We start from the raw sequence: 144,179 nt of genomic DNA, 5'->3' as shown, positions 1-144,179 counted from the left end.
ACTAATTAAGGCTCTGTTCCATTTAGCACATTGGTTCTCAAACATTTCAATTTAAAGGGCCTCTGAGAGTTTACAAATGTATATTTGTACACTCTCAGAGTTACAACCCTGTAAGGGGCCATTTGGAACCCCCTCAAGGAACCATGAGGGCCCCTGGACCACACTTTGAGACCCACTGGTGTAGCAGAGTGTTTCCAGTGAGCCAGCATGCACAATACCAGTACCCTGTTTGGAACACAACCTTAATTAGTATCATTGGTAACACATGTGAAGGAAGTAAGGAGGAGGCCCAATCATAGATATATATAAAGGCTAGATGACTCACCCGCGCTGCTGGCCAATGGAGTACGACGTCGCCACATGGCGGCCATCTTGGGACGGTCATTCATAACATTATGTCTATGGTGCATATACTTTGAAATAACCATAGCGTGCTCAATTTTCATCCGATTTTCAAACGGTTTGGTGTTTTGTAAACACCAATGATGTAGTTATGATATTATTGTATTTAAAAAAAAAACATGATTATAATTATAAGTATGCAGTATCATAACTACATCTTTGGTGTTTACAAAACACCAAACCGTTTGAAAATCGGATGAAAATTGAGCACGCTATGGTTATTTCAAAGTATATGCACCATAGACATAATGTTATGAGTGACCGTCGCAAGATGGCCGCGGTTGAGCTACGCTTGCGCCGCCCCCTTGAGCCATCTAGCCTTTACATATATCTATGGGCCCAATGGCCCTGATTCATAACGAGGGTCGTAAATATGGTGTAAATGAAGTTCGTAAAGGAGGTCGTATTTTTGGTACTCACTAACGGACGTGCGATTCAAAAGGGGTGTCGTATATGACAGAGACGTGCGTATGACCAGTTCTATATTATAATGACAGCCAGCTGGGCGTGATGATCCCGAGAGGTTCATTTACATTGTTCCACGCCCCATTTTGCACCATAAAAGGCGTGAACCGTGACTCAGCAGTTTCTCTCTGATCTGGCCATGGCACCAAAATCGAAGAAGAGGAACTTCAGCGAAAACGAGATTCAGGCGCTCCTTGACGGGGTTGAACGCCGCAAGGGAATTCTTTTTAGTTCTGTTTCACAGGGGATTTATAATTTAGACAAAAAGGGAGCGTGGGATCAAATAACGACCCAAGTAAATGCGGTCAGTTCTGTGTTCAGGTGAATATAATACACAAGCCCACAATGGAAACAGGCTTTTTGTGTTCTGATGTTTTAGCACCATAATCATACCACTGTCCCAAGGTTATAATTTTGGATGTTTCATTGTAGTTTAGTTTGTTCGTTTGGAGAATTAAATTATTTTAGTTTTAACTTGTATCTCCCCTTTACAATTACAATAAATGGATTAGGATTTCATATCCCAAAAAGCTGATAAATGGTCCCCGAAAAATGAGTGCATTTTGGTAAGCACGCAATACAGTTTTTCGTTTATTGTTTGGTGTTTATTTATTTTTCACTTAAGGAAAACTAATTTGAGTGTTCGTTATTTTTTTAGTTTTAGTTCACTATAAGACCTTGCACTGTATTTGCAAACTGTTAATAAAGTATTACATCAATCAAAGGACGCCGAAAGAAGTTAAAAAAAAATGGACAGACATCAAGGCCTCGGTCAAGAGCCGTATGGCCAAGCGGCGCAGTTGCCGCAATGCCACGGGAGGGGGGCCGGACACAGCGCCATCACCGTCGCCCCTCGATGAGCGAGTAAGCGCCATCATTGGTATGTAGACCACTCTATTTGTATCCATACCTTTACATTTGTCCCATGATTTGACTATTAAACTATTCTCCTAATAGATGTGCCTCTCTCCGGCGTCCCCTCCATGGAGGGAATGGACACAGACGCCATGGCGGGGCCATCATCTGACGATAGTATTTAAACTATAAATCCTAATCAACGCATTCTAAACCCGATAACTGGCCTGCTTCTTATTTGATAATGAGCACAAAACTATAGGCTGTACTCCCTCCAAGCAGCCTCGCTTGTTGCATAACTAAATGAAAATAAATTGAAGGGGCCAAGATAAATAAGGAATCATCAAATCATCAAATAATTGTGAACCTTTTTAATTCCAGGTGAATTAGATGAATCTGCCCCTCCACCACCTCCTCCTCTTCTTCCACCTCGAACCCCAGCTCCACGGGTGGTTGTCGATGATGGTGAGACGCCCAGCACATCATCTGGCCGACGACCATCATCATCATCCTCATCTGCCCGAACATCACTCTTCTCATCATCATCACCACCACCACCACCACCACCACGACGATCTTCTGCTGCGCCCCCGCCCCCCCCCCCCCCCCCTCATCCTCCTCCTCCTCATCTGCCGCTGCTAGCACCACCTCAGCCCGGACAAGAGCTTGCGCGCGCCCCGTGCCAGCTCCAGCTCCTGCCTGGGTTGAGGTAGTGTCAGCAGCGGTGCTCCGGAATCAGGAGCTGTTGCTGGCGGCGGTGGAGCGCGTGGCTGCTGCAGTGGAAGATATTGCAAGGGCGCTCAGGCGGGAATAAAACACATTTAAATGTTTATTTTGCTTGTGTGTCAGTGTCTATGCATCCTTACTTCAAAAACGAGCAATTACTTGTTGGCGCAGTGCTAGTGCTGCCCTGTTGTCCTCAGCACCAATAGGTGGGTCCAGTGGCATGTCCATGGGTGGGGGGATTATTTCTGGAACGGGGACACCATGGAGTGTCGAAATGTTGTGGAGGACACAGCAGGCCATGGCTATCTTGCATACCTGTTGGAGTAGATAATTAATAGACTGACTGCATACATATATTATAGCTTATGCCCACTGTTTTTCAGGTCTTGGTGTAATGTGGAGGTTATACTATACATTTGTATTTCATACCTTTTCGGGCTTGTAAAGAAGCTTTCCTCCTGCTATGTTGAGGCACAGCCAGCGGCCTTTCAGCAGACCGATGGTGCGCTCCACAACGGAGCGCGTGGCCACATGGCTGTTGTTGTAAGCCCGCTCCTGTTGGGTCAAGGGGGTGTAAAGGGGGGTCATGAGCCAGGGAGCCACGGCATAGCCTTTATCACCTATGGTAGAGATCAGATAATGGTTAGCCATGCGATCCGGTGAATAGAATTTGCATGTAGCCAAGTGAGAGGAAAAGGCACAAAATAAGCAATTTGATAAACACTCACCAACGAGCCAATGCGTCTCCAGCAGCCCCCTGTTGAAGACGCATGCCCACACTGCTGTTCTGGAAAATGAAGGAGTCGTGGCTCCCGCCCCCCCAACGGGTAACTGCATTCAGGATGTTATTATTGGCATCACATATTAGCTGGATGTTGATTGAATGATAACCTTTGCGGTTGAAGTATGGGAATGGGTCTGGACTTGGCGCTTTGATGCGCACATGAGTGCAGTCTATTGCACCAATTGTGTTGGGGAAGCCAGCTATGTTAAAGAAATCTTGCTTTATTGTTTGCTGTTGTTCAGCTGTGTATGGGAAGATGATGTATTGCGGTGCCAGGCGAATGATGCCATCCAGCACGTTCGGGAGCGTGCGGCTCATGGACGCCTGAGAAATCCCGGATCTGTCCGATACCAGCCGCTGAAAGGAGCCGGTGGCCAGGAACCCCAGGCTGCACAGCACTTGCACGTGTGCAGGGATGGCATGATTCCTGTTAGAATATAATACTAATTCATAATAGGCATCAATTTGATATGCAATGCACTTTACATTTGAAACATATCTGAAACGGCTGCATGCCATAAATAGGCCACAACAATCAAATAAAAAACCGACACATTACATTTTAAAAATGTTTCATTTTAACCTGTTTGTTGCTCTGGTCAAATATGGCTCCAGGGTATCACAGAGCTCCATCAGACTGTGCCTGGGCAGACGAAAGCGGCACCGGAGCCACTCGTCGCTCTCCTCAAACATGTTGGAGCGGTCCCTGAAGACGCGCCGTCCTCTCCTCATGGCTTGGTTGGCCAAATGCTCTAACAGTATTAAATCTGCCATAGTGCTCAGTCTGAGAGCCGCCCCAAGTCCTTTATATAGCACTATTAATCACTTTGAACAAGCTGGTCATGATTAGGCCTCGGCCGATTTTATTTTATTTCAATGTAATTATTTTTTTTATTTTTTTCATATTTTGTCTTTTAAAACATTTGGTGACACAAGCTGGGCACATACATATTTTATTTGAGGTTTGCCACTGTTGTAATTGATTTTGACATGAAGAATAAAGCATTTTAAAGACATACGCACATTTCAGCCCTGGTACGCCAGCCTCTGGGCTGACCTGAGAACGTGCGCACCTGACGCACAAAACACAGACCTAAAAATCTTTATGCATCAGGTGGAAATGTACGACTTGTCCTAAATGCCGGTACGTACAAAATATGGTCGCAAATCCCTTTATGAATCAGGGCCATTGTCTTGCCAATATGGCTGCTGTGCATAGGGCCTATTCATAGCCTTGGGTTACAACCAAAGGCATGAGAGGCTCAGGCGACGCCTGGAAGCATACAAAAAAAAGGTTTACACTCTCAGTTACTAATTGGATAAATGAACATTGAGGATTTTATTGTGCAGCAGAATTGTGTAGTTTGTTTGTCCTATGATGGCATGAGGGCAATTTCCTGATCTGCCCTCATGTGGTTTGATCACACACCATTAGTGCGTTGCTCATAAACAGACACCAGCACAAGCACTCCAGCTGATTACATTAATGTGGAATATGAGAATCATTTTATCTCTGTGGTCGATGGCGACAACTGCTGTTGCTGTGGTAACGAACGTGGTGTCATAAAGTGCCTCATATTTGTAAAGAATCCCCATTGCAGAACCATATTGTTAATTAATGATTGATCATTAACCATATTGTGGCCACTTTGGACACAAATAACATGGCAGCCAACGTCTTTGACTTGACCCTGGAGTCTCTGCAAGCATGTCCGGCGAGGATGCGCTGTGATTGGCCAGTCTTCGCTTTGACTGGCAGTTCTGCCTTGGTGCCTTGGCAAATGCCATGATGAAACTCACTGCCTCCCTATGCAGAAAGCCCCTAGCAGGGACCCCCCTGAGTCTATACATTTATGGAAGGATGATTGTTGTCGCTTAAACATGTATTTATAATTGTGTGGCACATAATATGCTATTATAGTTGTTAAAAAGTTACATAATGCTGCTTTAAACTATCTTTTTTTTTTTTCAACGTTTGGCCCTTTATTGCAGAACAGGGTGTGTTTAACTATCAGTCAAACACATAATCAATTTGCAATCTTATCTCACTCCTCTCCACTCTCCAGTCTGTGAATGGCTGGTAGCTCCGCTACTGGTTTTGTTTTAAGTCGACCATGGCCCGGGTGGCGATGTCCGCCACCCTGAGAAGGATCCGCCGGCATTCCAGGGTTTCATAGAAGAAAGAATTAATTCTTCTATTTTGTCGGAGGGCGCCCGTGATGTTCTGCCGCAGGGTGTTCGCATCATTCTGGACCCGATTTAGTTCTGCCTGCAGTGTTGTCTGCAAAGTCGTTTGTGCCGCGATCCTGCGTTTACACTTATTCCACGAATGCACAAGAATACCACCATGTGTCATTAACAGCATTAAGGGCATTGCCACCGCTCCAGCTGCTCCTTCAATTGGACCTAATATCGCTCCGCCACTCCCGCCCATTAATGCAGAAAAAGCATAGCTCCACGTAATGATGAGTGCTTTTCCACGGTGTTTATGTCTAAGACACGCCTCAAATGTCAGAGGATCTGGTACTATAGTCGTCCTGATCAGTCGGATTTTGGCGTCAACCTCATCCAGAGTACTCACAATCCCCATAAAAACGAACGTCTGGTCAGATATCATCAACGCCATGCTGCGTCAGAGACGATGTTGGTTGTCAGCAGTCTTTCAAAATGAATGTTGTATAGCTTGGTTGTCAGCAGTCTTTCAAAATGAATGTTGTATAGCCTCTTCAACGTTGAGAAGCTAAACTATCTTTTTTAAATAGCCAATCTATATATCAGATCTACAAGCTGACAAACGCATCACGATGCTGCACATTTTGAGCTTGTAGATTTGCTATTTTTGCTACGTCCGTGTGACACTGTGATATGAGGCATTCGTATGGGCATTCATTTAGGAAAAACAACATAAACCGTTATAATATAAGAGGTTTTTACCTGACATCAACGATATGTACAATTTTGGTATCATATTAATTGCATTAATTACTGTAAACACCCAAAATTTGAACCCGCAGCCTCCCACATGGGAGACCAAAGATCTACCGCTCAGGCAAGAGGGAATAGGGAGACATTTGGCTTGTGAGCTTCAGTCAGGGGTACTTGTCAATCAGTAGCTATCCTTCCCGACACCAGGGTCGAATGGACAGGTCCATACTGGCTTCGATAAAGTGAGTGAAGGGCCGAAACTTGAAAACACAGTGCAGATTTATTTCTAAAACAGCTCACTCTGGGGTTACACTGAAATCATTGCTTACGTGAAACAATTCACCTCAATGCATTATCAACTTTTACTTAAACCGCTTGAGTCATATATTGCCAGTTGTCTAATATGCACCACTTCAGCTCACTGATGAAACACATTGCATTATGTTCAACATGGACTCAAGGCAGACTGTTTCACTATTATAAACATTTGATATTGACCATTTGAGTACATACAGTTGCCTGCATCAGTGGAATGCATATAGGTATATTAACACATTAAGACTGGGAAACTTTGGCTATTCAAAAATAGCAGACACAGTACACAAGCGCATAGCGCGGGAGTGCCGCACTATGAGCTTTCCCATGTGTGTTCTAATGTCTCAGTAGAAGATCCACTGCAACCACTAAAATGAATTGCAGATTTAATCATGATCTGTTGTGACACAGGGTGGCCATTGAGATGGGACCACATGTCTATTTGTTGTCTCAGTTAGCCGGCTTTAATGTTGCTGTAATGAACTATAAATGTAGTCCTAATTAAATGAATCCAAAGTGAGAGCTCTAAGCAGCAGGGAGCTGTGTGCCGCTGGCACCGACTCATTAGCATGTTAATAAGCAAACCTTTGGCAAACACAAACATATATAAGCCACACCATGTTGACTTACAGTAATATCTCACTTTCCTCCAGGGTTATAACAAAATAACGCAAGCTAGAACTGGTAAAACATTTGAGTTAACCAAAATTAAAACAATAACTAAACTGAAACTGTATTGTCTGATTACAAGACACTAAAACTAACTAAAATCATTGAGAGACACCTTCTAAAATAGCAAAAACTAGCAGATCTGCAAGCTCCCAATGTGCGTTGTGAGCTTGTAGATCTGCTATTTTTGCTATTTTACCGACCTTGTTGAATCTTAAAATACCCCATATAATAATACAAAAAAATAAAATAAACCAACACTAAAACTAATTAAAATCATAAAAATAGAATAAAATCTAAACTAGCAAAATCAAAACTCGAGTCAAAAGTACGTATACAGTATGTCTTTGAAATGTAACAGAGTGAAAGTCATAAGTATCCAAAAACACTGAGTAAAGTTCAGATGCAAATATGCATTCAAGTACAGTAGGCCCTACTCAAATAAATGTACTTTGTTCCTGTCCACCAACTGACAGTGATGCATTAAATGGTGATGTATTATAATGATTTAGTTTAATCTACCCGGCAGCACACAAAGTCATTAAAATCCGCCCCATCTTTACCAGCTGAAACATTAAAGTGATGAACACGTTTATGTGTTAATTAATTACATCCAATAATATGATTTTGGAATGAAATGGGCCATTCTGCATAATGAGTGCTTTTGCGTTTGGTACTCTAAGTATAAAATACCGAACGCAAAAGCACTCATCAAAATATGATTTTGATACCAATACCTTTGAACTTATTGTATACTCATGCAGCATCTTTTATGAAGGACTTAAACAATGTGAAGTAAAACAAATGAGCTAATGGACATAATGGTTTGCAGGTAACCCATTCCACATAACTGTTGTATAGTGTAAAAATGATTACTTTCCCATATACCCACTTGAGCCCCATTTATACTTTGGTATATGGAAGAAAAGGAGAGACAGGACGGTGGTTGTTTGGACACACTACCCTGTTTGAGTTTTAATGTCATTTTCTCTTGGTCTCAGCGCTCTTCCTATGAGAACAAGTCGTTAATCTGTGAGCTTTTCTTCTGGACATGAAGGACCATTACTGTCTGAGCGGTCAGAGAACTACAGTGGTCACCTGTTCATTCATGCACGATCTTCAAACGGCCACCTATTGGACATCAGAGGTTTTCAAAGGTTTCTTTAGGTACCTTTCAAAGTTGACGCCCACAGATTCTTGGCACCTCCCATTGAAATGATTAGAAAGTGTAGTGTGGCCGTCCAGCCACGAGATGGCGCTTGGTATCAAAATGTATTTTAAAAAAGTAAGTAAGGCATGTATTCAAAATGTTACTTGAGTAAAAGTACAAAGTATTGGCATCAAAATATACTTAAAGTACCAAAAGTAAAAGTACTGAAATGTTTGAAAGTAGCCGATCTACGAGCTTGTAGATCGTCTATTTTCTAATGGCCGTGGTATAATATAGGGCTAAAGTGGTTAATGTATATGTTTTATAATCAGTGTTGGGCTATATTACTTAGGAGAGTAATATGTTACCTACTTGTATTACTTATTACTCCTTTGAAAAGTAATAATATTATATAACGTATTACTTGGAATCAAGAGTAATATATTACATATTACTTTATATTACTTTCCCCGTGCCCCCCCCCCCTCAAAAAAAAGACGTGTACAGTTTTTAGCCTTTTAGAACTGAATCCAATTTAATGGAACAATAGAAAACAGTTTTTATCTTTTTAAGTATTTTGCTGCTACAGATTCCATATTTGGAATTGGAACAATAATTATCCTTACAGGAACAACATAAATCTGAACTGCACACACTGGCTGCAGCCTCTCAGAAACTGAAACAATAAAGTAAACTTTTTGAACATTTCTTAACCTTTTCACTTACAACAGTCAATATTAATTAGCCAAAGTGCAAGGGGGGGAGATATAGAGCAGTGGTTCTCAAACTTTTTCATGTGAAGGACCTCCAAATTGACACTTATTAGCCCGCGGACCCCCATTTTGAGAGAGAGAGAGAGAGAGAGAGAGAGAGAGAGAGAGAGAGAGAGAGAGAGAGAGAGAGAGTGTTAAATCAGGGGTCTTCGACAGGAGGTCCGAGACCCCTAGAGGGTCCTCAGAGTTACTGCCGGGGGTCCGGCAGTAATGTGTGGTTCCACGGTGTGGTGGGGACAGAGGTACTGTAGGGGGGAGGGGAACCTGATAGCAGAGTTCCTCAGCTTATTTGGAATACTGTAGTGTAGGCTACACAGTATATCATTAACATAACCAGTTTTGCTATCTGCTACCTACCTCCCCCTACTGTCTGTCTGTCTGTCTGTGCCCACACACTGCACAGTCAGACACACACACACACACACACACACACACACACACACACACACACACACACACACACACACACACACACACACACACACACACACACACACACACACACACACACACACACACGATGTGCAAGTGTTTGAAAACTTTAGTTACTTTGTAGATTTTGATTATTATTACAAAACATACATTAACCATTAACCTTATATAAAGTTGTCTATTTAAAAATAGCAGAACTAAGCTACACGTTGTGAGCTTGTAGATCTGCTATTTTACATTTCGTCACCTTATTAAACTAATGGCCTAAGTCATTTTTTCAAGGTTTTCAGGAAAAATAAAAAACTGATCCAGAACAAAACTATATGATATTTCTTAATCATTTCACCCAAAATGTTTATAACAAATTATGACTATTTAAATAGAAATAACACTGTCTGTCAGTTATGTAACATAAGAGATTTAAATAGGTTTAAATAGGATTAAATCTGACTTAGGCCAAAATAAAAAGCAAAACAAATTACAAAATGGCCTAAATCAGTAAATAATTTGGCTTAAGTCACAAAAACATGTGACTTAGGCCAAACGAAAGGCCTATTTTGTCCTAAGTCACACTAGGGAGTTAGGCCATTATACTAAAAGGGGCGTGAACAGCATGATCCTTTTCAATTAGGAGATAGGCGATTTTACCAGAGGTGGCCAGTGTCATGAGGACCTGACTTAGGCAAAAATATAATTTCCTCAAAAAATGACTTAGGCCATTAGTTTAATAAGGTGACGATTTTGACATAACGTGTGAAAGAGGACTTTCTGCATAACAAGTAGAGAGAAAGAGAGAGAGAGGGAAATAGTCCAGTAAGGAAAAAAAAAAACCTAAAATCTTTACTTATGTGCAGTACTTGTGTAATGTAATGTGTTACTTTACACCACAGTAAAATGTTTGAAAATACATTGTTGTGTAAAATGTTTGAAAATATTTTGATGCCAGTACTTTGTAGTTTTACTCAGTAACATTTTTAACACAGGCCTTTTACTTGTAACAGAGTATTTTTATATTGTGGTAACAAAAACTGGACATTCCGCATGGAATTTGCAAGCTCATAGCGTGGGATTTAAACCCGGGCCGCAAAATCACTGGACATCAGCTTTAACCACAAGAGGGACTCTTACTTAAGCATCAGAAAGATACATACAACTTAAAACATCACATCAGAGAAAATTTGATGCATTTAGGGTTGACCTTAAAAGGCAGTTGATACCCAGTTAATACTGAAGACAGAGAGAGAGGGGTGCTTGAGCTAATGTGAGCATTTTTTCCACCACTGAGAACATGATTTCAAAAAAAGCTAAATTCTCCCCCAACCCCCTCTCCCTGCTGACTGTAGCCTACCTAACTGTGTGTGAAGGTGGCCAAACTTGTTTTGTGACAACAATGGCCAAGCTTGAAGCCACTGTCTGTCTATTAGCATATGTTAACCATGATCCTCTCTCACTGAATGAAAGGAAGGGGTCGCGACCAGCGTTGCCATGTTTGCTTATTATAAGCAACCTGTTTTTCTGTAAAGTTGCTTGTAAATATTGGTAGAAGCTTGCTGCTTTTTATTTGAGAACTTGAGGTGCATATAGGTTTAATGTGCTCATGTGGCCTATAATAATCAATCTCTTTTGGGCTTGTTTTCATAGACCTGTTTGCTTATTTCTCTCGTAAACTCTGGCAACACTGGTCGCAACAGCTGTCTCCTATGACTGAGAGAGAGAGAAAAAAAAAAGAATGAGAAAAACACTGGCTTATCCTCTGTTCTTTAATTGTTGTTCTTCAGTGGTGGAAGAAGTACTCAGATATTTTACTTAAAGTAAAAGCCACCACATATACCACATAAAAATACATGTAGAATGTCCCGTTTCACAGGTTATCAAAATATATAAAAATCCTTTGAAAATAGCAGATCTATAAGCTCACAACGCATCACATGGCTATTTTTAAATAGCCAACGTTTATATAAGGCTAGTGTCATGAGGACCTGACTTAGGCAAAAATATAATTTCCTCAAAAAATGACTTAGGCCATTAGTTTAATAAGGTGACGATTTTGACATAACGTGTGAAAGAGGACTTTCTGCATAACAAGAGAAAGAGAGAGAGAGGGAAATAGTCCAGTAAAGAAAAAAAAAAAACTAAAATCTTTACTTATGTACAGTACTTGTGTAATGTAATTTGTTACTTTACACCACTGTAAAATGTTTGAAAATACACTGTTGTGTAAAATGTTTCAAAATAGCATTGTGAAAATTGTGAGCTTGTAGATCAGCTATTTTCAAATAGCCTATGTATAAAATAAAGTAAAAGTACTGGAAATTGGAAATACTCTAGTACATAAGTTTGTTTTATTAATTCAATGATAAATTGTCTGCATTCATAAGTTCTCTAATGACTTCTGCTTTTAAGAAATAAACTGCAAGTAGAGTAATTGCTTTCCTCTGCTCTCTTCTGCCACCTACTGTCCACCTAAAATGAAAAACTTAAAACACACCCCCAAGGCATAGCCACACCCCCAACCTTTCACAACCTAAGGTTATGGTGGGTTATGGTGGGTACCTTTCAGAGACTCTGGTGCGTATGTGAATAGGTGACCACTGTACAAGATGCTTTATGTTCATGTCTGCTCCTCCTTGAAAAGTTCACGTCTCCTTGGACTTTTACTTTGTTTGGAGCTCTCCTCTCCTCTCCTCTCCTCTCCTCTCCTCTCCTCTCCTCTCCTCTCCTCTCCTCTCCTTTAGTTAAGTTACTTTGTAAATTTAGATTTCTAGATTACCGGGCCTTTATTGTTGTCCTTTATGACGCTGATCAGAGCAATGGTCGGAGAGTTATGGCCATTTGAAGTGTTAAACACTGCTGTAACACTGTTGTAGCATCCCACATGGGTGCAATTAAAATGCCAGACCCCTGAACAGTGTTTGTGCCAATTGGAGCAACGGTGCGTTTGTGGCGTCCAAACCATTAGGCAATTTTAATAAAGGATCATTACGAAACCATGACATGAACCAATTAAGCCCTATTTTATACTTATGCTTATGCTTTATGCTATATTCGGAAATAGCCACTCTACGAGCTCACCATGCGTAATATTTCCCCCCTTATTTTTCCATGCCTGTATGTATGTGTGTGTGCGAGTGTGTGTGCGTGCGTGCGTGCGTGCGTGCGTGCGTGCGTGCGTGCGTGCGTGCGTGCGTGCGTGCGTGCGTGTGTGTGCGTGCGTGCGTGTGTGTGTGCGTTACCGTGCATGCGACACATGTCGCGTTCATGGTTCTTCAAACAGACTCATTTCTGTGTTTAATGAGGAGCGTCGGTGATGGCACTTTGAACGATGGCCACTCTTTGTTATCAGAGTCATGCCACGCCGAGACTGGGGGGGGGGGCGGGGGGGCAGGGGGGCGTGGGCGGGGGAAACACTTTAATTAGTGATTTAATGACTCATTTAATCCTGTTAAAGTTTGGTCCTGATGGGCGCAGGGGAGGCTCATGGAGTCACAGCTCAGCGGTTGTTAAGAGATGAAAAGACTGAACCGTGATTCTCTTTAGCTGTGACTCCTCTGACTCATTCTAAATCAGCGATTATCAAACTTTTTTTATTTTATTTCAAGGACCCCCAGTTTGATATAGTTTAGAGAAAGGGTTCCCAAACTTCTCAGGCCGCGACCCCTCAAAATAATCATATTTTTTTAACTGACAACTTGGTAGGCGTTCCATTTAGTTTGACTCTGTGCCACAGATAAACATTGTGAACATAGCCTATAGGCTATGTTCACAATGTTTGCCTCTTTCTTACAAAATATTTGACAATTTGTCCAATTTGGTATCAAGAAGGTCTTAAATGTCATTAAATTGTAACTTAAATGTGCAGATACCCTGCATACACGTATACAGTATGTTGGTTTGTTTACTGTTGAGTGAGAAAACAATGTTGCACTGGGGACGCCCCAAAATGATTTGGGGGCCCCCCTGGGTCCCAACCCTCAATTTGGGAACCACTGCATTAGAGGAGGGGTCTTCAACATATTCAAGGCCAGGGACCCCTTTGCTGAGAGAGAAGCACAGAAGATGGCACCGTTTCTGTCTACCCACTCTGTGTCACAGAGGGCTACAGACAGTTGTGACCTTGTAGATTGGCTATTTTTGCTGAATGTTCACCTTAAGAAATACCCGACATTGGGATTCTAGGGTTTAAATGGTCAAAGGTGCCTCAAAGTACCATTTCTGGTTCATCAATAACTCTCCAAAAGGTCCTCTAGAATGGGTCTTCAACAGGGGGTCCGGGACCCCTAGAAAGGGTCTTCAGACTTACTCTGGGGGGCCAAAATGTTTGTGTGATGGAAATCTTTTTTTTTTTTTTAATGATAATTTACATTAACTTCTTAAAACCTAGCATCCCTATTCTGGTGGGCAAAGAGGTTTGGTGTAGAGGGAAAGAGCAGAGACAAAGGTCAAGTTTACAAAGTATTGAGGATCTATGTGGTTAAATGAATCCAACAAATTAATTTAAAAGATAATGTGTAAAAAAACAAACAAACAAACAAACAAACAAACAGACAAACAGACAAACAGACCAACAAAAAAACATTACTTTACACAACACTCTTCATCTCTCTCTCGCAGCTTAAGGCTTCGCCCGAAAAAAAAAACCTGTCCACCTGCACTGAATGGTTCTTCATGCAGAACATGAAGAACACATAAAATGGTTCTTTGGTGCAAGTGTTCTCAAACTTTTCAGGCCGCAACCCCCCAAAATAATGATATTTGAACTGGGGAACCCTCACCCTAACAAGCACTTGGAATTGTAGGCATTTAGTTGGACTCGGTTCCACAAATAAATATTGTGAAAATAGCCGAACTACACGCTTCGGCTATTGTCACAATGTTTGCCTCTTTCTTACGTAATATTTGGCAATTCGGCCAATTTGGTATTAAAAAGGTCTTAAAAGTCATTCAATTGTAACTTTAGGAATATGCAGACACCCTGTATACACTCATACTGTATGTTGGTTTGTTTACTGCCGAGTGAGAAAACAATGTTGCACAATAATGGTTCCCACTGGGGCCCGACCCCTAGGGGGAACCACTGCTTCAGTAGGTGATTGTTCTTTGAGAAACATACGTATAGCCTTTTAAAGCGCGGTTTAACAGCCATTATGTTCTCCTGTGTGCAGTGTGTCGCGGTACAGACGTGACCCGCTGTCAGGCGGATGGAGCATCCCATGGCGCTGCCACGTTATCCCATCACGCAGCATGTCATTATGAAACACCGTTTCCGCGACAACAGGCATCTACGAAGGCACACCCCCCCCCCCCCCCCCCCCTCCTCCTCCCTCCGGTGCTATGATTTATGGGTAGTTTGTCGGAGGCGACACGCCGCGGCCTTCTGACTGACAGGTCCCGTAGCGTCACATGACACTCTGGTTGAACTTTGACCCTCGTCTCTCTCTCTCTCTCTCTCTCTCTCTCTCTCTCTCTCTCTCTCTCTCTCTCTCTCTCTCTCTCTCTCTCTCTCTCTCGTATTTCTTTGTCAGTGGTGGAAGAAGTACTCAGATATTTTACTTAGGTAAAAGTAGCAATACCAAAACATAAAAATACTCTGTTACAAGTAAAAGGCCTGTGTTCAAAATGTTACTTGGGTAAAAGTACATAGGTATTGGCATCAAAATATACTTATAGTACCAAAAGTAAAAGTACTAAAATGTTCTCAACGTGTTGGTCACAACGTGTTGCGATGCGACGCATTGTTAGTTTGTAGATCGGCTATTTTCAAATAGCCCAGCTATAAAATAGGGCTAACGTGGTTAATGTATGTTTCATAATATACTGATTTATATCTGCAAAATAACTAACGTTTTCAAATAATTGTAGTGGAGTAAAAGTACAATATTTGCCTCTGAGATAGTGGAGTAGAAGTAAAAGTATTGCAAATTGGAAATACTCTAAGAAAAGTAAAAAGTAACTCAAATTGTACACCACTGATCTTTGCACGTGTGGAAACCTTTACTTGTCAGGAAATGGATAAAAAGAAAAGGAAAGAAAAAAACCTTGTGAGCTTATATCGGCTATTTTCTCTACTTTTGTGCGACACTCGTGTACAAACAAAATAGGGCATGAATTTATGCAAAAGCAATACAAAGTTGAAATATGGAGATTCAACGTTTCTGCCAGGCAACACGGATATAAGGCTATCTTGTGCCTGGTACAAACCCACAAACCCACTTTCGTTAGTTCTCAAATAGCCGACGTATACGGTTAAAGGGGTTAAACTGATCATGGTGCTACATTAACTAGCTGGGGACCTCTGGGGGTCCCCGGACCCCACTTTGAGAATCACTGAGCATAGAGTCTGTAACTATGTGCACTGAAAGCGGTACATATTTGTCATTTCCATTCATGAAAACATACCTAGCGCTCTGTCTGCGACCTGCAAATCTATAGTATTATAGTAATGTATTTAAAATATATATGTTATAATATGTCCATGTCTGCTAAGCAGCAGCCTAGACAATGCTTCCAACTAATTTGATTTACGGGAGGACGAATGTACGCGACTGCAGAGATGAAACAGAAGCGGCGGGAGGCAGACATCTGTTCTACAGTCTGTGCATTGTCAGAGATGTACGTAGCACCGGCTACGTTGAAGTACTAAAAAAAGATGCTGGGGGGGGCGGAAAGACAGTATTGGCGAGCAGTGGTATAAAGTAACTAAGTACATTTACTCAAGTACTGTAAAAAAAAAAATAAGTATTCTTACTTTACGACGCATTGTGAGCTTGTAGATCAGCTATTTTCAAATATGTTTTATACATTTTATACAGTTGAAAACTTGTGAAATGGGACATTCTGCATAATGAGTACTTTCTACTTTTGGTACTTTCAAGTACATGTTGATACCAATACTTTTGTACTTTTACTCAAGTCAATTTTGAATTCCAGACTTTTACCGGTAGCCTAACAGAGTATTTCTACAGTGCAGTATCGATACTTTTACTTAAGTAAAACATTTGAGTACTTTTTCCACCACTGTTGGCGAGCTAGCCAGAACATGTTGTATGGAGGTTTGAGATGACTGGAGGATGACCTAGACTAGGGAGTTGGATGTTTAGCTCCTTGTGTTCAAGCTGTGTGAACATGGATTATACCGACCACATTCCACACAGGCTTTCTGTCATGTCGTCTGCTATGTTCCATCAGCTTATTGTCTCTGTCGGGGGGAACTCTCTGGTCTGATACTTTTCAGGATTCAAATAAAATAGCAAAAGTTGCAGGTCAACAAAAAAGCGTCGCTTTGCACTGCATTTCGAGCTTGCGGATCTGCTATGTTTGGATACGTTTGTGTGACGCTGTAGTATGATCAAGTAGGGCAGTGGTTTTCAACCAGTGGTCCGGGGACCACCAGTGGTCCTTGAGGGGGTACCAGGGGGTCCCCAGCGAAAGTAGTTAACATAGCGTCACAATAATTTTTAACCACTTAGCTTTGGCTATTCAAAAATAGCAGATCTGCAAGCTCATAGCGCGGCACTATGAGCTTGCAGATCTGCTATTTTAGAAAAAACCTTGAAAAAGTGTTCATATCTTTGAATATTTATATTTTCTAAAGCAAAAATTAACTAATATCTTTGCTTCTGGGGGTCCCTGGCAGGAAAACATTTTCAAATGGGGGTCCGCGGCCAAATGTATCTCGATTTAGGGGTCCTTGGCATGAAAAAGGTTGAAAACCACTGAAGTAGCGGGCATTCATTTACGAAAAAACACGAAAAGTGAAAATATATGGAGATAAGAGGTTTCTGCCCGACGGCAACGTTATCACATCTGTAGCCTGCCCCAGCGCGTCTGATATCTGGTCTAGAGGGGCGGATTCAAAATCTCTGGTGAAAACAACCGGTGAAAACAATAGGCTCTATTCACAGCAGCCATATTGTGAAGACATTCACAGGTGTTACCAATGATACTAATGAAGGCTCTGTTCCATTCTGGTCAAACAGAGTCAGGGTGCTGATATTGTGCATGTTGGCTCACTGGAAACACTCTGTTACACCAGTGGGTCTACAGTTGGGGTCCAGGGACCCTCATGAGCTTCCGAATGGCCCCTTACAGGTGTGTAACTCTGAGAGTGTACAAATGGAACCAAATGGACCCGTAAGGGTCCATTTGGTTCCATTTGTACACTCTCAGAGTTATGGGGGTTGTGGAAACCACTGCGCTACACTAAATGGAACAGAGCCTTCATTAGTATCATTGGTAACACCTGTGAATGTCTTCATAATATGGCTGCTGTGAATAGAGCCTATGTGCAGCATTGAGAGTCCTGACGTCAAAACATTTGGAGCGACGCCGACTGCACTCTGGTTGGTTGGGGAAATGAAAGGTTGACTCCCACCTCCTATGCCAGAAATGTCAACAGCCTGGTCCAGGCTTTCTTTTTGAGCAAAAACGCGAAGGAAAATAAAAGCCTGGAGATCGAGGCTATCACATCTGCAACGGAACTGCATTAAAAACCGTGTCTGTCTACAGCAGAGTCAAACTCCAGTCATGTCCCTATACACCCTGAAACCCCCATTTATAATGAACTCTCACAGAGTGTAAACCTACAGTGTATTGTAGAAGGGTCCATTTGTAAATGAGGGTATTACTCTCTGTTGTTAATGTGTGCGTTTTCCTTTGCCTGTCTCTTCTACTGTCTGTCTTGTCTGTCTGTCTGTCTGTCTGTCTGTCTGTGTCCGTCCGTCCGACTGTCTCCTCCTACCGTCTGTGTTTTATTTGCTTTTAATCTGATTGATTTCCTTTAGCCCCTGTTTCTCCTCTCCCTCCAAAGGCCTTTGCCAGGGCACTGTTATAAAAGAAGAATCTGTTCTTTATTTGTTTCGTCCGGTCGAAGACAAATGCAATTAGGCTAAATACAATATTTTTAAAAAAGGGGAAAAAAAGGTCTGTCTCCCTTATCGTCTGTCTACTGTGCTGTCTTTGATTGCTTCCGGTGTGTGTGTGTGTGTGTGTGTGTGTGTGTGTGTGAGTGTGTGTGTGTGTGTGTGTGTGTGTGTGTGTGTGTGTGTGTGCGTGCGTGCGTGTGCGTGTGCGTGCGTGCGTGCATGCGTGCGCATATTACTATTGTTTTGAGGGACAAATGTCCCCACAAGTATACAGTAGTAGAATTTAAGAAATAGACATTGTGAGAACAATTTCCCTGGTCCTCACAAGGGAAATGGTTGTTTTATGGTTTAACCCATTAAGACCGGGAACTCTAGATTTTAACCACTTTAACCATTATCTTATACTTTGGCAATTCAAAAATAGCAGATCTACAAGCTCATATGAGCTTGTAGATCTGCTATTTCATTTTTTTTTTAATCATGAAAATGTGTCAAATCTTTTGTAACTCAAATTCTTTGCTTCTGGGGATTCTACAAATGTCTTTGTCAAAAAACATTTGATGTTGCTATCAGTGGTTCTCAAACTTTTTCATGCCAAGGATTCCCAAAATTACATGTATTTGGCCGCGGACCCCCATCTCAAAATATGTTGTTCCAGGGACCCCCTAGAAGCAAAGATTTGAGTTCAAAATGTTCTCTTTAAAAAATATGTATATTCAAAGATTTGCACAAATCTTCAAAGACAGCAGATCTACAAGCTCATAGTGTACGGCACTCAGTGCCGCACTATGAGCTTGTATATCTGCTATTTGTGTATAGCCCAAAGAAATCGGTTGGGGTTAGGTTTAAGAGAAGTTATAGGACTTATATTTAGAGTTACGTGTGATAACCAAATATAGCTGATCTACAAACATTGTGAGCTTGTAGATCAACCATTTTTTGTCTATAGGGGTTAGAGTTAAAAGCGGTAAAAAATGTGTTCTGTCCTAAAATGCTGATGTCCTCGCAAGTATCGTAATACAAACGCGCACGTGTGTGTGTGTGTGTGTGTGTGTGTGTGTGTGTGTGTGTGTGTGTGTGTGTGTGTGTGTGTGTGTGTGTGTGTGTGTGTGTGTGTGTGTGTGTGTGTGTGTGTGTGTGTGTGTGTGAGATCCACTCGTCTACTCCTCCTCGCTGCCTCATTGATTTCCGTCTGTTGCCACGACAACCCATGGTCCCACTAGTATTAAGAGCAGCGGTGCATCCACTGGAGTTACACATCTATCCATCCATCCATCCATCCATCCATCCATCCATCCACTGAGGTGGCACAGCTAAGGATACACAATATCCCTCCGACCATTGGTGTAAAGTAACAAAGTACATTTACTCAAGTTCTGTACTTAAGTAGAATGTTGAGGTACTTTTACTTTACCTGTGTATTTCTATTATATAAAGTCAATACTTTATACTTTTACTCCACTGCATGTCAGAAGCAAATATTTTACTTTTAACTCTGCTACAATTATTTGAAAACCTTATATACAAATCACTTTGTAGCTTTCGATTATTATTACAAAACATCTACGAGATGATCAAACTCGTGAGTTTGAGCTGACGAAGAGCCCAGGCTCGAAACATTGTCAATAAAATGTATTGGAACACACTATGCTGGTGTTATTACTCTTCTGCCTAACTGAAAGTAATCTCCAATCACAGCCCACCTAGAATTGTAAAATATTGTTGTTGTTTTTTTCTGACTAAAGCGTGTTGACTTGGCAATGTTTGAGTCCATTGGCCCATAATAGAAATTTACCATTTTGATTTCTCCACCACTGTTGTCCATTTTCAGGCTTTTGCTACATATTGTAACGCCTCCACACCAGCACCACAAACTCCTCGGTGACATGCAGCCAATGACGCTAGTCACACTCCACTCCTCAGCCTTTGGACTTGGAATGTATTTGTCATCTTGGACATTATACTGTATGTCTCTCTTTTGTTCTTGTTTAGGAGTTAGTTATGTTTCCCTGGCCGTTTACTTATTGGTTTCTGTATAGGTTTGTTCAGTATGTTCTGTCTAGGTCTTGTAGTTCTTTCAATCTATTAATCTCTTGTGTCTCTTGAGCATCTTATTTTGTAGAAATGTTATTGTGCTTCCTGGCTGCACTTGTAGGCAGGGGTTATCACCACGCTGGCTTGTGGTGATGATCTTTGCATTGGACATACAAAATGAGTGATCAATAATATTACCAGAAACACATAAAGAGCTAGCGCTAAATGTACACCAGCTGTTCTCAAATTGGGTCAAGGTGACATTCAGGGTTGCTTAAGGGGTCCAAATGGACCCTTACAGGTCTGTAACTCTGAGAGTGTACACATGGAACCAAATGGACCCATAAATGGGGTCCATTTGGTTCCATGTGTATACTCTCAGAGTTATGCGGGTCGTTGAAAATAAAAAACATGTTAACCACTGTACTAGTGAACACCTAATGTCCCATAGTGTCTATTCCAATGTTTTTAAAGTGTTTCTGCATTAATTAAATCAGTGTCATACATATTCTGACGAAAACCTGGAGACTGACATTCAGTAATTGGGTCTTATGAACAAAATACAAAACCTAAAATGTGCCATGGACATGAACAAGTCTTGGCACGGACACATTTGTCCATCTACGGACATATAGATTGTACTGTAGCTGTTACCTGTGTTGTCTCCCCACCCTGTGATTATCATTAACCCTAGTCACATGTGTCCTGTTTGCTCTAGCAGCCTATCCTGTGTTGATTGTCATTTGAGTTCACCTGCATCTAGTTAGTCCCCTGTCTATTTATAGCGCACTGTTTCTGTGAGTCTCGAAGTCCATAAATCTGTATTAGGTGAGTGTGTGTTTGGCAGTTAGCCATCTGCAAGTCTGATATTCTGGCCTCCATTTGCCTGTATCTGGAAGATTTCTTGGTCTAGTTCAATAAACACTTTGAGTTGAACTTGCCTGCTTCGAGTCCTGCTTTTGGGTTCTGCTAACTACTAATTCCTACTAAGTATTTTCTGACAGATGCATCAGTACGTGAATAAACAGTGCGGTGCAAAGCCACAATTCAAGCTGGACTTTGGCACATGGATAATTGCATTCAGATGCAAAACAGGATGAAACTGCACTGCTGTCATAACACGCCAGCTAGGCCGTGATTATATGGGAATTACACCTCAATGCTGGGCGCTAAATTTGTATTCCTAGGATGAGCGCTTGTTTTCGGACACCCCGACGGAGGCGCACCATCCAAAGTCCGCTTCAGCCAACTCAGCGATGTTCGAGTAATGAGTTATGCGTTATGAGTTAAGACAGAATCATTAATCATCGTCCCCCACCCCCCTAGTCTCGGTACCGCCGAGACGTCAACACCACCTTGCACGCGGTCCAAGCGAACACAGCTGAGTGCTCCCTTTCCCCCTTTCAGCCAATCAGAAACCGTGTCTGGCCCCGCTCATCCTAGGGAAACTATAGGCTCTATTCACAGCAGCCATATTTTCACTTCCTTAACAGGTGTTACCAATGATACTAATGAAGGCTCTGTTCCATTTAGTGTAGCACAGTGGTTCTCAGATTTTTCAATTTCCACCACCCCCATAACTCTGAGAGTTACACAACCGTAAGGGGCCATTTGGAACCCCCTTAAGGAACCATGAGGGTCCCTGAACCCACATTTTAGTCCTACTGGTGTAGCAGTGTTTCCAGTGAGTCGACATGCATAATATCAGCACCCTGACTCTATTTGACCAGAATGGAACAGAGCCTTCATTAGTATCATTGGTAACACCTGTGAATGTCTTCACAATATGGCTGCTGTGCATAGAGCCTATTATCGCGTACTGGGCAGATAAGCAGGCCCAATCGACACAGAATTCATGGTGCTAATAGCTGGTGCAAATCAATCCATTCTTTGTGAATGTGTCCCTGAGGACGTTGCTGTGTATGATGATCCGAGGTGGACGATACAGGCTAGTAACCCATCAGCACAAACAACGTGCTACAGCTTTCATTTGTAATCTCAGCAACGATATGCACTTGATTGTCCCCGTGTCTTTGTCTGTCTGTCACAAGGTTGGATGGATGGACTTTATTGATCCCACAACGGACATGTTGTTGACAAGGCAGTTATCAGCTGTCATACAAAAGACAAGAACAGATCATGAGAACACAGCGAGAATGAATGATACAGAGACACGAGTCACATTGTCATTAGACATGCGTCCATGCCACAGGGATGAGCGTTGGAAGAACTCAAGTCATATTGGTCATTACACCTTGGTAAAATAGAATCCATTCTTTTTGGGTCCAATTATTCCCTCAGTATTGTAAAAGCAAATGATTTCAAGGTCAGAGTTGATGATATAGGAATATCAAGCAAAGAAGAGGTTACCTATTTGGGCTGTATTCTTAACAACAAACGGACAGGTGAAAGAAAGGCATCAAAGGTGATCAAAAAAGTAAATCAAAGAATACAATTTGGGGGCAGAATTTCCTCTTTTGTCAACAAAAGTGCTCTCAGGACTTTTGCCGGAGCCCTCATTCAATACCACTTTGATATGCTTGCACCTCTTGGTTCCCCAACATCCCAATGTCACTAAAAACTAAGGTTCAAACCTCCCCAAAAAAAAAACTGATTTGACTACTTCTCGGCCTAAAGCCAATGACCCACCTAATTCCAACACATTTTGCTAGTCTGGGATGGCTCAGGGTAGAAGACAGGGTTAAGCAATTAAAAATGGGATTGTTTTTAAGATAGTCAAAGGGACATTTGCCCTCAATGCCCTCAATACCCTCATACCTGACTAACCACTTCTCCAAAGTGAGTGACACACCCACAGCCACAATACTAGAAGGACCGACAACGTACCACCCATCTATAGAACAAACATGGGAAAATTCTCTTTCTACTGCACCGCCACCAAAGTGTGGAATGCCCTGACCCCATCCCTTAAAAACAGGCCTGAAAATCCACCTTTCAGGAGGCCAAGGGGAGGTAAACTCACTTCTCCCATGGAAAGGTGATGATGGCACTCACTGCCTACTTTTTTTTTCCTTTTTCTCTTTTATACAGTAGTGTTTTATATTTGTTGATGATATTGTATTTTGGTGTTATTTTTATGCTATATGTTTATGTATTGAATACTATTACAGTTAACAACAGCATGTTTTTTTGCCAAACATAAAAGACAGCTTAAGTTACTCAGTTTTAGCTGGGGACCCCCTGAAACCCCCTCAAAGACCCCTGGTGGTCCCTGGACCCCACTTTGAGAACCACTGCTGTATATCACAATAAGTGGCACGCTATGATGTGTTTGTGGTCAGTAATGCCTCGCATACCCTCACACAGGAAACATCCGCCCACTTCCTGTCTTCCATCTCACTACCTGCAGTAAGAGCCGCAGTACTGTGTCTATTGTTCAACATAATGTTCCATTTAGTATCATTCTTTATGATTGATCATATGATCATTCCATTGTATTGTAATTATATGTACATCATTTGTCCTTTCAGTAAAAATAATACCCATTGATATGTACAGGAAGTACAGTAGATCCACTAGTTTTTGCTAATCTATCTTGAGAGATTAGTCTACCTGTGTCATGACTACTGCTTGCAGGCTGTGTGTTCATGTGAGAGTCAGTAGGTGGTTGTGGATTTCCGTCAGTTTCTTCCTTTTCCATTGCCTATATTGTCTTGTGTAACGAACCTGCAGCAGACAGTTCTAGTTTGATCAAGACAGGAGAGGAAAGGAATGTATGCTGCAGTTGCAATTTATTATAGTCGATAGTTTGTTTTCAAACTTTTAAGATGTCTACAGATATTTATGCTATGCCAGACTTGACTAAGAAGGCGAGACACAGAGATGGAGACAGAGGACAGAGAGGAGACAGTGAGGATGGACAGTTGGAGGAGAGGGGTGCTAAAGAGGAGAGAGAGGCGGACATCTACGAGAGTGTCGACCATTTAGGTATTGTTCCTGCACCACAGCAAATCACAATGGAGAACCCAGCAGGAAGACACACTCAGAGTAAGTTGGACAATGTAACCTTTATGGTTACAATATGGGAACAAATTATAACTGATGTGCAATGTGCAAAATTTTGATTTTCTCTCTCTCTCTCTCTCTCTCTCTCTCTCTCTCTCTCTCTCTCTCTCTCTCTCTCTCTCTCTCTCTCTCTCTCTTTTTATGCCATGCCAGACATGACAAAGAAGGTGAGACAGAGAGATGGAGATGGGGGACAGAGAGATGGAGACAGAGAACAGAGAGATGGAGTTGGAGGACAGAGAGGAGACAGTGAGGACAGTGGACAGTTGGAAGAGATTGGGGAGAAAGAGGAGAGAGAGGTTAACATCTACGAGAGCTTGGATGATTTAGGCCTTGTTCCTGGGCCACAGCAAGTCACGACGGAGAACCTGGCAGGAAGACACACTCGGGGTAAGTTTGACATTGTTATTTCATTTAAAAGATTATCTTGAAGCGTGTACAGTACCCATGCAGTTCAATATATATACCTTCCTTTGATATTTCTCTCTCTCTCTCTCTCTCTCTCTCTCTCTCTCTCTCTCTCTCTCTCTCTCTCTCTCTCTCTCTCGCTCTGGCTGTGCTTTCCTGTTGCAGGATGGCGCACTAAATCAGTGAGAAGGCCTCTCATAGTTGTTACAGCGTGTCTGGGGGTGATGTGTCTTATGCTGCTGGGTGCGGTCATAGGCCTGACTGTGCACTGTGAGTATTCCATGTCACAAAACTACCACATCACTCCGTTTTTGTAGCCTGACATTTTCTGCATAAGAGTCTGATGAATTTGCAATTAATGATGTGTGTAACTTCTCTTTTTATCTGCAGAAGAAAAATTATAAAATTACACTCACACTTAACTTTTGATAATGTGTGGGTTTCCTAATATATCTATTCAGATCTATTCACCTATAAACATACAGGATCACTGTGTTTCAGTTGACTCAAAGCTCCTTTTCCGTACAGATGTTTGAAGTAATCAAGAACAGCAGTTAATTTGTTTATTGTTACCTTTCTTTCTTTCTTTCTTTCTTTCTTTCCTTTGTCATTTGCAGATAATTCAATCATTAAAAACCTGACCCTGGAGGGAAATGAGCTAAAGTCTAACCTGACTGAACAGAAAGACGAGTTGCAAAGGAAAGTAAACCAGCTTACTGCAGGTGACATTTTAGATGAAACAAAAATGAAATGCTTTTTTGTATTGTTATTATCAGGGATGTAGTAAGATAACATTCTCCAATGAAAAAATATATAGCAGTATTGTTATATAACAAATGTTTCTTCAGGTTGTTTTATCAACCACTGCATCACTCAAGTATTTCTATTCTGTGTATTACAATTGTTTATCAGTTGGATTGAAAAGCCAATGAAACACGTTTTTGTCATTAAGGCACCAGGTCGTGTCTTGGATGGAAGAGGCATGGATGCAGCTGTTACTACCCATCTACTGAAAAGGAAACCTGGGAGAAAAGTAGACAACTGTGCCTAGAGGGAGGAGCAGACCTGGCGGTCATCAACAGTTATGACGAACTGGTTAGTGTGTGTGTGTGTGTGTGTGTGTGTGTGTGTGTGTGTGTGTGTGTGTGTGTGTGTGTGTGTGTGTGTGTGTGTGTGTGTGTGTGTGTGTGTGTGTGTGTGTGTGCGTGCGTGCGTGCGTGCGTGCGTGCGTGCGTGCGTGGTCGGGTCGGCAGAGGTCGGCTGTACATTTGATTCCAGTCTTTCTAACCAAAGTGCTAAAATATCATCAGCTAGAGCAGACTATTATCTCACAGTTTGGCTACATACTGGGGCGGCAGTGGCTCAGGGGTAGAGTGGCTGGGTAGAGTGAACTGGAAAACCGCAAGGTTCCCAGTTCGATCCCGGGCTGGGGCGCTCCCCTAGAGTTAGTGTCGAAGTGTCCTTGAGCAAGACGCTGAACCCCTAATTGCTCCCGATGAGCAGGTTGGTGCCTTGCATGGTCCTCCGCCATCGGTGTATGAATGTGTCTGTGAATGGGTTAATGGCACAATTACAATGTAAAGCGTTTTGGATAAAAGCGCTATATAAATGCACCATTTACATACTGTATGTCAACTTTTTGTTTATAATCATTGTTGCCTTTAGGGCACGTGCACAAGTTGGTTGTGAGGGGCTTACAAATGGCCGGCCTCTCCAAATGGAGGGCCAAACAATTAGCAAGGTATTGCTCAGTATCAGCTATTACAGGAAGCTGAGCAATTTGGAGGAGGCGTTGTTTCCTTTATCCATGATTGATGTCTGCTGTGTTTGACAAGTATGTCAACTGTATTGTATGTAACAATGTTCTGCCTTATAGGCACTTTGTAACTGGCTGTTTTCCTATTGTCTGACTGCACTGGCATTGTTTATGTCCTTTGTACAAGGCATTCTTGCACTTCTGTTTATGTCGATATAAATACATATTATACAGCTAGTTCCGACCAGAGCCTTGTATTAGAGAGTTCCGCCAATGAGGGGGCTGAAACACCGCCGATCACGTGGTTCATGTAAACTCAAAATAGTGACACTTATAGACTCCAGTGCATTCCTTAAGTTCCAGTTCAGGGCTTTGTCACTATTCGCCAATTGAAGGCTCTGTAGAAGACCTGGGCCGATGAAGTGAACGGAGGTGACATAACTCTCCTTGCTCTGGTTCCAACGAAGCAATCTGATTGGTTGAAATAGCTATCTACCCGTGCTTCAAACGAGCATGCCAGCACACCTAATTGAAATATAAAAATCAGCTGGGCTGATCAGACAGAGTCTCGCAGAGCAGAGCCGGCTAAGTGGCTAGGCTAGCGGTTTGCATGGGAGATTTACGGCCGTATTAGCTTAATCTGGCATTAGAACAACATTAATTTCTATCGAATATCTTAAATACAATGAGATTGAGCTAACAGTTATGTTTTGTTTATCTATGTGTCCAGTCTGAGAAAAGTTGTCTAGCATGGTTGGACTCTTTCTGAGGCGGACCCCATGTATTTCCAGGATAACAGAGATAAAACTCGCCGAACGGTTGTTATTTTGATAGAGAAATGTCTGGCAATATGAATACATTTTAATATGTTTTATTTGGTAACTGTTGTATAATCGCATTATTACACTCGAGGGTGTGCTTTATTGTGATTATTGGCACTTCAGTGATGCTAGCAGAACTCGTCTCTGCCTCGTTCCTGACCGCATCAATAACATTTAGGCGAGTTTTCACAAACTTTATTTACAGAAAAACATTACAAACAATTCTCTCTCTCTCTCTCTCTCTCTCTCTCTCTCTCTCTCTCTCTCTCTCTCTCTCTCTCTCTCTCTCTCTCTCTCTCTCTCGCTATATATATATATATATATATATATATATATATATATGTATATATATATATATTAACACACCTTATTAGGAATTCATCAGTAAATTGGGCGGCGGATATCGTGGATCTTGGGTTGGTCTGTCAAAGACTGGTGACAAATGGACGTGGGTGGATGGAACACCACTCGAAACACCACTCGAAACACCGTGAGACATTTTATTAATTATCCTATTGTAATCTGTCGAAGATATGTGAGTGAATATAGCGATGACTATTAACGATATGTGTGTTGTTTACCCTGTAGGTACTGGGGCAGTGGTCTTCTTTACTACAAAGATCACAACTGTGCAGCATACAAGCACAGTCAACAACAATGGAACAATACACAGAGTTGTACAGATGAAAATTACTGGACCTGTGAAAAGCTTATACCAAATGTATCTGTTAATGAAGCTGCATCTAAATGTTCTGCCTTCAAAGATAAACACAAGTAATTGCAAGTTACTGTATATGTATTTTCATTTGAGTTCACCCGCATCTAGTTAGTTCACATGTCTATTTATAGCTCACTGTTTCTGCGAGTTCCTGAGTCCATAAATCTTTGTTTGTGTTTAGCAGTTACCAATCTGCAAGTCTAAAATATCTGGCCTGTATCTGGAAGATTTCTTGGTTTAGTTCAATAAACACTTTGAGTTGAACCTGACTGTCTCGAGTCCAGCTTTTGCGTCCTACTATCTCTGCACTTTCCTGACAGATGCATCAGCACATGAATAAATAGTGCGGCGCAAAGCCACAATTCAAGCTAGACTTTGGCTCATGGATAATTGCAATCAGATGCAAAACGAGGGGAAACTGTACTGCCGTCACAACACGCCAGGCCGTCATTAGCGCAGTGTGGGAACTAGACCTCAATACTGGGCAGATAGCAGGCCCATCGACACAGAATCCATGGTGCTAATAGCTGGTGCAAATCAATCCATTCTTTGTGAATGTGTCCCTGAGGACTTTGCTGTATATGATGATCCGAGGTGATGATATAGGCTAGTAACCCATCAGCACAAACAACATGCTACAGCTTTCATTTGTAATCTCAGCATGATATGCAGTGGTGGAAGAAGTACTCAATTTTTGTTTACTAAGTAAAGGTATCAATAACGTAATAGAAATACTCGTTACAAGTAAAAGTCCTGTATTAAAAATGTACTTGAGCAAAAGTACAAAAGTATCAGCATTCTCTAATAATAATCCAAATCTACAAAGTAATAAGTAACTAACATTTTCAAATAATTGTTGTGGAGTAAAAAGTACAACATTTGGCCCTGAGATGTATAGAGTAGAAGTATAAAGTATTGAGAATTGTATACTTTAGTTAAGTAAAAGTACCTCAAAATACTATTTAAGTAAATATACTTTTAATAGTTACTTTCCACTGATATGTACTTGATTGTCCTAGTCTCTTTGTCTGTCTGTCACAAGGTTGGATGGATGGATGGATGGATGGATGGATGGATGGATGGATGGATGGACTTTATTGATCCCACAAGGGACATGTTGTTGCCAAGGCAGTTATCAGCTGTCATACAAAAGGCAAAAAGAACAGATAATGAGAAAACAGCCAGAATGAAAGGTACAGAGACACCATAAGAGTGACATTATCATTAGACATGAGCCCACGGGGATGATGAGAGTCTAAAGAACCAGAGTCATATTGGTCATTCCATTTCAACCACCACCAGGCAGGACCCCTGGTTGTGGATCAAGTATTAACATCATTAAGACCTGAGGCCGATATACAGTACAAATGCCTTCTAAATCAGTAGTTCTCAAAATTTTGTAGTGCCAAGGACCCCCAAATTGATGTATATTTGCCCGCGGACCCCAATCTGAAAATGTTTTGTGCCAGGGACCCCCAGATGAAAAGATTTAATATGTTAGATAAATTCAAAGAAGTGATGCGCTGTGAGCTTAAGCTATTTTTGAAGAGCCAAGACTAAAATCTAAAATGACACAGATGTGGGTTAGCATCATGGTACAGCTTCATGGCAGCAGTCTGAAGGACTAACCCAGTCCTTCATCAGTCTTCTGAACTGGAAGAATTCATCTGTGTTCATGATAGTTAACCACCAACCACCTCCACACCATCCTGTTCAGCTCCAACGACAGAGACAGCCTTTTTCACTAGCTTGTTCAGCCTGTATATAAGACCACACAACAACTGTAATTGTCCAATAAAGTGATTAACTAGGTTTTATTTTGAACAACTACAACAAAAACAGTTTTGTTTTGCTGCGTATTGGTGACATTATGGTATTGTAGATCAGTGGTACTCAAACATGGTTGTCAAGGACCCCCACACTGGCCACGGATCCCCATTTGAACATATTTAGTGCCAGGGACCCCCATAACAGAAGATTTTCCAAAATGTTTTGAAAATAGCTGATCTGCAAGGGCAAACTCATAACACTTGGCAACACATTGTAAGCTTGTAGATCAGCTATTTTCGAATAGCCAAAAATAAAAGAGGGTTTAAGTGTTTAAACTGTTCCTCATTTTTGCTGGGGACCCCCTGAAACCCCCTCAAGGACCCCTGGTGGTCCCTGGACCCCACTTTGAGAACCACTGCTGTATAAAACAATGATAAGTAGCACATGACGTGTTTGTGGTCAGTAATGCCTCGCTTACCCTCACACAGGAAACATCCCCTCACTTCCTGTCTTCATCTCACTACCTGCAGTAAGAGCGGCAGTACTGTGTCTATTGTTCAATATAATGTTCCATTTAGAATAATTCTTTATGACCGTTATATTGTAATTAGAAATTTACGTAATGTGTGTGTGTGTGTGTGTGTGTGTGTGTGTGTGTCAATACTGGAATGTAGTAATGTTACAAGCAAAGTACCCTACTCTGTTACAAGTAAGAGTCCGGAATTCATAATTTACTTGAGTAAAAGCACAAAAGTATTGGTATCAAAATGTACTTAAAGTACCAAAAGTAAAAGTACTAAAATGTTTGAAGATAGCAGATCTACAAGCTCACAACGCATGTAAAATAGAGCTAAAGTGGTTATTGTATGTTTTATAATATAATAATGTATATCTGCAAAGTAACAAGTAACTAAAGTTATCAAATAATTGTAGTGGAGCAAGAGTACAGTACTTGAGTAAATGTACTTAGTTACTTTACACCACTGTCAGTAGGTGGTTGTGGATTTCCGTCTGGTACTTCCTTATTGCCCACATAACCAACCTGCAGCAGACAGTTCTAGTTTGATGTAGCTAATCAAGACAGGAGAGGAAAATGTAACATGCTGTAGTTTCAATTTTGTAGTCAATAGTTTGTTTTCAAACTTTTAAGATGGCTACAGATATTTATGCCATGCCAGACTTGACAAAGAAGGTGAGACAGAGAGATGGAGACAGGGGGCAGAGAGATGGAGTTGGAGGACAGAGAGATGGAGACATTGAGGACAGTGGACAGTTAGAGGAGAGGGGGGAGACAGAGGAGAGAGAGGTGCACATCTATGAGAGTGTGGACGATTTAGGGCTTGCTCCTGGGCCACAGCAGGTCATGACGGAGAATCTGGCAGGAAGACACACTCGGGGTAAGTTTGACAACATTACGAAGAATTGGCAATGGTCCTTAATTTCTCGATTATAATGTGGAGAAAATGCAAAAACTGGTTATTCCTGCAGCAGCAAAACATCATTTCATTTAAAATAGATTACCCTACAGAAAAAAAAACTATACAGTTCAATATTATTCCTTCCTTTTATATTCTCTCTCTCTCTCTCTCTCTCTCTCTCTCTCTCTCTCTCTCTCTCTCTCTCTCTCTCTCTGGCTGTGCTTTCCTGTTGCAGGACGGCGCATTAAGGCAGTGACGAGGCCTGCAGTTGTTACAGTGTGTCTGGGGGTGACGTGTTTCATGCTGCTGGCTGCGGTCATAGGCATGGCCGCGCACTGTGAGTATTCCATGTCACAAAACTACACAACATTCACTCAGGGTTTTTGTTGCCTGCCATTCTCTAACTGTGTGATGTCCAAAGGCTTTGCAGTGGTTTATCCCAAACCATGACGTGGCAAAATAGTTTTTCTTTGCGCTCTATTTACGTGACCATTTACCATGTCATTTGTTGACTATAGTGTTCAGGTGCTCTGATCTTGCGTTTGGTGATAAATGTCTGACAAATGCCTAAATTGCAATGAATGAAGTGACTTCTGTTTTTAATCAAATTCTCACTTATTTACCATAGTTGAGTATTTTTGCTTGCATAATTTGTTGAATCTGCAAAATGCACAGAGTAAAGGGGTAACACTTAAAAGAATAAAATGAGATGTGTGTCTTGCACACAAAAAACAACCTTATAAGGTCACACAGATCAAGAATGGTAGTTCACAACAGTGCTTATTGCCACTTTTTTTTGTCATTCGCAGATAATTCAGTCAATAACAACCTGACTGAAGAGAATTACCAGCTACAAAGAAGAGTAAACCAGCTTACAGGTGACACATTCTATAGACATTTTTGATTGAATATTAAATGCTGCACGATTGTAATTAGGTTGTAATGGTAAAATAAATGTAATAACTCTAATGTAAAGAACAAACAAACAAAAAACACTTTGACACCTCTAGCATCATGTCAACATCAGGTCAGCTCTTGATAATGGAAACATTATGGACAAAAAATAGCAAACAAATAAAAACCTCTTTATTCTCTGGTTTATTCTGGGGGTTTGCCACCCAATCAGAAACTAGTTTATGGCAGTACCTAAAACATATTATTTTGCTTCAGGTTGTTCTGTGTTTACCAACCACTGCATCCCTCATTTCTAATAGTATTACTATTCTGTGTATATAATTGTTTATCAGTGCATTGAAAATTTATCCTGGAATCCAGACTGATTCGCTCCGTTCGGCTGATTTATTTTTCCTCACTTCGCTTCTCAGTCTGGTAATCATGCTATTTTCAAGGGGCTTTACAGGCACCCAGGTGCCGCGGCTTCTGATTGGTCTGTGGGCAGGGCGGGACCAGTGGCTTCCAATGTAAAATTTGAGTCACTTCCTGACATGCCTACATAATTGGTGAGATTTGGAAATGCAGCTCAAACAGGATGAGGAGAAGTAAAAAAAAAAAAAAACTAAAAAAACAAGTGCCTCCGTCTGGATTCCAGGTTATTGAAAATCATTCAGTAAAACACCTTTTTGTCATTAAGGCACCAAGTCGTGTCTTGGTAAATGGAAGCAGTTTGGATGCAGCTGTTACTACAAATATAAAGAATTGAAAACCTGGGAGGAAAGTCGACAAAAATGTAAGAAGATGGGAGCAGATCTGGTAGTCATCAACAGCAAAGAAGAACAGGTTAGCCCTTCATTTCTCAGGGCGGTTTCACACTATGGTCCCGGGTGCGCACCCTGGACCACTTGGCTGATGTTGTTGTAGTGTGAACGTTGCCCGAAACGGATCACCGTAGCGTACCCGAAACCACCTCCCGAGGTAGTTTTGGATCCGGATCATGCGTGCTCGGGTACGGAACGATGCAATGTGAATCCATCCGTACCAACAGGAGGAAGTGGACTGCTAATCATATATCATTTATATATTTTTTATAATGACACATTATTTTAGCTGGGTTATACCTTCTCATAGTTCTACTTGAATTTTGACAAGAAATAATAATCCCGCTAGTGTTTGAGTAGCGCGAGCCCTGAAAAAACGTAAAAAACACATGTGTAGCGAAAGCTGCCACTAGGATAAATATGCCAAGGATAAGTCGGTGACGTCACTGCAAGGATGCATTAGTGACATCGTTATCATATTGATAATAACAGAGACGGGAGAGACACCGTTGCATTTTAAGGTTTCAAAGACCAACGCACACACTGCTTTGGTTGTGTATTGTTGTTCTTTTGTTATTATAACTTAAGACAACGTCAGGAACACAGTCAAACTTTATTATTCACTCTACACTCTGACATGTCACTCTTCTTCTGTGAATTACATTCTGCCATCTCCCAAAGCTACATAGTCAACAGCGCCCCCATGAGGCACATATTTACCATTACTGTTCATTTAAATGGTCTCGGGTGCGCTAGTTTCTTGGCCAATGTGAATGCTGGCCCTGCTGGGAGAGGCGATTCGCATTCCGGAACGCTTCGGTTCAATCGGAGCCGGTGTGAAGCCGCTGTCAGTGTGCCGTAATTTTACTTAAACGTAAACATTACAAAAATGTAAGCTATACTTAGTCTAACTGAATAGATATTGGTTTGATTGTCATTTGATTTCACATAGGCTACTGTTCCATGTTTATCACAACATGTCACTTAGAGCGATGCATGTCTGTTCTCTGTACAATTTCAAATTAATATCCCAGACTTTTATTTAAATCATCATACAGTATAACCCTACCTTCTTAAAATGAGGCTATAAGATATAAAGTAGGAATCATTCATTAGACCTCGCAAGGGAGCATGTTTCTCAGCACCAACCACGAAGCAGAGAAAGATAAAGATATTTACAGCACATAGTTTGCATAAAAAATAGATAGGATAGGTTATGGTTATTGTGTGAACCCAGGTGTTGTTTTTATAACGAATATGCCATTTTTGACTGCCCTATAGTGTGTATGCCCAGGTGTTTTTGTGAATGCATGCTGTACTGCACGTTGTAGATGCATGCCATGTGTAGTTCAGTTCTTATAGTTAAAACCTGAATTCATTATATTATAGAGAGTTAATTATGATTCAATCATGGACACATTATTAGGAATTCATCAGCGGCTTGGGCGGAAGGCGTCGCATATCTTGGATTGGACTGTTTAAGACTCATGGCGAATGGACGTGGGTGGATGGAACGCCACTGACAACAGAGTGAGACATGTTATGGATTCTCCTATTGTTGTTCTATCAAAACTATCTGGTGGATGTGGTTAAAAAGGTAATTACAGCATGTTGTTTACTCTGCAGGTACTGGGGCAGTGGACAGCCTTCTGACTACAGTGATCGCAACTGCGCAGAATACCGACATAGTCGAGGAGAATGGGAAATTGAACGCTTGTGTGCACATGCAAATGGCTGGATCTGTGAAAAGTGATGTTTCTACCAACTTTATTTGTTAATGAAGCTGCATCTTAATGTTCTGCTGACACTGTTGGTGTTAGCGTGGTCAAATTTGACCCGTAAAGTGTCTTGAGATAACATATTGTGATTTGGAATTTTAATAAATTTCAATTGGATTGAATTGAGACACTGTATTGTAAGTAACACAGCTGCAGCTAAAAATAGAAAAGCCTGTGTTAGTCGTGGCGTGCCGGCCGCTGTCAAAGTGAAAGTGTCACGGTCTGCTCATCAGCCCTTGGACTTTGTCTGTGTTTATTACTTTTGGACTTTTACTTTGTATTCCTGTTCTGTTTTAGTCTTTTAGTTCTGTGTAGCTTGTTGCTTTGGTGTTCTGTGTCTTATTTTGTAGTATTGTTCCTATTGTTCCTGTCTCTTAGTTATCCGTACCTGTCTTGTCTAACCAGTCCTGTGATTTTCAGTGTTTCCACCTGTGTCCCCTTAGTCCCCTAGCCTATCCCATTGTTGATTGTCTGTTGAGTTCACCTGTGTCTAGTTAGTACTTGTCTATATGTATGCCCCTGTGTGTTTGATCCCTTGTCAGTTCGTCGTTGTTTTTGATGTGCTTAGTCCCTTGTGTATTTCGAAGTTATTCTAGTCTTTGAGTATTTTGAAGTTCTTTGTTCCAAGTGTTCCTCGTGTGGGTTTTTTGTTAATAAAACCTATTGAATATTCACTGCTCGGCCTGTATCTGCCATTCTGCATTTGAGACCTATACCTCCAGAACCTCATCGTGACAGAAAGTGCTTTTGGAGGCCACTCAAAATCTGACCGTGATCGGATTTTCATTTATGACATATGGTGTTTGTTGTATAAGAAATAAGCCCTACCCAATTTTTTTAAGGCAATTACAGGCTAACTAACAGTATGGGGTAGCAAAACCCTGTTTGATGATCAATGACACATGACCATTTGCACCTCATTTGGTAAAAAAAATAAAGTTTCTGCAACAAACAGTGACAGTTGTAGCATTTGTGGCGCCCCCATATGGATGTAAATGAAATCATGTTTTGTCTCTGTATTGTGTAGAGGCCCCTCAATATTTGATTTAAGTTTGGGCCAGATTGGATGCTGTGTTCATGATTTTTAGCATTAAAATAATTATTATTCAAATTGAATATGAAAAATCTGAGAGATACAAGTTGATCACATGACTCTAGAGAGTGTGCACCATTGTGTGTGAGAAAAACATGTTTTGAAGAAAAAAATGAATGGCAGAAAATCTTGTCAAGTGGAAATGGGTGTGGCCTGTATGGGGTGTTGTCTCATACTTTTTTCTTTTTTCTTACGACCTATGGTTCAAGAGTTATAGGCCAAATTAAGCAACCATTTATAGTGGAGGTTCTTCCTTGGCCTACTTGGATTGGTCTGAGAAATAGCCTGGGATCAATACCATTTCGGGTTTCTGATCCGGTCGGAACGTTACGTGATCAGGTGACCGTAACCAACGACCGGAACCACCGGTACCGTGCATCTCCAAAATGATTACCCTAGTTTAAAACGTGTTTATTTGTTGTAATTGTTTTGTTTGTTTTTGTTTATGGGGCGGCCATAGCTGGGTGGTTAGTGAGCACGCCTAGGGAACCAGAGGCCCTGGTTGCCCCAGGTTCGATTCCAGGCCATCCCAGCATATGCGTCGATGAAATGAAATTTGTCCCTGAGCAAGACTCTTAACCCCTAATTGCTCACAGGTTCTCATTGGAAACAAGACCACAAGGACTTTCATGAACGACCTGTTAAAAGGAATTTTCTTTTGGTTTAATAATCGTTTTGGTATGTCCATTTTCTATTTCTCTAACTTGTGGCGCGACTAGTGAGACTAAACTAATTGAGTCGCATTATGTGGGGAACAAAAACAATATGACGCCAACCGGAACCAACCACCAGAGCCGCGATTATTTTTTTTCCTTTTTTCTAAACCGGATCACACGGGCTGGTTTTAGAACGAATACCAGGCTTTCCTCTGAGGTGGAAAGTCTGGTGACGCGAGGTTACATGAGATTAGCTGTACACAGACAGACAGACAGACAGACAGACAGACAGACAGACAGACAGACAGACAGGGGCAAATAATGACAGAATAACTGGAGGGACGGCTGCTTTTTGCAAGTCAATGGTTCTACAACTTTTTCATGTCAAGAACCCCCAAATCAATTAGTTAATAGACACAAATATTTAGTGCCAGAGACCCCCATATGTCTACACATACTGGTAGTTCTCGTCGTCCTCGCGAGGCTTACACTTCCCACAGCAGAGACATGGGGGTTGTGTTGTTAAAATGTTTCAAAAATATTCAAACGTTTTTTTTCAAAAATGTTCAAGGCAGTTATCAGCTGTCATACAAAAGACATAAATAACAGATAATGAGAATACAGCAAGAATGAAAGGTACAGAGACACCAGTACAAGAGTCACATTGTCATTCGACTGGATGAGTATTAACATCATTAAGTCCTAAGGCCGATTATACAAATGCCTTCTAAATCAGTAGTTCTCAAACTTTTTTTGTACCAAGGACCCCCAAATTGATGTATATTTGGCCACAGTCCCCAATCTGAAAACGTTTTGTGCCAGGGACCCCTAGAAGAGAAGATTTTCAACACTTTCAATATTTTTCAAAAAAATTCAAAAATAGCAGATGTACAAGCTTGCAGCGCGGCACGAAGTGACACGCTGTGAGCTTGTATATCTGATATTTTTGAATTGCCAACACAAAAATCTAAAATGGCACAGATGCTTTCTCGGTTTTAATGGGTTAACATAATTGTACAGCTTCATGGCAGCAGTCATGAAGGAGTCTTTTTTATTTTTTTTGCTGTGTTCCCAATAGTGGTGACACTATGGTATTGTAGATCAGTGGTTCTCAAACATTTTCATGTCAAGGACCCCCACACTGATACATTATTAATAGGCCACGGACCGCCATTTGAAAATCCCCCATAACAGAAGATTTGATTTGATTTGATGAAGATTTAAAAATAGCTGATCTACAAGCTCATAACACTTGGCAACACTTGAGCTTGTAGATCAGCTATTTTCAAATAGCCACAAATAAAAGAGGGCTTAAGTGTTTAAACTGTTCCTACGTTTTTGCTGGGGACCCCCTGAAATCCCCTCAAGGACCCCTGGTGGTCCATGGACCCCACTTTGAGAACCACTGCTGTATATAACAATGATAAGTAGCACTCTATGACGTGTTTGTGGTCAGTAATGCCTCGCTTACCCTCACACAGGAAACATCCCCCCACTTCCTGTCTTCCATCTCACTACCTGCAGTAAGAGCAGCAGCACTGTGTCTATTGTTCAACATAATGTTCCATTTAGTATCATCTTTATGACTGTTATATTGTAATTATACATGTACATCATTTGTCCTTTCAGTCAAAATGTAATACTCATTGATATGCACAGGAAGTGGATCCACTAGTAGAGGTGTGTGTGTGTGTGTGTGTGTGTGTGTGTGTGTGTGTGTGTGTGTGTGTGTGTGTGTGTGTGTGTGTGTGTGTGTGTGCGTGTGCGTGCGGTGCGTGCGTGCCTGTGTCTAACTACAATCTAGGAACATCTACTGTAAAAAATAAATGGTCTTATACATTTTTTTCTTTGTTTTTGCGAATCTATCTTGAGAGATTAGTCTAACTGTGTCATGACTACTGCTTGCAGGGTGTTTGTTCATGTGAGTCAGTAGGAGGTTGTGGATTTCCGTCTGTTTCTTCCTCATTGCCCACATCGTCTTGCAAACAAACTGCAGCAGACGATAGTTGATAGTTTGCTTTCAAACTTTTAAGATGGCTACAGATGTTTATGCCATGCCAGACATGACAAAGAAGGTGAGACAGAGAGATGGAGACGGGGGACAGAGACATGGAGACAGAGGGCAGAGACATGGAGACAGAGGACAGAGAGATGGAGACAGGGGACAGAGAGGTGGAGTTGGAGGACAGAGAGGAGACAGTGAGGACAGTGGACAGTTGGAGGAGAGGGGGGAGAAAGAGGAGAGAGAGGTGAACATCTACGAGAGTGTGGATGATTTAGGCCTTGTTCCTGCGCCACAGCAAGTCACGACGCAGAATCTGGCAGGAAGACACACTCGGGGTAAGTTTGACATTGTTACGAACCATTGTAATGGTCCTTACTCCATTACAATATGTGTAATGGAGTGTTATTGTTACACATTATTTCATTTAAAATAAATTATGTTGAAGCGTGTACAATGCCCAGTTCAATATTCCTTCTTCTGATATTCTCTCTCTCTGTCTCTCTCTCTCTCTGTCTCTCTCTCTCTCTCTCTCTCTCTCTCTCTCTCTCTCTCTCTCTCTCTCTCTCTCTCTCTCTCTCTCTCTCTCTGTGCTTTCCTGTTGCAGGACGGCGCACTAAAGCAGTGAGAAGGATTTTCATAGTTGTTATAGTGTGTCTGGGGGTGATGTGTCTTATGCTGCTGGGTGCAGTCATAGGCCTGACTGTGCACTGTGAGTATTCCATGTCACAAAGCTACCACAACACTCACTCCGGGTTTGTCAGGGTTTTTCTACAAATGTTCTAACTCTATTGACCTTTTACCCTGTCATTTGTTGACTTGGATTCAAGTCATGTCTGATCTTACGTTATTTAGTGGCTCTGGATAAGAGATAAATACCTAAATTGCTTGCAATTGTAATAATGTGACTTTTCTTTTTCACATTCTCACTCATTTATCGTAGTTGATTGTTTTAGTTGAATCTGCAAAATGTGGGGAGGAAAGGGGTACTCATTATTTGTGTGAGATTTGGGTCACAAACAAGAACATTACCCTGCTTAACTTTTGATAGTGTGTGGGTTGGCTAGTAATGCATTATTATACATGCTGAGATCTATTCATATATACTCACACACACCTACCTGATCAGGTCACACAGATCAAGAACGGTAGTTCACTACAGTGCTTACTGACTCTTTCTTTTGTCATTTGCAGATAATTCAGTCAATAAAAACCTGATCCTGGAGATAAATAAGTTCAAGTCCAGCTGTAACGGAAGTGAAGTTACTTCTGTTGCAAGTAATGGAAAGAGTAAACCATCTAGCAGGTGATGTTATAGACATTTTTGATTGAATATTAAATGCTCCATGATTGTAATTATTGGCAGGGATGTAATGGTACAATAAATGTAGTAACTCTAATGTAAAAAAAACCTCTTTGACATTACTAGTATATCAGGTCAGTTCTTGTTTAATAGAAACATTATGGACCAAAAAAGAACAAAAGAAAAAAACTGGTCTACTTTGGGGGTTTGCCACCCAATCAGAAACAAGGTTATGCAGTAGCCTACACCTAAAACCTTTCTTTTTTTTTTTTGTTTCAAGTTGTTTTGTGTCTACTAAACCACTACTGTACATCCCTCATTTCTCATAGTATTACTATTCTGTGTATCAGAATCAGTGCATTGAAAATCTAGCCATGATTCCAGACTGATTCGCTGCGTTCGGCAGATTTTTCTTCCCCCTCACTTCACTTCTCAGTATGGAAGTTTATACGAAGGTTCAGCTGAGAAAATGAGAAAACTGTCATCCTAATGTACAATAGAGAGTGGCGCACATTCGTGCCTGTCTGCCTCGCCAGCCTGTTTGTGTGTCGGCGTCTACAAAAGGTTAGGTCTGTGCATGCATGGCTGTCTGTGTCTCCAAGCTGTTTGTGTGTGTGGGTCTCCAACAAGTTAGGTCTCGCTTCACTTTCGGTTTGCATGTTGCAGTTTGCTTTCGTTTTCGATTTGCGTGTCGACACAAACACCCATGTTTCAATGAACGTCAACACGCTCAGCTGTCTCTGTGTCCGATGTGCGGCCCAGGCTACTAGACGGGAGGGCAACGGCCCGAACCTCTAGTTCATTACATTCCTCACCTATAGTATCACCTCATTGGTACTGCTGCAATCAGATCAGCTGAGCTGATTGACAGAGTCCCTTTAAAATGACTCCTCCTCCCTTGCCTCACTCATACTCATGCTCTCTGTTCAGGTCACACACCACCTCCCCGACACCGCTCAAGGCACCACGAGGTAAGGTCGGCCCTATCTACCGGAGGGCCTTCAACAGGCAGGATCTGATCAGGATCTGATCTGATTATTCTCCTGCGATGGGGCCCGCGCCAAAGTGTTCCAATACATGAAATATAAATGTATTAAAAAATGCTACTGCATTCATGTCTTCATCATCTGTATTCATCAATAAATATCATTGCATTAATTTTGAAGTCTTCTCTAAGTTTAACTGGTAATCATGCTATTTCCACGGGCACCCAGGTGCCGTGGCTGCTGATTGGTCTGTGGGCGGGGCGGGACCAGTGGGCTCCAATGTAAAATTTGAGTCTCTTCCTGACTTGCCTACATAATTGGTGACGTTTGGAAATACGGCTCAAACAGGATGATGAGAAGTTAAAAAAACAAACGTTGAACAAGCGCCTCTGTCTGGATTCCAGGCTATTGAAAATCAATCAGTATCAATCAGAAAATCAGTCCCTTATTGTCATTAAGGCACCAAGTCGTGTCTCCTGTCTTGGTTGATGGAAGCAGTTTGGATGCAGCTTTTACTACAGATCTAATAAAATGAACAAAATGGACAAAATCTGTAGGAGTAATATAAAAAAATGTGTTTTGCAAAAATCAACCTGCTGGTGGCGCCATAACAGGAAATGTGAAAAGGGTGGCATTTCTTCCTTGGCCTAGTGGGAATGTGCGTGCAAAATTTCACTGATTTCCCTGATTTGAGGCATTTTGTTCAAAACTGACCAATCCTGCAAACATTGGAAGCCAATGTTAGCCAATCAGGATGGAATATAAAGAAATGGGACAGATCCGTCTTGATCACATGACTATAGAGATACTGTGTACCTATTTGCGTGATTTTTGGACAATCTGAAGGCATCTGGTGGCATTTATTCCTTAGCCTAGTGGTAATGTTAGTGCAAAGTTTCACGGCAATCGCACGATGTGTTCATGATTTGAGGCATTTTGTTCAAAAAGGACCACTCCTTCAAAGACCATTTTGGTTTAACACATTGACTGCCTGTGATTAAAACACACCGCTCTATTCTGGGCCAATCTAAAGCCGCAAACGTTAACCATTATGATTTTCTACCCATTACCCGTGAAATACCGATAATGGAGCTGGCACTGTCCCTAAACGCTATTCTGCACCTGCTATACCCGTTCTGCATTATGCCGATATGTATATGCATATATGTCGTCCATTAAACAATGTGCATTTTTATGTTGGCTTTTTGAAAATAGACAATCTGTAAGCTCACAACCTTTCTACCATTATTTACAAGGAACTTCAGAAAAACAAGCTCAATGTGGCTTAATAATCAGACCAGGCAACACTGCAGACAGGGATAAAGCAGTGCGTAAGATTGGATTTGGGATAATGGCTTGCATAGTCTTCTCTTAAAGGTAATGGCATATGGCACAGTGATTGGTTTTATCATTGTAACGCTCAAACCACACCTATGCATAATGTAACGGGTAATGCAGGTGTTTTGCGGGTAATACAGGGGTCCCAGAATAGAAGCTTTTGCGGGGAAACTCCCTTGCAGTCCTATATCCTATATTAGTGGCTTTAGCAACTTCAACCCGGAATGGGCCCATACTTTTTTATCCCCATGCCATTGTTTTTTTACTTTAAATTGGCGATCTTTGAAGAGTCGTGGAAGCCACGTTGTGTACACAGAAGTAAACAAAAAGTGTCTGGGGGGAGGGGTAGGGTCTCCTCTTTCCACCAGAGAAAAAACATTTCCGCATAAGACCTGGAAATAAGACGTGCAAAATAGGGCCCTCAGCGCTTTTAGAGACAAAGGTTACTGGACACGCAACACGTTCAGAATCACACATTAGATATACCAGTCCACGGAAGAGCAGTGAACAAGGAAAGACTGCTTTCATGTATAATGCTCCACACAAATGGAACAAACTTCAGGACTCTCTGAAACTGGAGCGATTGGTCTCAATAGAAACATTTAGGGTACTTCTTGAAGACACATTCAGGGACGTGCTGGGCCCCTAATTCAGCCTGGGAATCTCAGAGAGGCCCTTGAGGTGCGGCCGCGCACCAGATCTTTTTTTAAACGGCCGGCCTAGTCGGCCTGGAATGGAGAGGCCTTTCTGGAATTGTCCCAAATGTCCCAGTGGCCAGCACATCCCTGGTGTTAGGGCTGTCAACAAATGTTCCATAAATCTACATTAAAAAATAAATTAAAAAAAATACTAATTCAGGTTCAAATTAAAAATATATAAATCATAATAATCTGTCTTGCAAGTCCTTGTGAGGCCCTGGGGTCCTGTAAGCTTGCACAGCAGCTGGCCTTGTGAGATCACACAACCATCTGTTTTGCATACTGCAACCTACACTTCAAGCTACAAACCTTTGCTTGCTGAGGTGCCCAGAGCTCTGACAGTTTACAACCAGACTCCATTTGGTAATGATGGCAGATAGTTTACTGTAGGCCTAAAACCAAACTCAACCGAATAAACCAAAACAACTCTGTTTGGAATTGTTCCTCAGGGGAAAACCTCCTTCATTTATTGGTGTGCCTTAATTTTATTTCAACGTAAATATAACGAAAGCGTAGGCTATACTTCGTCTAACTGAATAGATATTGGTTTGATTGTCATTTCACATACTGTTCCATGTTTATCACATCATGTCACTCAGAGCGATGCATGTCTGTTCTCTGTACAATTTCAAATTAATATACCAGACTTTTATTTAAATCACCATATAACCCTACCTTCTTAAAATGAGGCTATAAGTATATATCATTCATTAGACCTCCCAAGGGAGCATGTTTCTCAGCACTAACCACGAAGCAGAGAATGATAAAGATCTTTACAGCATATCATAGTTTGCATAAAAAAAAGGTTATGGTTATTGTTTGAACCCAGGTGTTGTTTTTTATAACGAATATGCCATTTTTGACTGCCCTAAAGTGTGTATGCCCAGGTGTTTTTGTGAATGCATGTTGTAGATGCATGCCATGTGTAGTTCAGTGCTTATAGTTAAAACCTGAATTCATTATATTATAGAGAGTTAATTATGATTCAATCATGGACACATTATTAGGAATTCATCAGCGGCTTGAGCGGAAGGCGTCGCATATAGAGAGTGTGCACCATTTTGTGTAAGAAAAACTTGTTTTGAAGAGAAAAAGAAATTGCAGAAAATCTTGTCAAGTGGAAATGGGTGTGGCCTGTATGGGGTGTTGTCTCATACATTTTTTCTTTCTTCTTACGACCTATTCGTACGACCTATGGTCGTAAGAATAGGCCAAATTATAGTGAAGACAATTTATAGTGAAGGTCCTTCCTTGGCCTACTTGGATTGGTCTAGCAGTGACTGAGATTTAGCCTGGGATCAATACCATTTTCGGGTTTCTGATCCGGTCGGAACGTTACGTCATCAGGTGGCCGTAACCAACGACCTGAACCACCGGCGCCGTGCATTTCCAAAATGATTACCCTAGTTTAAAACGTGTTTAGTTTGTTATAATTGTTTTGTTTCTTTTGGTTTAATAATCGTTTTGGTATGTCCATTTTCTATTTTATAACTTGTGTCGCGACTAGTGAGACTAAACTAATTGAGTCGCATTAGGTGGGGAACAAAAACAATATGACGCCAACCGGAACCAACCACCAGAACCACGATTCTTTTTTTCCTTTTTTCTAAACCGGATCACACAGGCTAGTTTTAGAACGAATACCAGGCTTTCCTCTGAGGTGGAAAGTCCGGTGACGCGAGGTTACCTGAGATTAGCTGTACATAGACAGACAGACAGACAGACAGGGGCAAATAATGACAGAATGACTGGAAGGACGGCTGCTTTTTATAAGCCAATGGTTCTACAACTTTTTCATGTCAAGAACCCCCAAATCAATTAGTTAATAGACACAAATATTTAGTGCCAGAGACCCCCATATGAGATTTGTGTTGTTAAAAAAAGATTCAAGGCTGTCATACAAAAGACAAAGAGGACAGATAATGAGAACACAGCAAGAATGAGTCGTATTGGTCATTCGGCTGGATGAGTATTAACATCATTAAGACCTGAGGCCGATTATACAAACTAGACCATACCCGGTCGACGCATCCGTGGGGGGATATGCGCACATGATCTGGCAACCCGGGAGGCAGTTCGTCCCATAGCCATGGCGACAGTGTTTGACACAAAAACGCTAATAAGAAGCTGAGATTTGGTGAAATTGAAAAACGGGCTTCACAGTTAAATTCAGATGGTAATGGTCAATGGCTGTGTGCAAAATCAGAGCAATTGCTCCAGCCACTGAGGAGAACCGGGTAGCTTCACCTACTCACCACTACGCCCTTCACTACGCCCTTACTAGAATTATAGTATGATGGCTTCTAAATCAGTAGTTCTCAAACTTTTTTTGTGCCAAGGACCCCCAAATTGATGTATATTTGGCCACAGTCCCCAATCTGAAAACGTTTTGTGCCAGGGACCCCCAGAAGAGAAGATTTTCAACACTTTCAATATTTTTCAAAAATGTTCAAAAATAGCAGATGTACAAGCTCGCAGCGCGGCATGAAGTGACACGCTGTGAGCTTGTATATCTGATATTTTTGAATTGCCAACACTAAAATCTAAAATGACACAGATGCTTTCTCGGTTTTAATGGGTTAACATAATTGTACAGCTTCATGGCAGCAGTTTTTTTCTTTCTTTTTTTGCTGTGTTCCCAATAGTGGTGATACTATGGTATTGTAGATCAGTGGTTCGCAAACAATTTCATGTCAAGGGTCAAGGACCCACACACTGATACATTATTATTATTAGGCCACGGACCCCTATTTGAAAATCCCCCATAACAGAAGAGAAGATTTGATTTGATGAAGATTAGAAAATAGCTGATCTACGAGCTCATATAACACTTGGCAACACTTGCGCTTGTAGATCAGCTATTTTCAAATAGCCACAAATAAATGAGGGCTTAAGTGTTTAAACTGCTCCTACTTTTTTGCTGGGGACCCCCTGAAATCCCCTCAAGGACCCCTGGTGGTCCCTGGGCCATACTTTGAGAACCACTGCTGTATATAACAATGATAAGTAGCACTCTATGACGTGTTTGTGGTCAGTAATGCCTCGCTTACCCTCACACAGGAAACATCCCCTCACTTCCTGTCTTCATCTCACTACCTGCAGTAAGAGCAGCAGCACTGTCTATTGTTCAACATAATGTTCCATTTAGTATCATTCTTTATGACTGTTTTATTGTAATTATATACATGTACATCATTTGTCCTTTCAGTCAAAATGTAATACTCATTGATATGCACAGGAAGTGGATCCACTAGTAGAGGTGTGTGTGTGTGTGTGTGTGTGTGTGTGTGTGTGTGTGTGTGTGTGTGTGTGTGTGTGTGTGTGTGTGTGTGTGTGTGTGTGTGTGTGTGTGTGTGTGTGTGTGTGTGTGTGTGTGTGTGTGTGTGTGTGTGTGTGTGTGTGTGTGTGTGTGTGTGTGTGTGTGTGTGTGTGTGTGTGTGTGCGTGCGGTGCGTGCGTGCGTGCGTGCGTGCCTGTGTCTAACTACTATCTGGGAACATCTACTGTAAAAATAAATGGTTTTATACATTTTTTTCTTTGTTTTTGCGAATCTATCTTGAGAGATTAGTCTAACTGTGTCATGACTACTGCTTGCAGCGTGTTTGTTCATGTGAGTCAGCAGGAGGTTGTGGATTTCCGTCTGTTTCTTCCTCATTGCCCACATCGTCTTGCAACCAAACTGCAGCAGACGATAGTTGATAGTTTGCTTTCAAACTTTTAAGATGGCTACAGATATTTATGCCATGCCAGACATGACAAAGAAGGTGAGACAGAGAGATGGAGACGGGGGACAGAGACATGGAGACAGAGGGCAGAGACATGGAGACAGAGGACAGAGAGATGGAGACAGGGGACAGAGAGATGGAGTTGGAGGACAGAGAGGAGACAGTGAGGACAGTGGACAGTTGGAGGAGAGGGGGGAGAAAGGGGAGAGAGAGGTGAACATCTACGAGAGCGTGGATGATTTAGGCCTTGTTCCTGGGCCACAGCAAGTCACGACGCAGAATCTGGCAGGAAGACACACTCGGGGTAAGTTTGACATTGTTATTTCATAAAAGATTATCTTGAAGCATGTGCAGTACCCACACAGTTCAATGTTATTGCTTCCTTTGATATTTCTCTCTCTCTCTCTCTCTCTCTCTCTCTCTCTCTCTCTCTCTCTCTCTCTCTCCCTCTCTCACTCTCTCTCTCTCTCTGTGCTTTCCTGTTACAGGACGGCGCACTAAAGCAGCGAGAAGGCCTCTCATAGTAGTCATAGTGTGTCTGGTGGTGATGTGTTTCATGCTGCTGGGTGCAGTCATAGGCCTGGCCGTGCGCTGTGAGTATTCCACGTCACAAAACTACCACATCACTCACTCAGGGTTTTTGTTGCCTGTCATTTTCTAGCTGTGCAATCTCCAAATGTCACATCAGTGCTTTACCCACACCATGATGTGGCAGTGGCACTAAATAATTTGTCTTTGAATCGTTTTCCCAGTCATTTGTTGACTTGGGTCATGTTTGATCTTGCGTTAGTTAGTGTCTCTGGATAAGAGATAAATGCCTAGCTTTCATGCAATTGTAATGATGTGACCTTTCTTTTTCGCATTCTCACTCATGTAATGAGTTGATTATTTTTGCACGTGTGTGTGTGTGTGTGTGTGTGTGTGTGTGTGTGTGTGTGTGTGTGTGTGTGTGTGTGTGTGTGTGTGTGTGTGTGTGTGTGTGTGTGTGTGTGTGTGTGTGTGTGTGTGTGTCTGTGTGTGTCAAATGTGGAAATTACGTTTTAATTAATTATTCAAGCTAGAAAAAGTGCTCATCGGAGCACAGGTCTCCACTAGGTCAGGCAGGTTATTGTGGGCCAGCCATGTTCGAAATTTGCCAATCAGGATGGAATATAAAATACTGGGACAGATCCGTCTTGATCACAAGACTATAGAGATACTACCGATTTGCCTGATTTCTGGACAGAATCTGAAGGAGTATCAGAAAATGTGTTTTACAAAAGTCGGCCTCCTGGTGGCGCTATAACAGGACAATGTGAAAAGGCTGGCTTGTCTTCCTCGTCCTAGTCGGAATGTGTGAGCAAATTTCAAGGCAATCGGACGCTCCGTTTATGATTTGAGGCATTTTGCTCAAAACAAGCCAACTTTAGATGCCAATCAAGATGGATTATGACAAATCGGACAGATCCGCGTTGATCACATGTAGCTCTAAGCGTAAGATCTCTCTCCCACACTTTCATCTTTATTGCTGGGGATGCTTCACAAACATCCTGTCATTCACAGCTTGAAGTGTGAGCACTTCTAGCAAATCTGACTGATTAAATATCACTGCCTCCGACACTTGTCATTCTCTTTTCAGCATGCAACAAGCTACCCACCTCCGACCCCAACTCCACCTTGTCTCAATAGTCTAGTTGTGAAGGAAGGAGGTTCATCTGAAATGCCACCGCCAGCGACTAGACTCCGGGGTGGTTCTCCCTATTAAAAGTTAATCTTATACGTTAACTGTTAACAGATTCTAATCAAATCAGGAAAAGGGGAAATGTTAAGCCCCTTCCCCCCAACCATCCATCCTTTACTTGCACTATTATGCCTGAACAGTACCCACTGTACCTCATCTGCTGTTTACAGAATATACTATGAAGTTGTTTACGCAAAGTTACTGTAGGTGGCAGCTACTGAAGGAAAAATGTTGTTGGTGTATTATATTACAACCAAGTTTTTATTTATTTATACTTTTTATTTGATTTGATGATGCTCTTTTCATTCTCTTTTTGCTTTTTGCTTAAATCTTTTTATGTTTTCTATCATTATTCTATTGTTGTTATTACCTATGCTGCTGCATTGTCTGAAGGAAGCCTCTTATGGACCTGTACACAAGATGTAACAATAAAGTTCAACCTTCTAATTTCCAAAATGTTTTATCTTTTATTTAATAAAAAAATGTTTTTTGCAATAACTTGATCTCTCCTTTTATTGAAATGACTATAGAGATATGTGTACCGATTTGCGTGATGTTTTCTCAAAATCTGTAGGGGTAATATATCAAAAAATGTGTTTTACAAAAATCTGACTCCTGGAGGCGCTATAAGGCCGATGTGAAAAAAGTGACTGTGCGTGCAAAGTTTCTCGCCGATCTGTCCAGTTATAGGTAAAAGTCACGAATTGGCTTGTTATCGCGCCATCATAAGTCCTATTTGAAAGCTTTAGGGTGGCATGTCGTCCTTGGCCTAGTGGTAATGTGTGTGCAAAGTTTCACGGCATTCGCACACTGTGTTCATGATTTGAGGCATTTTGTTCAAAACGGAACACTCCTGCAAACTTTGGAAGACAATCTTAGCCAATCAGGATGGAATATGAAAAATCCGACAGGCCATTTTGGTTTAATGACTATAGAGATACACATGCACTGCATTGTTATTATATTTACAGTCCAATAAATTGTCTGTTGTAGGAATGGCAATTGTAATGTTATCAAGTACATGAGTTTCACATGTTGAGAATGAAACAAGACAAGTAAAGGAACTGACCAGGTTCATTTCAAAACACTGAAACATTGTATGAATTTTACATGAATAGACTGGCGTATATATATTTTACACTGAATTATACATTTTAGGAAGGAAGCCATATCAAATCTGCCTTTGTGCCCTTGTGCCGGGCCAGACGTTGGACCTGTCTGTCTCTGGTGTACTGTGTGTAACACGTACTGTAACAGTGTTGTGGGGTGTGAATGTGAAGTACATTGTAAAGCACACTTCCCTCTACATGTCTTGTTTCTATATACAGTACTGTGTAGTGAAAATGCACGCACGCACACACTTGCCCATATGTAGCAGCCCCTCCTCACGCAGTGCGGTGCTCAACTCTTCTCGCGCAAATTGTCTTGTTTGCTCCACTTGAAAACAGCTGTCACAGTGTTATGGTTTGCTGCTGTTAACTTGTGTGCAGATAAGACTTGAATAAAAACAAGATCCTGAATGGATGAAAGTGAGTGCTGGTATTCTTTTCAAAAAACCTGTGTGCAGAACCTCTGTACAAGGTTTACTGAAGTAAAATGTGAATACAGAACATTACTGAAGTACAATGTGAATACAGAACACTTGTAACAAAGTAGTACATTGCAGTATTGATACTTTTACTTAAGTAAAAAATGTGAGTACTTTTTCCACCACTGCTCACTCCCTCCCTCACTCACTCACTCACTCACTCACTCACTCAGTACATATACATAATGTGAAATCCCACTTGTTGCATGCACTCACTTTGCAAACTCTGCACAATATTGCATGCTAATGCTTGTTGTATACACACACACACACACACACACACACACACACACACACACACACACACACACACACACACACACACACACACACACACACACACACACACACACACGCACGCGCGTGCACGGCCACACGCACATATGCATGCATGCACACAATGTTTCATTAAAACATTTTAGCTCAAACAATTGGTCCCTTTCATTTATGACTGTAATTGTTTTATTTATAACCCTTTTGTGTGCATTGTGCAACTTTATAGAGATCATGAAGCTACAGGAACACTAGCATCTGTACAGCCTACGCATGTGAAACTAGAACAATTTCCTCGCATAAAAGGTGTAAAACCACAAAGCCTAGAGGAGAGCTGATATTGTCAGAGCTGCTGAGACCATTACAGGGGCAGGTGCTCAGGGCACATGCACTGTTTTGAAACACCATACACCAACATCATCTACAGCATAACCTGTTGTTCAATTCCATTTTCAAACAGAGAGTAACCTGGAATCTTAAAGTGAACATGTTCACTTATAATAACATGCTCAAATGTAAGGTTTCAACTAACACATTTCAAAGAGTTAAACGTCAGGGGAACCTGAAAGGTAGCATCCGCAACCTTATCTAGGCCTTAAGTAGTTTTGCGATGGGTCAAACTAGGTGTTTTTCATGAGTCTGAATCGGTTGCAAGCATTTGTTCTGCACCAAAACCACTCCTTAGCAGAAAAAAAACAGCCATGCTCACTTTTCCCGCTTGTCGCAAATGTATTTTTTTTTACTGGACCTTTATAACAGCAATAGACCAGAGGGGAACAGCTCAGGACCCCTTGTCCAGTCTCCCCATAAGATCCCACTCTAACCAACTTCAAGGCCCATGAGATATTATGTCCCTAGACTTTTTTTTATTTGCCTGACAAGCACATATTTTCAGATAGACCTGATGGTCTGACACAGTCTTTTTTTTCCTGGAGCCTTTTAACCATAGACAGGGACGAGGGGAACAGCCCAGGATTCCCCATAGGGTTCTACTCTACCCAACCTCCAAGCCTTAAGGTCGTGTTCACTGCTGCTATCTGACAGAAAAGCATCGTTTCCAGCATACACCTGACTCACTCAAACTATGTGTTTTCTTTCTTTCTGGAGCTTTTTAACTATGGAGAGGAGAACTGCCCAGGACCGTCTAGGACCATGGTCCCTTTTAAACTAACCAAACAGTCCTGGTTTGAACGAGCCCTAACAAACGTGTCTCATCTCTCTCTCTCTCTCTCTCTCTCTCTCTCTCTCTCTCTCTCTCTCTCTCTCTCTTCTCTCTCTCTCTCTCTCTCTCTCTCTCTCTCTCTCTCTCTCTCTCTCTCTCTTTCTATCTCTCTCTCTCTCTCTCTCTCTCTCTCTCTCTCTCTCTCTCTCTCTCTCTCTCTCTCTCTCTCTCTCTCTCTCTTTCTCTCTCTCTCTCTCTTCTCTGTCTCACACACCCACTGGCCGGGGGGAACACACACACACACAGGCGCACGCACGCACGCACGCACGCACGTGATTAAAACATGTTGGGTCAATCAGTTGGTCCTTTTTTATTTGTTCTATTTATAATCGTATTTGTAAAAGTTGTTGTTGTTTGATGGACAGCTCTGTTGTGTTTGTGTAACATTACAGAGCTCACAAAGCTACAGGAAAACTGTGCTCACTTCTAGCTTCCGTCAGTACAGCCTATGCAGTGTGGTTGATTGTAAGAAAGAAAAGAAAGTGCACCACAGAGCACCTTAGCAGAGGAGAGGAGGTGGTGTACTGACATCAGTGAAGATTATGGTAGAAATGGCCGAAGATGGAGATTATGAAAACATTGAGCTCCAAGAGGAAGATGGTATAAACTACGAGGATGAGACCACGCCTACAGCAAGAATAATTCAAGGAGAAATGGCTGTCGAAGGGCATTATGACCAACTTGATCTCCAAAAGATAGACGATGCATTCTATGAAGATTTTCAGACCATGACAAAGAAGGAGAAAGATCTACAGAATATACTGCAGTCTGGTAAGAGATGTTATGATACTAAAACTACAATACACACACACACTTACACGAGAATGTGGGCCCTAGCCCGGCCTTGGCCCATGGAATTCAGCCCAGCCCGGCCCCTGGCCCGATAGGTGGCGCAATTTTACAGCTCGAGCGCGGCCCGACGCCCGACACCTTTTTATTTATTCATAATTAACTATTCATTATTTTCAAGCTGTGCTTTCACTGGTGCATGCAGCAGCCACACTCTCAGCTGCGCTCTGATAAAAACAAACCCACAAGAAGTCAAGAACACACACATCACACTAAAAAGTAGTTGTAGTTGTAGCTTTTTAGACGTAACTACACATATTAGGTAGCTATTATGGTGCGTTCATGGCATGTGTTAAATTGCACGCCAAAATAAAGCAGCGAGAGGCAACTTTTCCTTTATCTCTCTGGCTGTCCATCGTTCAACAATTGTGTGTGTGGCTTTTGGTGTGTGCGCCACAGTGGTGGGAAAAGTTATTTTTTTTTAAACTTAAATAAAAGTATCAATACTGCAATGTAGAAATACTCTGTTAAAAGTCCGGAATTCAAAATTTACTTGAGTAAAAGTACAAAAGTATTGGTATCAAAATGTACTTAAGGTACCAAAAGTAAAAGTACTAAGAATGTCCCATTTCACAAGTTTAAAAAAAAAAATGAAAATAGCAGATCTACAAGCTCAAATGTGTCGCATTGTGAGCTTGTACATTTGCTATTTTTAAATGGCGAAATGCAGGTAGGGCTGTATGTTTTGTAATAATAATCAAAATCTACAAAGTAGCTAATGTTTTCAAATAATTATAGTGGAGTAACAGTACAATATGTGTCTCTGAGATGTAGTGGAGTAGAAGTAAAAGTATTGAACATTGGAAATATTCCAGTAAAGTAAAAGTACCTCAACATTGTACTGAAGTACAGTACTTGAGTAAATATTACTTTCCACCACTGGTGTGCTGCTGTGCTGTGTGGTGTTGTTGTCACGTGACCAACAGTGTGCAGCAGCTGAAGGCTAGGAGGCTCTAGGGTGAAATTCACTGTGTGTGTGTGTGTGTGTGTGTGCGTGCGTGCGTGCGTGCGCGTGCGTGCGCGTGCCTACAATGTTGGAACATCTTCTGTAAAAAATAAATGGTTTTATTTGTTTTTTCTTTGTTTTTGCTATTCTATTTTGAGAGATCGTATCATGACTACTGCTTGCAGGCTGTGCGTTCATGTGAGAGTCAGTACGTGGTTGTTGATTTCCGTCTGTATACTTCCTTATTACTCACATTGTCTTGTAAACAACCTGCAGCAGACAGTTCTAGTTTGATGTAGCTCATCAAGACAGGAGAGGAATATGTAACATGCTGTAGGTGCAATTTTGTAGTCAATAGTTGATAAGATGGCTACATATATTTATGGAGTTAGAGGACAGAGAGATGGAGACAGAGGGCAGAGAGATGGAGACAGAGGACAGAGAGGGGACAGAGAGATGGAGACAGAAGACAGAGAGATGGAGACAGAGGACAGAGAGATGGACTTAGAGGACAGAGTGGAGACATTGAGGACAGTGGACAGTTGGAGGAGAGGGGGGAGACAGAGGAGAGAGAGGTGAACATGTACGATGTTACAAACCTTTGTAATGGTCCTTCCTCGATTACACTGTGGAAAGTATAGGTCAATGTGCAAAGGACAGGGGGTAAAACATACTCTCTCGCCATGCCTTCGGCCTGACGGAGACAAAAATGCTTATTCCTGCAGCAGCAATGTTTTTGCACATTATTTCATTTAAAATATTATATTGAAGCGTGTACAGTGCCCAGTTCAATATTATATTATTATATTTATATATATTATATTCTCTCTCTCTCTCTCTCTCTCTCTCTCTCTCTCTCTCTCTCTCTCTCTCTCTCTCTCTCTGGCTCTGCTTTCCTGTTGCAGGACGGCGCACTAAAGCACTGAGAAGGCCTCTCATAGTTGTAACAGTGTGTCTGGTGGTGATGTGTCTTATACTGCCTGGAGTGGTCATAGTCCTGACCATGCACTGTGAGTATTCCATATCACAAACTACCACATCACTCAGGGTTTTTGTTGCCTGACATTTTCTAGCTGTGTGATCTCCAAATATCAACTCAGTGCTTTACCCACACCATGATGTGACACTAAATCATTTGTCTTTGAACTCTATTGACCGTTTTCCCTGTCATTTATTGACTTGGGTTCAAGAAGTTACATGTCCGATCTTGCGTTAGTTAGTGGCTCTGGATATGAGATAAATCCCTAAATTGCATGCGATTGTAATGATGTGACTTTTCTTTTTCACATTCTCACTCATTTACCGTTGTTTATTGTTTTAGTCGAATCTGCAAAATGTGGGGAGGAAAGGGGTACTGTGGCTAGGGTTGCCAACATCCAGAACTGGAGAAACGGGACCCATGCACGCGCGCGCGCGATTTTTTTCGGGTTTCCCGCGGATAAAGTAATTTTTTTTTGTTACTTTATTTCGGTTTTAGGGTTAGGGTTAGGGTTGGGAACAGGCTGACATGCCACACAAACAATGATGCCGTTCCCACCGGAGAAAATCTCACACACACACACACAAGCACTCGTGCGAGCAACTGAGCGGTCCTAGCGCCCATCTCATAAAGCACACAAACACGCAGCCAGACACTGCAGTGTGCGCAAACAGAAATATATTTTTTATTTTTCCCTTTACACCGGAGTCCGGGACAAACAAAGTCCCGTTCGGGACACGCCCCTTTTGGCTCAAATACGGGGCGTCCCGGCTAATACGGGACTGTTGGCAACCCTAACTATGGCAGACCAGGGGAAACAGCCAGGCCTATTCCACAGAGAGGGCGGGTCCCTAAGCTCAGGCTGGGGGAGGTGGTAGGTGGAGTGTATTATCCTGTCCAGGCATTGCAGCCACTGGGAGCCTGGCAGTGGACTCACCTGCAGCCGGTCAGGCAATCAAGGGGAGCCTTTAAATAGCCGGCTCACAAGCCGGCTGGAGAGTCAGTTTGGAGGAATGAGGAAGCAGGCCACGTCACTCTGTTCCACATGGAAGCGAGTAGGAAGGACATCTTGCAAGCCGACTGAGCTCCAAACCTACTGAACCCTGAAACATAGTAGTCACTGCTCTCTCTCTGTTTACCCCCAGGATTGTGGAGCCCCCACCTGTGTGTAGCGTATGTACAGGCCCAAGCCCCGGATGGGAGGATTCCTAAGTTGCTTTTGCCCCAATTCCCCTTTCCCCTAATCGTTTGAATAAAAGACTATTTAATTTAACAAGCCAACTTACTCTGAGCCTCTTGTTTTATTGTGAATCTCACCTGTATTCCCCAAGGTTGCCACAGTACACATGTGAGATGTGTCTCACACAAGAAAACTACCCAGCTTAACTTTTGATAGTGTGTGAGTTGGCTAGTAATGTATATATACATGCTGGGATCTATTCACATACTCACACACGGGAGGCATGCGTTAATCCGACAGACCTTTTCTCCGACTATGTGGCATCCGCGTGCGGTTAGGGTTAGGGTGCGGGTTTGGTTCGGGTTTACTGTTTAATGTCGGAGCACTGCGCTGTCGGAGGAATGCGCTGTCGGACTAACGTATTGCACCCCTCACACACACCTACCTGATCAGGTCACACAGATCAAGAACAGTGCTTATTGCCACTTTCTTTTTGTCATTTGCAGATGATTCACTGATGATGGAGATGAGTAAAAAAATTATGCTGGAGAGAATTGAGCTCATGTCCAGATGTCACAATGAGTAAACCAGCTTACAGGTGACAGATGTAGTAATATCAAAAAATGCGTTTTGCAAAAATCAACCTGCTGGTGGCGCTATAACAGGCCAATGTGAAAAGGGTGGCATTTCTTCCTCGGCCTAGTAGGAATGTGCTTGCAAAATTTCATGGATATCGCACGCTGCGTTCATGAATTGAGGCATTTTGTTCAAAACTGACCAATCCTGCAAAATTTGGAAGCCAATGTTAGCCAATCAGGATGGAATTTTGAAAAATGGGACAGATCATTCTTGATCACAGGACTATAGAGATAATGTGTACCGATCAAGGGGCAAGGCTTGGATATTTACGATGAGGCCAACACGGAAGCTTATGAATGGCCAGAGTGAGGCACTGTTTTACCCTGCGCCGACCTGGAGTGTCAGAAAGAATTTATTTTAGCGCAAGTGAATGGGTTTTTGACAAACTTTAGACTAGATTTTCTTACCGTAATAAAAATTGTCATAAATTCTATATTCCAGTCGCTAGTTTAAAGTCTCCTTTCAATCATCATGATATGCGTTTTGCTAAATTATGGTCCCATTTATTCTAAAATTGACGATAAAGTAGGCTATGCTCCAGGAGGGGCAGGATGATTTGATTGACAACCTACACAACCAATAGCATTCATTCCCCGCCCCCGCTCTTGATTGACAAGCTACCCAACCAATAGCATTTTTGGGGGTGTTTTCCGGTTCGCTGGTCACGTGTCTGGTCTCAACCAATAGCGTTTGAGTTCCGGCGTGGCCAACTGTATATATTAACGATGGAGGAATGCATGTTCCTGAACTATCAGCTTCATTTTCGTTCAGTAGAAAGCAGGGGAGTGGCATTGTCCATTCATTTATACAGTCTATGGTACCGATTTGCGTGATTTTTGGACAGAATCTGAAGGAGTAATATCAAAAGAATTGTTTTACAAAAGTCGGCCTCCTGGTGACGCTATAACATTCAAAACAAGCCACTCCTGCAAACTTAAGATGCCAATCTTAGCCAATCATGATGAATTATGAAATATCGGACAGATCCGCATTGATCACATGTAGCTCTAAGCATAAGTTCTCTCCCACACTTTCATCTTTATTGCTGGGGATGCTTCACAAACATCCTTTCATTCACAGCTTGAAGTGTGAGCACTTCTAGCTAATCTGCCGTCAGCCAATCAGGCGATTGGACTCCGCCTTTAAATATCACTGCCTCTGACACTTGGCATTCTCTTTTCAGCATGCAACAAGCAACCCAACTCCACCACCAACTCCATCTTGTCTCAATCGTCTAGAGTTGAGAAGGAAGGAGATTCATCTGCACTGCCACCACCAGCTTCTAGACTCCGGGGGGGTTCTTCATATTAAAAGCTAATCTTATACCTACTATTAACGGATTCTAATTGCCGAAATCGTTTATCTTTTATTCAATAAAACCTTTTGTTTGCAATAACTTGATCTCTCCTTTTATTGAAATGACTATAGAGATAATGTGCACGATGTGCGTGATGTTTTGTCAAAATCTGTAAGAGTAATATCAAGAAATGTGTTTAACGAAAATCTGCCTCCTGGTGTCGCTATAAAAGGCCGATGTGAAAAAAAGGTTTTTCCTTGGCCTCTATAGGGAGTGTGCGTGCACAGTTTTACGCCGATCGGTCCAGTTATAGGCAAAAGTCACAAATTGGCCTGTTATCGCGCCACCATAAGGCCTATTTGAAAACTTTAGGGTGGCATTTCTTCCTCGGCCTAGTGGTAATGCAAAGTTTCGCGGCAATCCCACACTGTGTTCATGATTTGAGGCATTTTGTTCAAAACGGAGCTCTCCTGCAAACTTTGGAGCCAATTTCTTAGCCAATCAGGATGGAATATGAAAATTCGGAGTAACTATTTTGGTTTAATGACTATAGAGATACTGTGTACCGATTTGCGTGATGTTTGGACAAAACCTGTAGGAGTACTGTAAAAAAAATGTTTTGCAAAAATCGGCCTCCTGGTGGCGCTATGACAGACCCATGTGAAAGATTTGGGGCTCCCTGGATGTGTGTGCGCACAGCTTCACGTCGTCGGGCCAACGGTGCCGGACATTAACTGTCCACGGACACACACACGCACGCACGCACGCACGCACGCACGCACGCACGCACACACACACACACACACACACACACACACACACACACAGACGGATGGACAGACAGGGTGCAAAACATAGTCTTGGCCATGCATTTGGCCTGGCGGAGACAATAATCTGTGCTGCAAGTCCTTGAGGCCCTGGGGTCCTGTTAGCTTGCACAGCAGCTGGCCTTGTGAGATCACACAACCATCTGTTTTGCATACTGCAACCTACACTTCAAGCTACAAACCTTTGCTTGCTGAGCGTTCACAGACAGACTGCCCAGAGCTCTGACAGTTTAAAACCAGAATAGACTCCATTTGGTAATGATATTCTCAGTGTGCCTTCATTATATTTAAACGTAAACATTACGAAAACGTAAGCTATACTTAGTCTAACTGAATAGATATTGGTTTGATTATCATTTCACGTTTCATGTCAAGATACTGTTTTTCACAACACTTCGCTCATAGCGTTCTCTGAACAATTTCAAATAGGCCAGACTTTATTTGTTTAAGTCATTATATAACCTTACCTTCTTAAAATTAAGATATAAAGTAGGAATCATTCATTAGATCTTAGCACTAACCACGGAGAAGAGAAAGATGTGGATCTTTACAGCATACAATATATGTTTAAAGTGTGCGAGCAAGTGAGATGGTCTGATATTATTGGTGTGTCAAATGTGATATAAATGTAGGCCTACTAGTATTTAAGGCAGTGAAGATACTTATGCCTGCAAGAAGAATTCAAGTAATAAAGTTAGAAATGGCTGTAGATGGACATGATATGACAACCTTGATCTTCAAGAGATAGACGATGGAATCTATGAAGTTCTTCAGACCAAGACCAAGAAGGAGAAAGATCTACTGAAGATACAGATGTTACTAAAACTAAAACAAAATTAATAAAAACAACTTTTTATAACTTTTTAAAGCAAAAGTTTGTGTGTGTGTGTGTGTGTGTGTGTGTGTGTGTGTGTGTGTGTGTGTGTGTGTGTGTGTGTGTGTGTGTGTGTGTGTGTGTGTGTGTGTGTGTGTCTCTGTGTGCGTGTGCGTGTGTGTGTGTGTGTGTGTGTGTGTGTGTGTCTCTCTGTGTGCGTGTGCGTGTGTGTGTGTGTGTGTGTGTGTGTGTGTGTGTGTCTGTGTCTCTCTGTGTGCGTGTGCGTGTGCGTGTGCGTGTGTGTCTGTGTGTCTGTGTCTCTGTGTGTGCGTGTGCGTGTGCGTGTGCGTGTGCGTGTGTGTCTGTGTGTGTGTCTGTGTCTCTGTGTGTGCGTGTGCAGGCGACGAAGGCCTTGGCCGTCGTTGCCCCTCAGTTTGGCCATGTGCCCCTCAATAGCATGCCCTGAGGCCACAGTGGCCTTAATGCCCCAGCTGGCTGTACCACCTTCTCCTATTCTTCTTGTCAATATGCCAGGTTCTCTTTCTTGTCATGTACTGTAGACACCAGGGTCGTTTGTTGAGATTCAGCAGGGCTGAGCATGGATCAGATAGTACATTCCATAATGTATGTATTTGCAGATAGTCTACATTTTGAAATAATCCTTAACCCTTAAATTGAATTAATTCTTTCACTGGACTAAAATCTCGTTTTATTTGATGGCCTTCCTGCCCTGGAATTTGGCCTTTGTGCCCTCAAAAAATGGACGACACAAAAGGCCAAGTGGCCTTGCCCCTAATATGAAGAAATTCCAGGCCTGGCCCTCAGTGTCCTTGAGCAAGACACTGACCCCCTAACTGCTCCTGATCAGCAGGTTGGTACCTTGCATGGTTGCCTCCATTGGGTGTGAATGTGTAAGCAGGGGTGTCTAAACTCTTTTCAAATGGGACGTATACAATTAGCTTAATAGGGCCATATAGCTACAAAGGTACAGTACCTTGCACTGTACCTTTGGACCATAACAAAGACACATAATGCATCATATTAGGCCTACAACATTTTGATTTAATTACAGTGCAATATCAATATACCTTTGTTGGCATGGCAGTATGGCTAAATGTAAGCATCTGTGCAATCCAAAGAAAAAAAGCAAATAAAATAAATCATCTTTTTTTCACATGCACTGCATTGTTATTATATTTACAGTCCAATAAATTGTCTGTTGTACAAATGGAAAATGTAATGTAATCAAGTACATGTGTTTCACATGTTGAGAATGAAACAAGAAAATGAAAGGGACCGACCAGGTTCATTTCAAAACACTGAAACATTGTATGAATTTTACATGAATAGACAAATCTGCCTTTGTGCCCTTGTGTCGGGCCAGACGTTGGACATGTCTCTGGTGTACTGTGTGTAACACATACTGTAACAGTGTTGTGGGGTGTGTGAATGTGAAGTACATTGTAAAGCACACTTCCTTCTACATGTCTTGTTTCTATATAGTGAAAATGCACGCACGCACGCACGCACACGCGCGCACACACGCACGCACTTTCCCATATGTAGCAGCCCCTCCTCACTCAGTGCGGTTCTCAACTCTTCTCACGCAAATTGTCTTGTTTGCTCCACTTGAAAACAGCTGTCACAGTGTTATGGTTTGCTGCTGTTAACTTGTGTGCAGAACCTCTGTACAAAGTTTTTAGTCACAATAGGGCACAATAGGTCACACACGTGCGCGCGGCCACACGCACATATGCATACACGCACACACGTTTCATTAAAACATTTTGGCTCAAACAATTAGCCCCTTTCATTACAGGGACAGAGCTCTCAGCTCTGTACCTGTTTTGATATTGGCAGTCATGCCCTGTTTGACCTACAGCCATGAAACTTGGATACACATATGCGTCTCCTCATGCTGAACAACTTTCACCCTCTGACTTTTGACCTCTGACCTTTAGATCTCCCACCATTTTGAATTATATGAAAAACAGTCATTGGCTCCTAACTTCTGCATTTTTTCACTTATGGAAAATCCGCTCCCATCATTATGTCGGCAGAGGTCCAAAGTTCAAGTGTTAAACGTTTTGTGCAGATTGCTCCAAAATATAGGATTCCATAGATTTTAACTATTACAGTTTTATGAAAATTATTCATCTGCGCCTAAAACATACATGCAAGACTCACATTTCTTTGAAACGTTGCAGTAATGTAGAGAGTCATTCCAAATATCACTGAAACCAATCTCACTCCAATTGGCCAACGGGGGGCGCTATAGCAATTTTTTGAAAATGCAAACTTTAAACAGGCAAAAGTCATGCCTCGTTTGGCCGAAAGTCGTGAAACTTGCTTACACTTGTGCCTTGACTCATGAGGAACACATCTATCGCTTTGACCAGTAAGCTCCGCCCTTAGATTGTCCGCAATTTTGAGCAGTTTGAAAACACTTAAACCCAGGATTTTTCAGCTATTTGCATGAAACTGTATCATCTGTGTGATCTCCTTTTTCACAGTTCCTTGTCTGTTGGTCCAATGGCGTCTCCCTTAAATGAGTGCCTCAAGGTCGTCAGTTCAAGCCTCACTTGCAGACTTAATTTAAGTTGAATTGCAAACAACATGACTATATCAATGAATACATGTGCAAATGGTAAAGATAACCTGAAATGCATATTTGAGAGTACGTTTTTCAACGTATGACATACTTCATTCTGAAAATAGCCGATCTACAATCTCAAAACCTTTCAGATAGCAACGTGTTTCTGAGCTTGTAGATCGGCTGCTTTCACTGTTTTCGGTTGCGAGGAGACAATTTCTCTATTGGTAAATGGTTTGTGAACGAGTGATCTTAGTGTTGTTAGTGCTATTCCGTTTCTATCTCTCTCTCTCTCTCTCTCTCTCTCTCTCTCTCTCTCTCCAGTTTCCATCTCTCTCTCTCTCTCTCTCTCTCTCTCTCTCTCTCTCTCTCTCTCTCTCTCTCTCTCTCTCTCTCTCTCTCTCTCTCTCCAGTATCCATCTCTCTCTCTCTCTCTCTCTCTCTCTCTCTCTCTCTCTCTCTCTCTCTCTCTCTCTCTCTCTCTCTCTCTCTCTCTCTCTCTCTCTCTCTCTCTCTCTCTAGTTTCCATGTCTGGCCCTGTATTATCGCTGCTTGCAGCTATATTTTATAATTGTAATTGTTTTATTTGTAAACCTTTTGTGTGCATTGTGTAAATTTATAGAGATCATTAAGCTACAGGAAAACTGTGGTCTGGTTGGTCACATCTAGCATCTGTCAGTACAGCCTACGCATGTGAAACTAGAACAAGTTCCTTTCATAATAAAAGGTGTAAAACCACTGAGCCTATTGTAGAGAAGAGCTGATATTGTCAGGGCTGCAGAGACCATTACAGGGGCAGGTGCTCATGGCACATGTAATATTTTGAAGTTGTTCTGCGGGTCAAACTAGGTGTTTTTCATGAGTCTGAATCGGTTGCAAGCATTTGTTCTGCACCAAAACCACTCCTTAGCAGAAAAAACAGCCATAGGGGAACAGCCCAGGACGCCCTGTGCAGTCTCCTCAGAAGATCCCGTGCACTCTAACCGACTTCCAGGCCCATAAGCTGTGTCCCTAGTCTTATCCGCCTGACAAGCACATCTTTTCAGATACACCTGATGGTCTGACACAGTCTTTTTTTTCTGGAGCCTTTTAAAGGATAATTCCTTTTAACAGGTCGTTCATGAAAGTCCTTGCGGTGTTGTTTCCAATGAGAACCTGTGAGCAATTAGGGGTTAAGAGTCTTGCTCAGGGACAAATTTCATTTCATCGACACATACAGTATGCTGGGATGGCCTGGAATCGAACCTGGGGCAACTTCTATAGTTAAAACTCTGGTAAGAGTTTTAACTATAGAGAGGGACAAGGGGAAGAGCCCAGGACTCCCTGGGCTCGAGTTTCCCCATAGGGTCCCACTCTAACCAACCTCGAAGCCTTAAGGTTGTGTTCACTGCTGTTATCTGACAGAAAAGCAAATAACAGCCCAGTTTAATTTCTGCCTCTTTCTCAGACCCGCAGGCTGACAGATACACATATTTTAGGTTCTTGAAGACGGACGGACGGACGGACGGACAGACAGACAAACATACACATGATTAAAACGGTTAAATGTTGGGTCAATCAGTAGGTCCTTTTTCATTATATTTATAATTGTATTTGTAAAAGTTGTTGTTGTTGTTTGATGGACAGTTCTGTTGTGTTTGTGTAACATTACAAAGCTCATAAAGCTACAGGAAAACTGTGCTCACTTCTAGCTTCCGTCAGTACAGCCTCTGCAGTGTGGTTGATTGTGAGAAAGAAAGTAAAGTGCACCACAGAGCACATTAGCAGAGGAGAGGTGGAGGTGGAGGTGTGTGTGTGTGTGTGTGTGTGTGTGTGTGTGTGTGTGTGTGTGTGTGTGTGTGTGTGTGTGTGTGTGTGTGTGTGTGTGTGTGTGTGTGTGTGTGTGTGTGTGTGTGTGTGTGTGTGTGTGTGTGTGAGAGAGAGAGAGAGAGAGAGGGGTGGTTTGTTTTGTATTGGTGCACAGTCTGAGCTGTCATATGTGGTATAAAGGCAACAGTACTGACATATGTTTAGGGCAGTGAAGATTATGTCTTAGCCCATTTAGACCTGTTGTAACCTACACGTCTCTTTACCGATCAATCCGGGACAGCATCTGTGTCACATGTTGCCATATATATAGCAACATTATTATTCTTTTTTTTTTTTTTTAAACAAATTGTAGGTTCTAGAAGGCGTTTTTAGAATCGGCCTCAAGTCTAAGTGGGATAAGTCAACACACTTATCCCATTTAGACTTGAGGCCGAAAAGGTTGATCATATCAAATACCAGGAAGAACAACTCAAGTCATAAAGGTAGAAATGGCCGTAGATGGAGATTATGGAAACATTGAGCTCCAAGAGAAAGATGGTATAAACTACGAGGATGATACCACGCCTACAGCAAGAAGAATTCAAGGAGAAATGGCTGTCGAAGGGCATTATGACCAACTTGATCTCCAAAAGATAGATGATGCAATCTATGAAGATCTTCAGACCAAGACAAAGAAGGAGAAAGATCTACAGAAGATACTGCAGTCTGGTAAGAGATGTTATGTTACTAAAACTACAATATACACACACACACACACACACACACACACACACACACACACACACACACACACACACACACACAAACGAAAATGTGGGCCCTAGCCCGGCCTTGGCCCGTGGTATTCAGCCCAGCCCAGCCCAGCCCCTGGCACGATAGGTGCCGCAATTTTACAGCTCGAGTGTGTGTGTGTGTGTGTGTGTGTGTGTGTGTGTGTGTGTGTGTGTGTGTGTGTGTGTGTGTGTGTGTGTGTGTGTGTGTGTGTGTGTGTGTGTGTGTGTGTGTGTGTGTGATGTGTGTGTGTGCATTTCTTGAAGTGCCGCATGTTGCATCTTTGCCGTCCGCAAACGGACGGACGGACGGACACACACACACACGGTCAAATGTAGAGCGGCTGGCACCGCAAAAAAATATTTTGAAAATAGCAACGCATTGTGAGCTTGTATATCTGCTATTTTCAAATGGCGAAATGTATATACTGTAGGGCTGAAGAAGTGGTTACTGTATGTTTGTAATAATAATCAAAATCTACAAAGTAACTAACTTACGTGTAGTAAATGTAGTGGAGTAAAAGTACAATATTTGTCTCTGATATGTAGTGGAGTAGAAGTAAAAGTATTGAAAATTGGAAATGCTTCAGTAAAGTAAAATTACCTCAAAATTGTACTTAAGTACAGTACTTGAGTAAATGTACTTAGTTACTTTCCACCACGCATGCGCTGCTGTGCTGTGGTGAGAGTTCAATGTGCAAAAAATGCATGGTTATTCCTGCAGCAGCCATTTTTGTCTCCGCCAGGCCGAAAGGCATGGCGAGAGAGTATGTTTTCCACCCCGTCCGTCTGTCCGTGTGTCCGTGTGTGTGTCCGTGTGTGTGTCCGTGTGTCCGTCCGTCTGTGACCAGCTAATCTCCGGCACCGTTGTCTTGATCTCAGTGAAACTGTGCACACACACACTCCCTGGATGCCAATTCAGAACCTTTACCCCAATTTTTTCTCATGGGCCTTTTATAGCGCCACCAGGAGGCCGATTTGTGCAAAACATATTTTTGGACAGTACTCCTACAGATTTTGTCCAAAAATCACCCACATCGGTACACAGTATCTCTATAGTCACTAAACGAAACGGGTCTTTCAGATGTCTCATATTTCATCCTGATTGGCTACAAATGTCTTCCAAAGTTAGCAGGAGTGCTCCGTTTTGAACAAAATGCCTCAAATCATGAACACAGCATGCAATTTTCGTGACATTTTGCACGCTCATTCCCATTAGGCCGAGGAAGAACTACCATTTGAAAATTTTGAAATCAGCCTCATGGTGGCGCTATAACAGGCCGATTCGTGTTTTTACCTATAATTCCACCGATCTGTGTAAAACTTTGTATGCACACTCCCTAGAGGTCAAGGAAAAACCTTTGTCCTGCATTTTTCACATCTGCCTTTTATAGCGCCACCAGGAGGCCGACTTATGTAAAACACATTATTTTATACTACTCCTTCCAATTTTATCCAAATTTCACGCAAATCGGTACACATGATCTCTATAGTCATGTGATCACGACGGATGTGTTTGATTTTTCATATTCCATACTGATTGGCTAAGATTGACATCTAAAGTTTGCATTATTGCCTTGTTTTGAACAAAATTCCGCAAATCATGAACGCACCGTCCAATTGCGCTCAAACTTTGCACGCACATTCACACTATGTTCAGGAACAAATGACACCCTTTTAACATTGGCCTGTTATAGCGCCACCAGCAGGTCTAATTTAGCAAAACCAATGTTTTTAACAAAATGCCTCAAATCATGAATGCAGTCAGGGTCCAATTGTCGTGCAAGGCCTAAGAACAAATGGCACCCTTTTCACATTGGCCTATTATAGCGCCACCAGGAGGCCACAATAGCTTACCTGACCTGGCGGACACCTGTGCTCCGAGGAGCACTTTTTCTAGTTTGCACATTATTTCATTTGAAATAGATTATCTTGATGCGTGGACAGTGCCCAGTGCAATATTATTCCTTCATTTGATGTTCTCTCTCTCTCTCTCTCTCTCTCTCTCTGGCTGTGCTTTCCTGTCACAGGACGGCGCACTAAAGCAGTGAGAAGGCCTCTCATAGTCGTTACAGTGTGTCTGGGGGTGATGTGTTTCATGCAGCTGGGTGCGGTCATAGGCCTGACCGTGCACTGTGAGTATTCCATGTAACAAAACTACCACAACATTCTCTCAGGGTTTTTGTTGCTAGCATTTTTTGAGTATGTTTTGCACCCTCTGTCTGTCTGTCCGTTCGTCCATGTGTCCGTCGCCCCCTCCGTCTGTGAACAGCTAATCTCCGGCACCGTTGGCATAATCTCTCAAGAACAGATTAGACAAAATCAGAAACAGCAGAGGTCGCTGTTTTTCATTTTCTGTGGGGTCTGGCTACGCAAGACTACCGTTGGCATGATCGCAGCGAAACTGTGCACACACACTCCCTGGATGCCAGAGCAGAACGTCTGCCCCCATTGTTCACATGGGCCTGTTATAGCGCCACCAGGGGGCCACTTTTTGCAACAACAAAAAAATTGACAGTACTCCTACAGATTTTGTCCAAACATCACGCAGATCGGTACACAGTATCTTAGTCATTAAACGAAAAGTGTTTTTCAGATTTTTCATATTCCATCCTGATTGGCTAAACATGGCTTCCAAAGTTTGCTGGAGTGCTCCGTTTTGAACAAAATGAAACATTTTAAATCAGCCTCACGGTGGCGCTATAACAGTCCGATTCGTGTTTTTACCTATAACTCCACCAATCTGTGTAAAACTTTGTTTGTGCACTCCCTAGAGGCCAGGGAAAAACCTTTGCCCTGCATTTTTCACATCTGCCTTTTATAGTGCCACCAGGAGGCCGACTTATGTAAAAAAAAAAATATATATATATATATATATATATATATATATATATATATATATATATTACTCCTTCCGATTTTATCCAAATTTCACAAATAGTTATGCATGATCTCTATAGTCATGTGATCAAGACGGTTGTGCCTGATATTTCATATTCCATCACATTGGCTTCCAAAGTTTGCAGGATTGGTCCGTTTTGGACAAAATGCCTCAAATTGGCCTGTTATAGCACCACCAGCAGGTCTAATTTAGCAAAACACATTTTGGAACAAAATGCCTCAAATCATGAATGCAGTCTGATTGCCATGAAAGGCCTAAGAAAAAATGCCACCCATTTCACATTGGCCTATTATAGCGCCACCAGGAGGCTTTATAGTGGTTTATCCCAAACCATGATGTGGACCAGATAGTTTTTCTTTGCGCTTTATTTACGTGACCATTTACCCTGTCATTTGTTGACCAGTGGTGGCAGAAGTACTCATATTTTTTACTTAAGTAAAAGTACTAATACCACAATGTAGAAATACTACTCACAAATGAAATATTCAAAATTTACTTAGGCCTATGTAAAAGTACAAAAGTATTTGCATTAAAATATACTTAAGTACTAAAAGTAAAAGTAATCATTATGCAGAATGTCCCATATCACAAGTTTCCAAATGTATGAAAACACTTTGAAAATAAACTATAAAGTATTCATAGGGCTGAAGTGGTTAATGTATGTTTTATAATGATAATACAAATCTGCAAAGTAACTAGTCAAATTTTCAAAATCATTGTTGTGGAGTAAAAAGTACAATATTTGCCTCTGAGATGTAATGGAGTAGAAGTAAAAGTTTAGAAAATTGGAAATACTCCAGTAAAGTAAAAGTACCTCAAAATTGTACTTAAGTACAGGACTTGGAATTGAAGTAACTAAGGAATTGTACTTAGGTACTTTCCACCACTGTTGTTGACTACTGTTCAAAGTCATGTGCTGTGGTTTGCTGGCTCTGGATAAGAGTGTGATAGATGTCTGATATATGCCTAAATTGCAATACTTCTGTTTTTAATAAAATGATAGTATTTTTGCCTGCATACTTTGAATCTGCAAAGTGCAGAATAAACTTCAATGATTATCTTTTGATAGTGTGTGGGTTGCCTAGTAATGTATTATTATTATACATGCTGAGATATATTCACATAAGCACACATACCTACCTGATCAGGTCACACAGATCAAGAACGGTAATTCACAACAGTGCTTATTGACACCTTTTCTTGTCATTTGCAGATAATTCAGTCAATAACAACCTGACTGAAGAGAATTACCAGTTACAAAGAAGAGTAAACCAGCTTACAGGTGACACATTCTATATACATTTTTGATTGAATAATAAATGCTCCATGAATATCAGGGATGTAATGGTAAAATAAACGTAACAACTCTAATGTAAACAAAAACACTTTGACACTACTAGTATGTCAACATCAGGGCAGTTCTTGTTAATGGAAACATTATGGACAAAGGAATAAATACAAATAAAGAAAAAACTTGGGGGTTGCCACCAGTTCAACAGAATTATTTTTTTCCTCGCGTCTGGTAATCATGTTATTTCCAAGGGGCGGGGCGGTCACCCAGGTGCCACGGCTTCTGATCGTTCTGTGGGCGGGGCAGGACTAGTGGCTTCCAATGTAGAATTTGAGTGTCTTCCTGACTTGACGTTTGGAAATGGCTCAAACAGGATGATGAGAAGTGGAAAAAAACAAACGCTGAACAAGTGCCTCCGTCTGGATTCCAGGCTATTGAAAATCAATCAGTAAAACATATTTTTTGTCATTAAGGCACCACGTCATGTCTTGGTAGATGGAAGCAGTTTGGATGCAGCTGTTACTACACATCTACTGCATTGAAAAGCTGGGAGGAAAGTCGACACAAATGTAAGAAGATGGGAGCAGATCTGGTAGTCATCAACAGCAAAGAAGAACAGGTTAGCGTGTGTGTGTGTGTGTGTGTGTGTGTGTGTGTGTGTGTGTGTGTGTGTGTGTGTGTGTGTGTGTGTGTGTGTGTGTGTGTGTGTGTGTGTGTGTGTGTGTGTGTGCGTGCGTGTGTGTGCGTGTGTGCGCGCGTGCCTGTCTGTCTGTCTGTCTGTCTGTCTGTCTGTCTGTGTGTTGGGGCTGTCAACGAATGTTCCGCATTAAAATCTACATAAAAAAATACATTTAAAAAAAAAACTAATTCAGGTTCAAATTGAAAATATATAAATCTTAATAATCTGTCTTGCAAGTCCTTGTGAGGTCCTGGGGTCCTGTAAGTTTTGCATACTGCAACCTACACTTCAAGCTACAAACCTTTGCTTGCTGACTGTCCACAGACTGACTGCCCAGAGCTCTGACAGTTTACAACCAGACTAGACTCCATTTGGTAATGATGGCAGATAGTTTACTGTAGGCCTACAACCAAACTCAACCGAAGAAACCAAAACAACTCTGTTTGGAATTGTTCCTCAGGGGAAAACTTCCTTCATTTATTGGTGTGCCATCATTTTATTTAAACGTAAATATAACAAAAGTGTAGGCTATACTTAGTCTAACTGAATAGATATTGGTTTGATTGTCATTTCACATACTGTTCCATGTTTATCACATGTCACTTAGAGCGACTTAGTGCATGTCTGTTCTCTGTACAATTTCTAATTAATAGCCCAGACTTGTATTTAAATCATTATATAACCTTAACTTCTTAATATGAGGCTATAAGATATAAAGTAGAACTCATTCATTAGACCTCGCAAGGGAGCATGTTTCTCAGCACCAACCACGAAGCAGAGGAAGATCTTTACAGAATATCATAGTTTGCATAAAAAATAGATTATTTGTTTGAACCCAGGTGTTGTTTTTAACGAATATGCCATTTTTGACTGCCCTATAGTGTGTCTGCTCAGGTGTTCTTGTGAATATATGTTTCCATACTGTATTGCACGTTGTAGATGCATGCCATGTGTGGTTCAGTGCTTACAGTTAAGGCTAGAATTCATTATAATATAGAGAGTTAATTATGATTCAATCATGGACACATTATTAGGAATTCATCAGCGGCTTGGGCGGAAGGCGTCGCATATCTTGGATTGGACTGTTTAAGACTCATGGCGAATGGACGTGGCTGGATGGAACAGCTCTGACAACAGAGTGAGACATGTTATGAATTCTCCTATTGTTGTTCTATCAAAACTATCTGGTGGATGTGGATAAAAAGGTAATTACAGCATGTTGTTTACTCTGCAGGTACTGGGGCAGTGGACAGCCTTACAACTACAGTGATCACAACTGCGCAGAATACCGACATAGTCGAGGAGAATTGGAAATTGAACGCTCGTGTGCACATGCAAATGGCTGGATCTGTGAAAAGTGATGTTTCTACCAACTTTCTTTGTAAATGAAGCTGCATCTTAATGTTCTACCTTTCAAAGATAAACAGAAGTAATTAACAAAAAAATAAGACTTTACTGTACAGAAGTGCATACTGTTGCACATAATCACGTTAACACAAACCACTATATAAGTGTTTTTAAGCATTTAAGCATTTAAGGGTAACTATGCCTGAATCTAAATGTAGAAAGAAAGAAACCAAAAATGCTCTGGGCTGAGCTTCAGACAATGCAATGCTTGCTCAGGCCTCTTCTCTATTGTGTCTGCTCTAAAGTGTCTACAGATATTGTGATTTGGAACTATAATACATTTTAATTGGATTGAATTGAGACACTGTATTGTAAGTAACACAGCTGCAGCTAATAGTAGAAAAGGCTGTCAGTTGTGGCGTGCCGGCCGCTGTCAAAGTGAAAGTACTTTTGGAGGTGCGCTCTATGGAGGCCCCTCAAGATCTGACTGTGATTGGATGTTCATTTATGACATATGGTGTTTGTTGTAAGAAATAAGCCCTACCCACACATTTGTTAAGGCAGTTACAGGTTAACAGTATGGGGTAGCAAAACCCTGTTTGATGATCATTGACACATGACTCACGAGACCATATGCACCTAATTTGGTAAAAAAAATAAAGTGTGTGCAAGAAACAGTGACAGTTGTAGCATTTGTGGCGCCCCCATATGGATGTAAACTAAATCAGGCCCCTCAATTTGTGATTCAAGTTTGGGCCATGATGCTGTGTTGTGCTGTGATGATTCAAATACAAAAAAGCCCTCCCTATTAAAATACATTCAAATTTAATTAAAAAAATTAAAGATACATGCTGATCACATGACTCTAGAGTGTGTACCGTTTTGTATAAGAAAAACATGTTTTGAAGAAAAAACAAAATGGCATAAAATCTTGTCAAGTGGAAATGGGTGTGGCCTGTATGGGTTTGTTCGTACTTTTTTTTTTTTTGGTACGACCTTAATGGTTCAAGAGTTATAGGCCAAAACATTAAGAAACCATTTATAGTACCATCATGAGGCTGAGTTGAAACCTTTGGGGTAGAGGTTCTTCCTTGGCTTACTTGGATTGGTCTAGCAGTGCAGACAGACAGACAGACAGACAGACAGACAGACGCGTAAACCTAATTGCCTTCCCCAAATCAATAAATGAATAGACTCTTAAATATTTAGTGCCAGAGCCCCCATACGAGATGTGTGTTGTTAAAATGTTTCAAAAATATTCAAAAGATTACTACAAAACATGTAGTAATCCTGGTCGCTATACCGCCTCCCCCATGACAGCCAGGCCTGTCAAGTGACAAGAAGGTCAGTTGGCTCTCATGCATTGAAGGAGGCATGACATCGGCTCCAGGCTCCCTAGGCTGGCGGGGCGAGTGTAGCACCCAGGATCACTTAGACAATTGGCACTGGGTGAAAAAGAGTTGCAAAAATCGTGGGATAAAAAATATTATAGAAAAAAAAGGACAGATAATGAGAACACAGCAAGAATGAAGGATACAGAGACACCATACAAAAGTCAAATTGTCATTAGACATGAGTCCACACCACGGGGATGAGAGAGTCTAAAGAATCTGACTCTATTGGTCATTCGACTGGATGAGTATTAACATCATTAAGACCTGAGGCCGATTATACAAATGCTTTCCTTTTTTTAAACTACATTTTTTATCCCCCGATTTTTGTAACCCATTTTTTTCACCCGGTGCCAATTTCCTAAGTGTCCTGGGCGCTACACCAGCACAACACCAGTCCCCCACAGCCAGGGAGGCCAGGGCCGAGCTCATGCTTCCTTCAGTGCATGAGAGCCAACTGACCTTCTTGTCACCTGACAGGGGTTTCTAAATCAGTAGTTCTCAGAAGAGAAGATTTTCAACACTTTAAAGATTTCAAAAATGTTTTAGAAAATAGCAGATGTACAAGCTTGCAGCACGGCACAAAGTGACACGCTGTGAGCTTGTATATCTGCTATTTTTTAATTGCCAACGCAAAAATGGAAAATGACACAGATGCTGTCCTGGTTTGAATGGGTTAGCATCATTGTACAGCTTCATGGCAGCAGTCATGAAGAACTTTTTTTTTTGCTGTGTTCCCAATAGTGGTGACACTATGGTATTGTAGATCAGTGGATCTCAAACGTTTTCATGTCAAGGACCCCCACACTGAACATTATTATTTGGCCACGGACCCCCATTTGAAAATGTTGAGTGCCAGGAACCCCATAACAGAAACAGAAAATAGCTGATCTACAAGCTCATAACACTTGGCAACGCACTGTGAGCTTGTAGATCAGCTATTTTCAAATAGCCACAAATAAAAGAGGTCTTAAGTGTTTAAACTGTTCCTCATGTTTTGCTGGGGACCCCTTGAGACACCCTCAAGGACCCCTGGTGGTCCCTGGACCCCACTTTGAGAACCACTGCTGTATATAACAATGATAAGTAGCACTCTATGACGTGTTTGTGGTCAGTAATGCCTCGCTTACCCTCACACAGGAAACATCCCCTCACTTCCTGTCTTCCATCTCACTACCTGCAGTAAGAGCAGCAGTACTGTGTCTATTGTTCAATATAATGTTCCATTTAGTGTCATTCTATATGACCGTTATATTGTAATTATGAATGTACATCATTTGTCCTTTCAGACAAAATGTAAAACTCATTGATATGCACAGGAAGTGGATCCACTAGTAGAGTGTGTGTGTGTGTGTGTGTGTGTGTGTGTGTGTGTGTGTGTGTGTGTGTGTGTGTGTGTGTGTGTGTGTGTGTGTGTGTGTGTGTGTGTGTGTGTGTGTGTGTGTGTGTGTGTGTGTGTGTGTGTGTGTGTTTGTAAGTGTGTGCGTGTGCATGCATGCGTGCGTTTTGCATGCGTGTATGCATCTAACTGCATTCTGGGAAAATCTGTAAAAAATATTTGTATTAGTTTTGTCTTTGTTTTTGCGAATCTGTCTTGAGAGATTAGTCTACTTGCAGGCTGTGTGTTCATTTGAGAGTCAGTACTGTAGGTGGTTGTGGATTTCCGTCCGGTACTTCCTCATCGCCTACATTGTCTTGTAACCAACCTGCAGCAGACAGCTCATCAAGACAGGAGAGGATACACGCTGTAGTTGTAATGTTGTAGTCCAGTGATTGTCAACCTTTTTGGTGCCAAGGTACACCTGGCTTAGCCAAAATATCCCAGGGTACACCTAGATATATGGTGCGTATATATATATATATGTATATATATACATACATATATATATATATATATATATATATATATATATGTATATATATACATATATATATATACATATATATATATGTATATATATACATATATATATATATATATATATATATATATATATATATATATATATATATATATATATATATATATATATATATATATATATATATATATATATATATAATATTTACTCTCATGTACACAAGATGTGTACCGATTTATTTTTGGAAACATACTTGGAAACAACTTGTTTTGCTTTGATGTCATAATAAAGAAACCTTGAACTAAAAAACAGCACACACATGTTCAATTTGGCCTACAAATATATAAACTTGTCATTGCAATGAACAGAGGAGTTGGATTCACCTTCCCAAGAAAAATACTTTAAAAACTCAAAAAGATTTTTTTTTAAATATATAGGAACAATTGGCCACAATAGTCTTAGTGTGAAACTGTTTTAGAAAGAAAAAAAAAACACTTTTAAGCCAGTACAAATGTCTTTGTTTGAAACTTGAGTCCTTTTTAGAAACACTGAATATAGCAACATTGTATGCCTTTCATTGTTTTCAAGGCAAAAAACAAACGATGTCACTCTGCCTTTCATGAATATTCAAGGCAAAAAAGTACCATATGTCATTGCTATGCGCTAACTGCTAGCATCAAACTCCGCTGGAATTGATAGTTTTAAACTCTCTAAAATGGATCTAAAATGTTGTGCTTACCTCGACAATAAGTGTTGTCCCTATCTACTTCAATGGACTACTTTATAAGAATCCAGCTGTTTGCTGGATTCTTTTTTTTTTTACGAGGCACAAGAGCGTGCGCGCACAACGAGCGTGCACACACACACACACACACACACACACACACACACACACACACACACACACACACACACACACACACACACACACACAGTCACACACACAGGCTGCAGGCTACCCTGGCAGTGGCAACATATTTGCATTCCTATGGGTGATGGTCGCTGCACTGAAAGGACTCGGCCGTGGCTGGGTGTGAAACGGATGACGGCCGTATCGATTGACGGACGCGCTATTGTTCTCGAGGGGCTGGTTTCACACTTTCTTCAAAGCTCATGGTACACCTAGCAAGTATCCGCGGTACACTTACTGTACCATCTACCGCGGTTGACAATCACTGTTGTAGTCAATAGTTGATAGTTGGTTTTCAAACTTTTAAGATGGCTACAGATATTTATGCCATGCCAGACATGACAAAGAAGGTGAGACAGAGAGATGGAGACGGGGGACAGAGAGATGGAGTTGGAGGACAGAGAGGAGACAGTGAGGACAGTGGACAGTTGGAGGAGAGGGGGGTTAACATCTACGAGAGCGTGGATGATTTAGGCCTTGTTCCTGGGCCACAGCAAGTCACAACGGAGAGCCTGGCAGGAAGACACAGTCGGGGTAAGTTTGACAACGTTACGAACCATTGTAATGGTCCTTACTTCATTACAATATGGAAAGAAGTTCAATGATGAAATGAGTGGAAAATGCATATTCTTGCAGCAGCAATTTTGCACATTATTTAATTTAAAATATTATCTTGAAGTGTGTACAGCACCCAGTTCAATATTATTCCTTCCGTTGATATCTCTCTCTCTCTCTCTCTCTCTCTCTCTCTCTCTCTCTCTCTCTCTCTCTCTCTCTCTCTCTCTCTCTCTCTCTCTCTGTGCTTTTCCTGTTACAGGACGGCGCACTAAAGCAGTGAGAAGGATTCTCATAGTTGTTACAGTGTGTCTGGGGGTGATGTGTCTTATGCTGCTGTGTGTGGTCATAGGCCTGATAGTAGGGGGTGCTAACCACAAAAAATGGCCAAATCGTTACGCGGCGGATAAAAGCATGAAATTTGATACAGATGTCCCTTGGGTCATCCTAAAACATCCTAGAAGGGGTGCCCAAAAAAATCTTAAACAGGAAGTGAGTTATGGTCAAAATTCAAAATGGCCACCTAAACTGTTGACCGTTGACTCAAAAGACACCAAAAGAGTCTCCAAAAAGCATACAATTTGGCACACATGTCCCTTGGGTCATCCTAAGACATCATAGAAGGGGTGCCCAAAGGAATCTGAAACAGGAAGTGAGTTATTGACGAAATTGAAAATGGCCGCCTAGTGTTGTCGATTGACTCAAAAGACAACTAAAGAATCTCATAAAAGCATACAATTTGGCACACAGGTCCCTTTGGTCATCCTAAGACATCCTAGAAGGGGTGCCCAAAAAATCTTAAACAGGAAGTGAGTTATTGACACATTTTAAAATGACCGCCTACAGTGTTATCGATTGACTCAAAAGACAACTAAAGAATCTCGTAAAAGCATACAATTTGGCATACATGTCCCTTGGGTCATCCCAAGACATCCCAGAAGGGGTGCCCAAAAAAATCTTAAACAGGAAGTGAGTTATTGACAAAATTGAAAATGACCGCCTACAGTGTTGTCGATTGACTCAACAGACAACTAAAGAATCTCATAAAAGCATACAATTTGGTATACATGTCCCTTGGGTCATCCTAAGACATCCTAGAAGGGGTGCCTGAAATGATCTGAAACAGGAAGTGAGTTATTGACTAAATTGAAAATGGACGTGTACAGTGTTGACAGATGATGCAAAAGACACTCATAAAAAAATATCTCATAATAGCATGACATTTGGTACAAATGTCCCTTGGGTGATCTGAATGCATCTTAAAGGGTGCAAAAAAAAAAGTTTTAATAGTCTCTCAATGGAAAACACTCCTCCCCCACGGGCTGCACTGCTACAACATTCAAATCGAGCAGTTTGCCAATCTGTCATTTGGTCCAGAAGCCTGAAAGCTATGCAATCTCTACCATCTCCTGACAAATATGGATGGATTAAAGTAGCTGATTCGTGGACACCTTTATGGACACTCTTGCCAGAGGCTGCCAAAGTTTGTAGAGAACTCAAGTGTGGTTGCAAAGCTGAGCCCTTCTGTTCGAGAAAGTGTAGATGCCGGGATGCTGGGTTACCTTGCAGAGCATTATGCCAATGTGCTGGTAATTGCGAAATGGCACACATGAATACATGTAGTTACTAAACACTAATCACAAAAAAACAGTAATGATCAAGAAGAAAATACATGAGAAGATTGTATGTGAAGAAGATTGAGTGTAAAACCAGCAAGAAGATGTAGAGTGCAAAATAAATAAGATACAGAGAGTAAAATAAGAATAAGCAGAGTAAGATAAGATGCAGAGTAAAATAAATAAGAATATGCAGAGAGTTAGATAAATAAAGAAGATTCAAAGAGTAAAATAAAAATAATAATGCAGAAAGTAAAATAAATAAGATGTAGAAATTAAAACAGACGGTAGACTACAAAATACGGCAGGTTATGCACTGCATAACCTGTTGTATTGAGTCTGCATAATATGCAGGCTGCCGTGGTCAACTGTTTAAACAGCCATTTAGAATTTCTTCAACATGGTCCCTTCCTAAAAGGTTTAATAAACAAGCAAACAAACAAATACATAACCCCTTCTAGGATATATATTAAGAAGCACTCAATGTACGTACCAAATGGTACACTTTTATGACGTCCCTTTATGTTTTCTTTTGTGTCAACTGCTTTAGGCGGTCACTTCCTGTTTAAAACCTCTTTGGGCACCCCTTGTAGGATGCGTTCAGATCACCCAAGGGACATTTGTACCACATTTCATGCTTTTATGAGATTCTTTAGGTATCTTGCATCATCTTTCACACTGTAGGCGGCCATTTTCAATTTAGTCAATAACTCACTTCCTGTTTCAGATTATTTTGAGCACCCCTTCTAGGATGTGCTAGGATGACCCAAGGGACATATGTGCCAAATTGTATGCTTTTTGGAGATTCTATAGGCTTTTTGAGCCAATCGCCAACACTGTAGGCGGCCATTTTCAATTTTGTCAATAACTCACTTCCTGTTGAAGACTTTTTTGGGCACCCCTTCTAGGATGTCTTAGGATGACCTAAGGGACATGTGTGCCAAATTTTATGCTTTTTGGAGATTCTTTTGGTGTTTTTTGAGTCAACGGTCAACAGTTTAGGTGGCCATTTTGGATTTTGTCCGTAACTCACTTCCTGTTTAAGATTTTTTTGGGCACCCCTTCTAGGATGTTTTAGGATGACCCAAGGGACATCTGTATCAAATTTCATGCTTTTATCCGCCGCGTAACAATTTTTCACTTAGCACCCCCTACTATGATTCACCTGGCCGTGCGCTGTGAGTATTCCATGTCACAAAACTACCACATCACTCACTCAGGGTTTTTGTTGCCTGACATTTTCTAGCTGCAATCTCCAAATGTCACCTCAGTGCTTTACCCACACCATGATGTGGCACTACATGATTTGACTTTGAACTCTGTTGACCGTTTTCCCTGTCATTTGTTGACTTGGGTTCACGTCATGTCTGATCTTGCGTTACGTTAGTTAGTGGCTCTGGTTAAGAGATAAATGCCTAAATGACATGCAATTGTAATGATGTGACTTTTCTTTTTCACATTCTCACTCATTTAACATAGCTGATTATTTGCAAAGTGTGGGGAAGAAAGGACACAGTATTTGTGTGAGATTTGTGTCTCACACAAGAACATTACCTTGATTATCTTTTGATAGTGTGTGGGTTGGTTAGTAATGTATTATTATACATGCTGAGATCTATTCACATACTCACACCTACCTGTTCAGGTCACACAGATCAAGAATGGTAGTTCTCAACAGTGCTTATTGCCACTTTCTTTTGTCATTTGCAGCAAATTCAGTCAATAATATCCTGACTGAAGAATTACCAGTTACAAAGAAGAGTAAACCAGCCTACAGGTGACAGATGTTATAGACATTTTTGATTGAATATTAATGCTCCATGATTGTAATTATTATCAGGGATGTAATGGTAAAATAAATGTATAATAACTCTAACAAAGAAAACACAACACTTTGACACTATTAGTATGTCAACATCAGGTCAGTTCTTGTTTAATGGAAACGGAAAAAAAAGAAGAAACCTCTCTGGTTTACTTTGGGGGTTTGCCACCCAATCGGAAAAAAGGTTATGCAGTAGCCTACACCTAAAACCTTTTTTCTTTGTATTTGCTTCAGGTCATTTCTAACTTACTATTCTGTGTATCAGAATCAGTGCATTGAAAATCTAGCCATGATTCCAGACTGATTCTCTCCATTCGGCAGATTCTTTATTTATTTTTCCTTACTTCACCTTTCTGTCTTGTAATCATGCTATTTCCAAGGGGCGGGACGAGCAACCAGGTGCCATGGCTTATGATTGGTCTGTGGGCGGGGCGGGACCACATAATTGGTGACGGAAATACGGCTCAAACAGGATGATGACAGGAAAATTAAGCATTAATTAATTATTAAAACTAGAAAAAGTGCTCATCAAAGCATAGGTCCGCACCAGGTCAGGTAGGTTATTGTGGGCCAGCAATGTTCGAAATTCGCCAATCAGGATGGAATGTGAAAAATGGGACGGATCCGTCTTGATCACATGACTATAGAGATAATATGTACCAATGTGCGTGATTGTTGGACAGAATCTGAAGGAGTAATACCAAAAAAATAGTTTTACAAAAGTCGGCCTCCTGGTGGCGCTATAACAGGACAATGTGAAAAGGGTGGCATTTCTTCCTCGGCCTAGTGGGAATTTGTGTGCACATTTTCACGGAAATCGCACGCTCCGTTCATAATTTGAGGCATTTTGTTCAAAACTGAGCTATCCTGCAAACTTTGGAAGCCAATGTCAGCCAATCAGGAGGATGGATTATGAAAAATCGGACAGATCCGAGTTGATCACATGTAGCTCTAAGCGTAAGTTCAATAAGGAAGATCCAGTGGCGTTGTTAGGCGGGGGCTTCGGTGGCTATAGCCACCAATGTTTTATCCAAAGCCACCAATAAAAAATAAATAAAAATACAAATAAAATATATATATATTTTTTTGAATTATATATCTATCACCCTAACCTAACCCTACCCCAACCCTAAAATCGAAAAAAAAGGCGCTATAACAGGACAATGTGAAAAGGGTGGCATTTCTTCCTCGGCCTAGTGGGAATTTGCGTGCACATTTTCACGGAAATCGCACGCTCCGTTCATAATTTGAGGCATTTTGTTCAAAACTGAGCTATCCTGCAAACTTTGGAAGCCAATGTCAGCCAATCAGGATGGATTATGAAAAATCGGACAGATCCGAGTTGATCACATGTAGCTCTAAGCGTAAGTTCAATAAGGAAGATCCAGTGGCGTCGTTAGGCGGGGGCTTCGGTGGCTATAGCCACCAATATTTTATCCAAAGCCACCAATAAAAAATAAATAAAAATAAAAATAAAATATATATATATTTTTTTGAATTATATATCTATCACCCTAACCTAACCCTACCCCTAACCCTAAAACCAAAATAAAGTAACAAAAAACGGGAAAAAAAGCACCCAAATCCGCGAAAAAAATCGCGCGGCAAAGCCCCCAACCTAGTAGAGACCTAGCGACGCGTCTGGGAAGATCTCTCTCTCCCACACTTTCATTTTTATTGCTGGGGATGCTTCACAAACATCCTGTCATTACAGCTTTTAGGGTACTTCTCGAGGACACATTTCATAGTAACTGCACCTGTTTCATGTAACACTGTTTATTTGCATCTGTGATGATTGTAATATGATTCAAATGTTTGTTATTGTTTTTCATTATGTATATATTTTTTATGTTTTATATGCTGTTACCAGGGCGTCCCTGAAAAAGAGAGCCTGCTCTCAATGGGCTTCCCTCAATAAATAAAGGAAAAAGAAAGAAAGAAAGAAATGAAGTGTGAGCACTTCTAGCCAATCTGCCGTCAGCCAATCAGGCGATTGGACTCCGCCTTTAAATATCACTGCCTCTGATGGATGTCATTCTCTTTTCAGCATGCAACAAGCAACCCACCTCCACCCCCAACTTCACCTTGTTTCAATCGTCTAGAGTTGAGAAGGAAGTAGGTTCAACTGCACTGCCACCAAAGCTTACCAAAGATAAAATACATTAACTGTTAACAGAGTCTAATTGCCAAATGTTTTATCTTTTATTCAATAAAACTTTTTGTTTGCAATAACTTGAGCTCTTATTTTATTGAAATGACTATAGAGATAATATGTACCAACTTGCGTGATGTTTTGTCAAAACCTGTAGGAGTAATATCAAGAAATGTGTTTTACAAAAATCAGCCTCCTGGTGGCGCTATAAAAGGCTGATGTGAAAAAAAGTTTTTTTTCCTTGGCATCTAGGGAGTGTGCGTGGAGAGTTTCACGCCGATCGGTCCAGTTATAGGTAAGAGTCACGAATTGGCCTGTTGTCGCACCACCATATTTGAAAGCTTTATATGAGGGGCCGTTTAGGCCAAAAATAATGAAACACTTTCACACACGCTAACGAGACAGTCTTATACTTACTACTGAAATGCTTATACATTCAATTTTGAGACACTTTCACACACGCTGATGAGACACTCTTACATATACTACTGAAATGATATACGTTCAATATTGAAACACTTGCACACTCACTACTGAAACACTCTCACATACATACATACTTTGTAAATCGATGCACGTTCATATATGAAACTTTATACATACTCATCTGAACACTTACGCATACATATGAGAAACAAATACACATACATATATACTTCTGTGTCATATACACATGCATATGAAATGCTTGCACGCATACAAGTTAAACATTTATACATTTATATCTGAAACACTCACACATACACATATGAAAAGGCTGCATGCATATTGCTGAACACTTGTACATTTACAACTGAATTTCTTGTATATTATTACAAACTAAAATGAAAACTTTAGTTGCATGTGCAAGCCTTTCACATGTATTCATACGAGTAATTTCAGTAGTATGTATAAATAAATTCAATAATATACATACACATAATTTCAGTGATATGTATAAGTGAGTTCGGTATAATGTATAAAAGAGTTTCACATGTATTCATACAAGTGATTTCAGTAGTATGTATAAATGATTTCAATAACATACATACACATAATTTCATTATAATGTATACAAGAGTTTTACATGTATTCATACAAGTGATTTCAGTAGTATGTATAAATGATTTCAATAGTATATATACATAATTTCAATAGCATGTATAGATCATTTCACTATTATGTATACAATAATTTCACATGTACGCATACAAGAAATCTCAGTAGCATACGGAAGTGGTTTCAAGGTGACCCTTGTGACCCCAGTAGTACAGCAGCTTAATGGCAAATTACAAAAGAATCGTTCCCTTTGTGATGCAAGCATGTAATTTGGCACAGATACTCTCTAAGGGCCACTCTTATGGAAAAGGGCGCTCGCCACTAAAAAATCCAAGATGGCGCCCATTCTTTTCAAGATGGCCGCTACCTTAGCAGAGAAGATAGTGATATAATCTTTCAGGTTGTGATACAAGGATGAAATTTGGCAAACATACTTTGTAAGGGTCACTCTTATGGAAAAAGTAACTGGCCGATCAAAAATCCAAGATGGCGACGATTTTTTTCAAGATGGCCACCAGCTTAGCGGAGCAGGTAGTGATATAATCTTTCAGGATATGATACAAGGATGAAATTTGGCACACATACTCTATAAGAGCCACTCTTATGGAAAAAGGCGCTGGCCACTCAAAAATCCAAGATGGCGACCATTTTTTTCAAGACACTTTAGCTGAGCAGATAGTGATATAATCTTTCAGGTTGTGATACAAGAATGAAATTTGGCACAAATTCTTTGTAAGGGCCACTCTTATGGAAAAAAAGCAGTGGCTGATCAAAAATCCAGGATGGCAACCATTTTTTAAGATGGCTGCCACCTTAGCGGAGCAGTAGTGATATAATCTTTCAGGTTGTGATACAAGGATGACATTTGGCACACATACTCTGTAAGGGCCACTCTTGAGAGACAGTGAGATCCATGTTGACCTGGTCAACAACCAACACTCCTGTTGGTCCTTTTGTTGGTCCGACCAGCGACCAACACTCCTGTTGGTCCTTTTGTTGGTCCGACCAGCGACCAACACTCCTGTTGGTCTTTTTGTTGGTCCGACCAGCGACCAACACTCCTGTTGGTCCAGACCAACACTCCTGTTGGTCCTTTTGTTGGTCCGACCAGCGACCAACACTCCTGTTGGTCTTTTTGTTGGTCCGACCAGCGACCAACACTCCTGTTGGTCTTTTTGTTGGTCCGACCAGCGACCAACACTCCTGTTGGTCCAGACCAACACTCCTGTTGGTCCTTTTGTTGGTCCGACCAGCGACCAACACTCCTGTTGGTCTTTTTGTTAGTCCGACCAGCGACCAACACTCCTGTTGGTCCTTTTGTTGGTCCGACCAGCGACCAACACTCCTGTTGGTCTTTTTGTTGGTCCGACCAGCGACCAACACTCCTGTTGGTCTTTTTGTTGGTCCGACCAGCGACCAACACTCCTGTTGGTCCAGACCAACACTCCTGTTGGTCCTTTTGTTGGTCCGACCAGCGATCAACACTCCTGTTGGTCTTTTTGTTGGTCCGACCAGCGACCAACACTCCTGTTGGTCCAGACCAACACTCCTGTTGGTCCTTTTGTTGGTCCGACCAGCGATCAACACTCCTGTTGGTCTTTTTGTTGGTCCGACCAGCGACCAACACTCCTGTTGGTCTTTTTGTTGGTCCGACCAGCGACCAACACTCCTGTTGGTCTTTTTGTTGGTCCGACCAGCGACCAACACTCCTGTTGGTCCAGACCAACACTCCTGTTGGTCCTTTTGTTGGTCCGACCAGCGACCAACACTCCTGTTGGTCTTTTTGTTGGTCCGACCAGCGACCAACACTCCTGTTGGTCTTTTTGTTGGTCCGACCAGCGACCAACACTCCTGTTCAGCCATAACTCCAATACGCAGAATCCGACCGTCATGAAACCTGGTATGTGGACTCAGACGGCCAATAGGGACAGAATGAAATTGCTTTAGCCCCGCCCCCTCTCTTCCCCCCTCTATTCCTATTGGCTGGGATTCAATCAGCCATAACTCCAATACGCACAATCCGACCGTCCTAAAACTTGGTATGTGGACTCAAACGGCCAATAGGGACAGACTGAAATTGATTTAGCCCCGCCCCCTCTCACTTCCTATTGGCTGGGCTTCAATCAGTCATAACTCCAATACGCACAATCCGACCGTCCTAAAACTTGGTATGTGGACTCAGACGGCCAATAGGGACAGACTGAAATTGATTTAGCCCCGCCCCCTCTCACTTCCTATTGGCTGGGCTTCAATCAGTCATAACTCCAATACGCACAATCCGACCGTCCTAAAACTTGGTATGTGGACTCAAACGGCCAATAGGGACAGACTGAAATTGATTTAGCCCCGCCCCCTCTCACTTCCTATTGGCTGGGCTTCAATCAGTCATAACTCCAATACGCACAATCCGACCGTCCTAAAACTTGGTATGTGGACTCAAACGGCCAATAGGGACAGACTGAAATTGATTTAGCCCCGCCCCCTCTCACTTCCTATTGGCTGGGCTTCAATCAGTCAGAACTCCAATACGCACAATCCGACCGTCCTAAAACTTGGTATGTGGACTCAGACGGCCAATAGGGACAGACTGAAATTGATTTAGCCCCGCCCCCTCTCACTTCCTATTGGCTGGGCTTCAATCAGTCATAACTCCAATACGCACAATCCGACCGTCCTAAAACTTGGTATGTGGACTCAAACGGCCAATAGGGACAGACTGAAAAATACTTTAGCCCCGCCCCCTCTCACTTCCTATTGGCTGGGCTTCAATCAGTCATAACTCCAATACGCACAATCCGACCCTAGAGGGAACTAGAAGGAGTGCTCCTCGGAGCACAGGTCTCTTCCAGGCTTGGGAAGTCGTGTTTGGTACATGCACAAATGCTAGCTGAAGCTGTGATTACTTTCTGTCAGTAGCAATAAATCGTTCAAATCATCTTTTTATTGTGTAATTCTTTTACAGTCTTTTTGCAAACCTTCATTTTCTTATGTATTTTCGCATTTGATCACATCTCTTCCCTTTCTTTTCTGGGGATTCTTTTTTTAAGAATGCAACCTCAGCATCATCAAATCTTAGCATGTCTTTCATTCCTTCTAATGCAGGGGTTCTCAAAGTGAGTGACGGGGCACCCTGGGGTGCCATGGAGACAGTCCAGGGGTGACGTGACATTTTGATATTTGGAAATTATATGGACAGATAAAAATAATATAGAATTTTAAATTTGAAGAAGGCCTACAAGTACAGAGTTATTTTAAGTTAGTTCCAACCAAAATGGTTATCTCTCGCGTATATGCTAAATAAAATATGCCATATAAGGTTGCTGGGAGTGAAATTGGCATATAATATACAGTATAGGGGTGCCTCGGATGAAGAAATAATTTATAGGGGTGCCTTGACCCTAGAACCCCTGTTCTAATGCAAGATATGCAAGTGTTCTTCTCCCTACCTCCATGATACATAAAACAATTACTCAATTACTCAATATTTATATGGGTGGCTGGTTAGCTCACTCAGTACTGATGTTGTGCGTCAATCGGATGGCCTGGGTTCACATCCCACTGCCGGAACTAACCAGAGGGTCATGAAAGGAGTGTCCACCCACATCGTGGCCCTGGGATCCTTTCAGTACTACATGCAAGTTACAATCGATCCTCTGCAGATGAATCTAGCCAAGCCTTGTAACTGACTGCGGACACCGAAGAATATTTAGATCCCCCAAGGTTTGATTTCAGACGTGGAACCACTTTCTGACTGACCTCTGGTGACCTTTAGGGGTCAATGACCTCAGAATTGCCTAATTTACACTTTTTGGTCCAATATTCTCCATTATAATACATGCTTGTTAAAATGGGAGTTTTGTTCTAGTAAAAGGTTAAACTCCATAGCCCACAGAAATGGCGATTCATGTTAACTTTCATTATAGAAATGTTATGACATCTTCGATCATAGAGAGACCAAAAGGAGTAAAATCTAGGCTAGGCTGTTGCCCGCCCGAGCCTACTGGCATAACTGAGGTGCTCTGCCTGTCCCTATTGGCCGTCTGAGTCCACATACCAAGTTTTTAGGAGGGTCGGATTGTGCGTATTGGAGTTATGACTGATTGAAGCCCAGCCAATAGGAAGTGAGAGGGGGCGGGGCTAAATCAATTTCAGTCTGTCCCTATTGGCCGTCTGAGTCCACATACCAAGTTTTAGGACGGTCGGATTGTGCGTATTGGAGTTATGACTGATTGAAGCCCAGCCAATAGGAAGTGAGAGGGGGCGGGGCTAAATCAATTTCAGTCTGTCCCTATTGGCCGTCTGAGTCCACATACCAAGATTTTAGGAGGGTCGGATTGTGCGTATTGGAGTTCTGACTGATTGAAGCCCAGCCAATAGGAAGTGAGAGGGGGCGGGGCTAAATCAATTTCAGTCTGTCCCTATTGGCCGTTTGAGTCCACATACCAAGTTTTAGGACGGTCGGATTGTGCGTATTGGAGTTATGGCTGATTGAATCCCAGCCAATAGGAATAGAGGGGGGAAGAGAGGGGGCGGGGCTAAAGCAATTTCATTCTGTCCCTATTGGCCGTCTGAGTCCACATACCAGGTTTCATGACGGTCGGATTCTGCGTATTGGAGTTATGGCTGAACAGGAGTGTTGGTCGCTGGTCGGACCAACAAAAAGACCAACAGGAGTGTTGGTCGCTGGTCGGACCAACAAAAGGACCAACAGGAGTGTTGGTCTGGACCAACAGGAGTGTTGGTCGCTGGTCGGACCAACAAAAAGACCAACAGGAGTGTTGGTCGCTGGTCGGACCAACAAAAAGACCAACATGAGTGTTGGTCGCTGGTCGGACCAACAAAAAGACCAACAGGAGTGTTGGTCGCTGGTCGGACCAACAAAAGGACCAACAGGAGTGTTGGTCTGGACCAACAGGAGTGTTGGTCGCTGGTCGGACCAACAAAAAGACCAACAGGAGTGTTGGTCGCTGGTCGGACCAACAAAAAGACCAACAGGAGTGTTGGTCGCTGGTCGGACCAACAAAAGGACCAACAGGAGTGTTGGTCTGGACCAACAGGAGTGTTGGTCGCTGGTCGGACCAACAAAAAGACCAACAGGTGTTTTGGTCGCTGGTCGGACCAACAAAAGGACCAACAGGAGTGTTGGTCGCTGGTCGGACCAACAAAAAGACCAACAGGAGTGTTGGTCGCTGGTCGGACCAACAAAAGGACCAACAGGAGTGTTGGTCGCTGGTCGGACCAACAAAAAGACCAACAGGAGTGTTGGTCGCTGGTCGGACCAACAAAAAGACCAACAGGAGTGTTGGTCGCTGGTCGGACCAACAAAAGGACCAACAGGAGTGTTGGTCGCTGGTCGGACCAACAAAAAGACCAACAGGAGTGTTGGTCGCTGGTCGGACCAACAAAAAGACCAACAGGAGTGTTGGTCGCTGGTCGGACCAACAAAAGGACCAACAGGAGTGTTGGTCTGGACCAACAGGAGTGTTGGTCGCTGGTCGGGCATTCTGGAGGGGAGAAGTACGTAACCCAGATCTTGGCCCTAAGGAGATTGATAGAGGAGGTGAAGAAGGATAACCTGACTGCTGTACTATGGCTCAGAGACTTTAAAAAACGCATTTGATTCCATCCACAGAGGCACCTGAACGATTATATCACTACCTGCTCCGCTAAGGTGGCAGCCATCTTAAAAAATGGTTGCCATCTTGGATTTTTTTGTGGCCAGCCCCTTTTTCCATAGGAGTTGCCCTTATAGAGTATGTGTGCCAAATTTCATCCTTGTATCACAACCTGAAAGATTATATCACTATATGCTCCACTAAGGTGGCAGCCATCTTCAAAAATGGTTGCCATCTTGGATTTTTAGTGGCCAGCCCCTTTTTCCATAAGAGTGACCCTTACAGAGTATGTGTGCCAAATTTCATCCTTGTATCACAACCTGAAAGATTATATCACTACTGCTTCGCTAAGGTGGTGGCCATCTTGGAAAAAATGGTCGCCATCTTGGATTTTTGATCGGCCAGCGCCTTTTTCCATAAGAGTGACCCTTACAGAGTATGTGTGCCAAATTTCATCCTTGTATCACAACCTGAAAGATTATATCACTATCTTCTCTGCTAAGGTAGCGGCCATCTTGAAAAGAATGGGCGCCATCTTGGATTTTTTAGTGGCGAGCGCCCTTTTCCATAAGAGTGGCCCTTAGAGAGTATCTGTGCCAAATTACATGCTTGCATCACAAAGGGAACGATTCTTTTGTAATTTGCCATTAAGCTGCTGTACTACTGGGGTCACAAGGGTCACCTTGAAACCACTTCCGTATGCTACTGAGATTTCTTGTATGCGTACATGTGAAATTATTGTATACATAATAGTGAAATGATCTATACATGCTATTGAAATTATGTATATATACTATTGAAATCATTTATACATACTACTGAAATCACTTGTATGAATACATGTAAAACTCTTGTATACATTATAATGAAATTATGTGTATGTATGTTATTGAAATCATTTATACATACTACTGAAATCACTTGTATGAATACATGTGAAACTCTTTTATACATTATACCGAACTCACTTATACATATCACTGAAATTATGTGTATGTATATTATTGAATTTATTTATACATACTACTGAAATTACTCGTATGAATACATGTGAAAGGCTTGCACATGCAACTAAAGTTTTCATTTTAGTTTGTAATAATATACAAGAAATTCAGTTGTAAATGTACAAGTGTTCAGCAATATGCATGCAGCCTTTTCATACGTGTATGTGTATGTGAGTGTTTCAGATATAAATGTATAAATGTTTAACTTGTATGCGTGCAAGCATTTCATATGCATGTGTATATGACACAGAAGTATATATGTATGTGTATGTGTTTCTCATATGTATGCGTAAGTGTTCAGATGAGTATGTATAAAGTTTCATATATGAACGTGCATCGATTTACAAAGTATGTATGTATGTGAGAGTGTTTCAGTAGTGAGTGTGCAAGTGTTTCAATATTGAACGTATATCATTTCAGTAGTATATGTAAGAGTGTCTCATCAGCGTGTGTGAAAGTGTCTCAAAATTGAATGTATAAGCATTTCAGTAGTAAGTATAAGACTGTCTCGTTAGCGTGTGTGAAAGTGTTTCATTATTTTTGGCCTAAACGGCCCCTCATAGCTTTAGGGTGGCATGTCATCCTTGGCCTAGTGGTAATGTGTGTGCAAAGTTTCACGGTAATCACACGCTGCGTTCATGATTTGAGGCATTTTGTTCAAAACGGAGCTCTCCTGCTAACTTTGGAAGTCAATCTTGATATATGTAATATGAAAAATCCGACAGACTATTTTCGTTTAATGACTATAAAGATACTGTGTACCGACTTGCGTGATGTTTGGACAAAATACTGCAAAAATCGGCCTCCTGGTGGCGCTATAACAGGCCCATGTGAAAAATGTGGGGCTCCCTGGACAGTCTCACGTCGTCGGACCAACGGTGCCGGACATTAGCTGTCCACAGACACACAGACGCACGCACGCACGCACGCACGCACGCACGCACGCACGCACGCACGCACGCACGCACGCACACACACACACACGGACGGACGGACGGACGGACGGACGGACGGACGGACAGACAGGGTGGACAGGGTGCAAAACATAGGCTCGGCCATGCCTTCGGCCTGGCGGAGACAATAATCTGTCTTGTAAGTCCTTGTGAGGCCCTGGGGTCTTGTAAGCTTGCACAGCAGCTGGCCTTGTGAGATCACACAACCATCTGTTTTGCATACTGCAACCTACACTTCAAGCTACAAACCTTCGCTTGCTGAGTGACGGCCCAGAGCTCTGACAGCTTAAAACCAGACTAGACTCCATTTGGTAATGATAGCTTCATTTCTCAGTATGCCTTAATTTTATTTAAACGTAAACACTACAAAAACGTAAGCTATACTTAGTCTAACTGAATAGATATTGGTTTGATTATCATTTCACGTTTCATGTCAAGATACTGTTTTTCACAAAACGTCACGCATAGCGATGCACGTCTGTTCCAGTGGCGTAGCCAGAACGCTAGTATAGGCTGGGCCTAGGCGAGAGCGGGTGGGCACGCATGCACGCACGCTGCGTGAAGCGTTTTTTGGGCGGATTTTGATACGTTTTTTCAGTTTTTTGGTTACTTTATTTTGGTTTTAGGGTTAGGGTGGCCCACCCCAGGCCACTTGTGGCTACGCCCCTGATCTGTTCTCTGTAAAATGTCAAATTAATAGGCCAGACTTTATTTGTTTAAGTCATTATATAACTTTACCGTCTTAAATGAGGCTATCATATATACATTTCTAAACCCAAAACCCCCAAAAAAAACCTGCCACTGTGTGGGACTAAACACAAAAACAACATATCAATGTCACTAACAAGACACGCCACAACGTGCAGAATTACTACGCGCAGTCTGTAGGCCACTTCATACTGCTCAGCACACATCTGCCCCCTCGCAGCATAATTAATTGCGGCCAACACAAACTCACAACATTACAGTCGGCCATGTTGTTCCTTAGCGTCATCGCCGACCACCGCCCAACGAGACCCAAGTGAGGTCAGACAACACACTCCATATTTGGGCATAGCTCCATTGGGAACATCTCCTATTATGGCTTTATATAACCGCCCAACGAGACCCAAGTGAGGTCAGACAACACACTCCATATTTGGGCATAGCTCCATTGGGAACATCTCCTATTATGGCTTTATATATTATAGAGACCAACAAACACAAAGCACTGCGCAGCGGCTAGGGGGGAGGGGCGCGCAGCGCCCCGACCCTCTAGTAAGATATAAAGTAGGAATCATTCATTAAATCTCACAAGGGAGCATGTTTTGTTTACTCTGCAGATACTAGGGCAGTGGACAGCCTTATGACTACAGTGATCGCAACTGCGCAGAATACTGGCATATAGTCGAGGAGAATGGGACATTGAACACTTTTGTGCATATGCAAATTACTGGATCTGTGAAAAGTGATGTTTCTACCAACATCTCAATGTTCTGCCTTTCAAAGATAAACAGAAGTTGTCACGGGGCAGCCCGCGCCCTACACAGACACGTTAAGAGGGAAGTGACAGTTTGTAGCAAGCTAATTTGGAGGTTAATTGTTTCTGTGCTCTGTGGTAGGATCTACTCCCTATTTAAATACAACATCTATTTATGTGGTAGGTTATTTATTCATCAGATAGTTGTAAGCTTGTAGATAAGCTAATTTGGAGGTTAATTGTTTCTGTGCTTGCGGTAGGATCCACTCCCTATTTAAGGAAGGCTGGGAGGTACTTGGGCAGGCAAAGCATTAAGCCTAGAGGACAGAGCTGCCAGGGCCCTTAGTTAAGGGATAGCCTTTTTGTGCAGTCACTGTTATAAGTTATATTTACTTTTCATTTTGAGTTAAAAGGCCTTCCCTGTTCACTGTTCATCTGCTGCATTCGAGTGTTTCCTGGAGGTTTGGACAAAATAAAACACCCAAAATCTGCATCTCTGAACTTGTTTTTGGAGCCTCTGCCGCTTGGTCAACCTTTACAGAAGTAATTAACAAAAAAACAAAGACTTTATTGTACAGAAGTGCATACTGTTGGTACACATAATCACATTAACACAAACCACAACATTATTTTGGCTATATAAAGGACTGTAATTTAGCATTTAAGGGTAACTACGCCTAAATCGAAATAAATGCGATGCTTGCTCAGGTCGCACAACTTTGGGCCTCTGCTCTATCGTGTCTGCTCTAAAGTGTCTTGAGATAGCGCATTGTGATTCGGAACTATAATAAATCGAATCAAACTGAGACACTGTATTGCAAGTAACACAGCTGCAGCTACTAGTGGAAAAGTGTACTCCTCAGAGTGCACATCTCCACCAGGCTTGATTGCTTACCCATGCAGGGCTGTGTCAGTCGTGGGGTGCCGGCCCGGCCGCTGTCAAAGTGAAAGTGCTTTTGGAGGTGCGCTCTATGGAGGCTCCTCAACATGTGACTGCACGTTGGTATCCTGGAAACCAGACAAATCTGCCCGTGTAAAAAATAAATAAAAGCCCTCGGCAGATTAGTCTGGCCGGGTTTATCACCAGAGGTATTTCCTTTATCCATTGGAAAGGCAGGTTCCAGACAGAGATTCCGGACTATAGTCTGGCCATGCCAGGCTAGCACTTTGTGCATGATTGGATGATGCATTTATGACATAATTGTGTTTGTTATAAGCCCTGTCCACACATTTTACAAGGCAATTACAGGTAAACAGAATGAGGTAGCAAAATCATGTTTGACGATCATTGTCACATCACATGACTCACCCATGAGCCATACTTTAGTTTTCTTTATTTTTACGACCTATGGTTCAAGAGCTAACAATTTTCCTAGGGAATTATGGGCATCTCTTCCTGTCGTCAGTCTGTCCAGAATAGGCTCTATGCACAGCAGCCATATTGTGAAGACATTCACATGTGTTACCAATGATGCTAATGAAGGCTCTGTTCCATTTAGTGTAGCACAGTGGTTCTCAAATGTTTCAATTTCCACGACCCCCGTAACTCTGAGAGTGTACAAATGGAACCAAATGGACCCTTACGGGTCCATTTGGTTCCATTTGTACACTCTCAGAGTTACACACCTGTAAGGGGCCATTTGGAAACCCCTCAAGGAACCATGAGGGTACCTGGACCAACGTTTTTGTCCCACTGGTGTAGCAGAGTTTCCAGTGAGTCGACATGCATAATATCAGCACCCTGACTCTGTTTGACCAGAATGGAACAGAGCCTTCATTAGTATCATTGGTAACACCTGCGAATGCCTTCACAATATGGCTGCTGTGCAATGACTGACAACAGGAAGTGATGCCCATAATTCCCTCAATGCCCCATGGGACACGGGAAACTCGTGGATAGGCCAAAACATTAGCGACCGTTTATACGACACTCCACTTCATGTTGTGCCTATGCCGTAGCACAGCAATGCCTGTAACCATGAAAAAGCCCTGTCTATCTCATCTTATTGCTTAATATTTCGTACATTCTATCTCGAAAATATAAGCTGGGACTCTTAAATCTTTTAAGTCATCTGTTCCATTAAAGGTTTTCTCCATGGTTTCCTGCTCTCCATGAATCCACACTTCTTCCCTTACCTTCGTCCTCTTCATCATATTCATAATTTAAGCAGTGGTGGAATAACTACAGTAAGTATATTTCTCAAGTAGGCTACTGTACTTCAGTGCAATATTGAGGTGCTTTTATTTTACTTGAACTTTTCCATTTTCAATACGTTATTCTTCATTACTCCACCACCTCTCAGAGACAAGTGTTGTAAATTTTACTCCACAACAATAATTAGAAAACTTAAGTTAGGCGTTACTTTGTAGATTTACATTATTATTGCACAACGTGCATTAACAACTCATAACTCTAGCTGATCTATGAGCTCATATCTCAATGCGTTGTGAGCTACTTTGGTAAAACATCTGAGTACTTCTTCCAACATTGATTAATCAATTGAATTGACTCTCTCTCTCTCTCTCTCTCTCTCTCTCTCTCTCTCTCTCTCTCTCTCTCTCTCTCTCGTCTCTTTCCTGCCCCCACACGTCACCCCCCCCAATGCATTTACATGAATTATTTACATATCCATCCACAGTAAATGCCTCTCTCCCTCAATCTCACTTCTGTCTCTTTCCCCTCGTCTGTCTGTCTGTCTGTCTGTCTGTCTGTCTGTCTGTCTGTCTGTTATTTAATTGTTTCCCCCTTAAAAAAAATGCATTAATCACTGAGCAACCTTGACATTTAAAAAGTTGACAATCGTCTGGTATTATTGTGCATGAAAACAACGTGCTTTCTTTCTTTTTTCCTTTCTTTTTTTCTTCAGAAGCTGAGAGGAGCAGTAGCATGTGATCTATTGAACGCTGTGAGTGTTTTGTAGAGTAGTGGGGTGTCTTTTTCAGCCTGGTGACCAGTACAAACACACACACATTATTGAGAGTTAGGAACCAAGTGGACCCTTACTGGTCTGTAACTCTGAGAGTGTACAGTATGGAACTAAATGGACCCTTACGAGTCCATTTGGTTCCACTCTGAGAATGTACAAATGGAACCAAATGGACCCTCACAGGTCCATTTGGTTCCACTTGTACACTCTCAGAGACAAATGAACCCAAGGTTTATTAACCCTGAGGAAATAAGGTATCAAATGGGGTTCTGTGGCCTATAGCTGATCAAATCTCAAATCCTTGAAATTAAAAAGTTTGAGAATCACTGAACCAAACTATACAGGAAACCCAATCTACACTGTAAAATCTTGAGTGCTTATTTAACTTTGTGCGTTTCTTTCTTTTTCTTTTTACAGCGTAGACTGGCGTCCCAGAGATTTACAATATAACTCACGATACTGGTATTATTGTAGATGAAAAGAGATGTTTTGTTCCATTCAGAAGCCATATAGTGCAGCAGTAGTGTGTGTGATCCATTGAACGCTGTGTGTGTGTGTCTAGTGGAGTAGTGGAGTGTCTTTGTCCCCACAGTAGCATGCCTGCTGAATAATTAATGTGTGTACAGAGGTTTTATCTCTGGATGATGTTTGGGCCTCCACAGCGCTGCAGTGCACAGAGCATGTTTTATGCATCCCGATGGTTCATCCAAGTTTGATCAGAGGGGGTTAGATGTCAGACTCTCTGAAGGCTTTTTGGATTGGACTTTGACATGTCGAAAAGTGCACTCAATACGCTGTTTTGTGTGTCCACAAGCTGCTTCAAGTTGATACTGATATATGCACATCCACGCTGGGAGATTATACTTTTTGAGAGGGAAAGTAGATGATCCTTTATGACTTTATTCAAGAAAGATACAACGTTTCGACCATCTTAGACGTTCTTTCTTTCTTGATTAAAATATTTCTGGGAGCATTCACAGCTGTGTTCGGATATCTCATTTGCCTCTTGAACTGTATTTTTCAAGTTTGTTAATATGCATGCATTACCTTCAGCTGTACCAGCTTCTACTGTTGTTCACTGGGAGCTGACCAGTACAGTCGTCTACTGTTGGCCACTGGGAGCTGACCAGTACAACCACAGCTTTATACTGTTGTACTGGAAGTTGACCAGTACAACCACAGCCTTCTCCAGTTGGCCACTGGGAGGTGACCAGTACAACCACAGCCTTCTCCAGTTGGCCACTGGGAGGTGACCAGTACAACCACAGCCTTCTCTAGTTGGTCACTGGGAGCTGACCAGTACATCCACTTCTCTAGTTGGTCACTGAGAGCTGACCAGTACAACCACAGCCTTCTATTGTTTTACTGGGTGCTGACCAGTACAACCACAGCCTTCTATTGTTTTACTGGGAGCTGACCAGTACAACCACAGTCGTCTACTGTTATACTGGGAGCTGACCAGTACAACCACAGTCGTCTACTGTTATACTGGGAGCTGACCAGTACAACCACAGCTTTATACTGTTGGTCACTGGGAGCTGACCAGTACAACCACAGCTTTATACTGTTGTACTGGCAGCTGACCACAGTTCTGTGTTGCTCAGCCAGGTTTGATTATCACTTATCCCTTAGACAGGTGACCCCCCTCCCCCCCATTACCCCCATCCCCCGTTTTATATGTTGATGAATTGAATACCTAGGACCCCAATGGAAACAAGACCGCAAGGACTTTTTTTGGTGTTATCCTTTTAGACAAAGTGTTTGACTGTACTCGTGCTGTTTTACATTTCTGTCTAATAAAATATTCAATCAATCAATTATCTAAATAAAATCCTGTAGCGTGTGTGATGTGCCATTATTGAAAAAACATTGTAGCGTGTGCGTTCTTAAGATTATAGAGAACATCATTTTATACAACCAGATTTTAAAATCGTTTAGGATTTTTTTTTAAAAACTCCTGTAGTGCTGGGCCAGCCTGTTCTGCTGAAGGGCATCTTCGGAAATACATCTTGATGGAAGAGGAAGAGAAAGCATGTTCATTCCCTGTTCATGCTCAGATCTTCGGAGTCTATCCAGGGATTGGAACAAGCGACCATCTGGTCACGAGCTGTCTACTCTATCCCCAAGGCTTCCCCTACAACGAACAGCACTCAGTGGAATATAGTGGAACAGATCGCATAGGAATCGCATCATCGCTGTCATGGTGGAAACCTTGTAGGTCCCAACCAGTGGTGGGAAAAGTACTCAAATGTTTTACTTAAGTAAAAGTATCTATACTGCAATGTAGAAATACTCTGTTACAAGTAAAAGTCTGAAATTCAAAATTGTATTGACTAAAAGCACAAAAGTATTGGTGTCAAAATGGACTTAAAGTACCAAAAGTAGAAGTAGTCATATGCAGAATGAGCCATTTCACAAGTTTTCAAATGCATTCAAATATTTCCGACTGGCCGAAATGTATGTATATAGCCACTTACATTTTTACTTTCTTTCTTTCTTTTCCTTTAAAAAAAAAGCTATCTACATGTACAGTATATCTGTATATCTACGAGTTCATAACACATGTTGTGAGCTTGTAAATTGCCTATTTTTGCTACACGTTTGTACAATTATAGGACAAAGTAGGATATTAATTTACAAAAAAACAAAACAAATATGGAGATACAAGGTTTCTGCCTGACAGCGACAACAACACAGGCACATGTAAGAATTTCTTACAACAAAGGGGGGGAAAAAAACAAGAAAAAAAACAGTGGTTCTCAGATCCTGAAGACAGAGGTTTGGTTTCAACAAAACGGCGAGACAGCAGAAAAAGAAACCCTTGGGTCAGCAGCTTCATTTTAGAGACGCTCCCCAGACCAGCGGTGGTGTCGCCTTACACGATGGACCCAGGCTGTTACACGAGGACCCCCGGTCCACCGGGACCCTTCCAGAAAGGGTCTGGTTAATAGAACCCGACTCAGCATTTCCTCTGACATGTTCATGGCGGACAGGCTGTCGCTCTTCGTCTCTGTTGATACGCGAGTTTCCACAGCATGGGCGACTCACAGCCACGTTATTAACCGATAAAACTCGATACTTAGTTGACCGGAGTCCCCCCTGGGACCTATAGGCAGCCCTCCTGTTTTCACTCTAAATATATTCGCCAAAAGTAGCCAGTCTACAGGCTCAATGTTGTTGCTTTGAGCTTGTAGACTGGCCGACCGACTTTACTTATTAGTTATTATTTGGCAATCTATCTAAGTTATGAAATGTAAATGAGAACAGCCTTCATATGGATTTAGATCATGCGCCAATGCAGGACGTTTACATGTAACAGTATTTCTGCATTGTGGCATTCCTACATTTACTTAAGTTGCAGCACTTCTTCCACCTCTGCCAAAGACACTGACATGCATTGGAAGCAGTAATAGTATCTTTGGAAAAAGAAAAAAACACTCTGTGGTGTCTGGGCTCTCTCTATCTGCAATAACTTACAGGAGCTGTGGCAGCTGAGAACATTGAGCCCAGGCCAAATGCATCTCACTGTGTGCTGTTTACATAATCTAATTTAGCACGGCCATCTTACTGAGATAGCTGTTGTCGAGCAGAAACCTCTTATCTCCAGTGGTGTGTTTTACCGTGTTACGCTATGTGATATATATATCGTGACCTGCTGAAAATGTTCATAGCCAAGCGTAGCCATCCAAAAAAAACGTCTGAGAAAGCGTATCTGATAAGCAGGAGGAGGGGCTGGGGGCAGCAAGAACGTAAACTTCCGTTCAAATAGGCTTTTTCATGTGATAATGTGGCGTCCGAGGTGAAGCCTTGTGTGTGACTATTGTCTTGAAGTGATTATGACAGCTGACCGTTGGAGTTTTGAAGTAATTCACACATTAACTACTTAACAATATGACGGTTCTTTCAATCGGCGACCACCCACGCGCGTACGGTACGCGCGCATGTGTGTGTTCACGTGCCGTGCGTGTGGGAGGGAATAATTATAGTATGCGCTCCAAAAAAAACTAGAACACACCACTGTTTATCTCCACTAGACCATACCCGGTCGACGCATCCGTGGGGGGATATACGCACATGATCTGGCAACCCGGGAGGCAGTTCGTCCCATAGCTGGGCAGCCCCGTAACCATGGCGACAGTGTTTTACACAAAAACGCTAATAAGAAGCTGAGATTTGATGAAATGAATGAGCAATTGGTCCAGCCACTGAGGAGAACCGGGTAGCTTCACCTACCACTACAAACAGACAGACAGAGGTTACTAGAATTATAGTAGGATATTCTAACTTGTATCTTTTGTTGTTAACTAAAGCCCTTGATCACACTGCAAAAGCATCAAAAGTAGTAGATCCACAAGCTCGTCGATCTCCTACTTTTGATATTTTTGAATTTGAATCCTTTTCGACATATGAGGTTTCGATCCGACAGAGGCGATATACCTAAACAACACATACCTCGATACATCTTCGGCAGAACGCGTCCGACTCGCACCAAGACATGTTTATTTTATTGTCTTTTGGTGCTATAACCTTTGGTGAGATAAATGCGGGAGGGCCTGTGAGGGCTGGACGGCTGCAGTTTGGGGCACTGAGCGTGACTAAACGGGCTGTCATGAATCAAGCTGTTACCTCGCCGATGCCTTTCCACACAGCCGGCATGAAATAGGACACTCCAGAGGCTGGCTCGTGGTGTTGTTTGACGGATTGAGGTGACGGTCGTATCAGAGGATGCAGGGAATCAGCAGCATGAATGTATCGGATAAACGTATCAATCTCGTGGGCAGCTCGCTCTGCTGAGCTCCCTGGACGCGTGACCCCCCCCCCTGCTCGCTGGCGCCTAACGTAAACACGCGGCGCTCATCCAGAGAGATAAGATAAAAGGGTGCATTTATATAGCGCTTTTATCCAAAGCGCTTTACAGAGATTGTGCATTACATTCACCAGCTCACACATACAGTACATTCATACACCGATGGTGGAGGAAATCATGCAAGGCACCAACCTGCTCATTAACCTGCGAGCAATCAGGGGTTCAGCGTCTTGCTCAAGGACACTTTGACATTAACTCTGGGGCAGCCTGGGATCGAACTGGGAACCTCGCGGTTGCCGCTCTACAGGCCACTCTACCCCTGAGCCACTGCTGCTCCCAAGATGATGGAGTTTACATGAAACATACAGTACAGTCAGTGATGGAAAAAGTACTCTGATTCTTGTACTGTATATATGTATATACTGTGTATATATATATGTTTTTGAGTGGTGCCAACCACTCCTATACGTGACTTTGTCCGTGTGTCCGTATGTATGATGTACATTGATGACAACACGGGTGATGACAATACGGGGCTCATCAAAGGCACCACTATCTTCACACAGGGTGTGATTTTTTTTACTGATAACTAACTAATAAATATAACAAAATAGCAGATCTACAAGCTCACAACATATCACAATGTGGCATGTTGTGAGTTTCCCAGATCTGCTATTTCTCAATAACCGCAGTACAGAAAATAGGGTTTAAGTGGTTAATACAATGTTTTGTAATAATGATCAAAATCTTGTAACTAACGTTTACAAATGATTATAGCGGCGTAAAAAAGAAAGTACAATATTTGCCTCCGAGTCTGGAGTAGAAGTAAAACAATATATACTGTAAACTCAAGTAAAGTAAGACCTTAAGATTGTACTGTAAGCACAGTACTTGAGTGAATGTACTTTTACTGTTCACTATGGTGACAGGGTGACTGATGGAACTGACCTTTCGTGAACGCGCGGCGCTCATCCAGAGAGATGCACAAGATGATGGAGTCCACATGAAATGTGGATGGATGTTGGCAGATGGAAGCATTGACTTCGACATACAGTGTGTGGACAGGGACAGATTGAATGTGCCCCAAGTAGGCCACAGTCATTTGATCAGTTTTCTATTTTTACAGATTATGAATGTGCCGATTGTAAGTTTTCAGATGACGTCTTATACATTGAAGTCTGTAACTTCTATCTGGATTGATGCTAATGACCAAGATATGGCCACTTAGTGGTGTAAAACATACTCAATTGCTTTACTTAAGTAAAAGTATTAATACAGCATTGTAGAAATACGACTTTAAAAGTAAAAGTCCAGAATTCAAAATTGACTTGAGTAAAAGTACAAAAGTATTGGCATCAAAATGTACTTAAAGTACCAAAAGTAAAAAATAGTCATTATGCAGTATGTCCCATTTCGAGTTTTCAAATGTAAAAAAAATATTTTGAAAATAGCAGATCTACAAGCTCACAATGCGTTGTGGGCTTGTAGATCGGCCGAAATGTATACAGAGCTGAAGTGGTTAATGCAGGTTTTGTAATAATAATCAAAATCTAAAAAGTAACTAGTAAAGTTTTCAAATAAATGTAGTGGAGTAAAAGTGCAATATTTGAGTCCGAGATGTAGTGGAGTAGAAGTAAAAGTACTCGAAATTGGAAATAATCAAGTAAATTACAAATACCTCAAAATGTTACTTAAATACAGTACTTAAGTCAATGTACTTAGTTACTTTCCACCACTGTGGCTACTATGCAGACATGTCTTGTTCACTCGTTCTCACGTTTGTTTCTCAGATCATTTTTTCTTGACCATAAATGTTAAGAATGTAATTTAGACAGAAGTTATTTAGTTAGTCAGAAGCCAGGTTTGTTGTTTACCTAGTATCCCATAGTTTCTTTCAATGTACAAAGTGTTATTTAGATAGCATATTGTTTAGACATGATGCAAGGCTAGTTTCTTGAGGCACTACCCTGTCTCTCAGCATTCTATGTATGTGATAACCTTGCTTATAGGCTCTATGCACAGAAACACTCCCAAATGGCCCTTTATGGGTGTGTAACTCTGAGAGTGTACAAATGGAACCAAATGGACCCGTAAGGGTCCATTTGGTTCCATTTGTACACTCTTAGAGTTATGGGGGTTGTGGGAAATTGAAAAATCTGAGAACCACTGTGCTACACTTACACTAAAATGGAACAGAGCCTTCATTAGTAGCATTGGTAACACCTGTGAAGGAAGTGATAATATGGCTGCTGTGCATAGAGCCTATTGTAAGTAGCTCTGGATAAGAGCAGAAGTAGAAGAAGCAGAACTAAGCAGATTGTTACACTACTTGACAACAAAACAGAACGATCAGTGTTATTATAATTGGATCTATAAGACTTCATGTTCCAATAAACACCACAGCTTAAAGCACACCGCTCCAGTCACATGTAACAACTAGAAAAAATGCTCCTCGGAGCACAGGTCTCCGCCAGGTCAGGTAGGTTATTGTGGCCTCCTGGTGGCGCTATAATAGGCCAATGTGAAAAGGGTGGCATTTCTTCTTAGGCCTTTCAATGGGACACTGCATTCATGAGTTGAGGCATTTTGTTCCAAAAATGTGTTTTGCTAAATTAGACCTGCTGGTGGCGCTATAAAGGCCAATGTGAATGTGAAAAGGGGGGCATTTCTTCCTCGGCCTAGTGGGAATCTGCATACAAACTTTCACGGAAATTGCACATTGCATTCATGTTTTGAGGCATTTTGTTTAAAACGGACCAATCCTGCAAACTTTGGAAGCCACTGTAAGCCAAATAGGATGGAATATGAAATATCGGGCAGATCCAGCAGAATCACATGACTATGGATATACTGTGTACCAGTATGCGTGATTTTTGGACAGAATCTGAATGAATATCCAAAAATGTATTGTACATAAGTCGGCCTCATGGTGGCGCTGTAAAAGGCAGATGTGAAAAATGCAGTGCAGATGTTTCTCCGTGGCCTCTAGGGAGTGTGCGTGCAAAGTTTCACGCAGATCGGTGCAGTTATAGTTAAAAATGCAAATCGGCCTGTTATAGCGCCACCATGAGGCTGATTTGAAACATTTCAAGTGGCATTTCTTCCTCGGCCTAGTGGGAATGTGCGTGTGCAATTTCATGGAAATGGCAAGCTGCGTTCATGATTTGAGGCAGTTTGTTCAAAACGGACCAATCCTGGAAACTTTGGAAGCCAACCTTAGCCAATGAGGATGGAATATGGGAAATCGGACAGATCAGGGTTGATCACATGACTATAGAGATACTGTGTACCGATTTGCATGACGTTTGGTTGAAAACTGTAGGAGTAATGGGGAAAAAGAGGTTTTGCACAAATCGGCCTCCTGGTGGCGCTATAAATGGCCCATGTGAAAAATGTGGGGCAGAGGTTCTGAATTGGCATCCAGGGAGTGGGTGTGCACAGTTTCGCAGCGACCGGGTCAACGGTGCTGGAGATTAGCTGGTAACACACAGACAGGACACACGCACGCACACACGGACGGACGGACGGACGGACGGAGGGTAAAACATACTCTCTCGCCATGCCTTCGGCCTGGCGGAGACAATGAATTAGCCGTGGTGTATTTACAATGCCGTGCATGCTGGATGTGTAGCGTGAACACAAATAGTAATCACTTCCCCTCTTCTCTGCCCTAATTGCTTGTAATGAGCCATCATGACTAATTACTATGTATATGTTGAGCACACACAATTGAAAACCATTTGCTTGTCACAAATAATATTGAAATAAACTCATATTCAGCCATTTGAAAATAGCAGATCTACAAGCTCACAATGCGTCCTGATGCGACGCATTGTGAGCTTGTAGATCTGCTATTTTCAAAGATGTTTATACATTTGAAAACTTGACATTCTGCATAATGAGTAGCCTACTTTTGAGAGAAAACATGGGAGAGATGCAGGATCTTACTATTTAAGCACCATGGACAGCGACACAATGAGCTGCTGCAAGTGGTTCCTAAAGCTTTTCTGGACCCATTATAAAAATCTCAAAAATGTCTTTTCGGCACACCCATCTCGCGTGTTAAGTGGTCAGATGGGTGGGCTACGTGCATCTTCACAGTATGTTTATTTTAATGATCAATTAACCCGTTATGGCATGAGTTTTCAATGCTACAAAAATGTCTTCTAAATCCTGCACAGTTTTCTGATAAACTTGTTACTAGCCTATATCAGTGGTTCTAAAACTTTTTCATGTCAAGGACCCCCAAAAATGTATTAAAATGTATTTGGCCGCGGACCCCCCATCTGAAAATATTTTGATCCCTACAGGGAGTAAAAAATGTTCACTTGAAAAAAATACATACTATATTCAAAGATTTGCACACATTTCCTAGATTTTTCAAAAACAGCAGATCTACAAGCTCATAGCGCGGCACTCGGTGCCGCGCTATGAGCTTGTAGATCTGCTATTTTTGTCATCACGACCCCCCGTTCGCTTGTTATACGCCGTTGAAAATAGCATGTCTCGGACAAAAATACATAGTAAAACACAGGAGCCGAAATACAGGCAATTTCCCAAATACTTTAACCAGGAAGTGAATGGAGCAGTAAATATTTGGATCACGTTATCTCCTGGTTCTGTGTGCAAAAGAAAAAATGAAAAAAAAAAAGTCGTCAAAGTCATCCTATGGCAGTGAATGACGAAACAAAATCACTTTCTGCACCTTTCGTGTTATACTTAAAATCGTATTGTTGTGTCAATTATTTGGGATATCCACTTCCAATAACCTCACGGAATAACCGTTACTTTCCACTACTGATGAATTATCTTTGAATTATTATGATTTTATTTTGTATTTACCGCAGCATCAGTCTCTGACAAACAGACGTGTTTCGGCTACTCAGGCCTTCATCAGCGTTTTGCCAAGGCTTAGGGTCAGGGGTTATAGGGTAAACGCTGATGAAGGCCAAAATAGCTGAAACACGTCCGTTTTTCAGGGACTGAGACGTCTGTCTGCTAGTATTTAGTCACCACTCTCTAAGCATGTGGAAGTACAGGTCTGTTTATCAGTGTTTACTCTGACTGATGGACCAGCGCTGGGTGCCTCCACTGCAGCGGTGGAAAGTAACTAAGTACATGTACTCAAGTACTGTACTCGAGTACCATTTTAGTAGCCTGGTTCCAGACCCCGGCCACTCTCTGAGTGAGCTCCTCTTGGTCTGGTGTCATAATGTGAGCCTATGGCTTTTAACGGTCGAAGAAAAACCTGTCAAATCAGAGTCGGAGGTGGGGGTGGGTCTAACGACAAGACAATCAGCGAATATACGCTAAAACAAGCTGTGCGACGACGTCATATGTAGGCGGATCCGTGGATCTCTTGTGATTGGTTTAGGGAAATTTGAATCCCCTCCCCCTGGTAATCGCGGACAGTGCAGCCAATTTCAGACTGAAGCTCCACGCAGCTTCAGGCTGATAATCAGGCTACCATTTTGGTGTATTTTTTACTTTACTGGAGTGTTTCCAATTTTCAATACTTTTACTTCTACTCCTCTACATCTCAGAGGCAAATATTGTACTTTTACTTCTCTACAATTATTTGAAAACTTTAGTTAGTTACTTTGTAAAGCATTAACCACTTCAGCCATGGTTATTTGAAAATAGCCGATCCACAAGCTCAAGTTGTGAGCTTGTACATCGGCTATTTTCAAAGGATTTGTATACATTTGGAAACATGTGAAATGGGATATTGTGCGTAAAGAGTACTTTTTATTTTTAGTACTATATTTTTACACCAATACTTTTTCACTTTTACTCAAGTAAAAGTGCGTTTGAATTCCGGGGCTTTTACTTGTAACAGAGTATTTCCACATTGCAGCATTGATACTTTTACGTACGTTTTTACCACCACTGCTCCACGGCGGCGGATGTGTGTCAGTCAGAAGTTATGGCGTTGTGGACATGCGCTCTGTGGATCAATATGTGAGAACCTAATCCATCAGGCATGTCCATCATTCTACACTACCAGGGAACTCTCTGATCTCTGTCTTGGCAGGGGGGGGGGGAAACAGAGAAATAAAGAGGCTCTGAGATGCTCGGTTACACTCGCTGGAGGGGGGTCACAGCCAGGGTTGCCAGATCTGCTTATTATAATTTCCCCGCACGATTTTATTTGAAAATAGCCGATCTACAAGCTCACAACGCGTCGCGATGCGACGCGTTGTGAGCTTGTAGATCGGCTATTTTCAAATAGCTGATGTATATGTTAAAGTGGTCATGTGGGCCAATAGTCGCTTCTTTTGGGCTGGTTTTCCTAGACCTGGCTGCTTGTTCTCTCACAGAATCTGGCAACACTGGCAACATATGGGACACTAACAGACTGAACATGCTGATGGGGTCCCAGCAGTGTTGGAAGAAATACTCTGTAATAAGTCTAGTATTCAAAATGTACTTACTTTGGCTATTTTCAGGTAGCCAAAGTATATAAAGTGCTGAGGTGGTTAATGTTTTATAATAACACAAATCTGCAAAGTAGCTAGTACAACTAAAGTTTTCAAATAATTGTAGTAGAGTAAAAGTAAAAAAGAAAAAAAGTACAATAGTTGTATCTGAGATGTAGTGGAGTAGGAGTAAAAGTATTGCAAATTGAAAGAACCCCATAAAATACCTCAAAATTATACTTACGTACAGTACTTAAGTAAATGTACTTAGTTACTTTACATCACTGGGTCCAAGAATGAAAAATATTTTTTTTAAATGGGGGTCCTTGAAATCAAAAAGATTGTGAACTTGTCTCTTTTTGTTCTGGTCTATGCTGTAGTGTAAACTGTCCTGATACTGTATTGATACTTCTTTAGTTTTCATTTTTTGTGGTCTAAGTTGAAGGTTTGTCAGAGACTCAAACAGCTGGCGGTAGAAGGAACAGGCATCTTTTTCCTTTTGTCGCTGTTGGGTGGAAACCGTGTATTCCAAAACTGTTACCTTTCTTCTTATTCATCGGTATCACAATGAAATATATATTTTCAAGCCATTAAAGAAAATATAATAATAATAATAATAATAATAATAATAATAATAATAATAATAATAATAATAATAATAATGGATTTTATTTATAATGCACTTTACATTTGAAAAAAATCTCAAAGTGCTACAATAGGCAGTTGCATTCAAAGAAACATCACACCATTAAAAATATCTGAGAAACTGAAACAAAACAATTAAAACGTGGGGGCATAAAGCCTAGAGGTAAAAACCAGTGTAGCTTAAAAAATGCTTTGTTAAAAAGGTACGTCTTTAGTCCTCTCTTAAAGGAGTCAACCGACTGTGGTGCTCTCAGGTGGACAGGGAGGGCGTTCCACAGTTCGGGGGCGGCCGAGCAGAAAGCCCGGTGGTACGTACTCTAGATTGGTCTTGTGGGTTTTGAGGAGGTTGGTGTTTGAAGAGCGGAGGTTGCGAGTCGAGGGTTGGAGGGAGACTAGTTCCTTGAGGTAGGAGCGAGCGTTGCCGTGGATGCACTGATGTGTCAACAGGGATATCTTGTATCCGGTCCGGAAAGTAACGGGAAGCCAGTGGAGTGAACGGAGGATGGGTGTGATGTGATGTGTTTGTGTTTGCGCACTCTCATCACGATCCTAGCAGCGCTGTTCTGAATATACTGGAGCCTTTGAAGGCTCTTGCTAGGGATCCTGATGAGAAGTGCGTTGCAGTAGTCCAACCTGGAGGAGACGAAGGCGTGGACGAGTTTTTCTGAATCTGCTAGCGTGAGTGTGGGACGGCGTTTTAAGATGTTTCTGAGGTGGAAGAAGGATGTTTTGCATATATATGTTTGATGTGGGCCTCGAGGTTGAGGGTGAGGGTCCATTTTTACTCCCAGGTTAGTGACAACCGGTGAGATATACTGCATAAAAGTACTTTTTAAAATAAAATGATCGTTTTATATTATTAATCTTAGGGTTTTGCAAATCATTTGTGGGCCCACTTGCAATACCCTTACAGCCCACCAGTGGGCCCCGGCCCACAGGTCGGGCATCACTGCTCCACGACGTTGTTTAATTTCCTGTTGGGTCTCACTGAGTTGTGCTTTTTGCCCATCTTAATCAAGGAAGTGTTTTTTTCGTTTTCTGTTGGTAGTCATGGCTGCCAGCTCCCACCTGACGTTGTGTGGCAGTCCAGACTGCTTCAGACCGTACTGAATAACGGCTAGCTTGCATAGCGTCTTCATATTGGGACTGAAGTCTAATATGTACAGGCCTGATAGTCCTACAGAGATTATACAATCTCCCGCCACGCAACAGGACCTATCAGGCTTTGCGTTCAGCGGCTTCGCCGAACGCAGGCCTTTCGGCTTAACCTTCTTCCAGGAGAAGGTCTCGGGATTGAACCTCCACAGATCGTTGAGTGCTCGGTGCTCTATTCGCATGCCGATACAGTTCTCGCCACCATATACGTACAGCTCTCCATTGTAGGCAAAGGCTGAATGACCAAAGCGCCGCTGTGGAAGAGGCCGTGCAGAAGGAGCCTTCAGCCAGAGGTTGGTCTCTGTGTCAAACACTGTGACGATGTTGTTGGTGTAGTAATCTGACGACGTCCAGCCCCCGAATACAAACATCTTTTCCCCGATTGTGGTGAGAGAGTGACCTGAGAAAGTGGGTGGTGGAGCTCCGCTGGTGTTAATTAAAGACCAGACCATTGTGGCGGTGTCCAACTTGTACATGTCATCCGATTGGGTTACATTCTCGTCGCTCTGTCCTCCATGGACATACATGACCTTCCTCAAGACACACGCCGAGTGGTCCGTCCTCCCCTGTGGAACAGTGCCAGAAACCGTGGGCTCGGACCATCTGCGGGTGTCGACATCGAATGCATAAACCGTGTTGTATAGAGTAAGCGCCCGCCGATTGTCGTCCCTGATCCCTCCCCAGACGTAGATGGTATCTCCTATCGGCACAGACGTGTGGCCGGAGCGCCTGGAGGGAACCTCAGCGGGACGATGTCCTCCTCTTATTGTCACCGGAGGCAACTTCGCCCAGATCAAAGTCACTGTGTTGAAGACGTGTACATCAAGAGGACGCTCCCAGAACCTCCAATAGTTACCTCCAATGAGATACATCTCGTTCCTCACTACAACAGGAGCAACATGACTGAGGCTTTTTGGAATTGCTTTCACGGACACTGTCAATCGTAGCATTCTCAGTCCTCGAATTACACTCTTAGAATTGAGTCGTATTGTGCACGACTCCACTTACATTGCTACAGAGAGGCACAGGTGGCACGTGAAGCTTGACCAATCCACAAAGCTGATAGGTGGTGTTGGCCAATCAGGGACGCCGATGCCTTTTCGATTTCCCATACTGTATATATGGTAAATTGATTGCCATAGCAACCCCAGCCCAGGCTTGCTCTGGAAATCCCTCATGAAAGCGGTGCTCGATGTGGGGTCTGGGGACCCCCCCAGGGGACATTGAGGAGTTACAGGTCGGTAACTCTGAGAGTGTACAAATGGACCCAAACGGGCCGACGAGTGAGAAACATATTAAGGAAAATAAAGCCTGGGGTTAAAAAGAACATGGAACTATAGCGGACGGAAATGTACAGTATATAAGCAGGAATTGTGTAGTGAGCAGTGGTAGAAAAAGTACTCAAATGTTTTACTTTAGTAAAAGTATCAATACTGCAATGTAGAAGTACTCTGTTACAAGTAAAAGTCCAGAATATATAAATGAATCGAGTAAAAGTACAAAAGTATTGGTATCAAAATGTACTTAAAATACCAAAAGTAAAAGTACTAAATTTATTTTTAACACATGGGGTGCCAAAACCGCAGGGTATTCGGTTTTGCAAATAATTACGCGGAGTGCCAAAACCGAAGGGTATTCGGTTTTGCTGTCTTTTTGTTTTTTTTTCGTTTTTCTCCACACGGGAGGGGCTGGAGCAGCTCTGGGAGTATCCATTGTGATCCTGAGAAGGATAGGCCAAATGGATCACCGGAACCAAAAACATGGCTCCCATCCGCTTCCTGTCTATTTCCTTCTTTAAAACGCCTATATCTCCGAATCTGTTTCCGGTGGGGAAAACCGGTCATGCGCGATGCGCGATCCGTCCCCGTTGTAACTCGCGAACGAAATTTTATTGTTGCAGGATGTAGCCAGGGTCCTCGCGCTACATGAATGGATGCTATTTTTTACGTGGATTTGCTCGTCGTGGAGTTTAGAGCTTTAAACAGTAAAGCGCAGTCAATGGGGAGAATGCTGGCACCCAACCTAAGTTGTTATGAAAAAATGCTGGCACCTAATGTGTTAAATAAGGCTAAAGTGGTACATGTATGTTTTATGCAAGGGATAATTAATGTATGGGGAGGTTGTCATTATTGAAATTTAAAGCCCGACAGGGTTGGATAATGACGCTGAAGGGCTTTAAATTTCAATAATGACCACCTCCCCATACATTATCCCGCTTATTATAGGGGCGAGTGTTTTGGTATTCTTGCGTTGGTGCGCCACGATAAACAAGGAAGTGTAGTGGATCAAATAGAATCACTTTTCGGTTATAGCATCGTCTATTTCTCACTTCAAATGTTTTCAAAAACATTCTTGAGCGCAGGGTAATGTCTGCATTCCGACATCTCACTACTCCGACTGGCTTCCGCGTGCGGTTAGGGTTAGGGTTAGGGTTAGGTATAGGGTTAGTTAACGTCGGAAAGGCGACATGTAACCCTTGAGCGCAACGTTTAGTTGTAAATGACATTGTTTGGTTTTTACATGGCTGTCATGTTGGATTACAGCATAAAACCAAGCAGCGCAGGTTGACATGAGCAGCAGTTATAGAGTTCATCGGTCACTTTTTAAGAAATAATGACCGATGATTGACCAATCAGAATCAAGAATTCAAGTAAAAGTACAACATTGTCCTCTGAGATGTAGTGGAGTAGAAGTAAAAGTACTGAAAATTGGAAGTACTCCAGTAAAGTAAAAATACGTCAAAATTGTACTGAAGTACAGTAGCCTACTTGAGTAAATGTACTTAGTTATTTTACACCACTGGTGGTGAGGGGAAATGTTTAACCAACACTTGATCGTTTATTTATTATAGTAATCAGGGAAATGCAGGAATCATAACCATAACCTAGATCAGTGTGGTTCTCAAACGTTTTCGTGCCAAGGACCCCCAAATTGATATGTATGTGGTATTTTGAGATGGGGGTCCGCGGCCAAATACATTTCATTTTGTGGGGGGTCCTTGACATGAAAAGGTTGGAGCACCACTGATAAAGCAACGTTACGTTTTTTTTCAGAAAACTGTCAGGATTTAGGAGACTTTTTGTAGAATGGGCCTCAGGTCTTATAATGGGTTAACAGTTCCATCTCCTTCCATCATGTGACCGTGTGTCACTTCTGACAGACTGTCAGCAGTGTTGCCAGATTATGTGAGAGAAACAAGCAACCAGGTCTAGGAAAACCAGCCCAAAAGAAGTGACTATGGGCACTTTAACATATACCTGCAGCTATTTGAAAATAGGCGATCTACAAGCTCACAACGCGTCGCGATGCGACGCATTGTGAGCTTGCAGATCGGCTATTTTCAAATAAAATCTTGCGGGGAAATTATAATAAGCAGATCTGGCAACCCTGACTGTCAGTCCAGTCCACCTCCAGCTGTCACCATGGCAACTACTCCGAGACCCCTTCCTTGAATAGCCAAGGTGTAAAAATATGGTTAAAGTGGTTAAAATTTAGCTTCCGGACCCCTGGTATTCCCCCAAGTACCCCTGGGGGTTCCCGGAACCACACTTTGAGAACCAATATGGCATACAGGTTCCAATACATTTAATTTGAATGGACTTGGCTACTCTCCACTTGAAATAATGTGCAGCAACATAATCCTTATATGTGCTGAGTCTGACAATGCTCCAACACCATTACCAAAGATAAGCAATGAATTAAACAACAACCAGGTTTTCTATTATTTAAAAGCCCAGGATTATCATGCTCTAAAGTACAGTATCTCAGTGGTTCCCAGACCCTTTAGCTCGAGACCCAAACGAGAAATTTGATGTCTCCCCGGTACCCAAACTAGTGAAAAGCCAATCTACAAGCTCAGTTGTGAGCTTGTAGATCTGCATTTTTTTTTTTACTATCTCTTTTTTATTTATGGAATGTCTTTGATTGTTATTGATTTATTTTATTTATGACATTCTTACGCGTCCATTTGGTTACATCTATACACTCTCAGAGTCCAAAATGTATAAATGAACACTGAGGATTTCACGGTGTACAGCAGCGGCAGACGGGCTAAATCTAATTATTGCTTTTTCCATTACAGCCTCGTTTAAAACAAGACCGTTTTCTAACCCTGATAATTAGGTGGACAAGACAAGTGCATTCATTTGACCCGCTGATTCACGTCTCATACTCTTTGTTCAAGTAATGGTTACTTACTCAGTGGTGGAAAGTAACTAAGTACATTTACTCAAGTACTGCACTCAAATAAAATGTCGAGGTACATAGTTTGAGTATTTCTATTTTTCAGTATAGTGTATACAGTACTTCCACTATATGTCAAGGGCTTAGGCAAATGTTGTACTTCTTTTTACTCCACTAACGTTATTTGAAAAACGTAGTTACCTTGTAGAGTTAGATTAATATTAGAAATCATACATTGAAAACGTTAAGTCATATTTCATACTTCATCGATTAAATAATAGTAGATAATATACTATTAATATTAATATAAGCTATTCTCAAATTGATAAAAAAGTTTGAGGAAAGGATTTGAAATTGGACATTCCGCATAATAAGTACCTTACGTTTTGCTACGTTAAGTATTATTTTTGATGGCATTAGGTTTGCACTTTTAAACAAGTGACATGTTTAATACAGGACTTTTACTTCAGCAATCTGTAAACTTTTATGTTCTAACCTGGATTTGAACCTGGATCTCCTGCGCAAGTGTTGCCATTTTTACCATTGAGCTAATAGAGCCTGCCCGCTTCCGCTGGGGAGAAATTGAATTTTGACCATCAGGCAATAACACTTGTCAACCAGTCATGTCAAACCTAGCCTCGGAAACCCATGCCTGTTAAATATTATACATAATGGAGTGTGATGTCTAACAATCAATTTGTCATCATGGCATCAGGCGCAAACAGATCAGTCAGCTCCATATATGGGCACACAAGGGGACATGCCCATATATGGGCATATACTGATCATGCATCAGGGATCTCTATATGGGTATAAGGGACAAGGACTGACAGATACAGAGATCTCCATATATGGGCACATCAGCATGCCCATATATAGGCATATACTGATGACATCAGAGATCTCCATACACGGGCATACAGGGGATAAGGACTGACAGAGACAGGTGCGACCTAGGTGTGAGGGCCGCTTAGTTGCCCGAACTCTATATGTGATAAGGCCGCTACCGAACCTCTATAGTTATATTAACTAACCCATTAAGACCTGAGGCGATTCTTTAAAACAATCGAAATCCTAACCGTTTTTGGAAAAAAATCAACAACAAAAAAAGTCAAGATTTTTCAAAAATAGCAGATCTACAAGCTCGTAGCGTGGCACTCGGTGCCGCGCTACGAGCTTGTAGATCTTCTATTTTTGAATAGCCAAAGAAATCTAAAGTGACACGGATGCGTTCCAGGTCTTATTATACTCTACCATACAGATTTGACAAAATAACATTGCATTCACTAAACGTTATAGAATATGAGTACTTCTTCCACTGTACTTGGTGGGGTTCCATGATGTCTGCCATGCTTTGCACACCCTGGAAGAAAGATGAGATTGTTTTAACGATGGGAAATGATGGGAGTGAGACAAGGATAACTTTAATGACTTGGAGTTTAATGTTCACGGCTTCTGGGATTCATTACATGTGATTTGCTTGTATTTAATGAACAACAATAAAAAAAAAGTCAATGATATTGTCATTAATAGGAATGTATCCTAGTAAAATGCCGTTCATCTGTGCTTAACATTTTTTATAATAATGATGTAATTTTTAATCACAAGTATATGTAATCAGGCTTAGACTGGCTGAAATATAACTACTGTCGTGACATTCTGGGTTAATCAGTAACTGATGAGGCAATAGAAGTCGGAGACTCCTATTTCATAGGTGGTGATGGTTATGCTTTAGTCTGGGTCACGTTTTTTTCCCCATCCTGAATTCCCACAGACTTGATCAATATTTAATATCGCGTCAAATAAGAACTGTGCTCCAAAAATAAACAAATGATCCCGGCGGTTTGATTCATATGGATATGAAGCATCAACTGACGGCGGGAAATCGCTAAGGTTACCGCCAAATGAGTTAAATATTCGCCAGAAACAGACTGTATCAAATATGAGTGACTGACTATCATAAACGATACAGAGCCACCTGCCTGACAATAGCGCCAGGACGATTTGTTTCATTTTGGACGACAATTCTTATATGAGACGATCCTAAGATGACCCAATGTTATTCTCCATAGAGAAATGACTTCCGTGACACAGCCCAGCAAGCACAGTCAGGACCCGGACCAATCAGTGACGTCTCGATTGGGGCTAGATCAAGTCAAACCAAGACAAGTCAGATCTGGCCCAGAATATCACCTGATTTCAACCAAAATTAATCCTGACCACAAAAACGTCACTTCCAGGACGTCATCTAAACACATTTCTCATCACCCGAAATTGCTATCCAAATGTCCATATGATGTCCCGGTGATGACGTCCTGTAAATTACGTAAAGATCATCCCCATATGGGCTGTGATCTGGCCTAGTCCTGAACGTCACCGGGGTGATGACCGGGCGTCATCATAACGTCATCATGACGTCATTGTGCTTGCTGGGAGGGTACGAGCGAGTGACGTCAGGACTTCTGCACTCTATTTACACGATATCATGGGGAGAAGTACGTTAGACACACAGTCTGACACAGACGGGTGGTACGGTAGTTCTGCCCACGGGTACATGGGATCCGATCATAGTTATACTCATGGAATAAAGCTAACTAAAATCTCACGGCTGAAACAAATTCTATGGCCAAGTCCTATTATGCGATTTGTGAAACAGTGTGCTTCCTAAACACTAATACAATATGTAACATTATGATGTTTTAATAATTGTTCCTGCTGTTCTACATACTGCAACCGAGTGAAGAAATCGCAGATTGAGGCTTTAACCTTTTTTGAAATATTCGAGACCATCAGGGCTTTTTGAACATAATATTGCTAGTTTGACCACTTCAAATGTTGTTTTTTTAAACATTACATAAAATAGCCGATCTACAAGCACTCAATGCGCACTCAATCTAAGTTAGCTGATTCAATATGTAGATGTTTGATATCCATTTCATCAGACATGCCCCCCCTAGCCCATTCAACTTCAAAGTCCATGTTAACCATGTTAGACTAATGTCAACCATGTTAGAAAATAGCTGATCTACACAAGTAGGCTATTCACTATATTCACTGCGCAACATGTGTCCATAGAAGACATGCTGGCTTCTATGGAATCCACATGACTGAAATCAGTCGTGGCGACTGAGAAATTTAACTCATGTATACTCTATCTCAGTGGTTCTCAAACTTTTTCATGCCAAGGATCCCTAAATGAATGTGTATTTGACCGCGAATCCCCATCTGAAAAGATTTTATGCCAAGGACCCCATACAAAATGTGTGGTGGTAAGAATAGTTTTCAAAAAATGCCAACATTCTTTTTTAATAGCTGATGTATATAGGGCCCTGGGGGTCCCCGGACCCCACTTTGAGAACCCCTGCATTAGACCACGGACCACCATAACTCTGAGAATGTACAAATGTACACTCTCAGAGTGACAGACACGTTTGGTTCCTAACTGTCCATTTATCTGAGGACCCCCTGGAACCCCTCAAGGACCCCTGGGGGTCCACGGACTCCACTTTGAGAACCATCTGCTACAGGGACAAGCTGAACGGTAACAAGACAGGCTGTAACAAAACAATAGCTATCAGGCCTAGCGGAGACAAGAAAATGATCTCTAACCACCCCATATTGATGGCCTTTCTACCAGGATAATTGACAGTTTTCATTGTTCGTCCTTTAATTAAATTGATAAATGAAAATGCTGCATTTCTATAGAACCAAAGACTTATATTCACGGTGGAGAAAACCATGCAAGACACCAAGCTGCTTTATCAGGAGTGTCTTGCTCAAGGACACAAGCCAGGATTGAACCATGGAGGCCTGGGATTGAACCAGGACCCTTCTGATTCCAAGACGGCCACTCTACCGGCTGAGCCACATGCCGCCAGCTTATGATAATAACTTTACACCAAGCTTTATATTTCCCCCCTCGTTGTATCCCATTCCACCGTGGAAATTCCATGATTTAATAGTGACATCTCACAGGGAGAGTCAATAATTTACATCCAAACAAATTCATTTATGCTAGCAGGGTGGGTCCCATTTTTCAAAACTGGATACTTCTGCTCCATCTCAGAGGCAAATATTGTACTTTTTACTCCACTACTATTATTTGAACACTTTATGTTACATAAACATAGCCATATTTTATCCTTTGTCCATTTGGAAATAGGCGATCAACAACCTCAAAACATGTCGCAATGTGGTGTGTTGTGAGCTTGTAGATCTGATATTTTTGAAAGATTTTGACAAATTCTGAAAACCTTTGAAATAAACTTGTGATATGGTGCCTTCTGCATAATGACTACTTTTTTGTAGTAATTGATGCCAACACTTTTTTACTTTTACTTAAGTGAAGTTTTGAATACAGGTAGAATACAAGTAAAAAAGAAAAAATCTGAGTGCTTCTGCCACCACTTGAATCATGTGATCAGGTGGGTGTGGTTTTGTGTGAGTCATGTGATCAGGTGGCTGGGGTCATGTGATCAGGTGACATGTGATCAGGTGGCTGGGGTCATGTGATCAGGTGGCTGGGGTCATGTGAGGTGAGGACATGGAGTGGATCACAGAAGCCTCACAGGTATTCCATTCCATTGATATGCAAAGCTGACGCTATATAATATATGGAACTATCCGGGCCTTCCTCGCCACTGGGCGGGGCTTTCGCTCTACTGAACTTGGGAAGCTAATGAGAAATAAAAATCCTCCGAATGTAGCGAATCAGTCTGGATTCCAGTCTAGTTAATCCATAGTGTAGCCTACCTTTTCCCATCCTAGAAATGTTGTGGAGTGAAAAGTATTTTATTTGTTATGTGGAGTGGAGTGAAAGTATCCCAAACATCTACTGTAATACTCAAGTAAAGTTCAGATACTCAAAAAAAAAAAAACATAACCACTTGAACCCCAGCGTTGTATTTTGAGATTGTAGATCGGCTATTTGTGGTGAAGAGATTTGGTGTAGATGGAAAAAAGCGTAAAGTACAATTGCAACAATTGGTTACAGTACTCAAGCACTTAGTTACTGTCCACCTGTGATTACGTCCTGTTAGGAAAAGCCATTACAACCACATGTTGTATTTTAATGCATGTGTCATTTCCATATAGGCTAGTACTCTGCTTCTCAATGTTGAGGTCCGAGGACCACCAGGGTTCCAAGTGGACCCTTACAGGTCTGTAACTCTGAGAGTGTACACATTAGTGTCTGTTGATTGTGGTTTCTAGGTCTTGTGTTTCTATGTATTTTGTTCCCTGGTCTAGTATTCTTGGTTCTAGGTTTCTGTTTGCCCCAGCTGTATTTGTAATCACCCCTCATGTGTATCAGTTGAGTCAATTGTATCCTGTCACTTGTTTTAGTTTGTCATGTTCCTGTTCACCTGTGTCTTGGGTTAAAACCGATTAAAACACACAATAATGGGTTTTGAACACCACCACCTTGCCTGGCTGTCCTGCATTTGGGTTCTTGCCCCACCAGCACGTGACAGGGACCCCCACTACATATTGTATAACGTTGCATTCATAGACTTGTTTGACAGCGCGCTATCATCAGTGTTGTGTTCAATGAATGTTTTTGTTTATTTTACACACCATCTTTTCTATTCATATTTTGGATTCGTGTTAATGTGTATTTTCAGGCATTTAACCTCTTAAACCCTCGATAGTACACTTGACCTTTGGCCCTGTACTTGGTCTGCTCTTTTTCCCCCCTTCCACACCAAACCTCTTTCGCTGAAAATAGCAGATCTACAAGCTCACAACGCCTCGCGCTGCGAGGCGTTGTGAGCTTGTAGATATGCTATTTTCCGGCTTATGTTCCCCTCAGAATAGGGATGCTATATAGGGTTCAATGAAGAGGTCAATGTAAAGAAACAATTAGAAAAAAGTTCCCATCACGCACAATGATTTTGCTGACCCCCTGTAGTAACTCTGAGGACCCTCTAGGACAGTGGTTCTCAAACTTTTTCATGTCAAGGACCCCCAAATTGACGCTTATTAGCCCGCGGACCCCCCATTAGAAAAGATATGCCAGGGACCCCCATAAGAGAAGATTTTTACGCCTCTAGCAGTGATTCTCTATACCAGTTAAATTTCAAGGACCCCCAGTTTGACATGCATTCGGCTACGGACCCCCATTTAATGGCATTTCTATCTCTGGGACCCCAATTCATATTGTAAAATCAATATTAATTTAACTCTGAGAGTGTACAAATGGAACCAAATGGACCCGTTAGGGTCCATTTGGTTTGCTCTCAGAGTTACGGACCCATAAGGGTCCATTTGGTTTCAAACTATCATTTAGCTGGGGACCCCCTGGAACTCCCTCAAGGACCCCTAGGGGTCCCCGGACCCCACTTTGAGAACCAATGCCCTAGGGGTCCCGGAACCCTGATCTAGCCCATACCCTGACTGAAGCCCACCCCTACTGGAGTTGAGTTACTTTTGCTTTATCCACCATTATAATGGTGGATAAAGCAAAAGTATAAAGCTGTTGGGAGATCATCTCTGTCCTGACAGAGCAATTAATGAACACATGATGACGTCATCTTGACATCACTAACCTAATTGAGGGTTTAGTCAGGGTTATAGCGCTGCACTGTGGAAATGTCGCGTCAGCAAAATGCGTGACGTTTTATTTGTTTTAACTCTATGCCTTTCCGCCGAAACATGAACATCCTCGGTGTTAATTTGATCCGTTCCTACAGTTCTATTATATCACTCAGGATTTTACTGTTTAAATTAGCCTATTACACGCGAGACGCTGTGTAGCGCGTGCCCGCGCCTGTCTGGGAAAGGCATGGATAAATGCATACACCTCCATCGCTGCACGCACACACACACGAGCGCACGCACGCACGCACACGCACGCGCGCTCACACATGCACGCACGCACGCACACACAGACACCGGGCATCTCCACCACTCCCTCCGTGCTCCATCCATCTATCCATCCACGCACGCGGTTGTGTGTGATATAAACGGCAGGTGGATGGATAAGGATGGATTAATGGATGGATGGCAGACTAAAAGCAGCCGTTAGTAAGACGCTCTCGGTCCAATAAAGCCCCTGATTGGTCGCTTTTCTACAGGAGAGTCTGCGATGGGAACTTATAACGTTATACCGCTTTATTTATTCTGTTCATATTAACGTCAGCCCCGTGGCGGCTCTTTGTTTAGATCCAGGAGGAGAAGGAGGCGACGACGGGGAGAAAGAAAGAAAGACGGCAAATTGTTGCTTTTTTTTGGGTGGCATCACCGTGGATCAATGAACCTGATCGAAAAAGAGATCGAGCTCCGTTTAATGACTTTTCTAATGATCGTCTGGATAATATAACGGCCACAACGGTTTAGTTAGTGAGAGAGAAGGTGTCAGCACTCTCTCTCTCTCTCTCTCTCTCTCTCTCTCTCTCTCTCTCTCTCTCTCTCTGTGTGTCTGGATCTCCTCCTCTCTCCCTCCAGTCTGATCAGTAGAGAGGGAGAGAGACAGAGAGAAGAGCACCTCCCTTTCTTGCTTGCTTCTTCCACGAGGAGACACACACCACCATCATCCTCAAATGACCCATCATCATCACCACCACCACCACCACCCTCCTCCTCCTCAGTGAATCGTCCATTCATTGGGGGTCTCTCTCTCCTCTCTCCATCTCCTCCCTAGTCCTCCCATCAGATCATGGCATGGTTCTCCTGTCGGCTCTCCATCTCCACAGCGCCGCCACACCAGCCTCGCCTCGCCGCCGCCTCCAGAGCTGCTGACCATGGGCCTGAGATCCAGGAATGTTAACGGAGCTGCTACCGAGGAGAAGACCACCGCCGGAGGGGGCTCCTCAGGAGGAGGAGGAGGGGTGGTGCATGGAGGAGATCTGCTGGATCACCAGGTAAGGTCTGACTGTTTTGGTTCACTTCAGTTCAATTCAATAGTGTTTTTTTTTATTTTTAAGTGATATTTTTGGGTTGAAACTAAAAGAAACTGAAACGAAAATGCATTTTCTGTTTTATAAAGAGCTGTAGAGACAAGGAGACTCCTTTTACTGAACAAACACTATAGCAATGATTACTATCAGAATATAGAGCTATTTAATACTTATTTTAACCAAAGAAAATCACTTACCCTACCTTTAAGTAAAAGTATTGCAACGTGGAAATACTCTGATGAGGATAGTCCAGAATTCTAAATTTACTTGAGTAAAAGTATTGGTATCAAAATGTACTTAAAGTACCCAAAGTAAAAGTAGGCTGCTCATTATGCAGAATTTACCATTTCACAAGTTCATATTATGTCTAAAATGTATACACATATTTTGAAAATAGCAGATCTACAAGCTCACAAGATACCCCAAAATTGTACTTAAGCACAGTACTTGAGTAAATGTACTTAGTTACTTTACACCACTGGGTAGGACTGTCTGTCAGTTCAATTCAGTTCAATTCAAAGCAGCCAGTGGTGGACAGAGTAGCCTGTAGATCTGCTATTTTCAAAATATTGTGACAAATGGGGCATAAGTGTATTTCATAATATAATAGTTCTTAGAAATTTGGGTCCCAAACTACAATATCGAAACAGAGTAAAAGCAAAAAAATATGGAAATACTGGAAACAAGTACTGAAGTACAGTAGCCTACTTACTCAAGTAAATGTACTTAGTTACTGTCCACCACAAAACATTAATTATAGTGAAAATAGCCGACGTGACGTGTTGTGAGCTTGTAGATCTGCCACTTTTACACTATATTTTAAACAGGGCTCAAGTGGTTAATTCATATTGCACATTTTCCTTTCCTAGAAACGTAGTGGAGTCAAAAGGTACAATATTTGTCTTTGAAATGCAGTGAAAAATACAAATACTCAAAGTAAAGTACAGATAAAAGAAACGTAAGTACAGTAGGCCAGTGGTTCTCAAACTTTTTCTTGCCAAGGACCCCCAAATAGACACTTATTAGCCCGCGGACCCCCATTTGAAAAGATAAGCCAGGGACCCTCATAATAGAAGATTTGTACGGCTCTCTAGCAGTGATTTTCAACCATTTTAATTTCAAGGACCCCCAGTTTGACATGCATTAGGGCTACGGACCCCCATTTAATGGCATGTATGTCTCTGGGACCCCAATTTATATTGTAAAATCAATGTTAATTGAACTCTGAGAGTGTACAAATGGAACCTTTTGTAACACTCTCAGAGTTACAGACCCATAAGGGTCCATTTGGTCCCTGTCCATCATTTAGCTGGGGACCCCCTTAAGTACCCCTGGGGGTCCTCGGACCCCACTTTGAGAACCAATGCAGTAGGCTACTCAAGTAAATAATAAGTTTATAGTCACCACAACCTGCCTCTCGCCACCAGGGAACTCCCACCGGCGCCGACAAAGATGGGGTTTTCCTCCTGGTGGTGCCCGGGAGCCGGGACTCGGACTGCAAGAAGCAGCGGGGGTCCCTCCAGATCCAAGGGATGGTGGGCTTCGGGCTCCTCGCCAAGACCCCCCTGGGATACACGCGTCCCACCAAGAGGAATAACCTCCGCAAGAGGAAGATCCAGAACCTCATCTACGACACGCTGGAGAGACCGCGAGGATGGGCGCTGCTCTACCACGCCTTCGTGTGAGTACAAATACTTTTACTCTCCCATTTCAGAGAGTATGCTAGGTCAGTGGTTCTCAAACTTTTTCCGTGCCAAGGACCCCCAAATTGATACATATCAGCCCATGGGACCCCCATTTGAAAAGATATGCCAGGGACCCCCAAAAGAGAAACATTTTAAGGTGATTCATTCCGAACCATTTTAATTTCAAGGAACCCACTTCAAAACGCATTAGGCTACGGACCCCCATTTGATGGTATTTGTATCTCTTGGGACCCCAATATACGCTGTAAAAATCAATGTTAATCTAACTCTGAGAGTGTACAAATGGAACCAAATGGACCCTAACGGGTCCATTTGGTTCCATTTGTACTCTGTCGGAGTTACAGACCCATAAGGGTCCATTTGGGTCCTGACTATCAATCATTTGACTGGGGACCCCCTAGAAATCCCTCAAGTACCTCTGGGGGTCCACGGACCCCATTTTGAGAACCACTGTGGGCTATGTTACCCCGTTTGATACAAGTATGTTTTATTGTTTTGATCTCTGGGACTCCAATCTACACTGTAAAATAGTCAATGCAAACTGAATTTATGTTGTAGCATTGAAGTCTGATACAGTGTCATTTATTTTGCTGATTTTGCACCACAGGCAGCTACTGTACTGTATATGTATGAAAACATGCATGTGCATACACTTGTATGTGTATATATTATGTAAATATCTACAATTCAGTGCCTCTCAGTTGGAGAAACATTGGATTTCATGTAGATTTCTTTTTTCTTTAAGTGTATCATGGGATTTTTGTGATACTAGATAAGAGTAACAGAAGTGTTATGATAGTAAATGGGTCCATTTGGTCTCATTTTGTACACTCTGGGAGTTAATTGAACGCTCAAGACTTTACACGTGTGTGGTTCAGACACGAATCTGAACCCAAACACAAATCCGCTTCTCGCCATTGTTGTACACATGTTGGGATCAACAAAGGTTTTAAATCGCCTGCAAGCACGAGTGGTAGTGTAAATCCGTCTTATGGCTACTTGGAATACACACGCGCACACACACACACGCACACGCACACACTTAGAAAATGTGACGGTGTTTTGTTTCCGGCTGTTGTGGGGGAGTGTAAAGGAAATTGGGATTCATGTAGACCATTGGTTCTCAAAGTGGGGTCCGGGGACCCCCAGGGGTCCTTGGGGTGGGGGTCTTGTACTTTGGCTATTCCAAAATAGCAGATCTACAAGCTCATAGTGCGGCACTCGGTGCCACGCTATGAGCTTGTAGATCTGCTATTTTATGAATAGATATGATATGAATTTGGCCCGCAGCCAAATTCATATCATTTTGGGGGTCCTTGACACGAAACAGTTGGAGAACCACTCGTGTAGACAGTGGAGGTCTGCGTGCATGTCTGTTGAGACTGACATTGCATCAGAGCAGACAAACCATCAAAGTGCCGAACATTTAGTGCAGCTTTTAGATCAGTTGGTTCTGGTTTGGCTCCGGACCCATATCTGAAAATGCCAGGGGACCCCCACGTGAGAATTGTGCTGTTAAAATGTTTTAAAAAAAGATTTCAAACCTTTTTATTCAAGTTTCGTTGAAAATAGTAGATGCATAAAGAGTTACAGTAGTTGTTACGCTGATTTATATGCTATATTAGCACATTTAGCTGGGGGAAACTTCCCAAGGACCCCTGGGGGTCCTCGGACCCTACTTTGAGAGCCACTGATTCAGAACAACCTTGTTTTGTACCTTTTACCCTCGCATTAAGGAAACAATGGCTTATAATGCATCTGAACAAGTGGTATAGGTTAGTTGATAAGGTGTGAATGTTGTAGTTTTAACCAAACTCTCTACTCATAGTGAACCGGACCCGCATTTTGGACAGTTTTTTCTTGGCTACACCACATTTATTTTCCAGAAATGGTGAATCTACAAGCTCGCCAATGCGTCACCACACATTGTGGGCTTTTAGAGCTGCTATTTTTAATTCATTTAGGTGGTTTAGGCATTTTCGGTCTTTGTGTGTCTTTTTTTTTTTCATGTTGGTTGCAGCTTGTTTTTGTGCAAATGACACCCCTGGCTGACAGCCACCACACTGAAGTCATCTTGGCAGCGACATGAAAAGAAAACATGTCACCCCTTCTACGCATCATCTTACATCACACGGTGTGTCATCGTGTGTGTGTGTGTGTGTGTGTGTGTCTGTTGTCCCAGAAGGGATGGCACACACGCGTATTTGCGCTCACACCCACACACACACACACATACGCACACACACACAAGAAATATTTTGCAGAGCTTGGTACCCTCGCAATCCAGAAGTCGAGTTGTTGGCTGAACTTAATTAGTTCTTACAAGAGTCCGATCTCAGTCAACTACTTTCAACCTGACATCCTGATTTTAGGCTTGGCATTACATGGCATAGGCAAAATGTACAGTATGCATATATATATATATATTCTGGTACTTTTTTATTGTCTCCGCCAAGCGGAAAGGCATGGCGAGAGAGTATGTTTTACCCCCTGTCCGTCCGTCCGTCCGTGTGTGTGTCCATGTGTCCGTGTGTCCGCGTGTCCGTCCGTCCATCTGTCTGTGAGCAGCTAATCTCAGGCACCGTTGGCCCGGTCACTGCGAAACTGTGCACACACACTCCCTGGATGCCAATTCAGAACCTCTGCCCCAATTTTTTCACATGGGCCTGTTATAGCGCCACCAGGAGGCCGTTTTGTTCAAAACCCATTTACTCCTACAGATTTTATCAAAACGTCATGCAAATCAGTACACAGTATCTCTATAGTCATGTGATCAACACGGATCTGTCCGATTTTCCATATTCCATCCTCATTGGCTAAGGTTGGCTTCCAAAATTTGCAGGATTTGTCAGATTTGAACAAAATGGCTCAAATCATGAATGCAGCTTGCGCTTTCCGTGCCATTTCACACGCACATTCCCACTAGGTCGAGGAAGAAATGCCATCATTTTCACATTGGCCTGTTATAGCGCCACCAGCAGGTCTAATTTAGCAAAACACATTTTTGGAACAAAATGCCTCAAATCATGAATGCAAGGTCCGATTGCCGTGAAAGGCCCAAGAAGAAATGGCACCCTTTTCACATTGGCCTATTATAGCGCCACCAGGAGGCCACAATAACCTACCTAACCTGGCGGAGACCTGCTTTTTCTAGTTTGGTTTTGAAAATGGTTGAGATGTGTGAATGTTTTTGATTATGGCTCTGCTGGGTGTCTTGTGTGTGAACTGGTTTCAAGAATGGTGCCTACAATAACATGCCCAAAAATAGCAATGCCAGGATGAATGTTGTTAGTTATATGGGAAAACTGCAGTAGAATTAATGCCACTATTAACACATGTGTATGTTTGTATAACTACCAGTGTGAGTTCATAAGACATTGTGTTGTGCTGTGCTGTGTTATCACAGGCTGGGTGGTGTGTATCAGTGTGCGTCAGTGTGTAAACATTGTGTTGTGCTGTGTCGTGCTGTGTTGTCACAGGCTTTGTGGTGTGTATCAGTGTGCGTCAGTGTGTAGACATTGCGTTGTGCTGTGTCGTGCTGTGTTGTCACAGGCTTTGTGGTGTGTATGAGTGTGCGTCAGTGTGTAGATGTTGAGTTGTGCTGTGTCGTGCTGTATTATCACAGGCTGGGTGGTGTGTATCAGTGTGCGTTGAGTTGTGTTGCTGGGAGGTCACAGGGTCATTGATCAGAGGGGTGATACCAGGAGGTTATGTAAGGACTTTAGGGACCTTGACATCTGCTATAACGATGAGCCTCCATTTCTGACTGCGGTGTGTGTGTGTGTGTGTGTGAGGCAGCGACAAACATTCATCTTTACAGTGACGCCCTGGGAGTTATATAGGGAGTTGCCCAGTACAACCTCAGAGAGAGATAGAGAGATAGAGAGGGGCGAGCGTGTGTGCGTGCGTGCGTGTGTCTTGGCAGTGTGACAAATCTCCCGACACCAGGCCTTTTCCCAGAAAGAATCTACCCTGCTAGTGTTTCTCCACCTCTCTCCGTCTCTCTCACCCCATGTATCTCTCCTTCACTCTGTCTCTGTCCGTCTCTGTTTGCCTCTCTCTCTCTCTCTCTCTCTCTCTCTCTCTCTCTCTCTCTCTCTCTCTCTCTCTCTCTCTCTCTCTCTCTCTCTCTCTCTCTCTCTCTCTCTCTCTCTCTCTCATGTTTTTCCATGTACCAAAAAAACAACAACAGAGCACAACTGGGGCTGTCACGATTACAACTTTTATTTGACTGATTAATTAATTAACGACTTCACTCATTCAGTGCCCAGCTTATTTATGGAATTTTGGCTCTGAGTGCCACAGCCAAAATTCATTGTAAAAAAAAGTGCTTAGGAGCCAAGATACAGCCTTTTTAAGTAAGAAGTTAAACAAAGAGTGAATGGAGCTGCAAATCTTCATATCATCATATCTTGGTTTCTGAACATGTTTTTCCCCCAGAAGAGAGAGAGACAGACAGACAGTAATGTCATGTTCTTTATGCTGATAACAGTACAGTATATACTGACACAGCTGGCAGAGCTCTCCGTGGTGCTGAAGTACTCACACAGCATACAGAGCAGGACTTCAGCACCCTGGTCAGCGACAACACACTGCTCCACTGTATCTCAACGCCTGTAAACTGTACACATGGTTTTCCATTCGGTACGCTCTCTGAGTTAAATGAACGCTGAGGATTTTGTAGTGTAGATTTGGGGGGTCCTGGAGATGAAAAACAAATCTATGAAATGGGGGTCCGTGGGGCTTAATGCATGTCAAACTGGGGGTCCTTGCAGTAAATAGAAAAGAAGTTGAGAATCAGTGACTAAAATATACTGGAACCCCAATTTACACTGTAAAATACTCGGTGCTTATGTAACTCTGAGAGTGTACGAATGGAACCAAACGGACCCTTACGGGTTCGTTTGGTTCCATTTGTACACTCTCAAGAGTTACACACTCATAAGGGTCCGTTTGGACCGCTGGTGGTCCCCGGACCCCGCGTTGAGAGGCAGCGCACTACTCAATGCAACGTGACTGCTTTTCGCTTGTTCATGTTAAAGGGCTAGTTCACACAAAAAATGTCTTATTTTCTTATCAATTACTCACCCCATGGAGCCTTGAATACATGGAGATATTTTAGTTTTTGTCGCATTCCTGAGCCAATAATTTGATCACCAGCGGAGACTCAGCAGGTCGTCAAATTATTGGCTTAGGAATGCGACAAAAACTAAAATATCTCCATGAATTCAAGGCTCCATGGGGTGTGTAATTGATAGGAAAAAAAAATATTTTTGGGGGGTGAACTATCCTTTTAAGATGTTTCCTTTATTCTTTGTTCAGGGAGGTTCAATTGACAACGTATAATGAACCAGGACATAAAGATGTGTGTTTGTTTTGTTTGGTTTGACCACAACAAGAACGTCATTTAGATTGTTGTTTAGACAGATGCTAGGTTCATTGTTTACCTGGTATCCTACAGTTTCAAATGCACAGAATGCTATTTAGATAGCTTGTCATTTAGACACAACGCTAGGTTCAGTGCTTACCTGGTGTCCTAGTTTATTTGATCGCACACTTGCAATTTTCTCGGGATAAGAGCATCTGTTACGTAAATGCCTACATCGCAGATTGTAAGCAGCAGTTCCAACACGATAACACAGCAGTCTTCCTCGTGAAGCCTGGCATCACAGCACATCAAGTCCACCGGAGTGATTCACTTTTCACACTAACCAGTGAGCTTCTCTCTTTGCTATCTCACCTCAATGCACCTCAACGATAAGGCTGTTCACACGTATACAACACTTGTGTACTTTTACTCAAGAAACATTTTGAACACAGGCCTTTTATTGTAAAAGAGTATTCTTATGTTGTGGTATTGCTACTTTTAATATCCGAGTACTTCTTCCACCACGGCCAGAGTGCGAACTTCTTTCCACATTATTGATTATGTAGCGTATTCTAAAACAGCTGGTCTGATGGGAGCTCCCCCACAGGTGGCTCATTAGGAGCTGTGAGCGCTCATTAGGAGCAGAGTGGCCACGCAGCACTTTCTGCAAGGCTGCACAGCCATTTAGTCAAAGTTGACTGAAAACAGGACCCAACCTCACTAGAATCTCACTGAACTCACTGGCGACCGAGCTCGCTGAGGGCCGCGGACAGTTCCGGAACCTGCCCTACTACCAGCAGTGGTGGACAAAAGTACATGTTTTACTTAAGTAAAAGTATCAATACTGTAATTTAGAAATACTCTGTTACAAGTAGAAGTCCGTAATTCAAAATGTACTGAAGTAAAAGAACAAAAGTATCGGCATCAAAATGGACTTAAAGTACCAAAAGTAGAAATGACTCATTATGTAGAATGTCTCATTTCAAGTATTCGGATGTATACAAATCTTTTGAAAATAACAGATCTACAAGCTCACAATGCGTCGCATCGCGACGCATTGTGAGCTTGTAGATCGGCTATTTTCAAATGGCCGAAATATATATAGGGCTGAAGTAGTTAATGTATGTTTTGTAATAATAATCAGAATCTACTAAGTAACTAGTAACTAAAGCTGTCAAATAATTGTAGTGGAGTAAATATTTCCCTCTGAGATGTAGATGAGTAGGAGTAAAAGTACAGAAAATTGGAAATACTCCAGTAAAGTAAAAACATTATTCAGTAGGCAGCAGTGCAGTCATTATTCAGTGCAGACATCAAAGGGGGCTTGAGCCCCCCGCCCTTTTGCCCGTCAAAAAAAAAAAAAAAGTGCCCTCTCCAGACCATGAATGCAGCTTTTACTATGGGGAAAGAAATGCAAATGCCCCCTTTCCATTCAGCATCCAAGAGAATTGCCTTTTGCAATCTCTCCTGAACTGGAACGCAGCATTTTATGTTGCAAGAATTGCCCTCTGTGTAGAAATTCATGCCGTTTGCCGCATCTTCTAGTAAAGGCTTGATTATGCTCGGATGAGTGCGGTGTCATGCACCGAAGATAGCCGATCTCCGAGCGCGCAACGCGCCGCAGCACAACACATTCTCTGCGCGTTTTTGTAGGGTTTGGACATTTTGAATCTCTCAAGACAGATTCAGAGCTCCGCAGCCGAATCTGTCGGCAACTCCCGTTTCAACGTGTAGAGTTTGTTAGTAGGAATGAAAACAAAGACGCGCCACAGGAAGAGGAGGGCTGAAGGCGAGTGAACGGGCCGACATCCGGTCTTTTTTGCTTTTTTTTGCTGATGGGTCCCCAGATTGGGTCATTTTCAACTTTTTTTCCGACTTTTTATTCATGCAAGAACAATGGCTCTGTTTCAGCATGCTAACTTAGACGGAAACTGCGCCACCGTGCCCCAGGAAATGGTGCCATCTTAAAATGAGCATTGCTTGATTGATTGACATTTTTATTAGGCAAAATAATGTAAAACAACACAGTTACATTTATAATACTTCTGTCTAAAAGACAAAAAAAATTGCAAAATTCCTCACGGTCCACAGGTTGTGAATCACCGCCCTAGTTGGAGGCATAAACATGGCTGACTTTCTTGTGTTATACTATGGCTTCAGGAAATTGAATCCGCTACTCACACAAACTGGCGTATACCTCAACGCCCCACGCAAATCAGTCACGGCGCTGTTAGGGCACCGGGACTGTTATGTATCTCTGGCTGGCCGGCCGTGTGATCGCTCTTCAGACTGAACGCATTGATTTTTTCGTGCATTAACGGCACAACAGAAACACTCTCTGCTTCCTGGAAGCGCCCGAAGAGTCAACAGGAACAATGCATCTTTTTCCCCCTTTTCCCCTTCTTTTTTTCCTTCAGCTTTCAGCATGATCACAGATGTTTAAAAAGACAGGTGCCATTTAAAAACATTGAATTATTTTGCTGATTACAATATAAAACTTCAAATCAAAAAACAAAAAGCAAGTTCACTGGTTACAGGGACTGGGATTTGAATTCAGCCCAGTGTAACCAGTGTGTAGTTGTTTTGGAGATGTAAACAAGTGGTTCTCAAACTTTTTCATGCCTTGGACCCCCAAAATTATATGTATTTGGGGCGCGGACCCCCATCTCGAAATATTTTGTTCCAGGGACCCCCCAGAAGCAAAGATTTGAGTTAAAAATATTTGCTTTAAAAATATATACATATTCAAAGATTTGCACAAATTTTCAAAAAAGAAAATAGCAGATCTACAAGCTCATAGTGCGGCACTCGGTGCCACGCTATGAGCTTGTAGATCTGCCCCCTGGTACCCCAAAAGGACCCCTTGGGGTCCCCGGACCCCACTTGGAGAACCAACGATGCAAACGTTGCATTTTAGTAACCTGTGACTTAGACTTCTGACTTAGTTTTCCACAGTTTGCGACCATGTACGCCGGCATACTTGTCAGTGCACATACTGTAGATGTGAGAGCAGATTATAAATTAGATGGCTGTTCCCCCCAGAATATGGATGCCTGGGTTCAAGTGGTTGATGTGAAAGGGCTGCCTCCCCCCCCCCCCCCCCCCCCTGTCGTAATCTTGAGGATTCCCTAAGGGTACTTCTTGTACTCTGAACCTCTACTCTCAACTGCTGTGCTACTGATCTGAGTCTGTCTGTCTGTCTGTCTGTCTGTCTGTCTGTCTGTCTGTCTGTCTGTCTGTCTGTCTTTCTACCATCTCTCTATATCTCTTTGTGAAATATGAACTCATATATTCTAGGGGTGTTTTCTTTTCAGAGACAAGGTATAATGCAGCGCCCGCTTGCAACCGAACCGTTTGTACGCTCTCTTCTCCTACACATACACAAACCATACATACAATACGGGCGATTAGTCATCAGAGCGTCACAGGTCTGCTGAGGTAAACACGCTCAAAGTAAACAGATTGATAATAAAGGGACCACATATGGTGCCTAATATGGGGTCCTTGAGGGGGTTCTTTAGCTATGACTGATAGCCAAGAATAGGGCTAGGCAATTAACCAAAACTGTATCAAAATGTAGAACCAATAACCAACCTAATCTTAAATAATCGAGAAGCAAGAGTTTTTTTTAATAACTAGAGAGCTGCTTGGTTATTTCCTCAGGGTCACTTGCCTGGTCTTGCCTGTTTTCAGTGGCTTTTCTGGCCCTCAAAGCTAGCATTCTAGCTAGCAATTCTATCTACAGGATTTGTAGCCCTGTTCTCAGAAGCTGGAGTCGATTATGTAGAAGTGTCACTGGACTGAACTTAGAATAGGTTCTAGATTGGTGCAAATTGGTGCTGTGTCTGACATCAGTGTGTGTTGAAAATCTCCATATATGTGCATTTGGTTTCTGTTGTGTCTCACTTAAGTGCATTTTGATCTCCATGTATGTGCATTTGACAGGGTATTTATTACATAAAAAATGAAACAATAAACATGAAAACGTTTTCATATATATTTTTAATGATAGACTAAATCGATTAGTCAGATTAATCAGCCCTATATCATACTTTGTTGAACAATGGTGGTGTGCAAACATGTGTTGCATTGTGAGCTTAGATCTGCTATTTTAAGAGTAACAATCGTGATATTGATCTGAAGTCATATCAGCTAGCCCTATAGGAAATGGGCCCTTATGGGTCTGGAGCTATGACAGTGTGCAAATGGAACCAAATGGACCATTATGGGTCCATTTGGTTCCATACCATAACGATAACTATTTGTGTCTCATCACAGAGCTGGTTGCGCACGCACGCGCGTGCACACACACACACACACACACACACACACACACACACACACACACACACACACACACACACACACACACACACACACACACACACACACACACACACACACACACACACACACACACACACACACACACACACACCACAGCATCCATTAGTAAGCTGTGGTGTTTGTGAAATGATACATTATAGCATTTTTGTAGGGCAGAAACCTTGTATCTCCATATTTCATTGTTTTTGTGTTTAATATTGTGCTTAAATTAATGCCCTAGTGCCTCTAGCATTGTGAGCTTGTAGATCTGCTATTTTTCCAGTCATTACGGGGACAGAGCTCTGCTCTGTACACGTATTGTTATTGGCAGTATTCTGTCACTTCTTCTTCTTCTTCTTCTGCCACTTTTCGCAGTTCTGGCTGAACCGCGCTGTCGCTTTTTACGAAACTCGGCCATATGGTAGATGGTCATGAAAAACGATCAAAAAATTATTCTCACAATCTTTCGTCCAAAGGTGGCGCTATAGCACTCAATTGAAAATGCCAACTTTGACCAGGTACAACTCATGCCCTGTTTGACCTACAGCCATGAAACTTGGATACACATTATGCGTCTCCTCATGCTGAACAACTTTCACCCTCTGACTTTTGACCTCTGACCTTTAGATCTCCCACCATTTTGAATTTTATGAAAAACAGTCATTGGCTCCTAACTTCTGCATTTTTTCACTTATGGAAAATCCGTTGGAAATTTTTGTAGGCAGTGGTCCAAGGTTCAAGTGCTAAACGTTTCGTGCAGATTGCTCAAAAATCCCAGGAGGAGATAGATTTTAACTATTACAGTTTAAAGACAATTATTCATCTGTGCCTAAAACATACATGCAGACTCACATTTCTTTGAAACTTTGCAGAAATGTACAGGGTCATTCCAAATATCACTGAAACCAATCTTACTCCAATTGGCCAAAAGGGGGCGCTATAGCAATTTTTTGAAAAGGCAGACTTTAAACAGGCATAAGTCATGCCTCGTTTGGCCGAAAGTCGTGAAACTTGCTTACACATGTGCCTTGACTCATGAGGAACACACGTATCGATTTGACCATTAAGCTCCGCCCTTAGATTTTCCGCAATTTTGAGCAGTTTGAAAAATACTTGTTTTTGCCAGTTCTGGCTTAACCGTGCATACGCTTTTTACGAAACTCGGCCATATGGTAGATGCTCATGAAAAACTACCAAGAAATAATTCTCACACTCATTCGTCAAAGGGTGGCGCTATAGCACTCAATTGAAAGTGCCAACTTTGAACAGGTACAACTCATGCCCTGTTTGACCTACAACCATGAAACTTCGATACACACATGCGTCTCTTCATGCCCGACAACTTTCGTGGTCTGACTTTTGACCTCTGACCTTTAGATCTCCCACCATTTTGAATTATATGAAAAACAGTCATTGGCTCCTAACTTCTGCATTTTTTCACTTATGGAAAATCCGTTGGAATTTTTTGTAGGCAGAGGTCCAAAGTTCAAGTGGTAAACGTTTCGTGCAGATTGCTCAAAAATCCCAGGAGGAGATAGATTTTAACTATTACAGTTTTATGAAAATTATTCATCTGTGCCTAAAACATACATGCAGACTCACATTTCTTTGAAACTTTGCAGAAATGTACAGGGTCATTCCAAATATCACTGAAACCAATCTTACTCCAATTGGCCAAAAGGGGGCGCTATAGCAATTTTTTGAAAATGCAGACTTTAAACAGGCATAAGTCATGCCTCGTTTGGCCGAAAGTCGTGAAACTTGCTTACACATGTGCCTTGACTCATGAGGAACACACGTATCGATTTGACCATTAAGCTCCGCCCTTAGATTGTCCGCAATTTTGAGCAGTTTGAAAAACACTTAAACCCAGGATTTTTCAGCTATTTGCGTGAAACTGTATCATCTGTGTGATCTCCTTTTTCACAGTTACTTGTCTGTTGGGCCAATGGCGTCTCCCTTAAATGAATGCCTCACAATCTCAAGGTCGCCAGTTCAAGCCTCACTTGATGTAGACTTAATTTAAGTTGAATTGCAAACAACATGACTGTATCAATGAATACATGTGCAAATTGTAAAGATAACCTGAAATGCTTATTTGAGAGTACGTTTTTTACGTATGACATACTTCATTCTGAAAATAGCTGATCTACAATCTCACAACTTTTCATGGTTTGTGAGCTTGTAGATCGGCTACTTTCATTAGTTTTGGTTCTGAGGAGATGTACAATTTCTTCATTGGTAAATGGCTTGTGAACGAGTGATCTTAGTGTTAGTGAAACAGGGGCTTGGTTCATGAAAGAAGGCAAGAGTTTATGATCTTCAACAGACAATATCAGCCTGGACAAAGCTATAGCACTATAGGTAGTGTTGCAGCCTATTAGTCTGAAGGTTGAGAGTTCGAATCCTGTTAATGGCAGTAGGTTGAGATGTCCAATCAAACCATTATGTTTCCATCTCTCTCTCTCATCAATCTATTGTTTCCATGTCACTCTCTCTCTCTTCAATCTATTCCGTTTCCATGTCTCTCTCTCTCTCTCTATTCACTGGCCCCGTATTATCGCTGCTTGCAGCTATATTTTGGTTTTAGAATGCCGAAAGTGGTTTCGTGTGTCTGTGGGTTTTACACGTGAACTAATGAAAAATATGAAAAACTATTAAAGGGATAGTTCACCCCCAGAATTACTTTTTTTTCTAAATTGAAATTGAATTCATGGATATATTTTTAGTTTTTGTCGCATTCCTAAACCAATAATTTGATGACCGGCAGCGGTTCCGGTAGGAGACACAAAGAGTCTCCTTTGTGTCGCTTACCGGAACCGCTGCCTACAGATCTGCTGGTCATCAAATTATTGGCTTAGGAATGCGACAAAAACAATATCCATGAATTCAACTATGGGTGAACTATGCCTTTAAGCTTGTGACTATATAATAACTACATTGGATAATTTTTTTCCCCCCCATTTCCTGAAAAGTATGAATTTTGGACATACAAGTTTTCCGTCCCGACAGCAAGGATATTTGTCTGTTGTGATCTGAGTGTCTGTGGGCATTTAGTGGCGCGACGGGGCCTGTGTTTGGTTTCTCCCATGGCACGGCTTTTATTGCAGCCACTGCAGCCTAATAGTGTTGCTGTTGGGCAGAAACCTTGTATCTCCATATTTCAAATATCTTATGTTTTTGCCAATATTTAATGACTTCGTCACATTACAGGGTCACACAGAAGTAGAAAAAAATTGCTGGTCTGCAAGCTCACAATGCGTCACAATGTGGTGTGTTGTGAGCTTGTAGATCTGTAATTGTGTTAATGTTTTTATGACAAGTGAAGGTGAAATTGGTTAAGTCTGTATGTTGGTTTTATACATATTGAACCAATGAAAATTATTAACAAGAGCGTGTTACTAAATAATGACTACATTGGATCCTTTGGAACACAGGTTATTTTTTTCTATTCCCTGAAAAGTAACTATTTCAGACATATGAGGTTTCTACCCGACAGGGACAGTATTGCTCCAGCACTTGTTTGTTTGGAGCCGTGCGGTTTTGTGTCATTTGCGGTAATGTCTTCAGTGTTTCAGCATTAGGAGTGTCTGCTCTGTTTAACTTCCCCCCGAGGGGAACAAAATGGAGTCGCAATTTGTTTTTTAAGACATATTAAATACTCTCCGCACTAATACTGTTGCTGTCGCTCCACCTCTTCATTGAACTAAATTATATTGACCATGTGGTTCTGTAATGATTTGAATCAGAATTAGTCCTGAAAAAGGGAAAATAGGGAAAAAGGGAAATAGATAGAAAACAGGTTAAATAGAACAAATAAAGATACACTGTACATGTATTTATGCAGATAGCACATGTGAAAGCAGGTATATATATGATGATGTTTCAAACATTATTATGATATGCAGGTATGCGCATGTTATTTTAGAAACATTGACATCAAATGCAGGTGTGCACATGTTATTAGCATCATATGCAGGTGTGCGCATGTTGTTTTAGAAACATTAGCATCACATGCAGGTGTGCGCATGTTCTTTTAGAAACATTAGCATCACATGCAGGTGTGCGCATGTTCTTTTAGAAACATTAGCATCACATGCAGGTGTGTGTGAATGTTGTTTTAGAAACATTAGCATCACATGCAGGTGTGTGCATGTTCTTTTAGAAACATTAGCATCACATGCAGGTGTGTGTGAATGTTGTTTTAGAAACATTAGCATCACATGCAGGTGTGCACATGTTGTTTTAGAAACATTAGCATCACATGCAGGTGTGCTCATGTTGTTTTAGAAACATTAGCATCATATGCAGGTGTGTACATGATGTTTAGAAACATAGCTATGCATGTGTGTGCATGTTCTTTTAGAAACATTTGCATAATTTGCCGGTGTGATTTTAAGGTGCTGTTTCAAAGACCATGTTTGTGCATCATGGAAAGGTACAAATTAATTAAAAATGAATACCTAAATGATGTTGTTAAAAAACACCTCAAGCAGGCGGTGTTCATGCATTTGTTCAACAGATTGATGGTTGTCGGGTCAGAAACTGGTCAGAAGTCGGGTATTCAGGCATTTTACAGTGGCAGAGCTTGCCTGGCTGTTGTCGCAGTAATGTGGTGAGGGTGGTAACTGTTGAGCTTTGAACACACCGCCTTTCATATGATGACCAAAGTCAGATCTCTGAACATATTCCGGGTCCATTCTAAGCTCTAATACCAACATAGTGTGTAAAGTTGACAGGTATTGTTATAATTATTATTTTGATTTGGGTGTGCTTCCTTGCAGAGACTTTCCAACGATTGCACCTTTTCTCGTTGAATATTCATTAAAAAATGCATGAAGCATCAAACTTTTTTCATGCAATATGCTGCAATACAACACAACATGAGATTGCTCTCAGTTGCATATTGTTCTCATTACGTTTGAGGAAAAACAGAACAGTTTTGACATGAAATCTATTCAGCTTCGGTAGAAGGGATATAGCCTTTTTTTTTTTTTACTCGAGTCATGTTTTAACTCAGGATGTCTGACAAGCAGATTGTGCTGAGGTAGGTAATCATCAGAACAGCTCCCTGCGGTCTCATAACACATTGCTAAACCCACCTGGACCTAATTATAGCCACCAATTAGTTGAGTTGTGTTTTTTTCAATTCTAGTGGAGAGAGAGAGAGAGAGAGAGAGAGAGAGAGAGAGAGAGAGAGAGAGAGAGAGAGAGAGAGAGAGAGAGAGAGAGAGAGAGAGAGAGAGAGAGAGAGAGAGAGAGAGAGAGAGAGAGAGAGAGAGAGAGAGAGAGAGAGAGAGAGAGAGAGAGAGAGAGAGAGAGAGGAGAGAGAGAGAGAGAGAGAGAGAGAGAGAGAGAGGAGAGAGAGAGAGAGATTTGTTACTTCGACTTGTTTCTCTCTCGCAAATCTTCACGAATGTCTTCTAATTCCTAACAGTTTAAAAAAAAAAACGTATGTTGCTATATCAGTGGATCTCACACTTTTTCATGTCAAGGACTCCCAACATGATATGTATTTTGCCGCCGAGCCCCATCAAAACATGATGTTGTTCCAGGGACCCCCAGAAGCAAAGATTTGAGTTAAAAAGGTTGTTTCAAAAATATATATGTATTCAAAGATTTGCATAAATGTTCAAGATTCTTTTTTAAATACAGATCTACAAGCTAAATTGGCAAAAAAAAAAAGATTTGAATTTTAATATAACATGAATATAAACAAAGACATAATGTGGTATTTCTTTCTTTAAAACCTTGGAAAATTATTTTTTCATTATGAAACCGATAAATAGGAGTACTGTGCTCCATTGAATCCAAGACCAGAACACGGTCCATCGATTGATCATTGAAAAACAAACATGCTCTGAAAATGCATGTGGCGCCACCCATATCTGACCACTTAACTATCGTCTGCCGTGTTAAGTGGTCAGATGCGTGGGCCGCAAACGCTTTTCCGATTTTTCAGCCGGGCCCTGATCCAGAAAAGCTTGAGAACCACTGCTCTCTCTCTCTCTCTCTCTCTCTCTCTCTCTCTCTCTCTCGTAGATTTTGATTATTATTACAAAACATACATGAACCAGCCCTATATACATTTCAGCCATTTGAAAATAGCCGATCTACAAGCTCTTATTGTGAGCTATTTTTCAAATGATTTTTATACATTTGAAGACGTGTGAAACACAATGAGTATACTTTCAACTTTTGGTACTTTTAAGTACATTTTGATGCCAATACTTTTGTACTTTTACTCAAGTCAATTTTCGATTACTGGGGACTTTCCCTCGTAAACAGAGTATTTCTATACATTCTTCTATATACTAAAACGTGAGTATACTTTTTTCCACCATCGCGGTATACATTCCACTATATTATACGCTCTGTTCTTTCCACCCCAGACGAGCATACATTCGCCTGGCAAACACTCCCCCCCCCCCCCGCCCCCCTCTCTCCCAACCCCCCCCATAGGGCACACACAGTGCCTCAGAGCTTCCTCTTGTCAACCTGCATGCCTCTCCGGTTTGATTTATGTCAAGTTTATGCGACAGAGCAGCAGAACACATTTAGCTCTCTCTCAGGTATATACTGAGACTCACTCAACGCCAATGCTGAGCGATGGTAACAAGACAAGCCTGGTGCACTGGACCGCAGGTTGCAGGTTGTATTCTCAGGTTGCAGCAGTGGTTCTCAAACGTTTTCATGTCAAGGACCCCCAAATTGACACTTTTAGCCCGCGGGCGGACCCCCCATTTGAAAAGATACGCCAGGGACCCCCATAAGAGAAGATTTTTTACGGCTCTAGCAGTGATTCTCAAGCGTTTTAATTTCACGGACCCGCAGTTTGACATGCATCAAGCTACGGACCCTCATTTAATGACATTTCTATCTCTGGGACCCCGATTTATATTGTAAAATCAATGTTAATTTTAACTCTGAGATTGTACAAATGGAACCAAATGGACCTGTTAGGGTCCATTTGGTTCCATTTGTACACTCTGAGTTACAGACCCATAAGGGTCTATTTGGTTACTATCTTTGAGAACCAACGGCACATAGGGCAGTGGTTCTCAAACGTTTTCATGTCAAGGACCACCCAAAATAAAATAAAAACATCTCAAAATATTAATTAATAATAATATCTCAAATTATTTTTTTATCCCACGATTTTGTGACCCCATTTTTTTTCACCCAGTGCCAATTGTCAAAGTAATCCTGGGCACTACACTCCCTCTGCCAGCCTAGGGAGAGCTCAGAGCCGAGCTCATGCCTCCTTCAATGCATGAGAGCTTGCACGCCGCTTCTTATCACCTGACAGGGAGGAGTTTCCCTGGGTGGGTCGTAGCGCGTGGAAGGAACACGGTATTCCAACCAGTTCCTTTCCCCTCCATCAGGCGCCCCGGCTGGCCAGGGGGAGGCAGTATAGAGACCAGGATTACTGCATGTTTTTTTGTGAGGGTATACCTACCCTAGGAGACACGGGGAGAACATGCAAACTCCACACAGAGAGGCTCTTTCGCCAACCCAGAAGCAAAGATTTTAGTTACAAATGTTCGCTTAAAAAATATATATATATATTCAAAGATGTACACGAGTTTTCGCAACTTTTCAAAAATAGCAGATCTACAAGCTCATAGCGCGACACCGAGTGCCACGCTATGGCACCGCTTCTGGCAGTAGCTTAGAAGTAGATTATTCATACTTCTACAATCTACAAGCTCACAATGTGTCACATCACAACGAGTTGTGATCTTGTAGATTTGCTATTTTCTAACCATTTCGATACATTTGGAAAACTTGAAATAACTAGTGAAATGGGACATTCTGAATGAGGAGTACTTTTACCGTTGATACTTATATTTGTTTTTTTGAAAACAGGACTTTGAATTATAACAGAGTACTGCATCGTTGTGAGAAATATTGAGGAACACCAGAGCACTGCTCTGCCTCTGTTTATGGCTCTGGAAAGCGGAAGCTAGTCATGTTTAAATCAATATTTATTGTCAAAGTATTGATTTAGTTGGTAAGCAGTGGTGTAATCTGCAGGATAATGCACATGTGAGTGAGCACTCACAGGCCTTATCTCTTCTTACCAACAGCCTTCACTATTACCGCTTTTTAAGTGCAATAGCCACAGGGGGAAAATATACTTCAAATACCAAAAGTAAAAGTACTCATTTTGCTGAATATCCCATTACAGATTTTATTTTTACAAAGGTTTTCAAAATGTCTAAGATACCCGATCTACAAGCTCACAACACCTCACGATGTGAATAGCCAAAGTATAAAATATAGGGTCAAGTGGTTAATGTACGTTTTGTAATAATAATCTAAATCTACAATGTAACTAGTAACTAAAGTTTTCAAATAATTGTAGTGGAGTAAAAAGGGTAATATTTGCCTCTGAGGTGTAGTGGAGTTGAAGTATTAAAGTACAAAGAAATCTGAAATAATCCAGTAAAGTAAAAGTACCTGCTGTAGAATGCAATACTTGAGTAAATGTACTGTACTTAGTGACTTTACGCCTCTGCAGCCCTTGTCTCTTCTTACCAACAGCGTTCACTACCTATTTAAGCACAATGGCCTCAAGGGAACGGTCCATCTTTTTACCAGTTTACTGAAACCTCAAAACCATCGCTGGTTATCTGCCAATATCACAATGTTATTGGCTATAACTATAAAACCTCCAAACGGTCATTGGTTATCTGCCAAACAGGCATTTGGTACGGTGGAGTCATTTGCCTGCCAACTACATTCATCAGCTCCATGTACTTTAGGCAAAATAGGCAATTGCCCGGAGCCGCACTTGGCAAGGGCGGCAAAATGTGGGCCAACTATGAAAAAAAAATGTGCACATTCAGCAAGTCGGCAACGTCAGTAATGTGCCAAAAACGGCACCTTCACCCATTCAATCCGGGGACGCATCCCTGTCATTTTAGATGTCTTTGGCTATTTGAAAATAGCAGATCTACAAGCTCATAGATCTGAGCTTGTAGATCTGCTATTTTTGAAAAATCGTCATTTTTTTTTTCCAAATCTTTGAATGTATATTTTTAAAGCGAACATTTGTAACTGAAAACTTTGCTTCTGGTGGTCCCTGGAACAACATATTTTACAAATGTTTGTGTGTCTAAAATGACACAGATACGTTCCTGGATTGAATCAGTTAAGCTTTAAATTCAGCGTGTCTAAATGACCGCATTGATCGGCTGTGAATCCGAGAAGAAAGAAGTGACTATAAGCCTATTGAAGGCATGTCAAGTTGACCTGTGAACTGATCTGAATCTGCTTTTTGTTTTTTTTAAGCGGTAATTTTTTTACTCAAATCTTTGCTTCTGGGGGGTCCCTGGAACAACATATTTTGAGATGGGGGTCCGTGGCCAAATACATATAATTTTGGGGGCCCTTGACATGAAATCGCTTGAGAACCACTAAAAAGAAATGCAGCTTTGAGCTTGTATATCTGCTATTTTTGAATAGCCTAAGAAATCTAAAAAAGACGCGTTCCTGGTCTAAAAGGGTTAAGTTTCTGAATTGTGTGTGTGTGTGTGTGTGTGTGTGTGTGTGTGTGTGTGTGTGTGTGTGTGTGTGTGTGTGTGTGTGTGTGTGTGTGTGTGTGTGTGTGTGTGTGTGTGTGTGTGTGTGTGTGTGTGTGTGTGTGTGTGTGTGTGTGTGTGTGTGTGTGTGCTGTAGGTTTACATGTTATATAGACATCAAAGGGGGCTTGAGCCCCTTTCCTTTTAAAAAAGTGCCCTCTCCAGAACATGAATGCAGCATTCATACTATGGTGAAAGAAATGCTAAATGCCCCTTTTCCACGCCGTACCCAAAGGCAGCATTCAATAGAATTGCCTTTTCCCAGCCTTTTTCCCCAAAAAATGCCCTTTTCCTGAACTTGACTTCAGTATTCTACTGTATGTTGAAAGAATTGTCCGCTCTGTGTATAAATCCATGCCGTACTGTAGCTATCCATCTGCCCAATAAGGCCCTTCAGCCTGACTGGTACGACACAATTAACTGTAAGTAAAACACCTGGGTAATAATCATTGACAACACCTGTGTAATCATGGCCTTTCTTCTGCCGTAAAGCCTTGATTGTACTTAGTTGAGTGCGGTGTTTGTGCAACTAATTATATCATAGTAAAAGGAGTAGTTCGCCCAAAAAAATACTTACACCCCATGAGGCCTTGAATTCATGGAGATTGTTTTGTTTTTGTTGCATTTTAAGCCAATCATTTGATGACCGGCGGAGACTTGTGAGACTCCGCCGGTCATCAAATTATTGGTTTAGGAATGCAAAAAAAAAAAAAAATCTCGAATGCAAGGCTTCATAGAAAATGTGAATCTTATTTGTGAAGTAGGTCATAATCTCATGTTAATTTAAAATTAGATATTCATCTAAATCTGGCTAGAAATGTCACAACCTTTTTTTGCCCTTTTAGTGCCCTTTTTGAAATTTAAGCCCCTGCCCCTCTACACACTGTGTGTGTGTGTGTGTGTGTGTGTGTGTGTGTGTGTGTGTGTGTGTGTGTGTGTGTGTGTGTGTGTGTGTGTGTGTGTGTGTGTGTGTGTGTGTGTGTGTGTGTGTGTGTGTGTGTGTGTGTGCGTGCGTGTGTGTTTTATGCAAATTAGGCACAATGGCGGTGTCCTTTATTGATGTGTCGTACGTACATGAGAAAGTGTAAATGAGAGACTGAACTGGTATTATTTTATTTGAAGGGCTAGAATTGTATTATTCAGAAAATAGCTGTGACTCATTCCTAATGTAAGTCATTTAGAACCAGGGAATTACTGTACATGCGTAGCCTCCCTGTTTTGTACCAATTTTATATGATCCTCTAAAATCCTAGCCTTGAATCTCAACTGATTTGCTCCGTTCAACGTTTTTTTTCTCCTTTCTTTCTTTTTTCACTTTGATGTCAGTCTGGCTGTCCTCCTATGTGAGAGGGCAGTCTCGGACACCCAGGTGCCAAGGACTCTGTGATTTGTTGAGCACTATCCAATCAATCAGCAATAACGTGCCTACCAGTGCTATAGAAGAGAGAGAGTTCCGTCACGCTTTGATCTCGCCGCAAAGTGGTCCGCTGTAGACCATATCACACGCCGGGCATGTTGCTATTAAGTCAACTAGTAACTACAGTTATCAAATAATTGTAGTGGAGTCAAAAGTACAATATTTGCCTCTGAGATGTAGTGGAGTAGAGGTAAAAGTACAGAAAATTGGAAATACTCCAGTAAAGCAAAAATACCTCAAAATTGTACTTGAGTACAGTACTTGAGTAAATGTACTTAGTTCCTTTCCACCACTGCTAATGACCAAAAATCACAGGTGTGCCTCTCTGTATAATGCATTCAAGTGGTACACCATAGGCCTTCCAGGAACCGATCCATGTTTAGATGAGTGACAGTATTTTAGACTTACATTGTCGTCACTCTCTCTTAACACCACTCTTGTTTATTTGGGTCAGTGACTGTTTTGGGGCACTGGAGATGGAAGGTGCTTCTAATTAACATCATAATTAACATCATGTGTGTAGGCCTGGGACCATGATGCAGTCAGTGGGCTCTGACCCGCAGGGCTTTTACAAAAACGTGTTTAGAAGACAGATTGGATCAGTGCATGAACACATGTGTGATGATTGGAGATGATCTATTTTACATAATCTTCAGACATTTAACCACTTTAAACCCCCTACACTAAACCTGACCGTTGGCTCTGTACTTGGTTAGCTCTTTTTTCCCTCATCACCAAACCTCTTTGCCAAGCTTTACTTTTTCTCTTTTTACTTTTTTAGCTCATGTTCCCCTCAGAATCCTATCACACAAAGATTTGCGGGACCCCCTGTAGTAATAGGCTCTATGCACAGCAGCCATATTATCACTTCCTTCACAGCTGTTACCAATGATACTAATGAAGGCTCTGTTCCATTTAGTCTAGCACAGTGGTTTCCACTACCCCCATAACTCTGAGAGTGTACAAATGGAACCAAATGGACCCTTACGGGTCCATTTGGTTCCATTTGTACACTCTCAGAGTTACACACCTGTAAGGTGCCATTTGGAAGCCCATGACCCCAACTGTAGACCCACTGGTGTAACAGAGTCTTTCCAGTGAGCCAACATGCACAATATCAGCACTCTGACTCTGTTTGACCAGAATGGAACAGAGCCTTCATTTGTATCATCAGTAACACCTGTGAATGTCTTCATAATATGGCTGCTGTGAATAGAGCCTATTCTGAGGACCCCCGAGGGGTCCCCGGACCCCCTGTTGAAGACCCCTTGTCCTATTGTGATAAAATACTATCAATGAAAACGGACTATACCTGGTGCGTGTCAAGTTATTAATTTAAGCGTTCCCAAGGCCTCTTTGTAAAGAGCAGCGTTGTCGTGGTAACAGCGAGGTCACTTCCCCTCCCTGCCGTGCCATCGTGGCGGGACGTTAATGAGCTCGCCGCGGTCCCCCAGATGGCGGAGAGAGTTTAGACCTGAGGGCGACGGTAAACGCAATCGGGACGGTTCTAGCGCCGGCGTGTGGCCCTCTTACTGTCATACTGGCGTGAAGGACAGCTCTCACAGCCAGGAGAACATTGTCTGGTGACCCGTGACAGAGGCGCCACACCGGAAAGATCTTTAGCACACAGCGATCAGCCGGGTGTGACTGAGAGAGAGTGATGGTAACCTGTGGTAGACAGGAACTAACTACGTGTACTTGAGTAATGGTTCTGTACTTTACTTGAGTTCCTTTCTTTCTTTCTTGTTACAAAAGAAAGGCTTGAAAAGCCAGCCCTGTCTATAAACAGGCCTGTACCTAGTTGACACTTCTCGACACTTTTTTGGCTGGCCTCTTACAAAGGCCAGCCAATGAGGACTCACTGTCCTCTCAGACTATGGGATATGGACACACAGCAGAACACAGCGGTGTCAGATTTCACACACGCGCACACACACACACACACACACACACACACACACACACACACACACACACACACACACACACACACACACACACACACACACACACACACACACACACGAAAGGACAGACACAGATGCACTCATTTTTTTTATATTGGTAGCCACCCTGTAAATTACATTTAAATGTCTTTCTTTCTTTCTTTCTTTCTTTCTTTCCTCTTTTCTTTCTTTCTTTCCGTCCGTCTTTCTCTAACTACTTGTAGTTGAGTACTATATTGTACATTTTGAGTATCTGTACTTTCCTGAATGTGTTCTTTCTTTCGTTCTTTTCTGAAGCTTGTAACTATCAATTGACTGCATTTCTATTGCACTAATACTACTATCGCACTTTTGACTCCACTACATTTCTAGGAAGGGACATCCGGGGACACACGCAATGCATTATGAATCAACAAACCCTATTTCAAAAATATTGCCAAAGTATAGAATATAGGGCTGACGTTGTCAATGTGTGTTTTGTAATAATGATCAAAATCTGCAAAGTAACTAGAAACTCAAAGTTTTCAAATAATTGTAGTGGAGTAACAGGTACAACATAATGCCTCTGAAATGGCTTGGACGTAGACATTTAACCTATTAAGACCTGGAACGCATCTGTGTCACTTTAGATTTCTTTGGCTATTCAAAAATATTTTTGAAAAATGTCATTTTTTAAAAACATTTTTAAGAATCGCCTCAGGTTTTAATGGGTTAAAGTATAAAAACATGTTAATACTCAAGTGAACTAAAAGTAGCACAAGTACAGTACATGAGTACATTTACTTGGGTATATAGGCTACTTTCCACCCCTGGTTCTGCGTGAAGGACGGCTCGGGCAGCCAGGAGGTCATTGTCTAATGATCCGTAACACTCTCATCACAGCAGAAAGATGTTTAGCACACAGCGGCCAGACACATGTCACTGAGAGAGAGACTGATGGGAAACCTGTAGTGCCATGTCTGCATATTATGAGCCACTTGGGGCTTGTTTTTCTGTAGTCACTTATTATTGGTGTTTGCGTTTTTTGGGGAGGGCTTGTTTCAAAAGTGTTGTTACTTATTTGGTCTTGCTTCTGTTTAAATGTCGTTAGAATATA

The 144,179-nt window shown here is 41.9% G+C and overlaps 5 protein-coding genes across 5 annotated transcripts in view; 4 read left to right on the top strand and 1 right to left on the bottom strand.

The window, feature by feature from the left end:
• Nucleotides 1-2,073: 2,073 nt before the first annotated feature.
• LOC311044913 (putative nuclease HARBI1) lies at nucleotides 2,074-3,964 on the bottom strand (the record flags this gene model as incomplete). Its single annotated transcript, XM_084056722.1, has 5 exons — nucleotides 2,074-2,421; nucleotides 2,608-2,763; nucleotides 2,878-3,068; nucleotides 3,181-3,630; nucleotides 3,856-3,964. The coding sequence occupies 5 exons, from the start codon at nucleotides 3,962-3,964 to the stop codon at nucleotides 2,074-2,076; spliced, it is 1,254 nt and encodes a 417-aa protein (XP_083912848.1).
• A 20,608-nt stretch (nucleotides 3,965-24,572) lies between these two features.
• LOC311044912 (CD209 antigen-like protein C) lies at nucleotides 24,573-34,785 on the top strand (the record flags this gene model as incomplete). The annotated part of the gene is made up of 6 exons (XM_084056721.1): nucleotides 24,573-24,807; nucleotides 24,991-25,095; nucleotides 32,118-32,186; nucleotides 32,900-33,045; nucleotides 34,450-34,553; nucleotides 34,650-34,785. The coding sequence occupies 6 exons, from the start codon at nucleotides 24,573-24,575 to the stop codon at nucleotides 34,774-34,776; spliced, it is 786 nt and encodes a 261-aa protein (XP_083912847.1). The 3' UTR covers nucleotides 34,777-34,785.
• Nucleotides 34,786-38,583: 3,798 nt separating this feature from the next.
• Nucleotides 38,584-40,922, top strand: LOC311044911 (uncharacterized protein; the record flags this gene model as incomplete). The annotated part of the gene is made up of 4 exons (XM_084056720.1): nucleotides 38,584-38,890; nucleotides 39,160-39,264; nucleotides 39,747-39,858; nucleotides 40,786-40,922. The coding sequence occupies 4 exons, from the start codon at nucleotides 38,584-38,586 to the stop codon at nucleotides 40,883-40,885; spliced, it is 624 nt and encodes a 207-aa protein (XP_083912846.1). The 3' UTR covers nucleotides 40,886-40,922.
• A 5,646-nt stretch (nucleotides 40,923-46,568) lies between these two features.
• Nucleotides 46,569-80,656, top strand: LOC311044647 (uncharacterized protein). Its single transcript, XM_084056359.1, has 4 exons — nucleotides 46,569-46,905; nucleotides 66,138-66,242; nucleotides 68,223-68,291; nucleotides 80,530-80,656. The coding sequence occupies exons 1-4, from the start codon at nucleotides 46,599-46,601 to the stop codon at nucleotides 80,646-80,648; spliced, it is 600 nt and encodes a 199-aa protein (XP_083912485.1). The 5' UTR covers nucleotides 46,569-46,598; the 3' UTR covers nucleotides 80,649-80,656.
• A 26,690-nt stretch (nucleotides 80,657-107,346) lies between these two features.
• Nucleotides 107,347-144,179, top strand: part of kcnq3 (potassium voltage-gated channel, KQT-like subfamily, member 3) — a gene marked incomplete at both ends in the record, with an annotated part of 187,986 nt that continues 151,153 nt past the window's right edge. Inside the window, 4 exons of the mRNA XM_084056719.1 lie at nucleotides 107,347-107,507; nucleotides 118,282-118,423; nucleotides 118,530-118,697; nucleotides 120,161-120,414. Coding sequence (XP_083912845.1) covers nucleotides 107,347-107,507; nucleotides 118,282-118,423; nucleotides 118,530-118,697; nucleotides 120,161-120,414 — 725 coding nt within the window. The remainder of the gene's footprint in view (nucleotides 107,508-118,281; nucleotides 118,424-118,529; nucleotides 118,698-120,160; nucleotides 120,415-144,179) is intronic.

Source organism: Gymnoscopelus microlampas (assembly GCF_963454915.1).
Source record: "Gymnoscopelus microlampas genome assembly, chromosome: 5".
NCBI lineage: Eukaryota > Metazoa > Chordata > Actinopteri > Myctophiformes > Myctophidae > Gymnoscopelus > Gymnoscopelus microlampas.
This window is presented reverse-complemented; position numbering and strand designations above follow the sequence as displayed.

Bases quoted from the DNA above. Each gene is read 5' to 3' on its own strand.
- LOC311044647 (XM_084056359.1), top strand. From the start codon at position 46,599: ATGGCTACAGATATTTATGCCATGCCAGACATGACAAAGAAGGTGAGA. The intron at 46,906-66,137 runs GTAAGTTTGACA...TTCCTGTCACAG, and splicing joins GGCAGGAAGACACACTCGGG to GACGGCGCACTAAAGCAGTG. The intron at 68,292-80,529 runs GTGACACATTCT...TTCTCTTTTCAG, and splicing joins AAGAGTAAACCAGCTTACAG to CATGCAACAAGCAACCCACC.